Source organism: Salvia hispanica, chromosome 2 (genome assembly GCF_023119035.1).
Source record: "Salvia hispanica cultivar TCC Black 2014 chromosome 2, UniMelb_Shisp_WGS_1.0, whole genome shotgun sequence".
In the NCBI taxonomy this organism is placed as follows: domain Eukaryota; kingdom Viridiplantae; phylum Streptophyta; class Magnoliopsida; order Lamiales; family Lamiaceae; genus Salvia; species Salvia hispanica.
In genome coordinates this window covers 20559616-20700689 of record NC_062966.1, presented here as the reverse complement: position 1 = coordinate 20700689, position 141074 = coordinate 20559616, and the positions used below count along the sequence as shown (strand labels likewise).

At 34.6% G+C, this 141074-nt stretch overlaps 14 protein-coding genes, 4 long non-coding RNA genes and 1 pseudogene across 35 annotated transcripts; 8 read left to right on the top strand and 11 right to left on the bottom strand.

The window, feature by feature from the left end:
* Nucleotides 1-2799: 2799 nt before the first annotated feature.
* On the bottom strand, nucleotides 2800-4956 carry LOC125203078. 4 transcript variants are annotated; one of them, XR_007173294.1, is made up of 4 exons: nucleotides 4503-4956; nucleotides 3388-4068; nucleotides 3212-3284; nucleotides 2800-3095 (listed from the first exon to the last, which is right to left on the bottom strand). It is a non-coding gene; the product is annotated as an uncharacterized LOC125203078 (long non-coding RNA). The 4 variants fall into 4 exon arrangements; XR_007173292.1 differs by having other exon boundaries at nucleotides 3212-3397; nucleotides 3777-4068; nucleotides 4503-4955; XR_007173293.1 differs by having other exon boundaries at nucleotides 3777-4068; nucleotides 4503-4954.
* A 4687-nt stretch (nucleotides 4957-9643) lies between these two features.
* LOC125208476 lies at nucleotides 9644-10431 on the top strand. The gene is made up of 3 exons (XR_007174119.1): nucleotides 9644-9669; nucleotides 10152-10235; nucleotides 10332-10431. It is a non-coding gene; the product is annotated as an uncharacterized LOC125208476 (long non-coding RNA).
* Nucleotides 10432-25288: 14857 nt separating this feature from the next.
* On the top strand, nucleotides 25289-25800 carry LOC125206445 (transcription factor bHLH162-like; the record flags this gene model as incomplete). Its single annotated transcript, XM_048105699.1, has 2 exons — nucleotides 25289-25423; nucleotides 25594-25800. Coding segments are annotated over exons 1-2 (342 nt in total), but the record flags the coding sequence as incomplete, so codon positions are not given.
* Nucleotides 25801-55031: 29231 nt separating this feature from the next.
* Nucleotides 55032-59595, top strand: LOC125206005 (serine/threonine-protein kinase STY13-like). Of its 3 annotated transcripts, XR_007173876.1 has the most exons (8): nucleotides 55032-55543; nucleotides 56978-57099; nucleotides 57233-57429; nucleotides 57527-57701; nucleotides 57766-57900; nucleotides 57973-58196; nucleotides 58532-58699; nucleotides 59192-59595. XR_007173876.1 is itself a non-coding variant. In XM_048105259.1 (7 exons), the coding sequence occupies exons 1-6, from the start codon at nucleotides 55234-55236 to the stop codon at nucleotides 58177-58179; spliced, it is 1146 nt and encodes a 381-aa protein (XP_047961216.1). In that variant the 5' UTR covers nucleotides 55032-55233; the 3' UTR covers nucleotides 58180-58196; nucleotides 59192-59595. The 3 variants fall into 3 exon arrangements, 2 of the variants coding, with proteins under 2 accessions (XP_047961216.1, XP_047961215.1); XM_048105259.1 differs by lacking the exon at nucleotides 58532-58699; XM_048105258.1 differs by lacking the exons at nucleotides 58532-58699; nucleotides 59192-59595 and having other exon boundaries at nucleotides 57973-58339.
* A 72-nt stretch (nucleotides 59596-59667) lies between these two features.
* On the bottom strand, nucleotides 59668-61259 carry LOC125206007 (protein DELETION OF SUV3 SUPPRESSOR 1(I)-like). 2 transcript variants are annotated; one of them, XM_048105260.1, is made up of 3 exons: nucleotides 61110-61259; nucleotides 60820-60919; nucleotides 59668-59919 (listed from the first exon to the last, which is right to left on the bottom strand). In XM_048105260.1, exons 2-3 carry the CDS (start codon nucleotides 60911-60913, stop codon nucleotides 59789-59791), a joined length of 225 nt encoding a protein of 74 aa, XP_047961217.1. In that variant the 5' UTR covers nucleotides 60914-60919; nucleotides 61110-61259; the 3' UTR covers nucleotides 59668-59788. The 2 variants fall into 2 exon arrangements, with proteins under 2 accessions (XP_047961217.1, XP_047961218.1); XM_048105261.1 differs by lacking the exon at nucleotides 61110-61259 and adding an exon at nucleotides 61023-61077.
* Nucleotides 61260-63079: 1820 nt separating this feature from the next.
* Nucleotides 63080-66004, top strand: LOC125205220 (annotated as a pseudogene).
* Nucleotides 66005-66664: 660 nt separating this feature from the next.
* Nucleotides 66665-67071, bottom strand: LOC125205223. The gene is made up of 2 exons (XR_007173725.1): nucleotides 66931-67071; nucleotides 66665-66740 (listed from the first exon to the last, which is right to left on the bottom strand). It is a non-coding gene; the product is annotated as an uncharacterized LOC125205223 (long non-coding RNA).
* Nucleotides 67072-68850: 1779 nt separating this feature from the next.
* Nucleotides 68851-71091, top strand: LOC125205222 (LIM domain-containing protein WLIM1-like). The gene is made up of 4 exons (XM_048104049.1): nucleotides 68851-69102; nucleotides 70286-70382; nucleotides 70464-70594; nucleotides 70682-71091. The coding sequence occupies exons 1-4, from the start codon at nucleotides 68965-68967 to the stop codon at nucleotides 70883-70885; spliced, it is 570 nt and encodes a 189-aa protein (XP_047960006.1). The 5' UTR covers nucleotides 68851-68964; the 3' UTR covers nucleotides 70886-71091.
* Nucleotides 71092-71896: 805 nt separating this feature from the next.
* LOC125205221 (NADPH:adrenodoxin oxidoreductase, mitochondrial) lies at nucleotides 71897-75680 on the bottom strand. 2 transcript variants are annotated; one of them, XM_048104046.1, is made up of 13 exons: nucleotides 75473-75680; nucleotides 75214-75318; nucleotides 74927-75040; nucleotides 74773-74826; nucleotides 74523-74639; nucleotides 74144-74253; nucleotides 73986-74059; nucleotides 73580-73641; nucleotides 73307-73502; nucleotides 73062-73131; nucleotides 72699-72766; nucleotides 72409-72554; nucleotides 71897-72279 (listed from the first exon to the last, which is right to left on the bottom strand). In XM_048104046.1, exons 1-13 carry the CDS (start codon nucleotides 75617-75619, stop codon nucleotides 72052-72054), a joined length of 1491 nt encoding a protein of 496 aa, XP_047960003.1. In that variant the 5' UTR covers nucleotides 75620-75680; the 3' UTR covers nucleotides 71897-72051. The 2 variants fall into 2 exon arrangements, with proteins under 2 accessions (XP_047960003.1, XP_047960004.1); XM_048104047.1 differs by lacking the exon at nucleotides 75473-75680 and having other exon boundaries at nucleotides 74927-75036; nucleotides 75214-75313.
* An 895-nt stretch (nucleotides 75681-76575) lies between these two features.
* On the bottom strand, nucleotides 76576-79527 carry LOC125204718. Its single transcript, XM_048103433.1, has 4 exons — nucleotides 79375-79527; nucleotides 77530-78880; nucleotides 77329-77447; nucleotides 76576-77221 (listed from the first exon to the last, which is right to left on the bottom strand). The coding sequence occupies exons 2-4, from the start codon at nucleotides 78878-78880 to the stop codon at nucleotides 76643-76645; spliced, it is 2049 nt and encodes a 682-aa protein (XP_047959390.1). The 5' UTR covers nucleotides 79375-79527; the 3' UTR covers nucleotides 76576-76642.
* Nucleotides 79528-79911: 384 nt separating this feature from the next.
* On the bottom strand, nucleotides 79912-81241 carry LOC125203926. Its single transcript, XM_048102442.1, has 3 exons — nucleotides 80832-81241; nucleotides 80616-80764; nucleotides 79912-80207 (listed from the first exon to the last, which is right to left on the bottom strand). The coding sequence occupies exons 1-3, from the start codon at nucleotides 81094-81096 to the stop codon at nucleotides 80106-80108; spliced, it is 516 nt and encodes a 171-aa protein (XP_047958399.1). The 5' UTR covers nucleotides 81097-81241; the 3' UTR covers nucleotides 79912-80105.
* A 9184-nt stretch (nucleotides 81242-90425) lies between these two features.
* LOC125205446 (nucleobase-ascorbate transporter 6-like) lies at nucleotides 90426-95446 on the bottom strand. 3 transcript variants are annotated; one of them, XM_048104380.1, is made up of 15 exons: nucleotides 95342-95446; nucleotides 94826-94948; nucleotides 94043-94140; nucleotides 93786-93959; nucleotides 93535-93635; nucleotides 93101-93176; nucleotides 92880-92939; nucleotides 92590-92774; nucleotides 92003-92099; nucleotides 91723-91809; nucleotides 91574-91632; nucleotides 91390-91481; nucleotides 91229-91306; nucleotides 90986-91146; nucleotides 90426-90899 (listed from the first exon to the last, which is right to left on the bottom strand). In XM_048104380.1, exons 2-15 carry the CDS (start codon nucleotides 94929-94931, stop codon nucleotides 90684-90686), a joined length of 1590 nt encoding a protein of 529 aa, XP_047960337.1. In that variant the 5' UTR covers nucleotides 94932-94948; nucleotides 95342-95446; the 3' UTR covers nucleotides 90426-90683. The 3 variants fall into 3 exon arrangements, with proteins under 3 accessions (XP_047960337.1, XP_047960336.1, XP_047960335.1); XM_048104379.1 differs by lacking the exon at nucleotides 95342-95446 and adding an exon at nucleotides 95144-95301; XM_048104378.1 differs by lacking the exon at nucleotides 95342-95446 and adding an exon at nucleotides 95133-95299.
* Nucleotides 95447-106624: 11178 nt separating this feature from the next.
* On the top strand, nucleotides 106625-109581 carry LOC125205756 (39S ribosomal protein L47, mitochondrial-like). 2 transcript variants are annotated; one of them, XM_048104861.1, is made up of 4 exons: nucleotides 106625-106699; nucleotides 107419-107608; nucleotides 108094-108251; nucleotides 109269-109581. In XM_048104861.1, the coding sequence occupies exons 2-4, from the start codon at nucleotides 107446-107448 to the stop codon at nucleotides 109374-109376; spliced, it is 429 nt and encodes a 142-aa protein (XP_047960818.1). In that variant the 5' UTR covers nucleotides 106625-106699; nucleotides 107419-107445; the 3' UTR covers nucleotides 109377-109581. The 2 variants fall into 2 exon arrangements, with proteins under 2 accessions (XP_047960818.1, XP_047960817.1); XM_048104860.1 differs by having other exon boundaries at nucleotides 106670-106765.
* Nucleotides 109582-109762: 181 nt separating this feature from the next.
* LOC125205755 (putative late blight resistance protein homolog R1B-16) lies at nucleotides 109763-112440 on the bottom strand. The gene is made up of 2 exons (XM_048104858.1): nucleotides 110534-112440; nucleotides 109763-110386 (listed from the first exon to the last, which is right to left on the bottom strand). Exons 1-2 carry the CDS (start codon nucleotides 112436-112438, stop codon nucleotides 109856-109858), a joined length of 2436 nt encoding a protein of 811 aa, XP_047960815.1. The 5' UTR covers nucleotides 112439-112440; the 3' UTR covers nucleotides 109763-109855.
* A 329-nt stretch (nucleotides 112441-112769) lies between these two features.
* LOC125206444 (putative late blight resistance protein homolog R1A-3) lies at nucleotides 112770-115149 on the bottom strand. The gene is made up of 3 exons (XM_048105698.1): nucleotides 113988-115149; nucleotides 113129-113859; nucleotides 112770-112880 (listed from the first exon to the last, which is right to left on the bottom strand). The coding sequence occupies exons 1-3, from the start codon at nucleotides 115147-115149 to the stop codon at nucleotides 112770-112772; spliced, it is 2004 nt and encodes a 667-aa protein (XP_047961655.1).
* A 2389-nt stretch (nucleotides 115150-117538) lies between these two features.
* Nucleotides 117539-125048, top strand: LOC125205794. Of its 7 annotated transcripts, none has more exons than XR_007173857.1 (5): nucleotides 117539-117684; nucleotides 117819-118248; nucleotides 119104-119475; nucleotides 119557-123867; nucleotides 124962-125048. XR_007173857.1 is itself a non-coding variant. In XM_048104922.1 (5 exons), the coding sequence occupies exons 2-5, from the start codon at nucleotides 118066-118068 to the stop codon at nucleotides 123725-123727; spliced, it is 4653 nt and encodes a 1550-aa protein (XP_047960879.1). In that variant the 5' UTR covers nucleotides 117539-117684; nucleotides 117819-118065; the 3' UTR covers nucleotides 123728-124007. The 7 variants fall into 7 exon arrangements, 3 of the variants coding, with proteins under 3 accessions (XP_047960879.1, XP_047960877.1, XP_047960878.1); XR_007173855.1 differs by having other exon boundaries at nucleotides 124758-125048; XR_007173854.1 differs by having other exon boundaries at nucleotides 124691-125048.
* Nucleotides 125049-125246: 198 nt separating this feature from the next.
* On the bottom strand, nucleotides 125247-128260 carry LOC125205795 (rac-like GTP-binding protein ARAC10). 2 transcript variants are annotated; one of them, XM_048104924.1, is made up of 7 exons: nucleotides 127908-128260; nucleotides 127492-127547; nucleotides 127261-127370; nucleotides 127108-127171; nucleotides 126419-126549; nucleotides 126015-126109; nucleotides 125247-125516 (listed from the first exon to the last, which is right to left on the bottom strand). In XM_048104924.1, exons 1-7 carry the CDS (start codon nucleotides 127964-127966, stop codon nucleotides 125489-125491), a joined length of 543 nt encoding a protein of 180 aa, XP_047960881.1. In that variant the 5' UTR covers nucleotides 127967-128260; the 3' UTR covers nucleotides 125247-125488. The 2 variants fall into 2 exon arrangements, with proteins under 2 accessions (XP_047960881.1, XP_047960880.1); XM_048104923.1 differs by having other exon boundaries at nucleotides 127492-127579; nucleotides 127908-128242.
* A 3207-nt stretch (nucleotides 128261-131467) lies between these two features.
* LOC125208418 lies at nucleotides 131468-133378 on the bottom strand. Its single transcript, XR_007174112.1, has 3 exons — nucleotides 133218-133378; nucleotides 133076-133138; nucleotides 131468-132219 (listed from the first exon to the last, which is right to left on the bottom strand). It is a non-coding gene; the product is annotated as an uncharacterized LOC125208418 (long non-coding RNA).
* A 5024-nt stretch (nucleotides 133379-138402) lies between these two features.
* LOC125206443 (probable inactive receptor kinase At2g26730) lies at nucleotides 138403-140352 on the top strand. The gene is made up of 2 exons (XM_048105697.1): nucleotides 138403-139714; nucleotides 139829-140352. The coding sequence occupies exons 1-2, from the start codon at nucleotides 138403-138405 to the stop codon at nucleotides 140350-140352; spliced, it is 1836 nt and encodes a 611-aa protein (XP_047961654.1).
* Nucleotides 140353-141074: the final 722 nt, after the last annotated feature.

Genomic DNA, 141074 nt, shown 5'->3' with positions numbered 1-141074 from the left:
GTTAGGGTTTAGAATTCTATATAATAGAATTCTATCGTATTATCATTCATTGAGAAATAAAGTTAATTACTTGTTCTCATTCCCGGTTATGACGAAAATCTCCCTCTAGCACCTCAACTAAGGTTCATCTTTCTTTTATTCTCGTTACAAACGTGAGTGCTCAATCCCGATAGAAGAGGGTTCTATCATATCATTAATGTTTATGCAATTATAAATTTCTAGGGTAAGTGTGGTAAGGATATCAGAACCTCATTTCTAGGGTGAGAGTCATGCTGGGGTTTGATGCCCTTTGCACATCGGAAGGCTTGTACAAAACAAATGAATCAGATACGGATCTATTTGACCGATTATGTGATTAATCAATTCACATGTTAAATAGATAAATGCATGCTAGAACGCAAATAATTCATGCTTAGAAAATATAAATCCTAAACATGATTTCTACGGTTTAGGGTTACCGATTTTGATTCTCCAAAGAATCGTCGATTGCTTGCGCCCTCTCCACATGAAGATCTTCAATACTAGACTACGTATCTTCTCTCTGGTTCCCGAATTGTATCTCGATATCAGGGTGGGCTGATCTTATCAAAATAAGAAAAATATCGTCCCTACTCTAGAGAGAGATGGACGAAATTTTTCATATTAAATTAATGAATAATTCCGTCTCCTTTATTCTCCTATTTATATTAAGTTCCTTTTGGGTCCAGACAGAGATCTATGGAAGGCTTTGGATATGGGCTCCCCCAATTTGCTTTTTACTAATTAAATTGAACCCACGATTTAATACAAGCTTATATTGGAATATTACGAGTAGCCACTACAGAAGTAATATTGAACTCTCCCCATCCAAATCCGAAATTACAAGTAATCCGGGTTTCCACTTTATTTATTATTTATTTCCCGCGCTTAAGATATAAATGTCCATTAATTAATTAATGTCTTCTATAGACTTAATTAATTAACATCTTATTTATTCCAAGAGTGGAGTTAGCAAAAAAGACTTAATTAATTATTATCCATAGAGCGGTAAAACTCCAAATGACCAGTTTTCTGAATAATAAAACCTTGTTCGAGCTCCTCTTGAGGACATTATCAAACGAGACTCACCTCGCGCATGTTTCAACATAATAGCAATCCTAGCACCGCTAGAAATTAATCACCACTATCCAATATATCAGGATTATTGGGTTGCGAAAAACCCGCACCATTTGATAAGTCAAAGTAGTGTATAATCAATACCGTATGCTCAATACTAACATATGTAGATTAAGAAATACTCCCTCCGTCCCACTTAAAATGCAACATTTGGGAATCGGCACGAGATTTTATGCAGTGTTGTTTTGTGAGTTAATGAAGAGAGAGTAAAGTAAGATAGATGAAAAAGTAGAGGTTTCCATTTTAGGAAACGTTTCATTTTTAATGGGACAACCAGAAAAGGAAAACGTTGCATTTTTAATGGGACGGAGGGAGTAGTATTTTATCAAGACCTAGTCTTTCAGTAGATAGCATAAAGACACGTCTTGCTATTAGATCCGTTCAGTGCTATACCACACCAATGTCATCTTATTTCAGTAAGACTTAGAAATATGCGGACTGACATTGCAACCTTTCACGATAGGTAGTCTAAGCCTATTTAGGTTGTGAAATTCTTCTTTTTCTTTTGCAAAGCATTGCATAGATCTGACCGTGTTACCTTAAAGTGGACGACGTCCACAATCGGTCTACTAAGCAAAAGAATTAGACTTTGTTTGCTTCTTATACATTTAAATGTTTATAAAACATTTTATAAATGCACAAGCAAACACAATGTAATAATATACTGATTCTATTCGTGCAAAACTGCTCGAATAATACTGAATCGAATTAAAAGTGGATTGTAGAGTTTTACGTATACAAGCAAGATTCTATTCGCGCGAAACTTGCTTGAAACATGCTTTTCAGTATACCAAACAAATTTCTTTCCTTTATTCAATTTTTTTATGTTTTCAATATTTCTTATATATACATCTCTCTTGTTGTGGACTTAGTAAATTCATGTTCTTTTAGGTATGATCGGACGAATGTGATTTCACCTATTAGGCAACGAAACCGGTGAATTTGTAATCGTGAACATTAAATTATTAGTTATTAAAACATTTCATTTTCATATGATTTCGTTAAATTCATATGATCATATTCCATGAAAATATTTGAATGTTATTTTTACACGTTTTGACAAATATTTTTTAAGTGATTTCCCTTTTTTACAAACCCTACTTGTTCAAATATACTACTCCATATATAACGAATGATTAAGTACATAAAAATTAATTGACAAGTACGTAAAATCAATGAAATAAAGATATTTCGAATTCAAAAGCATTTCCCTCTGTCCCACTCACTACAAAAAAAAAAGTTGTTTTGCAAGCACCAAAGTGCTTGCAAATAAGTATATATGCTTGCAAATAAGCATTTTGCAAGCACTTTGCTAGCAAAGAAGGTGCTTCCCATTTAGCTCGTAGCAAAAATTGCAAGCACATTTACCGGTGCTTGCAAAATGGCTTGCAAAATCTGGTGGTATTAATACTTTGCAAGCACTTTTTGGTCGCAAATTTCCTCAATGTGGTTGCAAAATTCAACTTTGCTAGCATGTTTTGTGCTTGCCAATAATTCCAGTTTCTAACTTATTTTTGCAAGCACCGCCGTGCTCGCTAATCCAGTATCTTTTTAAAATATCTTTCTATTATATTTTTATTATTTTTTAAAAGTTAATATTACTATTTATTTTTCCAAATCATAAAATGAAATAATTCAATAGAATAACGAAATTAAAATTTTACACAGATACAAAATATTGTTTTAGACTTCAATTCAATTAGATCACATGATTTAGTTAAAATACTACTAGCTCCCACAATTAGTTCAAATACTACTAGCTCCCAAAATAAGCTCGTCACCCGTACAGCTCCAGGAACCTATTTTCTTTTCTTCACCCTCCCAAAAAGCTCGAGAAAGATTGCATTCTAATCTAGTTCTCTTCTTCTTTAGTGGTGAAAAATATGGTGTGACATACCACTACTCTATTTACCACCGATGAGAACATCACCCATATCAAACTGCAAAATATCCCATCCACAAATTCAGAAATCAGCCAAAACAATCCTCAAGTTTTACATGTAACTTTCAAGATTAGTTGATTAGCTATATATGATGTATATGCTCTATAATTTACCTCTTCGGTCATGGATAGAAACATCTGACTTGAGGTCATCTGCTTACACAAATATTGTGCAATTTTAGATTACCTACACAAATATTGATAAACATCAGCAAAAACTCTTGTGAGTAACCATGTTTCGTACATTAATAAGAATATGCATAAGTGAACGGATTAGAACTTGGATGTACCTGCAATGTCCTGAAAAAGAGAGAGATTCAAGAAAAAATGTTATGCATTAAAATTTAAATAGGGGATTTCATGAAGATAAATGATGAACCTTATCAATGTGAAAAGTAAGAAAAGAGTTATTCATGAATTTCACAATGATCTCGATCGACATTCCATGAATGAAATTCTTAAACAAAGTGGTTTCATAACATGCCTCTGTACTGTAGTTGAAGACAACAAATTTCAAATTGTTCAATTGTGACTGAGAAATCAACATGAATCCAATTTCACTAGTCAATAACTCAATTCTCAGAAATCGAACGACAATCAAAAGGTACTATCCGAAAGTTCTCAAATGTAGCTCTTGAAATTGTATATTTCCCAACAAGAGTTGTTAATGAGTTAAAACCTTGTATTTATGCTATAGCTTTGCAATAATCATTTCTTCTTGATTCAGCTGCTGAATAGTGAATACAACTGATTCTTTAAAACTTTCAGATCCTGAAATTTCCCTAAAAGAAATCAGAGTTAGCAAACAAAATGCCTCAAAGTTGTGTTTTTACTATTACATCAAGAAACAAAATCCTTCAAGCTTTCTACAAACTACTCTGCATGAAGCTTTCTTCTCGTTGGTAGTTTTTGCTATTACATACATAAACAGAAATAAATGGGAAATACCTTCAAGCATCCTGCAACCTTCTCTGCATGAAGATTTCAGAAAAACAAGTTATAAGATACAATAAATTAGTACTATGAAATCATATAAACGTTGTGAGAAACAGACAGTACCATTATTTGGATTTCAAGGCATATTACATCCATTTTAATCAAAGCAATATAGTAGTGTATCATATTCAAACTATCATGCCTTGAATCTTCATCATAACTTTCGACAGCCAAATAGCCCAATTATGATTAATCATGTTTATCAAAATTAAAATCTAGGTATTTACAAGTTTCCACCAAAGCAATGCTTCTAACAAAATATAAATACATATTCGTGAGAATCTGTCGAAGAAATCTCAGTAAAACATTAAAAAAAATAAAACGTGCAGATCTGAAAATAAATTTATAAATCTGAGTATAGATCTGCAGATTTCTAATTTAACTAACGAAAATCTGAAAAGTCACTCACTTTGCAATCTCAATTTCCTCTAAAATTGAAACCGCCACCAACCGCCAAGCTCAATTCGACAACATCGCCTCTCCGCAGCTCGCAGTGGAGTCGGCAATAGTTTCACCAGGAACTCGAACACGCCGACGGAGGCGAGGACTGTGCGCTGGTCACGGAGGCAGAGATGCAAGTACTGGATGGCGCTGGTGTAGGACGCGGCGAGGTCAGGGATCTCGATACGTCGATGATGACGAGGAACAACAATTCGACGGCGGGGGAGACGGCAGTGAAGCCATAGCAGGGAACTAGACGGCTAGAGATGGCGAAGGGCATTGGATATTGTGGCGGTCATGGGCGGTGGAGGAGAGATTGGGGCGGGCCATCGTGGAAGCTGAGGGAATTTTGGGGGTTGGGAATTAGTGAAAAGTGAAAAGTGAAAAGTGAAAACTAGGGTTAAATCAAGATGAAAAGGGAAAAGAGTGTTAAATGGATTATATATATATATACTTTTTTTACTGACAGCATTTCCGTCTCTATTGTTAAAATAAAATACTAAGATTTGCAAGCACCATAAAATTTGCTCGCAAAACAACAAAAAAAGTTAATTTTACAAGCACCCTAAAATGTGCTTGCAAATCAGCAAGCAATATAGCAAGTAAAATCAAGTGTTAATTAGTGGAACGTGGGACTATTACTATTTATGGAAGATTCTAATTGAGACTTCTAATACGAGACGGACTAAATTGTTTGGGACTGCTTAGGTGGGACGGGGTAGTATATAAATTTGATTCCATTCAAATTTGGAAACTGCGTCGACCATTCTGTTAAAAATGGAGATTCAGAATAGACGGAGAAATCTCCATTGAAGAGAACAAAGAAAACTGCGATGAATTTCAGAAACCGTTCAGTGAAGAGAGAAAACGAAAGGGGAGAGAGAAGGGAAAATTTACTTTATGGACTACATTTTTAATAATTAGTTACGACAAATTACAATAAGAAGCCTTATATATAGGCTGAGTAAAAAAAAAAAACTAACTAATAAACCTAACTAACTACATTTTATTTTCAATTTCAACATATTCCATTAGAACTCGAAAACTACATTCCATTCCACCAAAAGTCAAAATGATTCTTTGTGAAGAGTTACCCATCATTTTATGCCGATATTATAATATGTTGTTAGTTTTGTAGCACAAATATGAAATTCGACTTTCCAACGTTAATATTTTAGGACTTTTCTTGATTCTTCAGTATATCTGTTTTCACTTTTCACCTTCAACTACAAGTCTAGTATCGGTGTCGATTTCTTCGAAGCAAATTCATAGCAAATTATCACCTTATAATCACACTCTTTCATTTCCTGCAAACAAATATAGCTAGATATATGGAGATATAATGTATAGAAGATAAATATGATATTTTTAACATTTTTACTTCATAAAATAATCAATATGATGTCGTTTAGAATCCGTCTATAGCGCAGAATCAATCAAATCACCTATATTAATAGTACATGTAAGCGTTAACTAGTTATAATTTGTGAAAAAATAAAAATATTTTCAAATATCTTAATAATGACTACTAATTTAACCAATTAAATTTTAGTGCTCCATCATTTAAATAGTTATATGAATATCGAAATGGAAGCAGCAGGTCGACTCAAAAGTTGTTAAATGAGTAGAAGTATAAAACACAGCAACTTTCATAAAAAGTCAACGCAAAAGAACCAAACGATGACCACATTAGATAACGATCTATTACAATATTGAATGTCGGAAATTTCGCATGTCCTAAACAAATTGGACACGAGGAGATTCAAACTTTCCGAAATTGGGCCCGTTCTAAAGTTAGTACTGTTTTAAAAATCGGACCGGCCGGTGAATCAGCGAGGCTACTGGTTTACGGTTCAATCGGTCCGACCGGTTCAATTATTAGTCGAATCGTTTTATCTTAATAATATAAAATAAAATATATTATTACAAAATATATTAAATTTAGTGAATAATAAAGTATAGTAATTAATAATAATATATAACGAAACATATATTAAACATTTTAAGTAAATTAAATATTAAGAGTATTTAAAATAAGTGAAAGGTAAAATTTAAATAATTATTAAATACAGAGTATATAAATTTAGTGTAGCCAAAAAGGTACATATTTTACAATATAAATAGATAAAATTCATATTATGACAATATATAAAATTAAATATGAATTTTTAGTTAATTTGGATAAATATATAGTACTATAATAGTATTATTAGTTAATACATAAAATTAAGCTTGAATTATTAGTAAGTTTGGAGTAATATTTAGTGAATATGGAGTAATAAACTATATTAATAATATTATATAATATTAAATCTTAGATAGAATTATATTTTCATTTATATAAATATTACACCAATAAAAATGAAATTTAGTGGTTGATAATTAAAATTAAACATATCGCAACTAATAATTATTTAAAAGTATTAAAACTAAATACAAATTATTCATTTGTGTGGATAAAAAATTATGTATTTAATGTATAAGAATAATTAATGTTCATGATATTTCATTCAAGATCATGTGGTGGAGTGGGATGTTGGTATCTTACATAGAGGTCTAGGGTTCAATCCCCTCTAGTCTCATATTTTACATAAGCATTTTAAACATAAAAACCGGTTTCCGGTCGGAGGGTTTTGAGCTCTCATTTTGAAAAAATGATAATAAATATTTAAGGTGGAGAGAGAGTAAAGTTATGCATTTTAAACATAAAAACCGGTTTCCAGTCGTTTTGAAAAAATGATAATAAATATTTAAGGTGGAGAGAAAGTAAAGTAAGAGAGAGAATAACGGAGGGTTTTGAGCTCTCGTTTTGAAAAAAATGATAATAAATATTTAAGATGGAGAGAGAGCAAAGTAAGAGAGAGAATAACGGAGGGAGTAGTTGGGATATAGAAACCATGTGCGTAAATACCATTACCAAACTTAAATTGTTTGCTTATGAAGCCACAACAATTAGTCCCCAAAAAATAGACTAGTTTCCTAATTATAGGCAAGTCCCCCAAAATTAGATAAACTCTAATTATTGAAAAATTCTGACCAATTACACACCATTGATATTGTGGACCCTACGGTCCACTAATTAATAATACTTCTACTAATTTTTACCTTCTTCTTTCACTTTTTTCCATCTTTCTTATTTTATCAATTACATATTAAAACTCGTATTGTATATAACTTTGTTTATTTTTAAAGACGGAGAGAGTACATACGACCAATTAGTGATACCACACTATATATAAATTGTTTCCAAGTGACCAACTTTAAAATTATACTCCCTCCTTCCCTAAAGAATATGCATTTTAGATTCCGCACAAGTTTTAATGTCAAATTAGTAAAGTAAGAGAGATGTAAAGAGAAAAAGTAATTAAAATAATATTAGTGGAGAATGAATCCTACCTCATTAAATAGAAAAGAAATTCTAAAATTTGAAAATACATATTCTTTGTAAAAAAAATAAAAAATGAAAGATTGTTGGGGACGGAAGGAAGGACGTGACCCAATTCAACAAAAGTATTACCGACGTGGTAAAACATTGTCATAGTAAAGTTACATGTCGGCCGACTTAGAATTTGCGTCAATGACCCACTAAACGAAAAAACAATATTTATATTCATTTTATGATGCAAATTCACCTGTAACCTTTTAGGCTGATTTTCAAGGACAACCATGATTTCCATGTTTCTGGATATTGGTTGGATGATGAATGTTGGAGGTCTTATGAGCAGACGGTACTGAGAGGAAGAACCAAGCTCGTTAGAGTTATCTGGAGAAATGCTTCTTCCGATTGCAATTTTGAGAAGAGTAATGTCAAAATTGATCCTAAACATATGCCCATTTTACGATTTTGGTCAAGGACTTTATCTTCTGAATTTTAGTATCTTGAACATTTCAACTCGGATCAAAATCGGTTCTACACTAACTGTTCCGTCAATTGCTAACAGTCAACGGAATTTAATCCCGATTTTGACTAACTTAAGCATCTAAAAGTTTGAGGGCGAACCCCTAATTTAAGAAGGCACGAGGCAAGGCCAGATCGAGAGTGGGAATGGAGGCCGGTTGACCATGGAACTTTATCTATTTCTTGGAATGATGAGAAACGTCGGAGCAAGCTTAACGTGTGAACCATTTTACTATTTCTTATCGTTTTCCTAAACAAGAATATGATCTCAAGAAGAGAAGAATAGTGAAGACAAAATGTAGTTTCAATGGTGCAAGGGGCCGAGACAAGGAGATTTGTTAGAGGATTTATCCATGCAACAACGAGAGATCGACATATCGTACTCGCTATATAAGTTAGTATAGTCTAATCTCACGTAATTTGCTAAAAGTGGCGACACGATGGAGACAACCTTTATAGCATGATGAGAACACGAGGATAGCTATAAGTTAGTAATTGTGATGACACGAGAAAGCAACTTGAGGAATTGGAAGACAAGATGATGGAGAAATATTATATTTAAGGATGTAGCAAATTTCGGGACGAAATTTTTGTTAATGTGGGTAGAATGTAACACACCAACTTTTCTATCTATTTATTTGTTCTCAAAGGCGTCGTTTGTACAATCATTTTTATTTAAAACCCAAGTTCTATAAACGTTTGAAGGACTCGACTTACGACCAATGAAAAAGATGCGAATGGAAAACTAAAGAACGAGACATGTCTTTTCGATGATAGAAAAAGAATTTACATATGGACCTAGGAAATAATTCTTTTTGCTAGCCCAATTCTTTTAATTAGTTAAATGCATTTTGAGGCCCATAACCAAGTCTTTATTTCTTTGCGGCCCAAAATTTATTTGGAAAATCCCACGAACTCCATTTTTCTCCTCCGCATGGTTTCATCAACATCTCCACTCCCTGCACACTGAAGTTCATTCCTTGAACAAAAAGGTATAGCCTTTTCCCCTCAATTTCTTGGCATAATTCATGATTCACGGTAGTTCACTCACATGAATTTCATACAACGTGAGTAATCTTCTTTTCCTCTCCATTTGTAGGCTTGCGAAACGCTGGGTGTGCGCACATCTATTTTCAAACTCATTACCTGAAGAGGCTATTGAGCTTTTGGTTGCACACTTATTTTTGAAGCCTTTACCATTCAGACCTCCATGCTCCAGGATAGCTGGATTTCTGAGGTTGATTTTCTCTTTCATAACATAAAACTCATTTCATATTTTTGTGGACCTAGTTTTTAATTATTTGCCAACTCCTCGCTTCACTGGATTTGTTTATAGCTACATAGGTAGTTGGACTTTTTGATGTGTAGTTGGCTCCTAAATATGGTCATTGCTTGCAAAACTTGATGTTTTAGTCTCTAAGAAGGAAAAGATTTGGGAAACTAGCTTTGAAAGGAACTATATCATTTGTAACATGAAGAATATTTTGACTGCTGTGCCGATTAGTTGTCACATTATTTGCATTTACATTCTCAAGTAGTTGGGATATCTGTACCACTGTTTAATCGCACGATTGGAGTTTTTCTCGTTTAATTGTAGACATCAATGGCGATTTAACTCCTGATGAAGGCAGAGAGATCAATTATAATTTATTATTATATACTCTCATTTCTGGAGCAACTTTGTTCAATTTTTGGCTGATACATGTTATCTTTGTTCAGGAATCTTTCATGTTTCTGGCTACTCCTAGTCCTACTTATGACAAGGAATCTGAAGCCTGGACCAATCAATCGCCTACATCAGCAGTTAGTAGCTCTAGAAACTCTGTTTTGTTTGCAATTACTACAATTTTCTACAAAGTTGAATTTTATTTATGTACTCCATTTGTTTTGGGATTTAAGAGATTGGCGGCATATGCAACCAGCTGTGCAATATGAAGAATCGAGAAGCACCATTGAAAACACTTTCCATTTATAGCTAATTGTATTGACATAGGTTAGAGATGAGCTCAAGTATTTTATTTATGTATTTTATTTTGACTGTGTAAAAGATTGTTCAAGATACATGTTTCAATGCTCAAGTGATATTGTGAGAAAAATGAAATTGGACATGTATTGTAACACCCCATATATTCCAACCGAAAAATAATAATAATATCATAATTTAGATATGTTAAACCGCAGCCAGTTAAAAACATTTTCTCAGGTGGTTTAGACTAAAACTATGCCAAAATATCAATAGCAGAACTTGAATAATATATCAAAATTTATAGTATCCTTTTGTTAAGGACAACCTTTTCTACAAATTTATCAAAATATTAATTAATCTTACTACCTACCTACTGTCCTTCGCCTCCATCCACCGTCAAATTTCATTTTATTTTATAACACATTAACACATGCTTAGTTAAATCATGAGAAATGAATCTCATTACCAAACAAGAATTAAAACCAAAGCACTCCAATAAAGAGAATAGTCGGCACTTTCCTACCCACCCATCAAGAATTCCATTTGTTTCATACTTAATTATTCACTTTCAACATATGAAACTATTAATTACAGAATGATAAAATGCTTACATTTAATTGTAAAACTGAAGGTGAGTATCAAGAAGTGGAAGAACAAGAGAATGTGATGTTGTTGAGATTGGAGCTGAGGCGACAAACGGCAACAGTGATGCGTCACTGCGGCACCAACGGGAAGAGGCGACGACGGTTCACAGGGGAAGATAAATTGCAATATTCCTCCTCCTTTTATTATTTTCATTCCAAGATGTCTTCCTCCCCCCTCTCTGTAATTTGACAGTGACTTGATATATATTTGGGGGTGAAGATTCTAGAGAAAACATGAAAACTAGAGAGGCTTCTCCTCTATGTGCACCGACAATGGGGTGTTTAGGATATGCTTTAATTATTTATTTTATGGTATATTAAATTTACAAATGGCATGACTTTAATGAATAGATATCCTTGGTCATTTCTAATAAATCGTCAAAAAGAAATGTTAAACCGATGCTTTTCTTATTCTAATTTAAATCTCTTAGCATTCTTTGTGCCACAGGTCATATACTAATTCATTTTAACATCTAGTAATGCTCTCTCTATCTAATTATTATCATTTACAAAATTGAATTGATCGTGGAGAAATCCTAAAGTATCCATTTTTTTATCGGATTTTCGAGTTTCATCTAAGCCTATTTTTAGGATGTTACATGTATGATCTTATATATTTAGTAAAATTGTAATTTATAGATATGTCGTTTCAATGATATATAAATTTATTTATCAAGGATAATATTTTTGTGGTCATTGTCTATAAATGAACAAGAATTAATGTTTTTTTAAGGGACATGAAAAGTGTTAGTTTTGTGTAAATTCAAATATAAGCCAAATCCCAGTTATAGTGTCAATACATTTAGTTACACATGATGCACTCAATTCTTTTGTTTATCAACTCTAAATTCAGTTTATGAATAATTAATTAGGTTATTTGATTTTTTCACGTCAAATATAAAAAGTCAATCAAGGAAATATGGCTATGTATAATTGAATATGACTTAGAATATATTGAATATTAGTGCCATTGTTAGACTAATTATGCGGCTAATATATCTTAGCACGTGTCGAATCATGTGCAAATGCCACGTACTGAACCAAATCTAAAAAGACATGAAACATTTACTACTATATAATGTCTAAATTATTTAGAATTTGAATTCTTAGTAGTTTTATTTTCTAAACTAAAAAGAAAAATTAATGGATAGGTTTAATGGATGGTAATTCTATAAATAAATTAATATTATATTCTGATTAATTATTAATATGCTGGAAGTGAAAAGGTTCTTATATACATATTTAAAGAACGAAAATTTAAATATTGAAATAATTTATAAATATTTGAAGAAGAAAAATCTAATTTATATATAAGTAGTTAGGAAGAAAATGTAACTACTGACATTTATAGAGGAAAACGTATTATTAGTAATATTTATATGAGCAATTTTGTAAATTTTAGCTGTAGTAAATGAGTGGAGTACTAACCACATTTGACACTTTGACGTGATATTAGATTTGTTTTTTCATAATGTGAACTATCGTCGACGGGGAAAGATCCCCTGTTGTGTACAACAAGTATTGTGCTATTATACATAGGGGTGGTTCGGTACGGTATATCGTACCGGGAGTGCCATACCGTATACTGTACCGAAAGTTACGGTATGACAAAAACCATACCGATACCGTACCGTAAGTTTCGGTATACCGGAGTTCGGTATACCGGAAATTCGGTATGGCAGTTTTCCATACCGTTACCATACCGTGTTATCGGTATACCGTATCGCATTTCGGTATACCGTACTTTTGCGGTATACCGAACTGCGATATGGCATTCCGATATACCGTTATACCGTGTTTTGCGGTACGGCATACCGTTATACCATTATACCGTGAAAAAATCTATTATATCCAACTATTAAAAAAAAATCTAGTTTTAGACTACTTAAAAAAATAGGGTTCCCAATTTTGATTCTTTTATTTTTGTATAATAAAAATTCTTATTTTTTAAAATTTAGTTTAAATATAACATATATAAATATATATTTATATATTATATATATCAATCGGTATACCGGTATACCACGGTATACCGATGCATCGGTATATACCGAATCTTCGGTATACCGTATGGAAAATCTAATACCGTTACCGTACCGAAAACTACGGTATACCGAAAAAACGGTATTTTCGGTATTTTTTCGGTACGGTAAGTCCGGTATTCCGGTATTTCGGTATAATTCCCCAACCCTAATTATACACACACAAATCAAATTAATTTATAATAAAAGATATTAATATTTTAATATTATAATTTAAAAATAAAATAATACAATAGGTGGAATAGGAGCCCGTGTCGTCCCATCATAGACTCTATTATTGCATAAGAGCATTCACAATCGCTTTAGGCTAGCCACAAACTCCTTCTGCCACATCATCAACACTAAAATTCCTCTTGTCACATCATTAGGACAAGCAACTGGACAAGCAATAGGCTAGCCATAACAATCAAAATTAAAAAATAACTAAATTTACGGAATTAAACACAAAATACGGAATTAAATTTACGACAAATATACGGGAAAATGCAATAATTTCATTTAAATTAAAAAAGTGTGTCCTAAAAAAAATACATAATTAAAAAAAATACATAAAACAAAAAACCCTATCGTCGTGCAGTCCTCCGTACCCACAACTCTTCAATTAAATCCTTTTGGAGTTGAATATGAGCATTCACTTGGCGCATGTCGGCATGTGCCTGGAGGCGGCCGGTTTCATCGTGAGGTACCCCCGTCGTACGTTGGCGGTGGCCACGCCGTGGCTTGGACCGGCTTCATTATCGTCGTTGGCCCAACTAGTCAGTTGTACACCTTCATCTTCGACAATCATGTTATGCAGGATAATACAGACGTACATTATATTAGCAATGCAGTCGACATGTGACTCAACTTTATTTTATCCAAATAATACCCGCAAGTGTACGGGGTTATCGTAGCAAACAGCAAGCAAGAGTATATCGTATCCCACAGAGAAAATTAAGTGTAAACCTAAGTACCACGAACAAATTTCAACTACTATTCAGACGAGCAAGAGTTTTGGATTTTTTTCTAACAACTACGAAAAGTATATAAATTAAGAGATTAAAATAAACACTTAAACAAGAGAATAAAGAAGCAAGTTGTAGAAATGATAGAGAAATATGCAGAATCCAAGGATCCGATGCACAACTCATAGCCTAACCCAATTGAAACCGATTTACCATTTAAAGTCTCCAGAATTGTTGAATCAATCACAAATATAGATTAAACCCCCTCCCGAGGTGAGAAATCCGTAGATTAGGTGTAATAATTGAAGTCCCCTTCTAATTCTTAGACCTAACTCCTAACAGTTTGATTAGATTAATGATCCCACTCGGAATCTCAACTCTCCCGAGTTCTATTGAATTAAGGTGTGAATTATCCCTCTTTCAAGATTAATTATTTCACCTCCCGATTACTCTAAGAAACCCTAACACTACCAATTGGTGATCAAGCAATTGACAGGAAAAAAGCATAGGAATAAACCAAACAATTACAAGAGCTAGATAAAAACGAAGTCAATTGGATTAAAACTATGAATCAATGCATCTTCACCAAGAATTCTACATAAAAGATGTTTAGCTACTCATATTCATGGAAGAAAACAAGTCTAAACTAAAGAAAACAATGGAAAATATGATACGGAGTACAATTGGCGGAGGAATTGAAGCTTGAATCTTCAATCTTCTTCCAAGAGTGCTTGAGAGAGATGGTTTATGTGTTTCACGGCGGTAGAGAATGCCTAAAATTGACCTAATTCTTCCTTCTTATTTTCTCTTCAAAAAATTGCGTTTCAGCTCTAAAAACGCCAAAATAACGGACCCGGCTGGAAATTCACCCGGCCGGGTGGGACTTCTTCGGTACTCTCTGGAGTCTCGCAGGCTTAATTACGCCACCCGGCCGGGTGGAATTATAATATAGGGTAATAATTCACCCGGCCGCGTGAGATTTTCTAGACAGTGCAGTGTTCGTATAACGGCTATAACTTCCTCTACCTAACTCCGATTGAGGCGTGCAAGATACCCACGCGAAGCTCTTTCGAAGACGAAGAGATTGATATGAAGTAGGGACTGATTGGACTTCAAAATCTCCAGTAAATATTGTCTCAAACCAAGGCTGCTGCACATCCACATATTTTGTACCTTTTTCTACACATTCTTAACAAAATGGTCAACATACCAACATAATAGAGAAGTAGATATAAACACGCCTAATAATAGACAAAATATGCTCAAATTCATACAAAACCATCCTCTAAAACCATGTAAAATCCAAGTATGTCAACATGCCACAAATGCGTTGGACCCTTAATTGCCGCCCATCGAGCCTGGAGCACACCAAATGCGCGCTCCACGTCCTTGCGCGCCGACTCCTGCCGTTCCGCAAAGTAGGCCTTCCTGTCCTCATTTGCGCATCTGATCGGGCCACCTAGGGTATATCCCATCCGCCAAGTAGTAGCCCATATCATGCCGGTTGCCGTTGGTGACAAAACTGATGGCCGGACCAACGTCGTGGCACTGCTCGTTGAAAAGGGGCGACGAGTTGAGGACGTTGAGGTCGTTGTTCGACCCGGCAACCCCAAAATACGCATGTCAAATCTATAGCCGGTAATCAGCTGCGGCCTCGAGGATCATCGTGGGATTCTTTCCCTTGTAGCCGGTGGTGTAGAACCCTGATAGTCGGCTCAGGCCGTCTGTGTTGTGTTTGTTAAATTAAGGGTGCCTCCAACTGATCAGGATACAAATCCCAACCTAGCTGAGTCGTTGGCACGACGACCAGAATCTAGTATCAAATAAATTCCTCAACCCACTTCTACTGGCTAGTATAGTGGAGGTAAGGGTCGAATCCCATAGAGATGGACACGTTCGGATAATTGTGGTGATAATCTGGGAAGTTTTGGTTAGCTACCACGCTTTTGGGTTGAGATTCTACCTAGAGGGAAATTAAAGATGGAACTCTACTGACTAGTGGGCGTGAAAGTGACTGACATGTGGTTGTGTACGTGAAAATAGGGGACAAGGTATCTCAGGGACATGTAGAAAGTAGACAATTACTAATTGAGGAAATATAGAACAGCAGGGTATATTTGGTGGCTGGGTGGCAACTCTGACAGATCTGGAGGGTACAAGCTTAAAGTAAAGGACAAAAGTGAAAAGTAACTAAAAAGCAAAAGTGGTCCAAAGCAAAAGTGGATTGTGATGTTTTCTTCCTCAACAAGTATCGACAGAAATTATATGAACACAAACTCCATGGATAAACTCAGATTCTCAACTTCAAACGCAAGATCCATCAATTAAAAAGCTTAAACTCGAAGATTAACGACTAATAACTGCAGATTACTTCTACTGGCAACATGCAAGGTGGTAATGACAATACAAAATAAGGAACTCATGCACGAAAACTTAAACTGAAACATGAAACTTGAAATTCCGATTAACAACTCCAGATTTAGCTTACTCAAGCGAAAATATGCGTAAACACTTAGCAAATAAAAGCGATAACTAGATCTAACTTTTCTAGGCAGAATTAAACAAATTCAAACCAAAGAGAGATGCGAAAAACAAACTTCATAATTAAATCGTTTGGATCTTAACGAAATACTTCAAAAGGCAACAAGATTCAAGTCTGCAACAGATCAAACGAAGAAAGCTAGTAAAAATTAAACTAGGAAAGCGATTAAAGATTGTTTATGCCACTCCAGGCAATGAAACTGCTACTGCTACGAAATAAACTGGCTAGAACGGTGGATGATGACTCTCCGGTAGACGTCTGGACTTCAGGTGACCATGGTTGTGGCGAGGAACGAGAAGAATGTGGATACTGCTGAAGGAACTGATCTTAGAGAGAATTCTCACTAAGTGTAGTGGCGAATGAGAATCGAGAGCTGCGAACTTCTTCTCTCTCTCCAAGTGGCTTCTTTTATAAGGAGGCTTGCCCTTACTTTTAGGGTAGACTTCTTTTGCGAATTAACTTTTCTGCCCTTGTTTATGGTTGATCATCCCAGCTATCCTTCTTCTCCATCTCGAGCCTTTTCTCTGGCATGCATCCTGGTCAGTATTGCACCCTTCTAGTGCTCTTTTCACCTGCGTCGTCCTAACCGTCTCCTACTGACTTGGACCCATTTATCCCGCACACTTAAGCAACTATTTTGCGGATAATACATGCAAATCAGGACATACTGACCAGCAACCAAGGCTTAGAATACGACTTATCAAACCCCTTCCAGGCAACGGGACAGTTCTTCCACTCCCAATGCATACAATCTATGCTGCCTAACATCCCCGAGAACCCATGCTGCGGCCAACTGTCTGATTGCCGCAGTGCACTTTTGAATAGCTGAGTGGCCGGGTTCACACGCCTCAGCCGCATCGTGCCCGGCCGGAAACCACGATATCGACGCTCCAAAGCGTCAACGATACGCATAAACAACTCCCTGCTCATCATAAAACGCCGCCGGAACAGGTTGTCCGCAAACCGCGTGGCTTCCGCGGTAATAGTCGTCATATACTGCTGATGTGCAGCTACGTGATCCCGATCAATCACTCAGCTCGGCGGTGGACAACGGGTCGAGGTCGAGGTACCCGCGGCTGCAAGGCCCTTTCTAACAGCCGCTCTGCCTCGCGGGTCGTATAGCCTCTAACTCTTCCAACACTTGCCATTCGAACTCCTCCTCAGCATACCCACCACTACCACCACTACCACCCGCGTTACTACTATTGTACAGAAATTCAGAGAGAGAAAAAACTCGTTAAAACAAGCGGTGCAAATGAAAATGACGTTAGAATCGCGTATATATAGTGTTTCGAAAATTTTTAAAAAAAATAAAAAACACAGCTGGCCGATCGTTCGCCGATCGCCAGCCTACAATGGCGGCGAGCACATCGGCCAGCGCTCGCCTATTTTCTCGCCGAATTGGCGCTAGCCGGCCACAATGGTTCGGCGAGCGGACCGATCGACCAGCGCCGGGAATCGGGTAGCCGGCCCGCTCGCCGCCATTGTGGATGCTCTAATCACCTGATATTACACTTTCTAATATGACAATTGCATCAACAAATGCCATCTCCATCATCGATAAAGTGTCATAATTAAAGTAATTTTGGTGAAATTTTCGAGTGTAATAATAAGTCCATTTTCTTGTAGCACATGCTTAGAGCGGTAGTGTCTATAAATGATAAAGAGCAAATCAACATTGAAAATTGCATTTTTTTTGAAAATTTAGTGACCATAGCATGCCACATTAGACATGAACTGAACCAATTAAAGGCTATGCAAACGTGGCGTGTGGGATCATGCAGACAACATGTTGAGGCATCGAAATGGCACCCAACCAATTTGCACCCGTGCCTGAAGCCAAAACACAAGCACTGCAGACACGCATACACATCCAAAAGGGACGCCCCGGGATAGAGATCACCGTCTCTATGTAATAACTTTGCTTGTTCCTCGAGAAAAACAAGTATTTAATTATGGAGTATTTGACAATAATGAATATATCCATTGAAAAACTAGTTCATGCACAAGAACTCTAAAGTACCAAGTTTGTGGCACTATACAATGACCCCAAATTTGCATGTTTCATGCTAAATAATGCAAAATCATGGTCCAGTTTGTTTAGTTAATTTCAACACAATTTTCTAGAAGCTGGAATCAAGAAAATCTTCACTAAATTTTGTTGACTGCCTTCTCGATCCATTCTATTTGCTCTCTATAATTCAATATTTCAAGTTTCAACAAATCAAAAACTAAGAAATAAGTATATTACACAAAAAAGTCATAGTTGATCTGAACTTCCAAATTCAATGAAAGAAAACGGAATGTGATGAGTTAAGGCAAAGAACATTACTGTGTGAAATATGAAATAAAACGAAGACCTTCACTCGTAGTTGTTACCTGTCGTCATCAAAAGAAAAAATATGATGTGTATGTGACATTATATGTTCGAGTTGAAATATAATCCAAAGGAAATTTTAATACACGATAATACGCTTGTAACATTTTAAGTTTTGGACAAGAGTTTTACATGTAAAATAATCCTTATAGTACAAAATTAAATTCAATTTTCCATTTGTTAGCTCCCCTTCTGTTTCTTAGAATGTATCAGGAGCTAAACTTTTGATATTGATAGAATTTAGCTCAAAATTGATCGAAGGCTTTCAACATCCATTGTTTAGGGAGGTTTTCCTTTTACATTCTCAATTATATCATCGAAATGTCCTAAAGTTTTTTGATGGATTAGATTGCAACTGCAAGCGTACAACGATTAAATTGAAAATATGGGAACAACCTTTAATCTTCGTAAATAGATTTGAGCTCCAGTGTCGGATAAATATCGAAGTCTTAAAGTATTCCACATACATGCTTAACAATTGAAACATTTAATCGTGTGTATTGGCCTACTGATAAAGTGGGTAATGCCCAAGACAAAAGTTTCAGGTTCAAGTCCGTAGTAACACAGTCTTTAAATTTATGTTCATTTATCAATAAAAAAATTGAAACATTTTAATTTACTACAACATTATAAAATTAAGCTTGAGTTGCAGCTATTAAAAATTGAGATTTAATATGCAATATATTTAGTCTTTACGATAAAAATGAGTTAAATATGGATAGAGGGTGACTAATTATATTCATTTTTATCCCAAAAATTTAGAATGCTTGTATGAATTCACTTCACTACCATCGTCCAAGACTCTCACTTCTTATGAAATCCATACAATAACAATTAAATAAATTGTACTATAAGAGAATTAATGAAATTAAATAAATTTCTCACTTCTCTTATGAAATTCAAACTTATAAGATGTTGCATTCTTCCAAGAAATGGATACATTACATAAGTGTTCATCATCTAATGATTTATACATGTAATTAAATTTATATTGGTGAATATTTGTAATGCTGGACCATTAAAATCTTATACTTACAAAAGTCTACGTGGTCCAAATGGTCCGGAGATGACTTTGAAGTTTGAACAAAGAAAAAGAAAAACCAATTGATTTGACAGTATTTTTTGCCATTACCACATACAAATTAATTAATTCTTCTTTCCTTTTTTCTTATAAAGAAATCTGTAATAAACTTTTATTTTATGTCCTTTTGTCCGCATTTAAAAAAAATGTACATAATTGTGCGTACATTATCAAATATTTTTAAAAAAAAATTATCTTGAGAATCGTTTTACAAATATTAATTGATTTAAAATAAATTTTATACAAATCATTTTGCAACACTTCGAAAAAAATTGAAATTTTAACTTAAATATTTGTATATTTAAGTGAAAAAAAAATTATTAAATTTTTTTTACTTAATTTGAATCAAGCTCGAAATCATGTTACGATTTAACATAAAATTTCTACATTACTTCTTTCTTATTGCTACATGTAATACAATAAATAGCAAAACTAGTTTTTAATTAACTTCACTTATGTACACGTACATTTTTATGTACATATATTTTTTCTCTATAAAAAAATCCCTATTGTTTATTCAATAAATGTTTACACCTCACGTTTTAGAAAATAGTACAAAAATATCACGGGATAGATTTTTGATATCACTATCCTAACAGGTCTTGCCTGAAGGATATTTGGATTTTACACATATACTAATATAGAAAATTACTCCCTCCGTCTGCGAATAGGAGTCCCGTTTTTCCATTTTAGTTCGTCCGCAAATAAGAGTCTCGGTTCACTTTTATCATAAATGGTAATAGGGTTCCAATTACTCATTCCACTCACATTCATGGGATCCCTATTCCGCTAACTTTTTTCACCCACTTTCTTAACATTTCTTAAAAACCCGTGCCGCTTATAAATGAGACTCCTAATGGCGGACGGAGGGAGTACTTGTTTTTTCTAGCCATGTTGATCAAAACTATATCATTTTAAGCCTAAATAGTTGAGCTAAAACATACTCCCTCCGTCCCAGATAATTCGTCCCAGTTCATTTTTCACACTCGTTTTGCAAAAATAATAATAAATAGGTAATGTTGAGAGAAAGTAAAATAAGAGAAACAATAATGTAGATAAGACTATTCTCTACATTATTCTCTCTTTTACTTTACTTTCTCTCCACTTTAACTATTTATTATTATTTTTGCAAAATGAGTGTAAAAAGGAATTAAGACGAATTATCTGGGACGGAGGGAGTAATCAATAGATCAAAGTAAAGAGGCCCACAACAAAATTTATACTCCTTCACAGGAGCGGACGCAGAAATAAACATATATAGGGGCTATGATTTCTAAATTTCATTACAAAGTATATTTTTTTAGATAATTTACATTATTTGCAGGGGCTATTATACAATAATTTACCTTAAATTTGAATAAATTTTAAAAAAAATTAATAGAAAAATGTTTTAGAAAAAAGGAATTTCATGAAGGGCTTTAGCCCCTAGTGTTTTCCATATGGGTCCGCCATGCTCCTTCATGCACCAAATATAGTCTCATTAATAAACAACATATACTTTAATAACAAAATTAGTTAGCATGAGAGAAAAAAGAATAAAATGGTTAAATTAGTAAAGAGAAAAAAAATTGTGGATAAAATAAGAGTTAAAGATAAAACAGTTACTTATAATAAATTGAAAGTAATTTTTTATTTTTAGTATGAAACAAATTTGAGTGGATAGTTAAAAATTACAAGATGAGACTATAAGTGAGACTATTTTATGTGGACGGAAGGAGTATGACTTAAAAAATGTAATTACAAAGATAACAATTTCTTTCTTCTAAATCACAATCATTTGGGGTTTATATGCAACGTGTTGAAGATAAAAGGATGAATATAATACAAACGCAAAATACATCAAAACATATTTTTTGTTGCGTTTTGCAGTAGAAATATTGGAACAATTTCGTTTCTGCAATTTGAATTTTGAAGTGTGATTGGAGGAGTTGATCTGATTAGTATATACACATTTTGAGGATGCTGTTAATTAAAACTACTCTAATGCTGGCATTTAAAAAATATAATTAAACACTATCATATATATGATGATACAAGTTAAAGTTAATTGAGAAGAATTCTATGTATTCATGAATATAACTTTACAATCTCTAGACTCATTTTAACAAACTGCAACTTTAAAACATCTATTTACAAATAATACATTGAAGAAAAAATTAATAGTCCATACATATTGTCATATAATATGTCCAATTAATTATAAATATTCTCTACTCTTTGTTTTCTAAGAAAATTGTGATTGAGACTGGACACACATTAAGAATCTTATAATGCGTCCGGATCATTAAATTTCCTACTCATATCACAAGCGTAAATCTTAGCATTAGTTTCAAGGTAAATGACACTTATATAAAGTTTCATATTAATTGATAGTTGGTATGTATAATTATAATTAGAGATATCGATCAAGTCAACGTAACCCGCTCGGATTTGGGTTAATTCATTTGAATTGTTGGACTATTTTGAGATTGACTAGCTAGGAGTTTTATTTTATTTTTAATTTAAAGAAAGGCTCAAATCATTCAGAAATAGTGAGCAAAAGAGTATTTTTTAGATTGACTGGGAGTGTTAACGACATCTGTCTAATTTAATTTAGATAGATAGAATATGATGAAGAGTAAAATAGATATTGCACTCGTCCAAAGTTAATAGTTTAGGACTTGCCTTTACAATTATTCCTATCGCCATCCCAAAATTATAAGCATGCCTTTCCCAGCAATTGCGCAATTATTAACGCTTCATTATTCATCGACATCAATCATTAATGGGAATATACAAGCATGAGCCATGAAGCATCCATCACACATTCTTTTCTTCATTAAATAGTACTAGTATGCAATTATTTATATCTATACAGTATTTTAGTTTAAACTTTAAACTATATAGGAATGATCGAAAAGACGAATTTCAAAACTGTTTCCATAGTATATTGAATCTACAACGAAGTGTTCATATTAAGAAAATAATGCCGTTATTATCGTGACTATCGTCAATCGTTCTTTCACTTTCTAAAAGAATACAGTAACACTTTTATTCAGAAGCAACAAAAAGGTCTTCGTCGGTAAGCTGTGTCTCTCTGCGGCTTGTTATTTCAATTTTTTATATTAAACAGTTATTTTTTGATAGGGATCTATTATATATTATAATGTAGGGGGTAATCAAATAATAACTATTACTATTACATAGAAAATCAAAATCACAAAAATTTATAAAATTGTATTCGTTTTGTCCCACTATTAGTGAGACGTTTCTTTTCAGCCGTTGTTTTGCGAAAATGATAATATATAGTTAAAGTGGAGAGAAAGTAAAATAAGAGAGCCAATAATACAGCATATAGTCATATGTAAATTATTCGCTTACTTACTTTACTTTCTCTTTACTCTAATAATTTATTATCATTTTCGCAAAACAACGGTCGAAAAGGAACGTCTCATTTATAGTGGAACGGGTGGAGTATAAATGTTACTACCCCTGTCCCTGAAAATTTGATACATATTACCATTTCGGTCCGTCCCTGAAAATTTGATACACTTCACTTTTTTCATTTTTGATAGTGGATCCCATATTCCACTAACCCATTCCTACTCACATTTTATTATAAAACTAATACTTTAAAAGTAGGACTCACATCCCACCAACTTTTTCAACTCACTTTCTATTACATTTCTTAAAACCCGTATCGGGTCAAAGTGTAGCAAATTTTGGGGGACGGAGGTAGTATTTCGTATGTGCAAACTAATTAATTTTATGATGTTATCGAATGGATTTAACTGAGAAAGAAAAATATGCATATGCTAAACTATCTCTGTCACATTGTAGGTAGTAAACTTTCTATTTTTAGGTTGTCTAACTGCAATTGATTGATTTTTTTAGTAATACACTAAATATTTATTCTCTCTAGTTTTTACTTTATTTATTCTCTTTTATTTTATTTTTTTCAATACTTTTTTTTCTCTGTTTGCTCTCTCAAACTTTATTTTTTTTTCACTCGAATTCAATAAATATCTTTTTAAATAAGTTATGGTACGGATTCCGCTTTTAGCACATGTTAATACAACTGGTGTTTCAAAGGTGGAATTGGAATACCATTCAAAAATCAATTCGTTAGGACCGCTCCATCTTAATCGTAGCTTCACAAAGTCAAATTATTCATTATTAACCAGTCACACCACACGTGTTCATATTCTAATTCTACAATTTGCTTCATTTTCTAAATCTACCTTCGAAATTAGTGGTGATCGGAAAAAATTTCATGCTACTAATTAAGAAACGGGACGTATTTTTCTTTCTACTCTTTACTTTTAATTGCTCCACCAAAGAAACATATACAAACATAATACATGCTACAAACTATATTTAAATACCACTCGATGGACTTAATTATATAGGGATTTCAGTTTGTTATATGAGATATTTATTTGTTACATTTGCGAATATCCTCCCTTAAACCCTCCGAAGTGCATGTTGGAGTGAGGAGTTGAAATTATTCTGATCGCTTTATCATTAAAGTTCTCTTTTTTCAACAATATTTGTTTTGTTTTATTTACCAATAAATTGCATATACATGCCAAGTATATAAAAATGTTCATTAAAAAACCCCTAAATATAAACAATATTATATATTTTTCGATTTATGCGTGTCATCTTTTCACAAGAGCCATGCTAAATGAACAGTATTACTCCCTCCGTCCCAGAGTATTAGACTCACTTCTTTTGGGCACATGATTTAAGGAATTAATATTTAAATAGTTAAAGTGGAGAGAGTAAAGTATGAGAGAGGGAAAAAGTAGAGGAGAGAAGAGAGAAAAAAGTAGGTGGAGAATAAAATAAGATAGATGCTTTTTGCTAAAAAAGGAAACGAGTCTAATATGTTGGGACATCCCAAAAAGGAAAGTTGGTCTAATACCTTGGGACGGAGGGAGTACTAAATACCAAAATGGATGTAAGCAATATTAATGCAGCCGTTCTTTTTTTGTCATGCATTAATGGAGCCGAGGACAATAGCTTAATTTGCAAATTCCAAGTTCCTTCCTACCTATATTCTCAACGAAATATACAATCGAAGAGACGTATTATTTATTCCAACCTTGACCCTACCTATCTTTGAAAAAATATGTTATGATCTTATGCTTTTAAAGGGCTCCACTCACTCTCTCTGTATATATATACTGTCTATGAACATAGAGCTCATATTCATAACCAGCTAAATAATTTCTTCTTTGATTATTTTTATTTATTTTTCTTCGATCTAGGGTTTGCAATGAAGCGATGCGAGCCGGATTCCAAGAACAAACTAGAGAGAAAAACCATTGAAAAAAATCGAAGGATTAGAATGAAAGCTCTTAGTTTCAAGCTCGTTTCCATCATTCCCGATCGCCATTTCAGCCAACCCAAGGTATGTATTATACGCCTTCATGTTCCATAAAATGCTTCAAGAGTTCATGAATAGTAATGTTCATATAAATTTAGATATGTTTAGAATGCAATTTAAATAAATTGAATTTCAATACTAGTTAGGGTTTTGGATGTAGAATTTCTTAAAACATAGTATATACATATGTGTAGGAATTCTTGTCACGACAAGATCAGATAGATGAAGCAGCTGCTTACATTAAGATCTTGACAGAGAGGATAGAAGCATTGATTAGAAGAAAGGCACAACTCATAAATCATGGCGCGAAGACAAACTACGTGGCTAGAACTTCATCAAAGCCTCCAATTCTGACAGTGAGGGAGTTAGGTTATGGTGTGGAGGTGGTGTTGATCAGTGGCCTCAACAAGATTTTCTTGCTAAGTCAAGTGATTAGCATAATCGAACAGGAAGCGGCTCAAGTTCTCACCATCAACGTCTCTCGTGTTGGCGACAGCATCATCCACACTCTCCATGCTCAGGTGATCGATCATTAAATCGAGCTTCATTTATATAACTCATGTGATATTTTATGAGTATGTAATTCATGTATTACAATGTTTATGGCAGGCTAAAATTTGTAGGGTTGGAGTGGACATTTCAAGAATAAGTGATAGGATACATGAGATCATTTCTTCAAACCTGTAAAATTTCTTTTTTGAAGGAAATTGAGACCATTATTTGTGCAATTATAATTTTCTAGGGTTTAAGTGTTAAGGATATCAGACTCTCATTTCTAGGGTGAGACCATTGCAAATTTGTTTACATTATTTAATTTTTTATGGTGATATTATTCTAAATATTTCTTATACATCTCTCGTGTTGTGTGGACTTAGTAAATTCATGTGATTTCACCCATTAGGCAATGAAACCGGTGAATTTGCAATCATGAACAATAAATATTAGCTATTAAAATATTTCATTTTCATATGATTTCGTTAAAATCATATGATCATATATATCCCATGAAAATATTTCAATGTTCTTTTTACATTTTTCCTAGAATTATGGTCGAATTTATTTTTACAAAGGGTCATTACATATGTTTTATGTATCATTATTTAATTACCTGAAAAATACTCTCTCCATCCAACAGAACTTCCTGAATTTATATTCCCACACACATACAAATACTGGGCAAATTTACACGTTTTGACAAATATTTTAAGTGATTCCATCCCCTTTTTTACAAACCCTACTTGTTCAAATATATTCCCTCCGTCCCAATAAATATGAAACATTTGGTTTCTGGCATAGGATTTTATGCCAATGTTGTTTTGTGAGTTAATGAAGAGAGAGTAAAGTAAGAGAGTGGGAAAAGTAGAGAGAGTGGTGTTTCCATTTTAAGAAACGTTTCATTTTTAGTGGGACAACCCAAAAAGAAAAACGTTGCATTTCTAATGGGACAGAGGGAGTATATAACACGAATGATTAAGTAAATAAAATTAACGAAGAAGTACATAAAATCAACCAACAAATAAAGATACTCCGGATTCAAAAGCAATTAATTAAGCAAGTGCTATATTTGAGTCCAGTCAAATTTTGGAAACTACGTCGACCATTCCATCGAAAGGAAGAGTTACCCCCATCATTTTATGCTGACATTATCTATGTTGTTATTTTTGTAGCACAAACATGAAATTAGAGGTTGAAATCAAATTTTCTGATAATAATTATGCTTGGACAATCAATGAGCCAAATATCAAATACGTGATGTTTGCACAACAACAGTTGTCTAGTCATGAAATAATCTTATTTACTATAGTGAAAAAGTTAAGCCATCGACCAAATAACACAGTATTGTAACAATAAATATATAAATTAATATATTTGTATATAGGGGAAAATATTAAATTAAGAAATTTGATCAAGTTTTCGCCAGTCCCATAAAATTTTAAAAGAAAACTAAATTACAGTAGTAGTACTTTTTTTTCAATTGTCCTACCTATATATGCAATTTTTAGTGAAATCTATAGTGATGTGGGAGTCGAAACTTCCTAGGTTTTCAAAATATCAAGCGACAAAGTAATATAGTTTTAGTAATGCTCAAAACGATATGTTTCATTGAAATAATTTTTTTTATTGTTAGATCATTACAAATTAATCAACCTTAATGTTTAGGACTTAATTGTATCTTTAGTATCTGTTTCCCCTTCTCACCCTCAACTACAAGTCTTAAGTACTAGTGCCAGTTGCTGATCAAGGATCCCAAAATGGAAGGGGCGAAATAAAATTTATCGGAAGCTAACGGAGTAGGAAGCGGCAATATCGGAAGCTATTGGAGTAGGAGATCCACCCCGATTTGGGGAGGGGGTGTCTATGAAAATTTTACATTCGGGTCCATGGTAGCGGGTCGCCGGGGAGGGGTGGTCACCCCCTCCTACCTCTCCTTGGATCCGCCACTGGCCCTCGATTTCTTTGAAGCAAATTAATAGCAAATTATCACCTTTTAATCACACTCTATCGTTTCTTGCATACAAATATAGATTGGTTAAATGTGTAGGATTATGGAGATAGAAGATGAATATGATTTTAATTTTTTTTTATTTTCACTTCATAAAATAATCAAATATGATATCCTCCGTCTATAGCACAGAATCAATCAAATCATCTATATTAATACATGTGAGCGTTAACTCGTTACAGTTTGTGCACGTAAGCACACAAGATTTCATCGGTAACGAAATAAAAATAATTTTATTTTAAAATTTCAAAATAATGACTGCTAATTTAACCAATTAAATTTAGATAGCTATATGAATATATATATATGAATGAAATGGAAGGCAGCATGTCGACTCAAAAGTTGTTAAATGAGAAGAAATGACAGCCGAATTTGACAAAATGTCAACACAAAAGAACCAAACGGGACCACATAAGATTAAGATGCACAACTAAAAGCGTAAAGAATGACTGTCGGGAATTTGGCATGTGTTGAACAAATTGGACACGAGGAGATTCAAGATTAATAGTACTGCTGCTTCCAATAACTTTTTTCCACCTTTATTACTTTATCAATTACACATTGTAACAACTTTGTCTAATTACTTAAGGGCGGAGAGAGTATATGAGACCAATTAGTAATACCTACCAAACTATATATAAATTGTTCCAAGGTGACAAGCCTTAAAATTATACTTCATCCGTACTCAAAGAATATGTATTTTAGATTTGGCACGAATTTTAATGTCAAATTGGTAATGTAAGAGAGAGATAGAGAGAAAAAATAATTAAAATATTGTTAGTAGAGAATGGGTCTCACCTCATTAGAAAGAAAAGAATTTCTAAAATTTAAAAGTACATATTCTTGTGGGACAAACTAGAAATGAAAGGGTACGTATTCTTTTGGGATGGAAGGAAGGAAGTATGGACCCAATTCAACAAAAGTAATACCCACGTGGTAAAAAAATTTCATAGTAAAGTTACATGTCGGCCGACTTAGAGCATCCGCAACGCGGGCTCGATTTTGGCTCGGTCTCGTCTCGACGAGACGAGCCAGCATCGAGTCAGCGTTGCGACGAGATATCTCGTCGCGCGACGCGACACGGCGAGGCCGGCCTCGAGCTGGCGAGACGACGCGCGCGCCCACGTGGCGCGCGCTGGAGCGTTGCGTGACGCCCACTCGCCGGCCCGCGAGTGGGCGTCGTAATTATGACGTAATAAATTATTATTTTTTTTATAAATTCGAAAAATTCGAATTTAATAAAAAAAACAAAATTCAAACGGTCAAATGACCGTTGGGGACCAAACGGTCGAATTTTCAATTTTTTTTTTTATTCTTCTATAAATATACTCCATACTCCATTCACCATTTTACACACAAACACAACTCTCATTCCTCATTCCTCTTCCATTTTACACACAAACACTACTCTCAAATTGTTGAAAAAATATCCGGCGATGGAAACTCCAGCGGCGGCGGCTCCGGCAGGCGGCACTCCGGCGGGTTCGACTTGAACTCGTTCGACGATTGGGCGAGCATGTACAACTGTTTGGGTACTCCCGGTTCGTCGCCGGGCACCCAAGGCTCGACCACCCCGCCGGCGTACCAAACACCACATTTTGATGTGGATGCATACTATCGTCCCTCCCCCCAGAGGTACGGGCAATCACCGGGATTATCTCAAATTCCGGAGAATTTTTTGGCGCCGGAACGCAGTTTGCCCGACCGGCCAATTGGTGGAGGCTCCGGCTCCGGCTCCCGGCAGGATCAACCTCGATCTCGGCGTCAATGCCGAGGAGGAAGAGGAGGCGCGGCCGGTGGAGACGGCACTGGCCGTCATGCATACAGCCCAAGCCGAGACGCGTTGGCTCGTGCACGACGCTTGGATCGGCGTCTCGTACGATCCTATCGTCGGGAATCAACAAACCCACAAGTGTTTTTGGCTAAAAGTCACCGAAGTTTACAACGCACGAAGGCCGACGAATACCGTTCCCCGCAACGTGAAGATGCTCCGCAGTCATTGGGAGCGAAGCGACAAAGATGTCAAAATTTTTTGCGCGATATACAGGGGAGAAGAGGCGAATTATCAGAGCGGAGCCAGTGGAGCCGACATTCTGAGAGCGGCGTTGCGGGTCTTCAAAGACGACGTCGGCAAAGATTTCAAGCTTGTCGATGTTTGGTCGCAAGTCCACCACCTTGACAGGTGGGCTGGCGGTGTCGAGTCGGGCTCGGGCTCGAAACGCACGAAGCGCACGGCGCGTGGCCACTACTCGTCTAGTGATGGCGGCGAAGGCAACACCTCACGTGAGGGCACGCCAACCGATGATGTAGGGGGGTCTTCTTCCGGTGCACGACGTCGGCCGCAAGGGACCAAGGCGGCGAAGGCGGCTAGAGCCAGGGGGAGAGCGAGAGCGAGAGGGATGGGCCGCGGCGGACCAAGCCAGGCGGGCGAGGGCTCGGGCTCCGGCACGGGCACGGGCTCGCACACACTAATGTCCATGTACCTAGTCGCCACGATGGCGGACCTCTCAAAAATGAATCATGGCCAAGTTGCAGCCCATATGGCCGGAATTGAGTATATGAGAGCTCAACTTGGTATAGTTGTACCGCCGACTTCGGGGGATGATGATTCGCCGGCGGAGTAGTTTTTTTATTTTTTAGGATTTTAAATTATGTACTTTTTTTATTTTTTAGGATTTTAAATTATGTATTTTTTTCTATTTTTTAGGCTTTTAAGTTGTAATATTTATTTTATTTTAATGAAGTGTGTTTTTATTAATTGAATTTGTTGGAATTAAAAATAAAAAATGAAATTGAATGAATAGTTAAGAGATGGTTAAGAGATGGAGGGTTGCAGGTGCTGTCTCTTAGTTAAGAGATGAGCTGAAAAGTACAGTGGGGCCCATGAATAGTTAAGAGATGAGACGGTTAAGAGACGGATAAGAGATAGCGTTGCGGATGGCCTTAGAATTTTATGTCAATGACCCACTAAACGAAAAAACAATATTTATATTCATATTCACCTGCAACCTTTTAGGTTGAATTTAAAGGACAACCATGATTTCCATGTTTCTGGATATTGGTTGGATGATGAATGTTGGAGGTCTTATGAGCAGATCGAGGGTACTGTGTGTCATTGATGAAGCACTGAGAGGAAGAACCAAGCTCGTTAGAGAAAAACAAAATATCATGACGACGCCACGGCAACAAAGGTATGGTTTTCAGAAGCTTGAAGAAGTAATCATTGACAATTGCAATTTGTTTTCAGATCCCGTATTTAATGAAGGCTTATGATGACCTGTCGAAGCATCTGACATTCCCCTAAGGATATCTAGTGTACAGCCTCTGGATTCAGGTTTCTTTTCCTGTTTTATATCCCAATGTTGTTGCAACTCTCTCACATGATCACATGCTTGCCAAAGATGAGTATTTCCTTTTTGCTGAGTAGAATCTGCATGCGAATCCTCTGATCCCAGCTTAGCATGGTCAAGAAAGCTTCTTAGGCTCTTTGAAGGAAGCCCTTTGCTTAGCAGTATATTGCAATTTCTACTTCTAAACAATTCTAACCCTCTCCCCCTTAGAGTATAGATTCTAGCATTGCCAAACTAGGAGTCTCCATCCTTCCTTTTGGTTTCTTGAGTGGACTTACCGGTTAAGGTGGTGCTTACTTTGCACAACATATTTGAAAAAACAATCCAGTTCTGGTTGTAATTGTATGTTACTCTGTGTTGGCAAAGCAAGTGGTACGAGGGAATGCTAGCAAAGCCTTCCAACCCTTCCTACTGCAGGAAGAGATGAAAATGAACACGGACGAGCTGAAGAACAAGCTGATGGTGGGCTTCGATCCACAAAAACATTTGATCTCTGAAATTGAGGCGAGTAACAAAATTATGTTCATTTTTGCTGACCGACGTCTTATTGACCGTGCTGCGTGCATACTGAGCTGTTTTTTGTGCCATGATGCAGAGAGTTCCCCGACACGTTCAAGGTTTGGTGTGATTCTCTTGGAGGCGATGCCATTGGTCTTACAAGTGCAAATAGCAGTTCAAAGGTAAGAAATTACTATATTATTCGGTACCATCTCTGTGTGGTTTGCTAAAAGCAACACTTAATCTCTCAACCCTGGCACTTACAATGCCTGCAGAAGCGCGATAGAGATGACATTGGCGAGGATAAAGATCTATTTGACACACTAAAAGCTGTGGGTGAGTTTGGCAAAGGATTCGTGAAGAGCGTACATCTTCTCAAGACCCCTAAAGTAAGCAGTTGAGTTTTGACTCTAGTCGGTCTTTTAGTCTACGAGACGCACTGATGACTAGTCAGAATCGAGAAGCGCCATTGAAAACAACTTCCATTGAGGGAAAGGTAAGGAAGAGGACTCACTAGGTTTATAGCTGATAGTATTGACATAGGTTAGAGATGGTCTCAAGCATATTATTTATTTGTTTGAAGAACTCAGCCTGATGGCAATTTTGATTTCATTGTTTGATTTTTGACTATGTAAAAATTGTTCAATGATGAAGTGATGTTGTGAGGAAATTAAAATTGGACATGTCTGGTCATCCATATTTAGTTAATTGTAATTTATAAATATGTTGTGATTAAAAAAGTGATCAGACATATAGTTTAAATGATAGTAGATAAATTTATTGATCAAGGATAATATTTCTGTGATCATTTGTCTATAAATGAACATGAATTAATGTTTCAAATATAATCCAAAGCCGAGTTATAGCTCTTGGGTTCAATACGTTTAGTTAGACATGATACACTCACTTTCAACTCTAAATTCAATATATGAATAATATAGCTTATGTAATTTTTCCACGTCAAATGTTAAAAGTCAATCAAGGAAATATGCTAATGAATATGACTTGGAATATTGAATATTAGTGCCATTGTTTGACTAATTATGCGGCTAATATATCTTAGCACTTGTCGACTCATGTGCAAATGCCACGTACTGAGCCAAATCTAAAAAGGAATAAAACATATGTATATATACTCCAAATGGGGAGTGATCAATTGCTAACTTTTTTAAGTTGCTAATTTGCTAACTCATCAACGTAGTGTATTAAAAATATCAACACGATGACATTAAAATGTCAACACATAATTTTGTTGAACTTCAATATAATATGTTGATATTATGTGTTGACATTTTGATGTCACTGTGTTGACATTTTTAATACACTGTATTGATGAGTTAGCAGAGTTAGCAATTTAAATAGTTAGCAATATAACACACCCTTACTCCATATAGTATTTACATTATTTAGAAAACAATTCACGTTTTTGGTTAGTGTCATCGAAATTACACTAAAACAGACCCTGAATTTGAATTCTTAGTTGTTTTGTTATCCAAAGTAAAAAAATAAATAATAATTAATGAAAAGGTTTAAATGGATGAAGTAAATCAATTAATATTATGTTAATAATAATTTCTAGTATGCTGGCGATTTTATAAATTTTCAGCTGTAGTAAATGAATGTAGTCTTAATCTTAACCATATTTCACACTTTGATGGTAACATTGACTCTATTATTGCATACTCACCTGTACACATTCTAATATGACAATTTCACCAAATGGCAATCATCATAGATAAAGTGTCATAATATATTTTTTGGTTATATTTTCTAGTGTAATAATAAGTAAATTTTCTTGTGGCATATGTTGTGAGCGGTAATGTTTAGGGTTTAGAGACAAAAGGCAAATCAACATTGAAAATTGCAAATTTTTGAAAATTTAGTGACCCCAGCCTGACACACTAGACATGAATTGAAGCGATTAAAGGCTAGTCAAACGAGGTGGATAGGATTGTGCGGACAACTGGTCGAGGCATCGAAATGTCACACAACCAATTAATTTGCATATGTCGCTTGTAGCCAACACAAGCACGCCGGACTCGCATACAAGACCAAAACGGACGCCCCGTAATGGAGAACATTGTCTCTATGTAAATTCCTCGAAAAAAACAAATATTTATATTTGACGAGGCATATTTTCGTTGAAAAAATAGTTCATGCACAAGAACTCTAAAGTACAAGTTTGTGGCACAATACAATGGTCCTAAATTTGCATGTTTCATGCTAAATAATGAAAAATCATGGTCCAGTTTGTTTATTTAATTTCAACACAATTTTCCTAGAAGCTGGAATCAAGAAAATCTTCACTAAATTGTGTTGACTCGATCCATTCGATTAATTGCTCTCTATGATTCAATCTTTCAAGTTTCAACCAATCAAAAACTAAGAAATACAAAAAAGTCACAGTTGATTGGAACCTCCACAATTCAATGAAAGAAAATGAAAGAATATAGACGGTGTAAATTATGAAAGAAAACGAAGAATTTTGACAATTCACTCATAGTTGTCGTCTTGTCGAGTTGTTGCAATTAAAAGAAAAAAATGTGATGAGTATGCGTACATATGTGACTATATATATGTGTGTGTAACAGTGTAAATTAATATTGTAGTACTATTAATTATTCGATAGCCATGCCAACTATTTATCATCAACCTTGGAAATATTATTATGTTCGAGAGTTGAAATAATACACTAATTTTGAGACATTTTTGTTGTTTCATGGGTTTTACATGTAAATGAAATAATCATTATTAATAATATGGCATAATGATATTAGGTAGATTTGCGGTGATAATACGATGCATGTAATATTTGTAACCAAAACTTGCAATTTGTATATTATCGATCGATCTGCAAAACAAATTCATTGAGCTAGCAGTAAAGGACTACTTTTCAGTTCATTCTTTGTGCAATATTCGGGTTCAAATTTCTTAAGAAGTGGAATGAACATTTAGTTTCATTTTCTTCAAGTGCAGTTAATTTAGCTACGAATAAATGAAAAACTATATTTAATAAAAGAAGATGTAACTATTTTCACCATTCATCGTGAGATTTTAATTGGATAAGTACAACATTATTATTCAAATTGCAAACATAGCATAATTTTAATTTATTTCCATATTTTACGATTGCAGTTAATTTAATTGTCAATATATTTACTTCATACATAGAATGCAATATATATATATAGAGAGAGAGGTGACTTAATATATAGATTCAGGGTCTTATTCTAATGCTTATAGCACCCTAATCCAAAATCAAGACTAAATCTCCACCCTTGGATTTTAAAATGAGTGGATGAGATTAAAGCTCACAAATCTCAATAAATAGTAAACAAAATATCAACAAAAGGGTAATATCGTCATTATGTTATCATATGATAATTTTCGTGGGTGTTTTTTATATCAACATTGTGTATTACAAATATCAACAATATGATATAAGAATATCAACATTAGTACAAGAAAATATCAACACATATTTATTGAGATTTTTACATGGTTTTATTGAGATTTTTTGATGTATTTATTGATAAAAATCTGGATATCAACATTTACGAAAACTAAAATAAAAAATATCAAATTTCATCATCCGAACGTCGTCGGAACATATGCAATTGAGATCTCGTTGGAATCCTTATTAAATTATCTTTAATTTGATATATTTTTTGCGAAAAAATAATTTAAATTGAGAGAGTTACGTAAATTTAAAGATTTGAGATGATTTTGAGGAGAGAGAAAGTAGTTAGTTATAATTACTACATATAGGATTTGACATTAATACCTTTTTAATTTAATTAATAATTATTTAAATTTTAAATATATTACACTTAGCATTATATTAATCACGAGATCTTCTAATCTAATGGTTGAAAATTGGTCTCAATTTGGGATTGGTAATTAGTTAGCAATTGATTACATCCCTATAGATTCATATTGTGAAAACTAATAATACTAAAAATAATACTGTAAGAAATCCCTACAATCACAGTTTAATTAACTACTATACTCTAAGAAAATGGATTTTAATAAAATTCCCACATCTTGTAAAATTTAAACTTAGATCCTGCATATTCGTCCAAGAAAGGGATACATTGCATAAATTCTTATCATATTTATACATTTAAGTAATATTTTGTTGGATTTTGCATTACCATACCATTAAAATTTTAAGAAAATGACATTAGATATAGTACTATGAAATTGAATGCACATATAGAGATAGATACACTTCGCAATCTAGTTTAATTTAATTATGTGATCTAAATGGACATGTTGTGGTCCGGAGATGGTTACGTAAGTTTGAACAAAAGAAAAAGATGAACCAATTGATTTGACAATTTTTTCCATTACAACACACAAATTAATTAATTATTTTTTCCTTTTTCTTTTAAAAAATATAATATGGAGTATTTTATTTTATGTCATTTTGCCTGCATTTAAAAAAAATCACTATTGTTTATTCAATAGATGTTTACACCTAACGTTTTAGAAATATAACATGATAGATTTTTGTTATCACTATCCTAACGGGTCATTGCCAGAACGTTATTTTAACTTTTTCAAAACTATAGTACTAACTTTAAAAAAAATGTAATTAAAAAGATAAAGATCTTTTGGATCTATACAAACTAAAAACATACTCCCTCCGTCCTCAGAGAATATGCACTTTGGATTCGACATGGATTTTAATGCAAAAGGGTAGAGAGAAAAAGTAATTAGGCTATGTTTGGTTGGCGGGAAAGTAAAGTTGATAAGGAAAATGATTTTTGGGAAAATGAATCCCGGGAATATGATTCCTAGTAACATTACTTTCATGTGTTTGGAAAATATCAAGATTTTAAATTTATATTTAATTTAAACACCAAACTGAAAATATACTTATTATTTTTTATTTATAAAAAAGAATAATATTGTAAATTTTTTAATAAATTATTAATTATAAATAATAATAATTATATTATTATGATAGATAGTTTAAATATGGATTATCTACCATAATATATAATAATTATAATTATAGTTACATGGAGTATTATACTCCTTTATTATAATAATAAATAATTATTATATTATAATTATAATATTTACGGATATTATAATTGAATAAATTTTTATAAATTCAAATTGCACTATGACTTTATTAATTAATTATTAATTTATAAAATATAATAATTATTATTTATTATACAATTTATATTATATAATTATATTTTAATTATTAATAAATTATTAATTACTATTATGAATTATTATAAATATAATTATAATTATGATAATTTTAATTATAGTTATTTGTTATAGTGAAATTAAGTAAGTATGATTTATAATTTTAAATTATTTTTAAAACATTGTAAATAATAATAATAATAATAATAATAATAATAATAAAACTATACTATATTGCTTAAATATGTAAGAATCCTAAAACTGGAAAAGAGAATACCTAAGAAAAGCTAGGATTCTAAATCCTGGAAAGTTGTACTAACTTTTCTTGTTCCGGGATTCTGATTACTTTCACAGTTTGATTATAAACCGAAACAAACATAAGAATTTAAAATTTAAAGAATCAAATTACTTTCCCAGACAGAATCATGACAACCAAACATGGGTATTGTTAGTGGAGAATGAGTCTCACCTCTTTAGAAAGGAAAAATTTTCCAAAATTGAAAAGTGCATATTTTTGTGGGACGTACTAAAACGAAAAGAGAGCATATTATTGTAGGATCAGGAGCTATCCAACTTAAAAATCATTGATCACGCAATGCGGTAGAATTGGAGCAATTTCGTTTCTTCAATTTGAATTTTTAAGTATGATTGGAGGAGTTGGTCTGATTAGCATACACATTGAATATGTACACATTTTGAGGATGTTATTGATAAAAAAAACTATATACTAATGCTGGCATTTAAAAAATATAATTAGATATTATCATATGATGATACGTGTTAAAGTTTATTGAGAAGAATTCTATATATTCATGAACACAGCTTAAAACTATACTAATGCTGGCAAAATAGACTAAAGACCAAGTCCGCTCACATTATACATCACTCGCACGTGTACGTTTTCAAAACTATAGAAATTTAAGTTTTAAGAGACTATCTCTATCACCCCATTTGTCAGTATAAGTTAATAAATTAGCGGCTTTACAATTACTCCTATCGCTATCCCAAATTAATAAGCATGCCTTTCCCAACAGTTGTGCAATTATCAAACATTATTCGTAGACATCAATCATTACTAGGATTTAAATCACTAAAACCCATTACTATTCTATTCAAATGTGGGTTTAAACGATGAAACTTTTTAGGATATATATTTAAAGGAAATACGGGTCAACAGCACTAACCTTATACAAGCATCCACCACACATTTTTTTCCCTTCATAATTATATACTATACACTATATATATGATCTGCAATAAGTTATATCTATATATTTTAGTTTAATCCATATATGAATAATTGAAAAAACAAATTTCAAAACCGTTCCAAAACTATATTGAATACAAAGTGTTCATATTAAGAAAATAATACTAATAGTTTTTTTTTTTTCTATCACTCCTATTCACAAGCATAAATATAACGAAGTGTTTATATTTAAAAAAATAACGATATTCTGCTTGTAAATAGAAGTGAACACAAAAAAAACTATTGATATCATTTTCTTAATATGAATTCTTTATATTTATGCTTATGAACGGAGTAAACAAATAATCTAATAAATATGCTTGTTTTGTTAAAATGATGATAATTAAATTTTGCGTGTTCTCATTAATTGAAAATGCTATAAAGTATATTTGTTATTAATCTTTTAACATAATATATTCCAATCATGTCATTTTTTAAAATCTCTTTTATCGAAGAATATTAGCATATTTGTTTCCAGGTGCATATGTCTAATTAATTAATAGACAATGGGGATGTGCTTAAAGAACCTAATTTTAAAGTTGCAATGTACTAAATCCCATGCTGCCACGTAACATGCAATATACTACATTTGTAGTAGATGTAGATGGATTTCAGCAGATCGCATTGTAGTTATAGGCATATTACATTTTATGTTGTTGAGTTTTGCATTGCAGACATAGACCGTTTAATTTGCATTATATATGTAGACGAATAGTATTTATATAAAGTTTATTTTGCATTGTAGACAATTTATGTTTATAATGCAATACAACATAAAATGCAATCTGCCTATAATAATAATGCAAAATATGGAAATTCATCTACAACTTCAACAAATGTATATTGCATGTTATTGTTTACAATGTTGCATGTTACGTGCCAATTGATAATATGAGATTGAGAGTACGTTGTGACTCTAATTAAGGATGTACCATAGTGCTCCACGTCAACAATATCTTTAATCTAAATATTCTCTCACTCAAATATCAACTTAGAATGTACTTGATTGAATTTACTTACTACTATTCTCTTAATAAAGTAATACGCCTACTATGGGTCATAAAAAAACAAGTTTTGTATAATTAAATGGAAATAAAAGAAAAAATAAAGAGGAAAACAATTTTTTTCATAATTTTTTTTTAGAAAACGTGAATCACTTGTGAAAGTGATAAGACCTTGACAGAAGCAAGAAACTTCTTCACTTTGAGAAAACAACAATCATTCTTTCCCTTTCTAAAAGGGAATAACACTGTTGACTTCCCTTCTATTGCATATGCCTTTTCTCATCATTCAACCTCCAATAATTTAGCCACATGACATTAGCTTAGTAAATGACAAAGACACAATTATATTATGGTAGGTGCTCTATTATACTTTTCATTATATAATCGATATATATGGATTATATAAAAAATAATACTAGTATATTAGTACTTCTAACTATATAGAAAATCACAAATATTATAAAAATGCATAAATGTTCTTTGCAAAAAAACTAGTCTAACAAATACCTAATCAAAAGAATGAAACAAAGTCGTGTTATGTTGTGTTGGTTTTGCTAAAATAACACTAAGAATGTTTGTTCTCTTATAAAACGATGCATAAGTTGTTCGTTTCCATCGTTGAATTACAAATTGAATGCATTTTTATATTTTTTTTTTCTAATTTACTCATAAAGAATTCTAGATTGTTTTTTCGTGATTGAATTAGAAAATTGAAAATTTAGGGGTTTCATCTCCATCGCTCTCAATCACAAGAAACAAATTTGAATTAGGCAGCGACCGGAAAAGCAAATGTGAACTAGGCCACCATCAAAAAGGCAAACTTTAACTCTTATGGGTTATGGCATACACCCTTTTGGTTGGGTAAAAAATCATACTCCTGCGCAGTACTACTACCTTTTGTTTTTAAATTAGAAACTTTTAAAACAGGACGAGTTTTAATACACGATTTGTAAAATAAAACTAAAGAGAAAAATAGGTAAATAAAAAAGAGGAAGTGAAAAGGTACTAATGAAAGTGGATTGTGGAGTCCATATAATTAGTATAAGTTGTAAATAAATACTTTAGGGATAATAGGTTCAAAATTTTCCGAAAATAGAAAATTTATAAATTTTATTTTTAAAGATGAATAAAAATGGAAATACAGTAGTTTCTGACTTTCTGTTTTAAAGGCCAGATATAATAAGAAAAAGCGAACAACATACAACGCCATATACTCCCTAACTTGATGGCTAAATTATTTCACAAACATTCTCGGGCATCAATTGTGAATTAATTAATCTGTATATTTTTCCAAATTATGTTTATAAATCATAGTAATAAAAAATTTATTTCTCAATTTTATAATCAGTTAGCTAGATCGGTTTGAAGTCGATAGATATAATCATTTTTTGTTATTAATTACTTCCTCCGTTATTAATTGTTTTATGGAGTAGTTAACTAGGAGTATGAGTTTTACATAATTGTTTAACTTTAGTAAGAAAAGTGAAAGGAAACAGTTAATGAAATGTGATTCATGTTTTAATAATAGTGAGTGTGCTAGATCGTCCCTTAAAAATAGTAGTACTCCTATTTAAATTTTAGGATTTCACATTTGTGGGTGTTTAGCACTCATAAACAATGGATTTACACATTTGTGCTAAGATCACGTGGCTCAGAAAGTGATATACTATTTAACTGAGGAAATATGGTGCTCCGTAAAGCCATTTTAAGCCGTGGTACTCGAACACTATATCACTAATTATTGTCTTAAAGATTTACAATAACTAAAGATATTTCATGATTTGCGTGTGCGGACTAATTAATTTTATGATGTTATCGAATGGATTTAACCACGAGTGTGAATAATATGCATATGCGAGTCTTCATAATAGAGGGGGGTTGGGCATAGATGTGGGCGGATGGCGGTCGCCAAGGGGACCGGCATAGATGTGGGAGGGCGGTGGCGGGCGCGCAATAGGCGCCGAGAGAGCGCCGTCCCAAATTTTTCTTTTTTTTTTTATTTCAACCTATACATACAACTCATTGTTCATTTTTTTAATATTTGATAAACACCAACGATTAAAATGAATTAAATTGAAAGACTTTTGGGAGGGCGATGAGAGAGCTGATGACGTGGTAGGATATTTCCCCATTTTACTATCCTATAAATAAGATACTAATAATTTTAATTTAATTTAATTTTGTCATGTCATAAAAAAAATTATATCATAACTGTTTCATGGTTAATCACAAAGAATAAGTTTTTGCATAATAGTAATATCTTACTTGGGCTCGATTGAAAAAATAACAAATACTCCTAGAATGTAAAGTTTATTATTTTAGACCAATTTTTAAGGTGTGTGTGAAATACTAGAATTTGACCAAAATTCATGATTTTAAGAACCAATAGCCTTAAATTTAATATTATGCAAAGTAATTAAAAATGTTCATAAACCACCCTACAACATGAAAAGTCTTGAGTAAATACCAAACTTGATGCAAGCAATAATGCAGCCGTTTTTTTTGTCACGCATTAATGGAGCCGAGGACAATAGCTTTGTACATGAACAATGCAAATTCCAAGTTCCTTCTACCTATATTATCAATAAAATATTCAATTAAAGAGGCGTATCTACTCATCTTTGAAAAAATATGCTAGGACCACTGCCTTTTTGCTTCCAATTAAAGGACTCAACTCTCACTCTATATATATAAATATGTGTGTGTGTATATATATGTCTTCATTTTTCATACAAGCTCTAATCCATAACAAGCTAATTAATTTCCTCGTCGATTTTTTTAATTAATTTTTCTTCGATCTAGGGTTTGCAATGAAGCGAAGCCAGCCTGATCCCAAGAAAAAACTAGAGAGAAAAACCATTGAAAAAAATCGAAGGCTTCAAATGAAAGCTCTTAGTATTAAGCTCGTTTCCATCATTCCCGATCGCCATTTCAGCCAACCCAAGGTATGTATATTAGTATATATGTCTTCATTTTTCATACAATGCTTCATGAGTTCATGAATGATAATGTTCATATAAATTTAGATATGTTAGAAAAAAAATTGAATTTTAATATTCGTTAGGGTTTCCTTTAAGGGTTTGAATTTCTTAAAACATACATATACATTATATGTTAATTTAAATTGTGTGTAGGAATTCTTGTCACAACAAGATCAGATAGATGAAGCAGCTGCTTACATCAAGATCTTGACGGAGAGGATAGAAGCATTGAATAGAAGAAAGGCACAACTCATAAATCATGGCGCGACGACAAACTACGTGGCTATAACTTCTTCAAAGCCTCCAGTTCTGACAGTGAGGGAGTTAGGTTATGGTGTGGAGGTGGTGTTGATCAGTGGCCTCAACAAGAATTTCTTTCTAAGTCAAGTTATTAGCGTAATCGAACAAGAAGCGGCTCAAGTTCTCACCATCAACGTTTCTCGTGTTGGCGACAGCATCATCCACACTCTCCATGCTCAGGTGATCAATCATTAAATGGAGCTTCATTTATATTAACTCATGTGATATTTTATGAGTATGTAATTCAAGTATTACAATGTTTATGGCAGGCTAAAATTTGCAGGGTTGGAGTGGACATTTCAAGAATAAGTGATAGGATACATGAGATCATTTCTACAAACTTGTAAAATTTCTTTTTTAAAAGGAATTGAGATCATTAATGTTTATGCAATTATAAATTTCTAGGGTAAGTGGTAAGGATATCAGAATCTCATTTCTAGGGTGAGAGTCAGACCATTACAAATTTGTTTACATTATTCAATTTTTTATGTTTGTAATATTTCTTATACATCTCTCCTGTTGACTGCTGTGTACTTAGTAATGATCGGACGAATGTGATTTCACCTATTAGGCAACGAAACCGTTGAATTTGTAATCGTGAACATTAAATAATTAACTATTAAAATATTTCATTTTCATATGATTTCGTTAAAATCATATGATCATATAAATCCCATGAAAATATTTGAATGTTCTTTTTACATTTGTCCTAGAATTATGGTCGAATTTATTTTTACAAAAGAGTCATTACATATGTTTTATGTATCATTATTTTAATTATCTTAAAAATACTCTCTCCATCCAACAACACTGTGTAATATATAGATAATGACAATAAGGGGTACTAATTGGGAAAGTAAATTAAGAATAAGGAAGTACTACAATTGTAACATCCCGCTTTTTCGAACCCTAATTTTTGTGACGTGGAAATTTTTGCATTAAATGCTTTTAATGCTATGATTATGTGGAATTAAATGATGAGTGATTATTGCTATATTCTTTGTGACTTAATTGCGATATTGAGTTGAGTTTGAGTTGAATAGTCAAACTTGTTGAATATGTGACGTGACTATTGAATAGTCAATATTGTGGAAAATATGACGTGGCCGTGGAATGGTCAAAGTCGTTGGAAAATGTGAAGTGGAGGTGAAATTCGAATATGTGGATATTTTAATGTGGGGAGAAATAATAATTGTGGTGAATTATCTTCCTAAGGGATGAGAGAGAATTTAATAGGAGCATTATTTAATTATGTGGAATTTTCGACCCCTCCTATTTATTGGAAAGAAATCCTATTTTTTCTGGATTTAATTATTGTTTGGGATTATTATCCAAAGTCCGATTATTCCTTATTTATTCCATGAAGAATTCGAAACCCCTATTATTTCTTGGAGATTTTTGAAAATCTCTTATTATGGGAGAAGGGATTATTTTAGGGTTAACTGCCTTAAAAATCATAAACTTTCACCATATTCCGGTTTTTCCCATAACCTTTCTTTGTAGCATACAAAATCATAAACTTTGTCGGAGTGTGCAAATTTCCCTTTCGACCCGACCCATGAATTTTCCGGCAGAAATAACGCGGACGTGGCATGCCTGAGTTCTTACGTGGAATACGCCGGAAATTTACAAAACTACGTCGTTTCATACATGCAAAACGTCGTCGTTTTACAGCTGAAAACCATCAATTTCATCAAATCCCCAAATTAAACCCAAATTGGGGATTAAAACCTTCACTTTCAATTTCAGCCTCTCCCGTCGCGAAATTGAGCTTCAGCTTGGTAGGCAATATCAACTCCTTCAGATTGGAATCCATATCGAGGTAATAATCGATTCAATTCTCATTCTCGTTTATGGTTTTGAATGTGAGATTCTGGGTTCAATTTTGGAACGTGAGTTTCTGGGTTCCGTTTCTCAATGTGCGATTTTTAATTCATTTTTTATTAGGTTTCTGCTTTGAATTTGAGATGTCATTGTTTACCGATTGATTTTTCAATTTGTTGGATCTCAAATTTGTTTTTTTGATAAGTGTAGGGTTAATTTTTGTAAAAAATATTTTTGATTGCAATGTTGTTGATGGAGACTGCAATGTTGATATGCATTTGGGCTATTTGAAAATTTTAAATTTTTGATTTTTTGCTTAGAATGTCCACATCGTCGAAGAATTCGAGTCAGTGGACTTGGCCAAGGTTTGAACCCGTGGTTTGTGACCATGGTCTTGAAGCTGAGGTTGTGACATCGAAGACACAAGCAAATCCCGGGCGACGCTTCTATCGTTGCCAAATATGGAAGAATGACGACTGCAAATTCTTTCGTTGGATTGATCCCTCGTTGTCACCGAATCAAGAGAGCTATTTTCAAAAAATGAAGATGGAGAGGGACAGCATGCAAGAGGCTTTGAGAGCAAGAGTTGCTATGCAAGATATGCTCGATGAGAAAATCCGTTCAAAAACTGATGAAGTTGAAGAGCTCCAAACCGTTGTTGAAAATTTGCGACGCCAAAACCAGATTTTGAAGTTTGTCATTATGTTTTTATGTATCGTGCTATGGCTACTTATCTAGATTATGTAGACTACCCCTTGTTTGTACTAAACTATGGAATGTGCTACTCGAACTTGTAATGTTTTAGTAGAATATGTGACTCGAACGTGTAATGTTTTAGACAATGGATTTTGTTGTGATTTGTGATGTGTTTCAATGTCTTAAGAAGAAAAGTTCCTAGCAGCAGAGAATCTCTTTGGTTGAATAAATATATTTCGTCCTCTTTGATGTGCCTCCAGTTTCTGCTTTTTAACTCTACAAAAGGGCAACATAAATGGTAGTATCAGTGTTGGTGAGGTGATTTTGCAAGTTTAGAGACTAAATTAAATATTTGCAGAACATTTCGATACTACTCAGCCATTCTCACTCAATTCAAGAATCCAATCCAACTAGATTTTTTCCTTTCCTCTTTTTCTTACTTTGTTTTTCCTATACTTATTGAAATTCAAAAGTTGCAGTTAGTTTTGACCATTCATTAGGAAACTACAACATTACATGCATTACATGCATTATAGATCAGATAATTCCTTCTTTTTTTCTCTTTTCACCACACAAATATGATCATCTAGAAATTTAGGAATTATATCCAAAAAAGAAATCACATTTTTCTTAGATTCTACAACAAAAATGCATCAAAATCTTCAAAAAAATCACTGCACAAAAACGAAAACTAAATAAAAGAAAATTCATGAAATGATCATACCAGATTCTATCAACTTCATAGAAAAAGTAATAATACCAATGACATTCATCTTATCAACTAACTATCTCATGGCATCAGCTAAACACATTGCAGTGATTCTCTAGGAACATGCCTTACATTATTAAATGTCAATGAAAAACTAAATCAGAGTTTGTGTATCCATTCCAGTTGCAAGATAAATGGCAAAATCGATCATTATAAAAGCATACAAAGCAATCTGTAAGAAAAAACACAAGAAAAAAACATTAAGTCCATGAACAGCAAAATCAATCTTAACTACTAAAGATTGTTTACAAAACATTACACAAGCCAAAATATTGTTTAAACTCCATCATCCAACCACTTTCCATGCCAAATTATATTCCTCCATGTTGAAACAAAAGCTTCCAAAAAGTTTTTTAAGGGCCCCCTTTTAAAATTTTTTTTTCCTTTTGCTTTGGAGTGTCTTGCACAATTTCTATGTTCGGCCTGGGATTAGGTTTTTGACCATTCTCAAGTCCCTAAATTCAAATTTAAAATATCGTTTTGTGTCCGATAAAAAGGGAAAAATGGATTGCATTCTCAAGTTTCATTACCAAAAATTTAAAATATTAAAATTTTGATCAAGAAAATGATAAAAGGGGAATGATTTAACCTTCGGGTCACGGGTACTGTAATTCCAACTCCTTCTCCCAAGTTCAAATTTGCCAAAAGAACCAACCCCCAGCCCAAACCCCATTCTCAATCTCAACCAAAGCCCGCTATAGGGGCATTTTTGGGTGTTACCATCAGTTCCAAAACCCGATAACAAAACCCCCCTAAAAAGTCTTCAAAAAGCCCCATCCGGCCTATTACCCTCCGACCCGTCATCATCAGTTTCCTCTTCCTCACAAGATGGTATGTAACTTCCATCTTCATCACTGTCATCAAATCTCTCCCCCAAACCCTCATCACATCCCTGCACACCTGAGCCACCTCTCCCTTTTTCACAATCACTATCATTCACACTCTTATCCATGCAAACAGTTTCACTTGCATTGTTCTCTGCAGAGGCACCCACACTCTTTTGCACAGAATGAACCACATTCTTCTCAAAACTCTTCTCAACATTCTTCTCAACATTCTTCTCAACACTCTTCTCAACACTTTTTTCAGCAGATTGTAAGTTACCCTTCAAAGTTGTTTCCTTTTTACTCTTTTTGACTGACTGAAAATTACTCTTCCTCACTGACTCAACTCTACTCTTTTTCACAGATTCAAACTCAGTCTCTATCACAGTTACACCAGCCATTTTATCACCCTCTCCCCCACAAATAGATTTGTGTTGAACAATTTTATCCAGACCCTCACTCTCTTTTTTCCCATCAATAACATATACATGACAAATCTGAGCTCTCACCATATTTAGAAGTGCTAACATATTCATCACCTCAGCATCACCTTTTATATCAATTTGGTCCATTCCCAATGTTTTCTTATAGCTAAGCCTACTCCAGCTATCAAACCCTAATTTATTCAATTCATCCACTAAATAGAAATAGCCAAACCTGTCTGGATCCAAACCATTTATATCTGACATTTTCCCACCTATGTATTTCTCGAACTTCACTCCATCTGGTACGAAATGTCCCCCATGGTATATTCGAAGGCCAAAAGGCTTCCTGAAAAATGAAATTAAACAATATCAAACAGAATCCGAGGGAAAAAACGAGCAAAAACAATGCAAGTGGGGACCATGTGACCATTATTAAAAAATGTAAGCAGGGACCCAAAATTCCAACCAATATTAAAACCCTAAACCCATGGGGACCATTTAATAAAAAAACTTTGCAAAAAAAACGAGATTAGAGTTCCAATAGCTTAGAATATTTGCAATAAACAAGGAGCTGGACACTCACAGGTTCGTCGCCATTCAGTTGTTGGAGAAGCCTTACGATCCGTGTTCTCGTTTCTAACTTCGTTCACGCCGTCACCGGTCACGCCGTCGCTGCTGAAGTCATCGTCGCCACCACTGAGTATTTGCGATTGGAGTGATTGGGAGTGAAGTGGAGTGAGATTGAGAGTGAGATTGAGAGAAGACGGCGGAAGTGATTTTGGGGTGAATAAGATTAGGGTAAATTTTGGGGGTAAAATATGGGAGAAGTTTTATTAAAATTGCATTTAAATAAAAAAAAGTTTTATGTCTAGTCAGCTGCCATGTAGGATTAAAACGACACGTCATCTAGTTTTTTAGCCGGAAAACCCGAAATGGGAAAACGGAGCACTCCGACAAAGTTTATGATTTTGTATGCTACAAAGAAAGGTTATGGGAAAAACCGGAATATGGTGAAAGTTTATGATTTTTAAGGCAATTAACCCTTATTTTTATTATATTATTTGATCCCTTGTTTACTCTCTTCCATAAATAAATTCAAATATCCTAGCATATCTTGCCAAATCTAAGGAGATCTTACCATATCCTAATTTAAATAGGATTTTAATTAAATCCCTTTTGAAGAAGCTAAACAACACGCCACTTTTATATTTAATTGGGGAGAATATTTATTATTTTCTTGCTCCGTGATATTTTATTCTACTCCGTAAAATATTCAAATTTAAGCATAGGCGCTAATTAAATAGCCTAGAAATTCGAAATCCCCTATTTTCTCAACCAAATTAACGCCACTTCTCTTCCATATCTCTTCCAACTCTTTAATTTATTTAATTAAAGATGTTATATCTTGCACTCTATAAATAAGAGAGAAGATATAAACCCTAGATCACAAATCACGCCTCCCCCACATGCATTTAGATCGAGTGAAGGGGGAAATTGATCGGTGATTTTGGAATGCATGTGTATGTGTGTGTGACCGTGTGTGTGTGTGTGTGTGCATGCCTCGGTAGGCGTGTACGTGTGTTGTGTGTGTGTGCGTGTGTTGTGTGTGGGAAACACTCATGCGTGGCACGTTTTGATGATAAATCTAGAGTTGTTGTGTGAATAAAAATGATATGATAATCGCACTTTGATTTTGAATGGGAATATTGAAAATAATCGATGGGAAAGGGAAACGTGAGAACATGCATAATTTTGATCCATGATTGAGACTTATTTGAAATACAAGAACTAAAGGTGATAGCTCGCATTCTCGGTGTGATAACAAGAAGAAGTACGCATCTGAAATCGAAGAAAATCGAGGTGGGCTTTATTCTTAAACTCTTTCTTATGTTGCAAATTTATGAAAGTGGAGCAATAAGGGTGGATTAAACTGTTATGCCATGTCTATGATTATTTTGGATATTGTGTGTGCCTGATGCCTAGTTTGCGAGTGCGCTCCATTAGGCTATAGGGCTATATAAACGAATTCGGGTCTGAGTAGGGCCGCAAACCCTATCAGGCTAGTGTACACGGGAGATCGGGAGCCGTCCTTGCTAGTCGGCCGGTCTTGTGGGCGAAAGTGTGGCCACACTTCATCGCACCATATGAAATGTTGATTGATGAGAAAATGGGAGGTATTATTTGACTGGCCAGTCCATGAAATATTTTGTGATACTCGATGCTATCTTTTCAATTAAATGCTAAACCTCGAGTTCACTATGGTAAGGGTGGCATAACTATAAAATGTTTTGGCATGAGTCCACTGAGTATGCTTAAAATACTCAGCCATGCATGTGTTTTCCCTATGTGCAGGTTGAGCGGCGATGGGCGGTCGGTGGTGTTGAGACAGTTGAATCGAATAAAATGGATGTTTGGAACTTTGAGTGTAGTCGTGTCTTCATACATGGCTTCGCTTTCTCTTGGATTGCTTCCGCTGAATATTTTGAAACTTATTATCTTTGGTTGGTTTGAACTTATTTCTTTGATTTGGAATATTGGGAAATATTGCGTTTTGTTGGAGCTACAATAAACCTTTGACTTTTGAGCTTAGCCTATGTTAGCTATTAAATCTTATTTTCGTATTTAAAGCCGTTGACTTATTTCCTTGATCTTCATTAAACACTTGGTCAAATCTCTTTAAAGGAAACCCTAGTCCACATTCTTGTCGCTTTAAGTTCGCCTAGTTAACAGTCGTCGTATTTATTATACCCTAGAAATGTCGGGCTGTTATAACAATTTGAAAAATGAGATAATTGTTGCACTTGAATATCGCATGAAGAAGAAAGTACAATACATTATTTTAAGTGAAAATGAGTTTCTATATAGTAGGGAGCACGCATATAAAATAACTGAAATGTAATGCAGGATGTTTGTGGAGAACTTCCTAAATTTATATTCCCACACACATACAAATACTGGGCAAATTTACACGTTTTGACAAATATTTTAAGTGATTCCATCCCCTTTTTTTTACTAACCCTACTTGTTCAAATATATATATAACACGAATAATTAAGTACATAAAATTAACGAAGAAGTACATAAAATTAATGAACGAATAAAGATACTCCGGATTCAAAAGCAATTAATTAAGCAATTGCTATATTTGAGTTCAGTCAAATTTGGAAACTACGTCAACCATTTCATCAGAACTCGAAAACTACATTCCATTCCATCAAAAGGAAGAGTTACCCGTTTTGGCGATGCCAAACCTAGTTTAAGGAATTCGGTTCCCAATAGGACCGCAAATCCTGTTTTAACCCTAAAAAATGAGTACTATATACTCATTTTATGCTGACATTATATATGTTGTTATTTTGGTAGAGCAAACATGAAATTAGAGGTTGAAATCAAATTTTCTGGTAATAATTATGTTTGGACAATCAATGAGCCAAATATGTGATGTTCGCACAACAACAGTTGTCTAGTCATGTATTAATCTTATTTACTATAGTGAAAAAGTTCTTTCATCAACCATGTAACACAGTATTGTAACAATAAATATATAAATTAATATATTTGTATGTAGGGGAAAACATTTAAATTAAGAAATAGTATTATAACAATAAATATATAAATTAATATATTTGTATGTAGGGGAAAACATTTAAATTAAGAAATTTGATCAAGTTTTCGCCAGTCCCATCAAATTTCAAAAGAAAACTAAATTACAGTAGTAGTACTTTCTTTTCAACTGTCCTACCAATATATTTTTGGTGAAATCTATAGTGATGTGAGAGTCGAAACATCCTAGGTTGGCAAAATATCAAGCGACAAAGTAATATAGTTTTAGTAATGCTCAAAACGATATGTTTCATTGAAATAATTTTTTTTATTGTTAGATCATTGCAAATTAATCAACGTTAATATCTAGGACTTAATTGTATCTTTAGTACTCCTTCCGTCCGTGAATAGAAGTCCCGGTTGGCCATTTTCATCCGTCCGCCATCAGGAGTCCCGGTTAGACATTTTATCTTGGGAGTATAAAAAATGACCCCACTTTTCCCTTAATTTAGAAGCTGTAATTAATTTTAATCCACTTTGATTGCAAATAATAATATAAATAGGTCTCACATTCCACTATCACACACTTAAATTATTACACTCAAACTTTTCTTAAAACCCGCACCCAACTCAACTGGAACTCCTATTCGCGGACGAAGGGAGTATCTGTTTTCCCTTTTCACCCTCAACTACAAGTTGGCTGATCAAGGATTCCAAAATGGAAGGGTCGAACTAAATTTATCGAAAGCTAACGGAGTGGGAAGCGGCAATAACGGAAGCTATTGGAGGGGGCGTCTATGAAAATATTAAGTTCGGGTCCATGGTAGCGGGTCGCCGGGGAGGGGCGGTCAGCCCCTCCTACCTCTCCTTGGATCCGCCACTGGCCTTCGATTTCTTTGAAGCAAATTCATAGCAAATTATCACCTTTTAATCACACTCTATCGTTTCTTGCATACAAATATAGATTGGTTAAATGTGTAGGATTATGGAGATAGAAGATGAATATGAATTTTTTTTATTTTTTTTCACTTCATAAAATAATCAAAATGATATCCTCCGTCTATAGCACAGAATCAATCAAATCACCTATATTAATACATGTGAGCGTTAACTCGTTACAATTTGTGCACGTAAGCACACAAGATTTCATCGGTAACGAAATAAAAAAAAAAAATTATTTTAAAACTTCAAAATAATGACTGCTAATTTAACCAATTAAATTTAGATAGCTATATGAATATATATATATGAATGAAATGGAAGGCAGCATGTCGACTCAAAAGTTGTTAAATGAGAAGAAATGACAGCCGAATTTGACAAAATGTCAACACAAAAGAACCAAATGGGACCCACATAAGATTAAGATGCACAACTAAAAGCGTTTAGAATGACTGTCGGGAATTTGGCATGTGTTGAACAAATTGGACACGAGGAGATTCAAAATTTCCGAAATTGGGACCGATCTAAATTTAGTACTGTACGTAATTAAAATAAAATAACATATGTACTAGTATGACATAAGCATTAACCATAAGTCATACGAAAATTGTATAGTTAGGAATTGGGATAGAGGAGCTATGTGTGTAAATACCATTACCAATCTATAAATTGTTTCCTTATGAAGCCACTAGTCCACAACGAAAGCACCTATATATGTATAGTACTATACTACAGTAATAAGTAGTACCAAACTGTAAATTGTTTCCAAGCGACCAACCTTAAAATTATATGGACCCAATTCAACAAAAGTAAAACCCACGTGGTAAAACATGATGTTGTATATTTATAGTGTCAACAACAATTGAAAGAATCCCAAAATGAAATATAAAGCCGAGAAAAATAGAAATATGAGAGAATTTAAATGAGCAATATAAATTAAAGATACATACAATACAATGACAATGTTAAAATAATTGAAGAATATATTTTTTAAACATAACTTTTAAATTATATTAAGATATTTATGCATATTTATGAAGCTAAATAGTTATATTTTATTCTTAGATTATAAAGAACATTACTTTGTGATATTACAATAAACATATTTACATAAATGAGAAAATAAATAAAAAATATACTCCTTACAAAATTACTAGTATGTGAAAGAAAATTTAAAAAATTATACAAAACTACTAGTATGAGAAGGAAATTATAAAAATTATAAAAATTTACTAGTATGAGAAGGAAAATAAAAAAATAAAAAATAAAACTTATACAAAATTACTGGTTAGAGAAAAAAATTATACAAAATTACTAGTATAAGAAAAAATAAAAATCATTAACTATTAGCTACTAAATTAACCATGAGAATCTGAAAGAATGAATTATGAATTAGTTTAGCAATTAGAAAAATAAAAATCTAGTTGTGTAAGAAAATAAAAAATGAATCATTAATCTAGCAATGAGAAAAACAAAAAATTAATTTGTGTAAGAAAATAAAAAAAGATATGAATAGAAAATCCAGAAAGATAGATAAATGAATAGTGTACAAAATAGCAATGAGAAAAACAACAAAGGCGACAACTGGATTCAAACCCCAAATATCTCAGACACTAGTCTCACTTGGAAACCAGTTGCAGTATTACACTTTAGGAAATATTATATGAATATATAACACTCCATATATAAATTTGACTTGGCTGGGGTCTGAAGAACCTTATTAAGGTTCACATTCGACTCCGTGTCATTCTTGAAATATACAGGTTATTCTGTTGGTTTCAATCCAAATCCAAACTTCACATTAATTGATATTATCATTTTGGATTAAATCTTCACAGATAGCAAAACTCAAATTAAATAGAGTTCAAACACACTAATATATTATTTCCAAGTTTTCTTACGCTATACGGTATGAATTGCAGGCAATGTGTTATAATAGAAATACTAGAAATCACCAAGGTGTCTTATGAAGTACTCCATGTTCGTGTTGGATAAATACACTTTGACATTCCATGATCCATTACATTGTGCTTCACTTTTGTATCATTCTTTGTCTATTCAATTTTTTAAAGTATTATATTAATATTAAAATAATGGTTTTTCTAGTTGTGGTATTAAAGAACCGCACATTATATATTTATATATAGCCCACAAAAAATTTCAATTAAATTATCGCAACCTCGTAAATTCGTAATAGAGTTTGGGCTGAAGGGTTATAAATAAGGCCCAATTCATCTTCGAAGCCCGGTCCAGTTAGGGACAATTGTTTACAGGCAAGGCCTTGCATAGTTGCGTACTTTAATTTAGATGTAGTTCCAAATTACTGAGTTTCTTAGCAATTTTTTCTATATTACCTTGTTATAAATATTTTTTTTATAATCAAATTATTCACCATCTCCAATAATTCACTCACAATTCAAAAAACATAAAACGCATTAAAGGCCCCACAATTGCAAATACACACAGCAAATCAAGTAGTAAGAATTTATTTTTCTAAGTTTGTAGGTTGGGCCCCTAAAGCCCATACGTAATGGATATACTAGGCCCATTTCTTGTCTGGGTGTATTTAAATTTAAATTGACTCATTTAATCATTTTTCTTGGGGGGAATTTAATTTTTTAATAATTCGATTTATTGATAATGATATTCCAGTTCATGTGAAGAATATAGACAAATTACATGTGGGATTAATAGATGTTTGCATAAATTAAATTTTGCAAAACTTTGAAGATTTTCGATCTTTGTTGTTACAAAGAATTTTACTCACAGTATCAGTGTGCGATTTCAATTCAAACATACCATATAATAGTATATCGATTTAGGGGAGTGATCAATTGCTAACTATAACTAATTTAAGGTCATATAATTTTAGAAAATGTGTGGTCTACAATTTATCCGTGTAATTTTCATTTTTATTAATTAAATCGAAAAGGATAAAAAAAAACTTCAAATTAGGGTTTTGGATGAAAATGTTAATATAGTATTTCGAAAATATCAAAACAGTGCTTTGAGAATGTCAACACAATTTTGGATTGACATTGTATATGCTTTATATTGACATTTTATCTTACTTGCATTGACATTAACCTGTGTACAAAAAATACGAAAATTCTAGAATTTTTTTTTCAAATTTTGACGTCGGAACATATGTATGTAGTATATCGTTGGAATCCTTATAAAATTATCTTTAATTTGATATATGTTATATGAATTTAAAGTTTTGGGATTTCTTTTAAAAGTTAGTTATAACTAACTTGACATTAATACTTTTATTGATCTTTTTTGGAATTAATCATATGGTCTTATTGACGTTTTTTGTTGATCGTATTGACATTTCGTGGTTGATGACCTAGGCCTTTAATTTGAATATCTAATAATTATTATTGAGTTGTAGTTAGCAATTAAGCATTGAGTTAGCAATATAACACTCCTCGTCCCTATCGATTCATCTGTTAGACCTGGATTTTTCTTATTAGTTTATTTTTCTAATAAATAGTACTCCGTAGAAAAATATTAAAAAACAATAAGTTAATCAAAAGTTGTTTTATGGTCGAACACAGCCAAGAAACCCACACACTTTTCCCACCTCCACATCCAATAATTTGCTCCGTTTCTCTCTCAACCTGCTCCCTCAAACTCAACACTCCAACAAAACTACAAAGCCGCATGCATATACACAGGTGTTTCTGTATCTATACCTCACCATTCCGGCAATAAAAATCCAATCTTGAAAAAACACACACACACGCAGTAGGAAGAAGAAATGGAGAAGAGCGGCGATGGGTTTGTGAGAGCGGATCAAATTGATTTGAAGAGCTTAGACGAGCAGCTGGAGCGCCATTTGAACAGGGCGTGGACAATGGAGAAGAACAAGAGGAAGAATCAAGAAGATTACTCCACCGCCACCACCACCTCCGCCGCCGTCGCTCCGGCAATCACCACCACCACCACCTCCCGAAGGCAGCGCCAGGAGTGGGAGATTGACCCCTCCAAACTCATCATCAAGAGCGTCATCGCTCGTGGCACCTTTGGGACCGTCCACCGCGGCGTTTACGACGGCCAGGATGTCGCCGGTCAGTCACCACCGCCTTTCTTGAATTTTTTCCTTTTGTTTTAAAGCTCAACCCTTGTTTCAAAATCAAATCTTTTTGTCATTTTGTGGGGTGTTTGCCCCTTTTGTCCATTCCCTTTTGGCCCTACCACTATTTTTCAACTCTTGATGAATCAGTGACTTAAGTGGAATAATGCATCAAAAGCGATTCTTGGTTTTAGTTTTGTTTCTAGTTATAATCTGATTGAATTTAGATAAAAAGTAATCTAAGATTTGATTTTGTATTAGTTTATTGATGGCTGATTAAACTGTAGTGGTGGAAGATAGTGTTTTGAATCCAATTTGCCTTTTTTGACAAGTCTAGTTTTAATGCTTCATGCCTCGTTTGTGGGGTGGTTGGGTGGAGTAGAGAAATCAATGCATTCTTATGGAGTCCGTGACTCATAGCACGGGTTTGGATTGAATTGTTGAAAACTTTCTTGTGATTCCATCAGTTTGTAAAGTTTCCACCTTGAAGATTACTGAGATGCAAGCACTTTTAGCCATGATCTAACATAGGCTTTGTGTAATTAAGGGGAAAGAAACAATGAAAATCTAACCAATGTAGGTTTTTTTTCTGGTTGGATGTTGTCATTCTGTAGGATTTAGGGATGTAAAATTTGATCTCAAAAAGTCGGCTGTCACAAAACCTACCCAAGATAAACATCACCTTGGTTGTGCGGTCCCCATTCGAAGGCTTCAAGAATGTGTGGCTTTTACTTCATCTTTTGGGTATTATTCATTTCATGGCAATCTGATCGTACTTTATGGAATTGACTTATTGAATGATCATTGATTAACTCAAAAAAGAGGAAAGGGATTGATCTGCCTGCCGGCCTAAGGTGATAACTAAAACGAAGTGGAGGTACCAACTCCTGATAAGGATGGGTGCACTATTTCAACCAGAAAGTCCTGATGATTATCACTAGATCCACAAAAAGTTAAATCCAAAAGTAGCTTTAGTTATAGCTAGTGGTGATTGTTAAGATTGAAAACTACGAGCTTCTAGGTTCGGTGCCCACATACGTTGGACTTTTCCTTCCATTTATGCGTTCTATAGTATTGGGAGAATATGTCGAAACCACTTTCTTGTTGGCTTACCTAAAACGTTATACCCTGTTAATGACAGAAACCATGGTGTTGTGTATTGAACAAAAGAACTTTAGAAAAAAAAAATGAAATCTGATGAAAGATTGATATGAAAATATATACTATCTTCAACCAGAAAATCAGTCGAGAACAAGATCACAGTATGTTAACGGTGGATGGATTTCTAGTTATTTTCACTGTGATTCGAAGTTAATTCCTTACAGTTAGATGCTTTGCCACTTCTAGTCGTTGCCCCCTTTGGTCGTTAGTGTACTTCGAATTAATGTTCCTTATCATTAACATCTTGGTAGCTTCTTTCTATTCTCAGTTAAACTGCTGGACTGGGGAGAAGAGGGCCACAGGACAGAGGCTGAAATACAAGCTCTAAGGTCAGCTTTTACTCAAGAAGTTGTTGTGTGGCACAAACTCGATCATCCTAACGTAACAAAGGTAAATATTTCTTTCCATATAGCTTGGATAACAATAGCATCAAATTGTTATGGTATCTGATTATTTGTTAATTCCTACATTTAGAGTAACATTTCCTTGAATTGTTCTAACGTTTATCTAAACCTGTTTGCAGTTTATAGGGGCAACGATGGGCGCTACGGATCTTAACATTCAAACTGAAAATGGTCATATAGGCATGCCCAGTAATATATGTTGTGTCGTTGTGGAGTATCTTCCGGGAGGAGCCTTAAAATCTTACCTCATAAAGAACAGGAGAAAGAAGCTAGCTTTTAAAGTAGTTGTGCAAATGGCACTCGATCTTGCTAGAGGGTACGGCTATACATTCATTCTGTTTCTTCGCAATCAGATTGAGAGTCGAGTGGAGAAGCAGCTAATGGTATGCGTTTTTTGTTTTCTCACTTTTCAGGTTAAGCTACCTTCATTCTGAGAAGATTGTTCACAGAGATGTGAAGACGGAAAATATGCTTTTAGATAAGACACGTACAGTCAAAATTGCAGATTTTGGTGTTGCTCGTGTTGAAGCCTCGAATCCTAATGACATGACGGGGGAGACTGGGACCCTTGGTTACATGGCTCCTGAGGTAAAAGAAAAGTCGTTTTCTCTCTACAAAAGAACTAAGACCGAGCTAAGACCATAATTTGCAGGTTCTCAATGGAAATCCTTACAACAGGAAATGTGATGTATACAGTTTTGGCATCTGTTTGTGGGAGATATATTGTTGTGATATGCCATATCCGGACCTTAGTTTCTCGGAGGTGACTTCAGCAGTCGTTCGCCAGGTAAATGTTTAATTCCCTAGAATTAAAACAATATTTCTATTCCTAAGGCCTAAACAATGTTTTCCTTCACAGAACTTGAGGCCGGAGATACCCAGATGTTGCCCAAGCTCACTTGCCAATGTGATGAAGCGATGCTGGGACGCCAACCCTGACAGAAGACCAGAAATGGATGAGGTGGTCGCCATGTTGGAGGCAATCGACACTTCTAAAGGAGGAGGGATGATTCCTAATGATCAAGCCCAAAGCTGTCTCTGTTTTCGGAAGCGTCGTGGCCCTTGAAGAACATCAGACGTATGGTACGACATTCTTATGCAGAGAACAGAAAACTCCTAATCCAGATTGTTTTTATTAAGGCTGACTGGGATTTGGAGTATTTCCTCTTGCAATGTTGTTGTAAAGCTTCTGAAATATCATTATTAATCGATTTGATTCTCTTTTTTGTTTCTTATACAACATAAAGAAATAGTCTAATATTTCATTTTCTTTTAACAACTTAAATACTAGATATACAAATGTTGGTTTAGTCTTTTCTCCCCTTCTTTAACCATCTTGTGTTTCTAACTTTTTTTTATTGAGTCCTAGTCTAACATGTCAACAATAAGTGATGAGATACTGATTAAGCCTAATAAAGGTATGAGAATAGGTATATTTCCAGCAGTCACACTGTGAAGATGAAGGTTTCTTTGATCAATTAGCAGCAACGAGTCATTAAACTGAAATCAGAGTTATAAATCCCAAACATACAGCAGACAGCCTATTTCTTCTCAGCATTGCTGTCCAATAACCTCCTGAGCTGCAGGTACATAAAAGACCGACTCGAATAAACAATTTCCAAGATATGGTGATGATAAATTAAGAAAGAACAGTTGACAAGATATAGTCAAGAATCCAGAGTTTGGAAGCAAATTTTAAAATTTTCTGCTAAACAGGCTATGTAAATTACATTATTATTTTACTTGATGAAACCAACATGGATAAAGATACACAACAAGTATGGAAGCATCTTACTAACTGCTATCTGCTTCCAAATTTCGATGTCATTGCAGAAGGGGCAGGGTGGAATAGAAAAAAACCGAAACTTTTCACGCTAAAAAAAGGCTCAATAAATTAGAACTTCAAGAACTAGCACACGATCTCGAGTCTGTTATGTCAATGGAAGTCAATTATTCTGAATGACAATGTACTTACAAACCATGAAGCTAAACATGAGCTATACGTTGACATACAATTATATAACAAACGAGCCATGTCTTAAGCTCGTTCTATCCCTAAACAATGTTTTCCCTCGCAGAACTTGAGGCCGGAGATACCCAGATGTTTCCCAAGCTCACTTGCCAACGTGATGAAGCGATATTGGGACGCCAACCTCGACAGAAGACCAGAAATGGACAGAGGTGGTCACCCTGTTGGAGGCTATCGACACTTCTAAAGGTGGAGGGATCTGTTTTCGGAAGCGCCGTGGCCCTTAAAGAGCATCAGTTTACAATGATGGATGGAACGATATTCTCAGACTCGTTTATGCATAGAGAGAGATGGAACGATATGCTCAGACTCGTTTATGCATAGAGAGAACAGAAAACTCCTGATCCAGATTGTTTTTATTAAGGCTGAATGGGATTGGAGCATTTACTCTTGCAATGGTGTTGTAAAGTTTCTGAAATATCATTATTAATCGATTTGATTCTCTTATTAGTTTTAAGGGGTTTCTTATATATGTGATAGTCGTATACTGCATTCCATTTTCTTTAACAACTAAAATACCAGAAATACAAGCTATGAAAAGGTTTCTTTGATCAATTAAAGATATTCAGCAGTAACAAGTCATTAAACTAGAGATTAAAATCAAAGTTATAAATCCCAAACATACAGCACACAACTCAACTTAAGCCTATTTCTTCTCAGCATTGGCGTCCAATTCCCTCCTGAGCTGCAGGGAGAAATCATCAGTGACATCGTCATCATCCCAGTCGTCTTCCCATTGCTGAGCTACTTCTTTACCTTCCTCTTTGTCTCCCCAATCTGAGAAGAATCAGAGAAAGTACATAAAAGACCGACTCCAATAAACAATTTCCAAGATATGCTGATGATAAATTAAGAAAGAACAGTTGAAAAGATATAGTTAAGAATCCAGTCTCTTCAGACAAGGATGTTGGAAGCAAGTTTTCAAATTTTCTGCTATCTCACAAGTTCTAAATTAACAATGCTTGAGTAAGAAAATCCAAGCTTAACAGGCTATGTAAATTACATTATTATTTTACTTGATGAAACCAACATTAAATAAAGATACACAAAAAGTATGGAAGCATCTTATTAACTGATATCTGGTTCCCAATTTCTCTGTCATTGCAGAAGGCGCAGGGTGGAAAAGAAAATAAAGCGAAACTTTTCGCACTAAGAAAAGGCTCAATAAATTAGAACTTCATGAACTTGCACACCATCTCGAGTCTGTTATGTCAACGAAAGTCACTTATTCTGAATGACAATGTGCTTACAAACCATGAAGCTACATATGCTATAAGTTCACATACAATTATACACTAAAGAGGACTGTTAATGATTCTAATCTTCCCACATAAGTTAAACAGCATTTATGAAAGATAAACTCATGAAGTTCCAAACATGTTTGTGCACATAAATTTTAAATGTAAGGAAAAGGCATTGATCTTATGAGCAATTAGCTAGATTCAAAATGGTAGCTCTATGCATTGGGTATTCAATTGCTGCTATTGTAAAAAATTATTGACAGAAAAATCGCAAAATTACTAAATCAACAGCCCGGTAGATCTAGATCTAGATATTATCATGAAAATATATGTTCGTCTAGGCAATAATAAGAAGTAGTAACAGATTATAATAAGAAAAAGGCAGCATAAAATTCGTTTCTTGCTAGCAAAGTTAATGAACAGAACATCTAACAACCTTGATCGATTTCAAACTCCTCAAATTCATCATCATCTTCGAACAGATCCATCTTTACTTCGTCCGTAGCTGGATTTACTTTTTCGGTTGCCATTTCAGCCTGCCACGCAATTATACATGAGTTCAACTTACAATTCAAAACATGATATAACAAACTTAAACAAAAAATCAGAGAGAGAAAACACAAAATTCCAGTATAGAACCTAGCAACCCTAATTCCCGTAGAAATTGCGCCAGCATACAGGAATTAGAAAGAGAAAATTAAAAACTAAAGAAGTGAATCAACTTACAGAGATTATCTTCAATTGTGGATTCGATTATCAGTCGATAGTTTATATAGCATTCGCAAAATTGGGGGAAAACATTGGATTAATTGCACAACAAAGCAGTTTGTTCGGGTTTTTCCCTATATTTCAAGACACCCCTGTCAATTCTTTAAAATATCAATTTAGTCCCTAAACTTTACTGCAAAAAATTATTACTCCTATTTCATGACCTTGTCTCCATGATTGCTCTAAGTGAAATTCCAATAGCATATGTCGTGAGATCATCCATTAGTAGTCAGTTCACTTACAAGTTACAACGCTAGTCAGAGCTGACTTCCATGTTTTGGTTGCTGAATAAAGCCACCAAATAAATGGGTTTAATTAGAAAATTCAACCCATATAATAATGTTGAATTAACGATGTACTCTTATATGTTTCTTGTCTTGCTTTTGTCCTTCATTCAAGTGAACTGGATACCAGTCAAGAAAATTTTTCTGTAAAGCCGTAAGTTCGAGTTAAAATTTAATGGTTCGAACATATTGTCATTTGGTGTTCAGTCAATCATAATTATATAAATATTTTAATTTTAATTTAACTACCAGATCCAAGTATTTATAAGCATTCGTTATAACATTTTGACATTTAAATTATAATGAAACAATTAATCAGAACGCACACAAAATTGGTGCACATAGGTGCCATTAACCATGAAGACGTTGGTCTCTTCAATGATGATGATGTAACTCATTTCCTTTAAAAAAATTCAACCTGCAATTTTGCAAACCTGATGGTTGGAGTTGGATTGATTCAATTTTGTTGGTCAGCTCACAAATTGAATAATACTACTAGTGCTTATTTTTTTTACTATATAGAAAACAAAATCTTGAAGAAAGGAAGTTGGGCCATCCAATTGTGACAGTAAAATCAACCTCTTTTATCTATTGATAGAACATTATATTGGTCATTTTTCACCTCTTTTATCCAGCAGAAGATGGCCTGGATACTATTACAAAACTGTCTCAGCGTCGTTAGGGCAGTTGTTTTACTCAACTGTAGGTATTCGTCGAACATGTCAGCGGACCGGTCCGGCATAGGCAAGCTGCCTAATTACAGCGGTACACTTCTGATATGTCGACAACCCGGGTCGGCCGCTAGCATCACTGCGCAGTGTGAAGCACTTGTACCGCTGCGCCAATGTAGTCGCTATACGGATGAATAACCGTTGCGACATTCTAAATCGGCGACGGAAAATCTCTGTTGGGTAACGGGGGTTATCGCCAAAGTAGTCTTCCATCAACCGTTGGTGTGCCCCGACATGGTCACGGCGGATGGTCCGCCGATGATAGAACGGGCGAACGAACGCCGCCGCCACTGCCTCCTCCTCCTCTTTTGCTTCCCGTTGCACCTCTTGAACGAGTTCATCGAACTCCCTATCCACCAATTGTTGGAACTCATCGTCGAAACTCATTTTTCAAAAGTAGAATTGGTGATAAAATGAAAAGAGTGGAGATTGGAATGGTGTAAAAAATATTAATATAAAAAAAAATCGAAAATTAGGGGAGCCGCGGCTCATGCCCAAGCGCCGTGGCGCTCTCGTGGGCGCCCCCCGCCACGTCCGCCCATCCGACTCACTATAGGGAGCCGCGGCTCTCCTATAGTGGATGCTCTAAGGCCCGGCCCAGTTCGGTTAGTAGTATTGATTAAAGATAAAGGCGGACTAAAGCCATAATGATGTGATAGTCGCAATGACCAATCCGTCTTGTGCTGGCTCTTGTGAATCTTGGACATCGATGAGGTCAGCCTCCTCGCCCCATAATACCTGAGCCTGAGAATAAATCTTGATCTGCAAATTGATGGGGTGGGGAGAGGGAGGAGGGTGCGCAGAGGATACGTGGAATTCTTGGTGAGAGTGGGAAAACGAATCAAATTAATTGCTGATAAGGGGCGTATTAATAACGGCCTACGCCATTTCCAATTCCCATGAGATGTGCGGCGATTGGGAGTCGGACCCATTCATTTTGTACAGGGTATTCGATGAAATGTCAAACACAACTCTTGTGTACTGGGAACTTGATGATGGATGTAAATGAGGAGTGTGGACAATGGTGGCATTCTCAGGTGATTGCGAATGGTATAATTGGGAACAGCTGTCGTCGACATGTAAGGAATGTATTTAATAGGATGGTTCATCCAAATGTGTGGACATGGAGCTCCATGATCGCTGGGTTTACGTTTAGGGAGATGAGGAATCAATCCACCAAGCCTAATCACGTGACATTTCTTGGAGTTCTTAGCCATGGTGGATTGACAGAGTCAAAGAGATGGAACAAGTGAATAGGATCAAGCCCATGATGGTACACTATGGCGCCATGGTCGACATTTTTAGGCCCATATTAAAAGGCTGTAAATTTTTGAATTGAATTCGGGTTACCATTTTCTTGTTCAATTTCAAATTTGTTGGTTCTCGATATCTCTTTCTGAGTTTAAATCCCAAATCAATGTCGGGTCAGGAATGGACGCATATCGCCTCCAACAAGGATACAACTCATTGTTATGGCCCTAAATCCTTTAAATTGCTTAGGTTTGTTTATTCTGCTTCTTCTTCATTCATAGCAGTGTTACTTGCTTGGCTTTTAACATTTTCACAGGTTACCTGTGCCGAGACCTGGGCAAGTTCTGGGCATCGTGGGGAATAATGGCATTGGAAAGTCCACTGCTCTTAGAGCTTTGTCTGGGAAGGCCAAACCTAACTTGGGACGCCTTAATGTAACTTTCTTTTCCTATTCACCAATTCAACGTCTTCCTTCACTTATCATCTTCCTCTATCCTTATTTTTTGCAGAATCCTCCTGATTGGCAAGAAATTTCTGATCATTTTAAAGGAACCGAGCTGCAAACTTACTTCGACCGTATTCGTGTACAAGATTTGAAAGTGAGCTCATGTTGCTTTGATATCCCAAATAACAATTATGGATTGACCTTATCTTAAAAATTGAGTCTTTAATCTTCATTTATCAACATAATAATGAATGGTGATGGGATTTTATTTGCTAACAGGAGTACTACTTGTAATCTTCTTTTATTTGCAACTTAATTAATCTATTTTTTCTACTTCCATGTCTTTATGTCTTTATTTCTCTCTAGTTTATTAATCTGTCACATCTATTTTCAGGTGTTGGTCAAGCCCCAGCACGTCCATTACATCCCTAAAGTTATTCAAGGCTGCGTTGGGCAACTTCTTTCTCAGGTGGATGCTGGAGATAATATGAAACAACAACTTGTTGCTGACCTTGAGTTGATTCAGATTATGGACCGTGAGTTGGAAAATTTATCTGGTGGGGAGCTTCAGAGGTTCGCAATAGCTTTTGCTGCTCAATGCAATGCAGATATCTACTTGTTTGATGAGCCATCAAGTTTTCTAGATCTTAAACAAAGATTAAAAGCTGCCCAAGTTATCAGATCCTTGGTTCGACCTAATAAGTTAGTGAGGTTCAGTTTCTTTGTTAAGTATGAAAATAATTTCATGGTTATGACTTGCAATCTTTGTTTTCAGCTATGTGATTGTGGCAGAGCATGATCTTTGTGTGCTTGAATATTTGTCTGACTATATATGCTGCCTTTATGGGAGACCTGGTAAATATGGGGTAGCTACTCTTCCATTCTCTGTCAGAGAAGGAATTGATATATTTCTGTCTGGATTTTTGCCAACTCAAAATCTTCGGTTTAGAAATGAACCGCTTAAGGTAAGTCCTAACATGAAACTGAAACTGAGATGTCGATTCCCATAAAATGCACTTCTCCTTGCAGGTTGCAGAGTCCTCACACGAGGAAATTGAAGCATGTGCAAGGTACAAGTATCCAACCATGACTATGACTCTAGGCAACTTCAGGCTCAAGGTGTTGGAGGGTGAATTCAAATTATTGTGATGCTTGGAGAAAATGGGACTGGAAAGTCAACCTTCCTAGATATGCTGGTACATTTGTTGTATAGTTTATTTACTTTTAAAAAACATGTTAGTTTATTGCTGAATCAACGATGTTGTCCTTCCGTATGGTAGGCTGGCCTTTTGAAGCCTGATTCAGATGTGGAAATTCCAAAGTTCAGAGTCTCTTACAAGCCACAGAAATTCGGTACTACATTGCAGTGTAAAGTGAGAAGTATCTTGTATTCAAGAATTCGTGATGTGTACACGGATCCTCAATTTATATCTGATGTGATGGAGCCTCTCTTGATTAAAAACTTGATGGATAAAAAGCTTGTGAATCTTTCTCTTGGAGAATTACACAAGGTTGCTCTCACTGTGTGTCTTGGAAAGGTGAGGTTAATGTTACAATGGGAGTCGAGTTATGATTTGTTGAATATAATCTGTGTTCTGTTTGGTATTGTGCAGCCAGCTGATATATATTTGATAGATGAACCAAGTTCATATCTTGACTCAGAGCAGCGTATTGTTGTTTCAAATGTCATAAAGAGATGCATTCGTCGAACAAAGAAAACTGCATTTGTTGCGGAGCATGATTTCATCATGGCAACATACCTTGCTGATAGGGTGATTGTGTACCAAGGAAAGCCATCCGTCAATTGCATTGCCAATTCACCTCAATCACTATTGACGGGAATGAACCTCTTCTTATCCGTAAGTCCACTTCACATCTATTTTTAATAAAATTTTCCAAATAACCTGTAGCCCATTTTGTGGATATGTAGCACCTGGATATCACTTGCAGAAGGGATGCTACAGATTCCCTGCCTAGATTCAACAAACTCGAGTCGGCCGAGGATAGAGAGCAAAAGTCCGCTGGATATCACTATTATTTGGATGACTAACTTGCCTCTGCGTTGTGCATATTTAGCTATAAATGATTTGTGGATATTATTCGAAGGCTTTTATAATTTTAGTATTAGAAGGCTTCAGTCTATTCATTTGTTTTGGTTAAAAAAAATGGAAATCACAATCTAGTAGCATTTGGTAATCCTTTATTAAAAAAAGGTGGAGTACTAAATTTTATCACTTTATTGGTATTGGTATTTAGTGAATCAAATTTATTGTGATATACTTAAATTATTGTTTGCACAGAGTAGTACTATATAGATAGGGTTTATCTATGCCAAACTAGATTTTAATAATATCTAGGAGAGTGATCAATTTCTAACTCACCTCTTAATTGTTAATTACAATTTATTTAAAATCATAAGATTTGTAGAGATTTAGTGGCATATATAATTTCATTTTATTATTAGTTAAGTTTAAAAAGATAAGAAGAATCATTAAATTTAGGGTTTTGGAGAAACCGTTAATATAGTATATAAAAAATATTAATACAATTCCTTGAATATGTTAACACAATTTAGCATTGACATTGTATATGCTATTATGATTGCTATGTTAACATTATTATAATAATATCGTTGATATTGTTTTCTATTCTATCTATCATTGTTTATAAAATATTTTCCAAATTTTATAATGTATATATTGAAGTATAATTTGTATTGTATTTTTTTAAAATAAACTCGTATATAAAAGAGGAAATTACAAATAATTTCATAACAACCTTGATCGATTTCAAACTCCTCAAATTCATCATCATCTTCGAACAGATCCATCTTTACTTCGTCCGTAGCTGGATTTACTTTTTCGGTTGCCATTTCAGCCTGCCACGCAATTATACATGAGTTCAACTTACAATTCAAAACATGATATAACAAACTTAAACAAAAAATCAGAGAGAGAAAACACAAAATTCCAGTATAGAACCTAGCAACCCTAATTCCCGTAGAAATTGCGCCAGCATACAGGAATTAGAAAGAGAAAATTAAAAACTAAAGAAGTGAATCAACTTACAGAGATTATCTTCGATTGTGGATTCGATTATCAGTCGATGGGTTATATAGCCTTCGCAAAATTGGGGGAAAACATTGGATTAATTGCACAACAAGGCAGTTTGTTCGGGTTTTTCCCTATATTTCAAGACACCCCTGTCAATTCTTTAAAATATCAATTTAGTCCTTAAACTTTACCGCAAAAAATTATTACTTCTATTTCATGACCTTGGCTTCATGATTGCTTTATACTCCCTCGTCCGTAAGTAGGAATCCCGTTTTTCTAATTTAGTCAGTCCACAAATAAGAGTTTCGATTCACTTCTATATAGAGTCTCACATTTTACTCACATTTCATTTAAAACTAATATATATAAACGGGATTCATATTCCACTAACTTTCTTCCACTCACTTTTCTTAACATTTCTTAAAACCAGTACCATCATGAAATGAGACCTCTAATGGCAGACGGAGAGTTATAGATTAGATGATGTAGAAGCTGGTGAAATTCCAATAGCATACGTTGTGAGAACATGCCTCAGTGGTCAGTTCACTTAGGGGGTATTCGGTTGGCAAGACTAAATCTCATGATTAAATATGTATCATGTTTGGTTTATAAGATTGACCCCCACAACTTAATCCTAGATGGATAGTTTTATGATTATTAGTCATAGCCTCCCCCTACTAAAATAATCTCACAACTTAATCCTAGATGAATAATCTAATGATAATTAGTCATGGCAACCGAACGCCACCTTACAAGACTACGTGTTCAACAGCTTATCACAGATGAATAAGTAATTCAATCAAGTTGAGACGATTAGACGAATAACAAAAGTTACATTTTTGTATCTAATTCTAGGTGTTGTTGTGTGTAACTAGGTTGCACCATTCAAGAGGTTGAAGAGGGTGATTTTTGTGAAAGATATACCGAGATCAAACACACAAAAAATACTGAGGAATCGTATGTCATATGTGAGTTAAATAATTTTGGTGCCCCGTGGTAGCTCCTCTCCAGTGCTGATTTCCATGTTTTGGTTGCTAAATAAAGCCACCAAATATGGGTTTAATTAGAAAATTCAACAATCCATATAATAATGTTGAATTATCGATGTACCCTTGTAAGTATCTCTGCTCTTGCTTTTGTCTTTTATTCAAGTGAACTTGTTACCATGAGCAGTCAAGAAATTTTTGGTAAGGCCATAAGTTTGACTTAAAATTTAATGGTTCGAACATATTGTCATGTGGTATTCAGTCAATCATAATTGTAGAAATATTATAATTTTAATTCAACTGACAAATCCAAGTATTTATAAATTAAATTAAATTAAATTAAGAAGTACTTTGTTATAAAATTTTGACATTTAAATTATAATGAAACAATTAATCAGAACGCACTCAAAATTGGTGCACATAAGTGCCATTAAACATGAATAAACCGTTGGTCTCTTCAATGATGATGATGTAACTCATTTGCTTTAAAAAACTTCAACCTGCGATTTTGCAAACCTGATGGTTGGAGTTGGATTGATTCAATTTCCATGGTCAGCTCACAAATTGAATAATACTACTAGTGCTTATTCTTTTATATAGAAAAAGAAATCTTGAAGAAATGAAGTTGGGCCATCCAATTGTGACAGTAAAATCAACCTCTTTTATCTATTGATAGAACATTATATTCATCATTTTTCACCTCTTCATTAAGTTCAATATTATTGCTACTACTACTTTGTTGATTGTTTAAGGGAAATTAAAGTTGAATGCTGGAATACAGATTAAGATCATTAGATTTTAAATTTTCCTACTATACATATCAAAAATTTGAATAGATGACACGTGTACACTTTTTGAAACATTAGCTGACCTGTAAATAACTCCAAAAAAAGGCAAAACAGTGATGACAGAGAGAAAATGGAGAGTGGAATAAATTTAAAATTTGTAGCATTGATTTTCTTACCAACTACTGTTTTTCAAACTTTTCTTTTTGAGTAGCATCAAAGATCGAAGATCTAAGCTTTAGAAGGAAGAAAGAAAAGTTAAAAATTAAAGGAAGAAAATGGCTAGTTTTGCAGGAACAACACAGAAATGCAAGGCTTGTGAGAAAACAGTGTACTTGGTGGATGAGCTCACTGCTGACAACAAAGTGTATCACAAGGCTTGTTTTAGATGCCATCATTGCAAAGGAACTCTAAAGGTTCGATTTTTATCACAGCCCTTCTCTGTTTCTTGATTTAATTATGCCTGCTTTAGCTGTTTCTAGATGTTTTGTGTGAACAGATGATGTTGTGTTGTGATTGATTTTGTTCTTGATTTGTGATGGGGTTATTGAGTTAGGTATGAGTGATGGAATAATTTGTTTGCTTGGCTCTTTATGGTTCTTGATTGTGGTTCTTGATTTATTGATGCTTATGTTGTTTGGTTTAATGTTTTTTTGCAAGAATTATATGTTTGAGTTCGTCTTATTTTGATGGGGCTTTTGGTTGATTGAGGTTGTTGATCTGTGATGTGTATTAGGACAAGTTTTGTATCATTGAATTTGTTGAATTGGGTGGGAATGGTGGCATAATTGGCTTTAAAGATTGATTCTTGATGACTGGAGTTCTTTTTACTGGGAGATCATGCTTTGAGGGTGAGAGCTGGTGACTTTGGTGTATGTTTATCGGATTATTATGCGGTACTGCTGTTGACGTAGTTATAGTTATACGTTTGTTGATTTGAAGTGAAGATGAGCATTTGCTGTGTTACTCCGCCAAGAAGGGGGTGTTTTTGAGCATTGCGTTTTGGTTTTCATTCTCATAATAGGGTAGTTGCCTACTGTTTCCAAGAAACTTGCTTTTAGTTCAGTAAATTCTCGGAACTTGCTAAATATCGCGCCAATTGTCGTGTTGTGGTTGTGAAACCAAGTTGGTAAACCTCACCATTTAAGTGTTTGCTTGATTCAATCTCAGCATCAAGCTCAATTTTCATATTTGCTTTTAGTGTCTTGAAAATTCTAATATCTGCACATCCTTTTTATTATGTTATCTCAGTTTAAAGAACTTTGAATTGATTCTCACAACAATTAGCTTCTGAATTGGTGATCATTGGTTAACAAAGAAACACACGTGTAGTCAGCAGGAGGAAAGTAGGCTAATTTGTTGCCTTCTTAATGTTTAGCTACTTCGAACAACCGACCAACTCTAATTCCATCTACACTTTCTGTGCCATTACATAATGCTATAATAAGGGAAGTTAATGAGATATCTTTTTTTTCTTCCTTCTGTTAAAACTTTAGTTCTTTCATGTCATATTACTATGAACATCATACAAATAGGATGCGTCCATTTTAGCACCGTGTCACGTTGCATTTGCTCATGTTTCATTAACTTCTGTTGCAGCTGAGTAACTACTCTTCCTATGAAGGGGTTCTATACTGCAAACCTCATTTCAACCAACTGTTCAAGATGACTGGCAGCCTTGATAAGAGCTTCGAAGGTTGAATCAAAACTCAAAAACCTCACTGTTTGACTTGAGTTTTCGTTCTTGCCTCATCCAATATATCTATACTGTTCACAGATGCTCCGAGAACTGCTAGAGTCGACAGATCTTCTGAACCCGGTTTTGCAAATAGCAAAGTCTCGAGTATGTTTGCAGGAACTCAAGATAAATGTGTTGCTTGCAGCAAAACAGTTTATCCCATTGAAAAGGTACTCTTTAAGTTTTAATACCAAAAATCAAAATCCTCAATCCTCACCAATTAGGTCTAACATGGTTGATGACTTGTGCATTAACAGGTAGCAGTCGATGGCAGCTCGTATCACAGGGCTTGTTTCAAGTGCAGCCATGGCGGTTGCACGATAAGCCCCTCTAATTATGTGGCCCACGAGCATCAGCTCTACTGCAGGCACCACCACACTCAGCTCTTCAAGCAGAAGGGCAACTTCAGCCAACTAGATAAGCACGATCAAGCAACGGTGCAGAATGGAGATGCAGCCTAAACTTCGATACGTACAAGCCATGAAATCTAATGGCGTTCGACGCCTTTCTATGTATAACGAACTTGAGAGATGATCAGCATTGAGTGAGAAACTTCAGTTTTCGTGTGATTTTGTTCAGCTTTGGTTTCTAGTTTTTGTTGTTGGTGTTATTATGATTATATTGAGTTTGAAGCATAAGAAATGAGATGTTTTGGCATCTTATTGCATTTCTTGTCTGTGTCATGGAGCACCATTTTTCCTGAATTAAACTCTCATTTTAGAAAAACTAATTAGATTATTTTCAGTATAATTTCGTATAAAATTTAAAATGTACATATTAGTAAGAAAATGCATCTAGTGGAGCATCTTTTTGTGTATTGAAATTACTTTTCAAATAACCATATTCTAAATTAATGAAACGAATAAAAATGTTGATTTCATCCAGTGTTCAAAATGACAAAAATTCCCATTAACATGCACACTAATCTAATGCTTGTGATCCAAAAAGCAATTTTTGATTCCTGTTGCAAACTTTGAACAGTTCCAAATCTTTATATTAAAAATGAAATCTTTCCAATTGCATAATAAATTTGAATTTCTCTCTCTCGAATGCTCTTTGCTCTTTTCAGCAGACAGTGATGGAGAATAAAACAAAAGTCGACATAGTAGTATATCAACTTTGTTGAAGTGGGACTATTAAAATGGAGCAAATCAGAAAAATCTATATCTAATGGATTCATGGGCTGGAAACAATGATTTCACAGCAATAAAGATGGCTGCTAAAGTGATTTCTCAAAGTCAAAAATATGCAGCAAGAATTTGATGATATTCCTTTAGCAGCTTTGTTATATACTATAACTGGGTGTTCGATTTGCCTGATTGTATCCCAAACTAAATTTGTAGTGTGTTTGGTTTATGACTAAAGTAATCTCAGTACTCAATTTTAAATTATATCTTGATATTATTTTATCTTGATAGTATATCCTTACATCAAAAAGGTAAAATTTGCAGTCAAGTCACCAAAATCAGCTCTGAAAATCAAGTATACATTTTCCCACTGTTTTATTAATTTTACTTTATAAATTCTTAAACTCTTAATTCAAATCAAATTCTTCCATTATAAGCTAGTAGTACTATGATGTATCATAATTCAAAATTTGGCATGTTTATCTGCATTGTAAACTACCTCATCGGCAGGCAACTTCCAGTAGCTCCTCCCATGTTGCAAGTTTCTCTCTAGGTTTGTTCTTTAAACTCCCACGCCTTCGCTCTTCGCAGTCAATTTTTCCCCAGCCATCGAACGGGACAACTCTAGTGTTCCTACTGTCTAACACTTGCCTGAGCCCTTCTCTTCCTGGCTTTGTCGAAGCAGACGCTAAAGCCCCTCTATTTAGGTCTTCCGAGATACATGAGATCTGTGGAAAATGTCATGGTAAGAATGTAACCCGAGATTAGTAAATGCAGCCTTAAAGATCGCTCAACTCAACCTCACCATAGCCTCATAGGAAAGATAGAGCAAACATTAAATTCTCGTTTATACTCACAGTTTCTTCAGCACAATGAAGGTTTGTACCAATTATCCCGGTTGGTCCTCTCTTCAACCACCCACACACGTATAAGCCTATATCGTGTTGTAGATGACCATGTGAAGCATCAGCTAGTACACGCCCTCTATCATTTGGGACGATACCTATAAAGTAAAGAGAAATGTATTAGGAGCGGCAATAGTTATCATTTGCATGTTAACACCGCAATTAGGAAGACGGAATGTAAATTTGAAGTCCAAGACTATGCAGTTTCCAAAACTATCGATGATAGAAATCTTTGAACAGACCTTTGTTGGTATCAAAGGGTAAACCATCCACAGCGACTGATTTGTAACCGATGCTCTTCAAAGCTAACCTACAAAACAAGAGTCGAATCTATCAACTTTAGAATTACTTCAAAGTCCGCCTCATTATACCGCTACAAACTCCGGGTCAAGAAAAAGAATTTTACTCCCTGTACAAAAACATTATAACTACGTATGAATTTTTTTATATCTTCATTACTAAATAGATTAAGATATAAATATAATAGCCATGCCAAAGGCTATCGAATCGAAACCAGCCACTGTATCATATAATTTGTAATGTCATTCAATCACCAAAAGATAACAAGAAAACAAAGAACTTTTATTGAATGTCAAAGAACTTGCCCACATGATATGTCCTCATACACTCCTGTGCCAACTGCAACCTGCTTCACCAATTCATCATCTCCTACATCTTTAAAAGTTTGTAAAATTTAGATGTGATAAAAAATCAAAACATGACTCCAACTGGACTTCAACATACAGACATCAGAAAAGATACAGATACTTTCCCAGTGCAAAAACTAATTCTACAACTTCGGAATGAACATAAAGAATATAAATTCCTAAAACAATGTGAGCATTCTTACCTTTAAGTGCAGTCTTCTCAAGCCGAATGCCACCAACATGACCACTTTTGTCATCTGACTCCAGAAACATGTCAGGCTTGCGGAAGAAGACAAAGTGCAGTTCGCGCTGACTGGCAACAGGAGTACACCCTGGTGTGACTGCCTTCGAGAGCAATTCATGCACTCGCCTCCTGATCCTGCTATTCTTCATTTCTATCTTTGCCCAAGCAAGCAAGATATAAGAAACAAGGAAAATAGTGTCCGAGTGGCAGTTAATGTAATTAGTAAATATACCTCATCAGCTGGTGTTGTAACTAGATCAGCTGGTTTAATATAGACACCCAAATCCTTGATTCCTGCAAAACAACTAAGCTTATTACAGTGTTCTTTTCTGTTTGATTTTATTAAATAAATTCCATGAATATGAATAAAAATATTAGCCCTAATATACACAGATATAGGTGCAATGACTCTAGCATCAAAGCTTATAACATAAAGCCTAATTCAGGTCGACTACTAGGAGAACCATTTTGCCCATGGGGCCAAATTTATAATAGCTTCCACTCTTACCATTATGGAATGTGAACAAATATAGCCAATGTTAAGATTTAGAGAGCAAGGGGAGATGACAGCATATAAGGCAAAATGGTATTACAATATAATCCAATATCCTACAGAATGAAAGAGCCAGAACTATTACCCAGAATTTCTCGTAGTTCTTTTGCCGTACAGGCTGCTTGTACCGGTCCACGTCTTCCCACCAAGTAAACTTTCCTGATAATTGTAGTTGTTAACCAAGCAGATCATCTACAAAACGTAGAACCACATTTCCCTAATATCATGTAGAATCTAACAAACCTTATTGAGCTCTCTTCTAGAGCAGCCAATGCATGGGAGGCAATATCTGTTCTTGCCAATTCCTCTATTGGCCGTAAAAGAATTCGAGCAACATCAAGAGCCACATTTCCCTAATGCAAACACAATATGCAGTCAATGCAATTGTTTTCTTAGATCAAGATATCAATCTAATTTTAATGTATAAACAGAGGACGGTTTTTTACTATATCTTCTGCTGCATATGCATAAGCAATAGTATCCACTACGCAAATCAAATTATGCTATCTTTCCCGAATGAAATTAGAATTAGGATGCGAAACATTAGCTCAGGCTCACTAAGTGTCAATTGGTACAATCTGATCATAAATCCCAATTAAATATATCAATAAATCAAAGATACCTGACCAAGAATAACAGCAGTGTCACTGCTTTTCAAATCTGGAGCAAGATTTCTGCAGTCCGGATGCCCATTATACCACCAAACAAATTCTCTAGCAGCATATATACCAGCCAACTCCTGCATTAAAAGAAAATGCTAAAATGTTGAGCACGAATCCTAATTAAAGAATTTTCCACAAAAAAAGGCAATGCATGAAACATTTAAACCACAGGACAAATGCCACAATGGCATTATAAAATGTTCTACAAACCTCCTTTGGTATGCCAAGAGATCTATCACTTTCAGCGCCATAGGCAAGCACCACCTGCCACAGTACAAACGTAAATTGCCACATACCAGGACTAAACAAAAACAATAGAATTAACTATTTTTGTCGAAAAACTTCAGGAAACCTAGTAGCTTACAGCATTATACATGTTACGAAGCTCCAGCAGTGTCACGGAGGATCCAAGGGACACATTTCCAAAGAAAGAGCAACGTTCATTTTGTGCAACGCGTGAGAACTGATTGATCACTACCTACAGCAATTTTCCAAAACCATCACCAGAACCCAAATACGGTATCTGGAAGCATATCCCACTTGAAAGCAATTACAATTACAGACATTGACACTACATCTAAACCCCATTAAAATACTTACATCTTATACAACATTAGATCTATATTTCATTCAATCAAATAAATAAGTAACCTTTGTTTCAGGATGGTCCGGTGCGACGCCGGACCGAACCAATCCGAAGGGAGTTGGCAGCCGATCAATTATATCAACTTCGACACTTTCATGAGCCTTCAAAAGCTACAAAAAAAATCAATAATTCAACAAAGGCATTACAGCTCAGAGGAACTACAAAGCTAAAGATTCAGCCTTTTCCATAATTCAACGTACAAATCAAGGGTTTGATAGAATAAAATTGAAAAAACACGGCGATTTATTAACAACTTGTGCATACCTTCTCAGCTGTGTAGAACCCAGCAGGTCCACTACCTACTACACAAATTCGCAGAGGAGACGATGAGGTTGTCGAAAAGCATCTAGCAATCCTCCCAAAACTCTTCAATTTCAGGGAATACATGGATGTGGAAGTTCCTACTAGCATTGTTTTTGCTTGAGGTTCTTTATTTTTCGAGGAACAAACGCTCGGTTTCAGAAAAAGCAAGAGGGTTTGTAACTTGGGCCATTAAAGCCCAATTGCTATGTATAAAAATAGAATTATTTCATTCCATGTGGACATATTCTTTACGCAACTTTCCTCATATATATTCTACTACTACACTAGTATAAAAATAAAATTCCAACTTTTCCAAATTTCATTGATTTTTATGTTAAAAATAAAGAGAAATAAATTTGCACTTATCACATTTTATTAATATAGGAATACTGAAATTTTAGTCCCTTCTTATTTTTGTAAAAACTGCTCATATGTCGTTGAATTAATTTCAAAGTATAAATAAATTAACTGTAAAAAATTTGAGCGATAAAGGCCATCTTTAAAAATATTAATTTAAAATTCTAAATTAATCAACTGAAATGATAATATTAATTGAATGAAATGAATACTAATAAAATAATTTATACTTATGACAATACAGAAAATAGAAAAACAAAATTATATTATATTATGCACGATTACATAAGTTTTATGTAAATTAATAGTACGAATATATTGATGATTCGTTATAATAAAATTGATACGAATTCATACTTATACAAACTTAATTTGTAAAATAAATACATAGCAATAAGTAGAAAATATCTAGATAAATTTTATTACTCTTTTTATCTTATTTCTATTATATTAAATTTAAAAATTAATGAAATTTGGAAAAGTTGAACTTTATTATTTTTATATTAGTATGGTAGTAGAAGATATATTAGGAAAGTTGGAATTAAAGTCATTATTTTTTTTTCGTAAAGAATGATGGAATGCAATAATTTTATTTCCATAAAATGAGATCCATTTGTAACTTTTTAATGATCCATTTTGTGCATTTTGAACAAGGTCAATTCCGAAGCAAGAAAAGTGATCCCAACACCAATAGATAGATAAATAAATAAAGCATAACACCGTAATATGTCTAATAATTAAAAGTCTTAGCTCGACAATTAAAATCTAAAGATATCATACGATATATAGTTCGTCTCCACCAAAATCCTCCCCAACATAGTCATCCTCATCCTCATCCACATCGTCATTGGCATCCAACGAAGAAGATCCTTCTTCCTCATCACAGTTGGGCACATCAATATTTCCAGCATGTTCTTGCTCAGATTCTCTGTCTTCTGATTCTACATCTACGAGCTCTCTCTCTTCAACCAGCATCGCCAACTTGCATTTCCCTTTTCTAGATGTGGATGCAGCTCTTGTGTCCTTTTTAGAACCTCTAACACAACTTGATAATGTAGGAGATTCTTTTCTTTTTTTAGACCTAGTAGGTGTTCTAGGCTCTCCGGCTCCAAAAGCGTCGTTGACAGTGTCCCAATCACGTGAATCTTCATTCAAAACCAAATCACGACCAACACCATCCACATCTTCCATCTCTCCAACTAACCACTCATTACACTCATCAATGTCATTGAGCATAATAGGATCGCTTGTATCTATGTGTTTGTACCTCTCATGCAATTTTTGGTTATATTTCACATAAACCGAATCATGTATCTTCTGATGCTCAAGACTGTTTCTCTTTTTTGAATGAAGCTGCAACATAATTATAATTATATGTATGTTAGTTATAAATAGTAATATATTATAAATTTAGAACTGAAAATCTAATATGTATTTTAAAAATGAATTGAATCAATTACCTTCTCAAATACAGTCCGACTGCGTTCACACCCAAAAGCACTACATTTTGAGCCTAAGATCTTGATAGCAAGTTGTTGCAAAGTCGGAGCTGAGGCGCCAAACGACTCCCACCATTGAGCTACAAAGCCAAATGATACAAACCTACTAAATTAGAAATTAGAATTCAGAGACTTGAATGGACTAAGTTTTAAATATCTCACCTGGGTCCATGTCCTTCCTTAGTCGCTGTGCAAGTTCAATACCAAACAAGTCTTCACCCTTTTCGTAAATACTCAACTCTCGAAGTATCTTGTTCCGGTCTTCTTCGGTTGGTACCAATCTATCGATGCAATCATGTAACCCTTTAGTTACCTTGAAATCAAATTCCAATCCCTTGTTATCATAGTAGATGGCCGGATTCAAAATGTGACCAGCCGCATGCAATGGACTATGGAGTTGACAATTCCATCTATCATCGATGATCTTGAAAATATCTCCATATCTTTGTTCATTGTTTTCAAAAGACCCTCCGATTGTTTCTTTTGCTTTCTCCATCGCCTCATATATGTAGCCAATTGCTAATTTCTTTTCACCAACCACCAATCGAAGAACTCGTACAAGGGGTTCCATGACTTTGAGAATGTATACCACATTCTCCCAGAAAGAAGTCATCATAACAATCTCGGTTACTTCCCTCCCCTTAGCATCCTTCGATAGCGTATTTTGCACCCACTCAACGCTAGTAAACATTCTCCTAAGATTGTCTTTTTCCTCATGAATCCTTTCTAATGTTAGAAATGATGTAGCAAACCGAGTGACCGCTGGCCTCATCAATTCCTTCTTGTTTGTGAAAGTTTCCAACAAATTTAAGGTAAAAGTATGGCTATGAATATAGCCAACAAGACTTATACCCTTTTGAATTGTTTCTTTAATCAAAGGAAGCTTACCAATGTCTTCAAGCATGAGGTTTATGCATTGAGCTGCACACGGAGTCCAATAAAGATGTTTTCTCTTTTCCATCAACATCTTCCCGGCTGCTACATAATTACTCCCATTGTCCGTTACTACTCGGACAACATGTTCTTCGCCAATCTCATCTACAAGCGAATCAAGCAGCTTAAATAATTTTTTCTCCGTCTTGACAAAGCATGTTGCATCAATAGACTTCACAAATATTGTTCCACGGATAGAACTAACTAAAACATTAATAATAGTCCTCTGCCTCTGATCAGTCCATCCATCTAACATAATAGTGCAACCATGCCTACTCCATTCTTTCTTCTTAGGCTTCACCAATGAATCAGTATACTCTAACTCTTTGCTTAAAAGTGGACCTCGAATGCCATGAAAGCTCGGAGCAGGCAGATGTTTGCCATAGGCACCAATTGCTTCGACCATATCTTTAAAGTACTGCGACTGAATCAAGTTGAATGGTAAGCCCGCTTGGTACCAAAACCGAGCAATATACTTGTGGACTTGGGCTACAGCTGCTTTGTCAACATCTTCTCTTGTATTCATCTGCCTCAATTTCTCCTTCCTTCGTTTTTGAACTGTAGTCTCGTTCAGCTGCATCTATTGAAGTAATGCAGCAAAAGTTGCACAAATTAATAAAAAATCACACAAAATTAGCCGCAGGCTGCTAGCAAAATTAGTTTAAGATGTTAATAAAACCCCCAATTAAGGAAATGATTCAATACCAATATATTAGCCTTGCAACTGTATAGAGATCATCACACTAAATATCTTCACGAATCCATGAATATTCACATGCTTTATTTGATAAAAAAAAAAAAAAAAAAAAAAAAAAATAAACACAAAGCAACTGTGATGTTGCAAAAACACAACTGCACTGCAATTGAACCCTATGAGACTGCAAAAGAATGCAATGCCTATCCATCCCAACAAAAAAAGGCAGTGCACGAGTTCAACAATTACAACAAACGACACCGTATTCCAGAAATTGAGCAGTACACTACTAGCAACACCAGAAATTTATGTACATGTATCGGCACAAATTACCAGTAACAATCTTTTGAAATAGTTACAAATTAATCGAAAATTATTACCTTGAGTTGAGTTGAGTTGAGTTGAAAAACGAGATTTAGCCCACTTCTTCACAAACGCGGTGATGGAGGAGGAGGCGGGCGGCGGTAAAAAGGAGGGGTAGATTTGTGCTCTTTTTTTACTGGGCTTCTTACTTATTCAAATTAGGGTGGAAAATTGAAAATTACACCGATTTAAAGATTGATATTACTCTATAATTCTCTATAAAAAATGGTTTTATAAGCAAGACTGCAAGAGCGAGATATCCAATTTATTAGGAGGTGAGTAAAATAAGAGATTTTAATCAGGGGCCAATTCTAGTAGTTAAAATGATAAAATTCATTAATTAAGTAATAAATGAAACATATGGTAGTACATATTTAATGCAACTTTTAAATCGTTTTGTCTGTAATAATTGTTAAAATCTGTCAACATAACTTAATAATCGTTCTTGGTTTCACATACCACCCATTGCAAACTGCAATATAGAAATTAGAACTCCATATTTCTCCCAAAAACATGTGATGATTTAAATTAAAAACAGAAAGAGGGGTCTATAATTTAGCTAATAATAATGTTCAATTTTGAGTGTTTGCATAACACAGAACATGTTCTCATCTGGATCTCTGCCTTTTCAGATTGAGATGCCCTTTTCACAATTTTTTTCTATACTAAGGACTTTGCAGAAATCTCGATCTAATTAATACATGCTCAGAAAAGATAAATAACTAAATAAAATAAAAGAAAAGAAGAATCATCTTCCAGCCTCAGAGATGCTCATTAGTGCTGGGTGCCATGCTCTGGATTTGGATGCCACAGAGTTAACTTGTGTGTTACTTCTCGACCTGTGCCTTTCCTGAAATCGACATTTATCCACTGATCATGAGATAAAAATATGAGAGATATTTTACATTACAAGATGTATGGCCAGGAAAAGTCCTCTGTTATCCTCTCAATTTTCATAGCTGTCACAAATTATAGAATTTATATTTCAATAAAGTGTGTGACTAGTTTTAGCTCTCACACGCGCTAAAAATTATTGATGGAGGAATAATAGTAGTAATAATAACTCAAGCAGGCCAGTTCAAGATCTCAAGATTCTGAAATCATTATATTTGCATAATTAAGAAATAATTTATTCCTTTTTGTTGTTTTACAGAATCTCAACAGTACTTTGTCACAGGAAAAAAAAAAAAAAAAAAAAAAAAAAAAAAAAAAAAAAAAAAAAAGAGTTATAATCTTGTAAAAAAGAAAAAATATTTACCTGATTATTAGTACTCGTATTCTTGTTCACATCATCTTTTTTCCTTCCCAACGCTTCACAATCTGAAATATTAGTATTTATTTCTGCAACATTTCCATTTTTCTGGTGCATCTTGGCTTGCTTTTTTGCCAATAATCCCTTCATCACCTCTGAAAAAATAACAAAAAAAGTTTTGAACAAATATATATAAGAGAGAAAGAGAAAAAAGGAAGCAACCTTGGGAGGTGAGAAGGCGGTAAACATGGCCAAGAAGGAGAGAATCGGTATGCCTAAGAAGTTTGATGCGCGTGACACGAAGAGGCTGGGTACTACTACTAGTGTTGGAGGAGTAGAGGGTGGTGGTGAGGAGGAGGGCGACGTAGTGGCCGGGGTTCATCTTCATGATTTCTGCGGCGGAGACGGGGAAAAAATGCTTATCAACTCTGCCGTTTGGGTGTTGGATAACTAGGGTTGCATTATCAACAGCTTGGCAGTTCCCCATTCCTATTCTTTTTCTGAACTGTGTGTGTTTTGCTGCGTGTTTTGGGGGTGATGATAATGTTTGACACAGGAAGAAGAAAAGGAGAGTTTTTATTGTTGCTGCACCACCATCTTTATAGCCACACCCACCTCATTTTATTATGACAAGTAATGGAGAATGACTTTTTCTCGATGAGATTCCCTTTTGCAAATACTACTCCTGCTTATAGTATAGTAGTATTTTTTAGTTGAATATTGCAATATTTAATGCTAAGTAAATGGTCCTCAATTCAACTAACAATTTTAGATTTGTTATATAGTATAAATGTAGAAGTTTTGATGCATATATTAATATTTTTCTCTATGCAAAAGTTACTTCGAATACGTAATTTATTACTACTTCTTTTGTTCCTGAAAATTTACCGCTTATCTCTATTTTGGTCCATCCCTAAAAATTTCTCACCTTTCACTTTTATCATTTTTGATAGTGGACATAAAGCTATATAGTACTGAGGTAAATAAAGCTTCACCTCTCCCTTTATACACAACCTGCTTTTTTATTACTCCCTCCGTTCTCTAATATTCATCGCCATTTGACTAACACGAGTTTTTTTGTCACATTCCACTGACTCATTCTCACTCATATTTTATTATAAAATTCATATATAAAAGTAGAACTCACGTATCACTAACTTTTTTAATTTATTTTCTATTACATTTCTTAAAACTCGTGTTAGTCAAATGGCGATGAATATTAGGGAACGGAGGGAGTAATAAAAAAGCAGGTCGTGTATAAAGGGAGAGGTGAAGCTTTATTTACCTCAGTACTATATATCTGATGACAAAAGGCGAAGTAGGATCAATTCTTTTAGTAAAAGTAAAAGGAGTTTAACTTTATCGGAAATTGAGGATGCTTCTTACCTTGCAGTAGAATATCTATGAAATTTTACTCTTTTTTAATTACAATGATTAGCTACATTTTTTTTAGTTTGTACTACTATATGTATTGCATAAAAACTACTCCATTATTAACAAAACCCAAAAGGGGAAAATATTTTTTGTGAAAAAAAGGTACTCTAATTAAGACCGCGAAAGAAAAGGTAAAATGATCTTTTATGTTGTAATATAACGTTAGCAAGATCCTTTTTTAATCTGATGATGGAGTCATCTATTGCTCGATAGAACAATACAAAACTCTTTTACCAACTAGTTGGTTTGCAGAAAGCAACGGAATAAAGATCACGTGTACATATTAATCATAATATTCTTTGTCTAAAAAACTATAGTACACCGGTTATGAACAAGTACAACGGATATAATATTTAATATCAACATGCTATGAACTTATAATATCACTATAAAATATACTCCTAACTAAATGGTTTTTATGTGTCAAAAGAGGTAAAATAATACCTTAGCCAAGATTTTGATGTTTGAGGGTCTATTCTATTCAAAGTTTGGGGGTAGTATTTTTTTTATGTTAGATATTACTGCAAGCATATACGATGCAGGCAGTAAGGGCTAAGAAAGAGATAACTAGAAATAACTGGAAAATGAGAAATAGAAACTCAACTTGACGTCGAAAGAACCGACAAATGTGTGAAAAATGAAGTATTGCAAATTGTGCGTGAAATTGGATTAAATGTGGCAAAATCTTCCTATATTCCACTTTGTTTTTTCTTTTTCAATTTCAAAGTTTTGAATATCAATAGTTGATGATGTCACATTTTAATTGCTTAAGGATGGGAATATCCCAAAATTTTATCAGTGCCAATGTAAAAAATTTGATCTATCTCTCTCGAAGATAAGCTTTTTATTTGTAGGGTCCAAAACACGAACACAGCATGCAATAAAATCCACACATGAGTAATAAGTAGTTGTCGCGTGTGAATGTTTTGGGCACTCATTTACCCTTATTCTATCATTATCATCACATACTAAAATAATTGTAAATTAAATGCTGGTGTTTTGTCTGAATATTTTGCCATCTATAACAATATGTTCCTGCCATTATCAGGATTAATACTACCATTTCCAATTATTGGTGACACTACTCTATTTTCACTGACTTTAATACAAATTTTGCTTCCCATTTATGGAACACAAAAGTAACCCCACAACTATTTTTTACATGGAGGCATGGACTTTTTTCAGTTATTTTTTTACATTTATTCTACAACTTATTTTTACTTAATTCGAAATTTTTCTTTTTTATTAGAGAAAAAAAAAGGTTTTATTGGTCAACAATTCGAATTATTATTCAGCCTAATTAATTTATGATTCAGAATTTATATCCGAAGTTTTAATAGATTTACTTACATATTTCCTCTTTGAAATTTGAATCAGCACAGAGTTTAGTTTTAGAAATACTTCAAATAGTGAATTTTGAGAATATTTGCATTGGGGAGTGTTATATTTATAACTCATAACTTAATTGCTAACTATAAATAAATAATACTCTCTCCGTCCCAGATAATTTGGAACACTTTGACTCGGCACGGATTTTAAGAAATCTAATAGAAAGTGAGTTGAAAAAGCTGGTGAGATATGAGTCCTACTTTTAAAGTACGGAGTATTAGTTTTATAATAAAATGTGAGTATGAATGAGTTAGTGGAATATGGGGTCCACTACCAAAAATGGTAAAAGTGAAGTGGGACAAATTATGTGGGACGGTCCTAAATGGAATACTTGGGTCAAATTATCTGAAACGGAGGGAGTAGCCATTAGATATTCAAATTAAGGGCTTAGATCATTAATCCCTAAATGTCAATACGATCAACGAAAAATGTCAATAAAGCTATAGGATTTAATTCCAAAATATATCAATATGGATAGTAATGTCAATTAACTACATGTTTAGTTATAACTAACTTTTTAAAAAAATCCCAAAACTTTAAATTCATATAACATATTATCAAATTAAAGATAATTTCATAAGGATTCCAACGATATCCTACTTGCATATGTTCCGGCGTCAAAATTTGAAAAAAAAAATATAATTTTTTAATTTTTTCGTATAGCAGAAATGTAAACATACTATATAAAATATGTCAATATAATACATGTAGAATGTCAATATAAGCAATGGGTTAAAATTCTTAAAGCATTGTGCTGACATTCTCAAAGATTATTGTGTTGATATTTTAAACACTATATCGACATTTTCATCAAAAACCTTAATTTGGAGTTTTTTTTATGTCTTTTTTTATTTTATTAATAAAAACGAAAATTACACGTGGCAAATTGTAGACCACACATTTTCTAAAATTTTATGACCTTGAATTAGTTGTAATTAACAATTGATCACTTTCCTACCTGCATTACTATCGAAAGTTGAAAACTAGTCTTCAAATTTTCATTTTGGAAAATGGCAGGGTGATTTGTAAAGTTGAATATCTTAGTAAGAGCACATAAATCAGAGGCCCTACTTTTTTTAGCACAAGATTTTGTAATTATTTAATTAAAAGTTCGCTTTACTTCGATTATTAATTACCGAATTTTCGTATGTGTGATGGAGCAAGTTTCATCATAATAATACAACATCAACTTTTTATCAAACCAAATGTATTCTCCTAATTATAGCTAAATTGTTACACCAAAATGAATAAGGACACCAAACACTAATTTCAAATTAATATACAAAGGATTGACGAATGAGGTATGCATCTCGTGACTCCTACCGAAAGCATATACTATATTCGTGAATCGTTGGCACATGCATGGTATTAATATAGGGGCGCATTATGTTCAATAAGTGAAATTCTTGCAAAAATTAAAGTAGATCTCAGTCCTTGAATCTTTAGATTGGATAATTGTGATAATAATATTCGAGCTACATTATTACTATAACAAAAGCATTACATTATTAGTCGAGCAACATTATTAGACTAGTACACAATCTACATTATTACAATAATACATGTTATATTATTAGCCGAACTACATTATTATACTACATAATCTACATTATTAGATGTCATGTGTCATTAATCTAACGGTTACATTACAAGATCCAATGACTGAGATTTGCTTTGATTTTGACATAATTTCACTTATTGATCTGATCACATCCCAGTACTTTATCCATCAATAAAAAATAATTTTAATAGTGAGCTTCCCATATTTTTATAGAAAATTAGCATAGTAAAAGAGAGAGAAAAAAAATAGGTATAATATTGTTAGCGAAAATTGACACTCACTTTATAGAGATTATAGTATAATAAAAATGTTAAAATCTTATAGGTCAAAATTAGTCAAATCGTTTACTTACTGCAGATGCAAATATCGCATGTAATGATATTTTAATTTATATTTTTGTTGGTGTTTCAATGTGTTCAGTTGGAAAACAGCATGAACCCTTCCTTGAGGAAAAAATGAACAAAAAATTGCACCCTCAGACAAGAAATAAAAGCATGACATACTAAATAATATGCAAAGAGATTATAATTTTATTTTCCTAATGAAGAGGGGGAATAAAAATATAAAAACAAAATGAGCAGTTCCAATAATGAAGAATGTAGAATCAAACCAGGTAGGAAAAGAGTGTTATTATTGGATGTTGAGTAATGCAGGGAAAACAAATAAGGAATAACAGATCAATAATGTTTTCTCTCTCTAAATAAAAGACCAACGTCAAAATCACAATTTCTTGGCATAGTGGTCCTATACCTTTTAATTTTGTTTTTATTACTTTTACTTAATTGTTTTTGGAATGTCTCTTTAAATATATAACAATTAGTTTTCTTTTTTAGTTTTTGTCGATCAAGTAGTCAGTTAATTATACTCAACTTTTTGGAGCTAGGTCTTGTCATTTAAAATTACTCGGCAAACCAATTACACTATCATTTTGAGCTAATTAAATTAATTATAAGTCGAATAATAATATTAATGGCGGTGTATTATTACAATGGGCGTTTTATAGTACTAGTGTGTGAAAATCACATGTACTATATAGATATAATTGTGTGTGAAAAATTGAAAATCACATAAAAATAATAAAGAGTAGGAGCTACCAATAAATGATTTCTTTCCTACCTTGTCAATTATGCAATTAATGCCGTTGATTTTCAAGATCCATCATATCTTGCGGTACACAAATTCAAATATGGAAACGAGTGAAATGGTGAGGGACTTGATCAATATATATACCATTTTTCAAACTTATTTATTAGAGTACTACTATTGAATATTTCTTGATAGTGATTGGTCTGTCGTTTTGACTCCCTAGCGATACATATTTGCATGTGAACCTATCATAAATTTGAATTCTAAGTGACACCATAAGTTAATGAATCCAAGAAGATTAACACTATAATGAATCCAAACACCAGCAATAAAGTACAGATCCGTAGGTAAGACGTTTTTCTTCTAATCAATAGATCAGAAATTTGAGTTACCAGGAATAAATATATTGATCTTCTTTTAAAAGAAGAATAAGAAGAAGAAAAATTAAAACACCACATTTAACTTTTAGTGAAGGATCACTTATTTTTCACATAGTTATGGTGTATCCTGTGTCATAAATTTGTGGAAATGTAGTTATTTACTTCTAAGAAAGATTGTTAAATATTATTGCCAATAAACAAATAGGGAAATTAATCGTATAAACAAATATAGGGAAATTAATCGTATTTTATACAAATATTCTATCTCCCCCTTTTTACATATCTAATAGTTAAAATACTAAAATACCCCTATACTTTTCAAATATATGGGCTTATGTGTTGCATATGAATTAGGGATGATATGAGTTGTTTTAATGGCCAATCACAAATTACTTTTCCAGCTTTTCTAATGTATTGTGCTCTGATTAATAACCAATGAGTGGTGTGCAATAAACTCCTTTTCATTTTCATGCATTCAACTCTTTTCAAAACATCTATTTTTTGGGCCCTTCTCACTGCCACTGCATTAATAACATTTTAACCCATCTCAATTTTCAACGCCTATATTTAATTTCTCTGTTTTCATCTTATCATAAATAGATATTTTTTCATATATCTTTTTATAATTTGATAAAAATTAATTATGAAAATAAGTGACATTCTCTTTGTATAACCTCACCTGTCCATGGATTGGCAATCATCATTCAGTAGTAGAGTAGTAGTATTATTCATTTTCTACAGTTTCTATTGACCTATATAATTACACGTTGTGACATAGATATATGTTCAACACTCTAGTGTTAAATATTCGTACATTATTGATTATTTTCACATTAATTGTGTGTGGGTGTGTAACCTATTTAATTTACTCATTACTGTATCAAATCATATATATGCAGTGTATTATCACTTCATAGTAAAATAAGAGTACCAGAATAAAGAAAATTAAAATTAAAATTGACCCATTAAAATTATTATAATGAATTATGCTACATAAGTGGTCAGCAGATCTCAATCCTTTATCATGTGCCCTTTGCGAAAGAGGAGTAGGAATATGGAAAACAGACATACTACTGTTAATTATAGGCTAATAATATAAACTAATAATTTTTTCAATAATTATTTAATCGTGTTGCTAACACTTTTAGGTATAACTTTTCTCAAATCTCGGTTCTTTATTCGTTTTAAACTATTGATAAACAATTCATGTGGCTAGTACAACAGTTGCCACTTTAATGTATTATGATTGTTTAGTCACTTAGTGCACCTTCATAATAGAAAATACAATGTACATTGTACATTAGAATAGAGTAGCTCATGTATTAGTACTACATCTTAAAAATATAAGTGATCTTTATTAATATAGTACTAAAAAATAAATTATTATCTAAGTACTACTACTTTAAAAGTGATTGATGAGATTTGTCATTCTTGAAATCGAAATGTTAATATGTCTTTTACAAGGAGATTGGAGAATGTTAGAATTTATAATAGCTTATGCGTATTCAATTTAGTCAAAAATTGATACTCCCTCCGTCCCACATAATTTGACCTAGTATTCTATTTTGGGTCGTCCCACATAATTTGACACACTTCACTCTTATCATTTTTTTTAGTGGACCTCATATTCCACTAACTTATTCCTATTCACATTTTATTATAAAACTAATACTTTAAAAGTAGGACCCACATCCACCAACTTTTTCAATTCACTTACCATTAGATTTCTTAAAATCTGTACCGGATTAAAGTGTTCCAAATTATGTGGGACGGAGGGAGTATGATCAACAATCGACAGTTTGACACAATTTACTACATAATACGATGTAAATTAAAATTAAAGAAAAAATATAAATTGACCTTAGCTAAAGTTATATTAATAATTTGATGTATTAGTTACATATTAAAATTATAAATATAGTAAGTGGATAAGTTAAAAAGACTTATTAGCCTTTAACCTCATTTTTTATATTTATATTTGAATTTTCTTTCTATTATTTTTAAAATTTGAATTAAAGTAGGCACTAGTTACATATATAATTCTAAAAAAATAAAAAAATTATAAAAAATCATAAATATATAACCACAATATTATGCACTTTTCATGTACTATATATGTATCTAATATTTTAATTAAATTCATAAATAAATCTATTTTTTTGTCAAATAAACAAGAATTTGGTTGTATAAAATTTGGTTATATAGATTTATTGTTAGCTAAATTATCACCATTCAATTTGGTCAAAACTGACTACTTCTGGTCTTCTCTACCTAGAGGGGAATTTTTAGTAGCTGTCACATGATGTGAGACACAATAAGTAGGGCTCTAGACTTGGATGTTGTAGTTTTTGAAATTTATGTTCTTGAAACGGAATGTATTAATCCAAAAGAAATAATTTTATTTGTAGATTATACTCCCTCCATTTCATAGTAATAGAGTCATTTTGTCATTTTGGTACATTTTATATATAGTAATAAAACTATTTCTATTTTTAGTAAAAGTCAACATATTTTTTCACACCTACTTTACTCTCTCTTACTTTTTTCTCTCATCATCTCTCTACCTTTTTCATTTTCCACTTTATTCTCCTTTTACTTAACTCACCAAACACAATTTTTCTTAATTTTTGTGCCGAAAAGAAACGTCTCCATTACTATAGAACGGAGGGAGTATGAGTTTTGAGTTCTTTAACATACAGTAAATAAAGTAGGAAAAAAGTTTAGGGAGAATAGTGAAAGTGGTGAAAAGTTTCCATATAAATATCTACAGTACTAATTTTTATAGACGAACTATAATAGAAAAATTATATTATCTTTTTTAAAAGAGGGGAATAAATGAAATGAAAGCTGCTATATAATGCACCAGCTCACCAACTATGACTTATGTTGAAATTTCAGAGCACTTCGAAAAGTTGACAATTAATCTACCTCCTTTGCAGTTACAAAATAGATATATAAATTCTGTACAAATTCTGTACTCCTACTCAATTACCAACTTTTCAATATTGTGGTAATATTGTGGTAAATTATAGGGGGAATATTATTTTAGTCAGCAAATTTTGTCAAATTATCATTTTGATTTGTAATATTAGAAAATATTTTTCTAGGATCCGTCAACTTCGACTTAATATTATTTGAGTTGCTTTTTTATTTTTTGACAGAAATACCCTTATGTCCATGAAGGATAATTTAATAATTTGTTCTCTCTTCTTCGTTAAAATTATTTAATTTACCCTCTCTTTCTTTTTCCCCTTCACGCTTCTCTTTTCTTCCCCATCTCAATCGTCCCAGTCCAAGTCGATTATCACACCAATAGGAAGGATTCAGATGTGATCGCAGCTAAGGTACAGAAGGAGATGCATCTCTCGTTCGTGTGGCCATTCTAGCAGGGAAGAAGGAAGAACATAGAAAGAAAAGAGAAATAAATTATTTTAATAAAGAAGAGAGAGTAAATAGACTAAGTTATACTTCATGGCAATGAGTGTATTTATGTTCAGAAAATGAATAAGTAGCTCAAATGATATTAAGCCAAAGTTAATTGACCTCAAAAAATATTTTCAAATGTTATGGATTAAAAATGATATTAAGCCAAAGTTAATTGACCTAAAAAAATATTTTCAAATGTCATGGATTAAAAATGATAGTATGGCAAAGTTCTTGCACTAACAGAAATGTTCCATCTATGATATAAAATGAGTCATAATTCATTTTTTACTTGGTTCCCTTGAATCTAAAACAAAATTGTTAAGAATTAAAATTCAAAACACAACAAACAGCATTATACCAACATAGAAATAATAATCTTTACGAAGCGTATTTAAAGTACTGTAACAGTTATGAAAGTTAATTTGGTAAAAAAAAATGCACAACTCATGAATTATAGCATCTGCTAAATTTTTAAGATTCTAGTCTTTCTGCAGCTAATTAATTCAGTTTTCAAATTACAGAAACTGAAAAACTCAAATCTAAAAGCAGCAAATTTGCATTGTGCTACTTTATATATAACCAATAAATTTACAACAAAAAGAGACATGAAAAAACATACAAATAAATAATCTAAAGGCATTTCAAAATGTCAGGCTATTTCATCTCCCCAATAACCAGGTTACAAAAGGCACAAGTCAAAGAAACACAGTGGTGTGGTCACAGAGCATTTACTTCTACTTGACGACCGACCGACCACGGATTCCAACGAAAACCCCTCGCCATCGAGCGCAGAGGTAGTTACACAGACGGGAAATACTTGTTCAAGTTGAAGGGAAGGGAGTAGAATTCATCACTTCTCATGTCGGTCTTGTACGAGCGGAACTTGTCCCACCAGTGCTTGCCTCTGTCTTTCCTTACTTCCGGATTCCTGTGCATGGTGTTGTCCAAGAAGAATGCCAGTATGCCCGCCACGAAAGCTTCCGATGAGAAGGGCACGTTGATCATGTCGTTGAACTGGAAAAAAGATCAACCAAAATGAGCGAACGAAGGAGATGCCATTAGGTGTGAACATATACACGAGTTTTAATTGAAGCTGATACCCATCTCTCCCCGGTGTGAACGGGACCGAATCCCTGTATAGCTGTGTACTCGTTGAAGTACTGGGGGATCGAGAATCCCAGGAAGATGGAGAACCCTAAGATGAATTTTGTTCGGAAACTGTTGAGGTTGCAGAACTGGAGGAAACTCACACCAGCCGCACCTGTGTAGATTTCGCAGTCCAAATTTAAGCTATATTGTAGATTCAATAAATATGAGGAATGAGCTCAATGGAGTGTACGCACCAACGTATGCAAAGAAGAGGCAGTACAGAGCAGCCACAATAGGTGCTGGAATTGAAGCGAAGACTGCTCCAAATTTCCCTGTGAAGAAAAGATAATTGTAGATTAAGGCATAGATTGACATGGGAAAGAATGAGATTAGCACTAAAAGAAACTGTTTTTACCAAGAACAGAAAAGAAAAGCATGAATCCAGCAGATATCTGGACTACTCTTCGACTTCCAACACGCGTCAGTGCTAATAGACCAGCATTCTCACTACATAGAAATGGAGAGAGGCAGTTAACTTTTGTGGTTGAATCAATCACAATAAAAAAAAACTTTGCACAAATTTATTATCAGGTGCTTACATGGATACAGATGACCCATTGCCAGTTCCGAACAACCCAGATAACAAGATGGCAATTCCCTGTAGAAAAATGGCACATGTACAGCATATGTATGATGACAATAAGTCTCTCTCTCTCTCTGTTAAGAGAAACAAGTGTGCAAGGATTACCTGCCAGCCAACACCACGGCTGAGAATCGATGGCGGAGTAGCAGTTGCACTCGCATATCTGGCTGCAGCAATGAATCCACCAGTTGACTGCATTTAACATAAAGATGGAGTTATCTTAAAACAAAAATAGGAGTCACAGATCAAAAACAGATAACTTCACTTTTGGGAAAGAAATTTAAAGCGAATATTCTGACATCTTAGATGACATAGGGATCTCCAACTCACATAATCTGAATGAGAGTAACACATCGAAGTGAGAGTGATTCGCATGAAAACAAACCTCTACAAGAGCAACAAAAGCAGCCATCATCATGGCAAAGGCTTCACCAGCATCAAATGACGGAGCTCCCCATTGGAAGGGATAAGGAACTCTTATCCTGCATAAACAAGCCCAAGATAGTGAGATACACATTAGTATAACATTAATTACAACTCTCACATATTTTCTTCCATAACAGTAAAGACATCCACGAAGCTCATTCAAGTAGAAACTCTAAAGTAAAGTTATCATTTGACCATGTTGCCGTCAAAATCTATCCTCTATTAAATTTTTAAGATGAGATGCGAGACAGTACAACATTAGTTCATCTAGTAAACAATACACACTTGGTGTCTATTTCCGTATAATTTTTGGAAGCTCCTTTTCACTTTTCTTTCTATTATCTCGTTCCTCGTCCTCCCTCTTTCTACCTCCCCCTCCGTCCCCTATGGTGCCCAAACCTCAGTCATTCCCTTATCTTTCACACTTAGGTACCTAATCCAATGTTTCTATCCCCAATCATATTATTCACATCACATCATTCATTTTAGAGCACTGGGTGCATAAGCACGATAAGCATTAATGTTGAGTATAACTGCTAAACCTACCATGGAGCAGCATCAATGAGTCCTGCACGATCAGTTCTGCAACTTGTTTGGGTCTTTGGCGGGCTATCGTTATAGGCCCCTCCTACAGTAAGTATATGGGCAAAGATCCATACAACTACCACCGAGAATAAAACGGCAAAGCGGTCTAGGATATCCTTCCCTGGTTTGACAAAGTGGACCAAATACTGCAGGAAACATACGATTGATTTTACAAGAGTGCATAAAGTCAGTGAATATTGCAATAATATACAGATGTGGCTAATAAAGTTAACTGGTTTTTCAAACTTTACCTGAGAAAAGATAACTAAGACAATGAGCATTGGCAGCCCAATCTCAATGCATTTGGCAACCTAATTAAACCAAGGAAAAATATGAAATTCAAGATTGAAAGGGTTAATATCACAAAGCACTAAGATGCAAGTATTAGCAGAGCATCCTTGAGAGTGAGAGGGATATCATCTTTTGTGTGTGGTGTGTGAAAGAGAGGGAAGCTGCACGGAATTGCACGCACCCCAGGAAAAGCAAACTCGTAGAGCCCAAAACCAGCAAGAGCAACTAGAGGTACAGATGAGAGCGGACTCAGAAATCTGGATAACAAATAAATTAATGGATTAGTAACACATAAACATTGGCACAATTAAATTACATGGTAGATATAGACTTCTATATCAATTTCACAGAGTATGTATTGAAAGTAAACCTAACTTGTACAAGAACCTCATTCCTCATCACCAAAAAGGAAGAAAAAGAAACCATGTCAGAAGAAGAGATACGATTAGGGTTTTTGGACGACATAGAGTAATGAAATGACTTTAAAAATGGCTACGGTTTTAAAGATATTTCAGTCAGCAGACAGGCTGCTACAACTATAAGTTTAATTAAAGCACTTGAAGCACTTCAACCATGGACAAATCAAGCAGAATGCGTATGATAAAGGTATTGCACCTTGCAACATTACGCCATAGACCACTGAATCCTAGCACAATTTGAATGGTTGAAGCAACAATAAGTGCACCCTGTGTTGCCCGCATGATCTTCTTGAACCTCTGCATGTCCATTTAAAGTTAACCACATTAAGGAAATACTACTGCTAAAATTAAAAAATTAATTTGCATTACAATCACTGCTTGAACACAAGACTCAATGCATCTTCAGAAGATCAAAGGTGCAACAGCAACAGGATCAAGAAAACGAACCGATACAGGATCAGGGTCATCCCATCTACCAGACAGAATAATCGATATTGTGGGTGCGACAAACGTGTATGAACCTCCGATTACAACAGGTAATCTGGTGCCAAACCACGTTTGCAACAGTGTGTTTAACCCCGCAACGAACAATAGCGTCTGAATAACTTTTGCTTTCTCCTCCTGAAAGAAGCCAAGCTTAACTACATTGCAAATAGAACCAAACAGCAGCAGTATAACTGGAAATGATCATAAAAATGCCTCACATTTCCACCACCCATTTGAGGAACCAGGGCAGTGGGAATGATGACCGTCGTGCCAAGCATCACCAGATAATGCTGGAATCCAAGAAGGATCGCCTCCGCTGAACAATATCAACCACACAGAGTGAGAAAATTTCCAGCCCATATCAGTGCATGCAAAGAAATATCATCCGGTTGTTGCAGAAAGATAGTGGGTATTGAATCTTAAATGGTGATTAAATTCAAGAAATTAGAGAATCTTATGACAAATCAATTAGGTACACCACTGCTAGACAAGTTGCGGAGTATACAATCAAGACTTCAATAGTGAAGTGCGTGTGAAATGCAGCATAGCACTCTAAAACTTCAAATTTTAAATGGAAAGGCAAATAATATGGTGGAACCCAATTAGTAAGTGCAAACATCTGTTTAAGGAAAATGAATAAAGATCCCACACACAACAGAGTAAGAAATTAAGCATCTAGTAAAAGCAAGCTGGGGTAATAAGAGAAAAAGGAATCACAGAATCAGAAAATATTTGATGCTAGTTGGCCACACAAGAATCAATCAACAAGGAAGCAGAAATAATAGGTGTTGGAGCAACTGGCTCCACCCAATATTCTGCAAACACTTTCTACCAAAACCCAGAAAACAATTGACTCAAAGAATATACACCAAGAATTCTTCAAGCTAAAAGAGAAAAAGTATAAAAATAGGGCTACAGCAAATCCCCAACCACCCATACTAAATTTAAAAACAGAATATGCTAAAAACGTGACAAAAGCAGCAAATTCATGAGATACTGACGCCATGGAGGAGGGCTGGTAATGCAGTAGGAAACTTTGGGAAGCTGATCTTTCGGCGGATGCGGCGCCGGCTCGTCGGCCTTCGGTGGTGGACCTCCGCCTGCCATTTCTTGCTTCTTCTAATCTTCAATGTTTGCACAAGAAAGGGTAACAACAAAAACAAAAAAAGAAACTTAGTTAGAAAAAATTAAAATAAGCAACAAATGCAAAAGCCCCAAATCTGCAAATACCCAGATCAATAACCTTCAAAAGTGCTGCAATTCAAGAGAGAAAAAAAAGGGAAAACCACACAAAAAAAGAGAGCTCACCACACACCAACCTATCTGAGCTAACAGTAGCTAGAAGAAATCGAAGAGCGCAAAATTTAGGAAGAGATAAGGATGGAAATGAAGGTGCAACAGAAGAAAGGTGTGTGTGTGTGTGTGTGTTAAAGAAGTGTCATTATTGCAAGAAAATCAGTATTATAAACAGAAAAAAAGCAGGAAAAAAAGATGAACAGGAGAGAAAAGAAAGGCACCTAAATAGTGAAACTTTTGAAGAAGGGGAAAATCAAGTGAGGGTGTAGAAGTGAGCCAATGTCAATCGATGGAACGACCCCACCTCAAGTAAAGAAAATTGGAAATAAAGCAGAAAGCTTGAGCAAAGGTAAGGAAAAGTGTGCACAAAAAATGTGAAAAAAAGAATCACCTGCACCGAGCAAGGCTTGTGAACTGTCAAACCCTCTTTAGAAAAAGCAAAGGTAAAGAATGCAGAAAACATTAATCTCGGCGTGAAGAGAATCTCTTAACAAAGGTTTGTTTAATGCTTTGTTTTTTCTCTTTTCCTTTTTCTGTGTTGTTTGTTTCCTTTTCTGGCAGAGGATAAGAGTGTTTAATGTCAGTAAAATATTATTAAGAGAACTTAGTATATTTAATCTGAATTAAGATCTTTTTTAAATCGGGTCCATTCATGTGATCTGAAGTTTCAAATAACTTGATTTTATTTAAATGACTACTGTAATTCAAATTGAAAATAAAGACTTTAATCAATGTAATAGTGTGCAGTTTCGATCTAAGTTCAAACTTAAGAATATGGAGTGCAATGAGTATACCTTTTCATACTATTAACTTTTTTATTCAAGCTTTAGTTTTGTATAGTTTGGTCAAAATAATATTCCTGTGAAGATACATTTCTTTAACAAAATTTTATAACCATTGCAGTAAAAAATGGTGAATAGAATTTCTAAAGTACTATCGATAATGTTTCCAAAGTCTATTTTAGTATTGAATATGAATTCACGATAATAAAATATTTAGGGGTGATTGACCAATTGATAAAAATTGTAGCTACATTCGAAAGGGAATATTGGGATGCCCAAACGAGAGAGTGAGACTAGACTAAGGGATACCAAACAATGTACACCGACACATTCTTTTCATACCATTTTTTATTTAGCAACTTGCATTTTTATGTACATATAGGCTTTGCTTTAATTTTGTATTGTTTTGAAATACTCCATATATACGTATATTAACTTCACATACGAATATACGATAATTCAGCCGCGGTCATTATCAGAATGCATAAATAGATATTACTAGTAGGTGTTGTATTTTCAAAATGCTAAGTATTTTTAGATAATTTCGATCATTGGGGTGTTATATTGCTAACTCAATACCTAATTGCTAACTATAACTAAATAATAGCTATTAGATATTCAAATTAAGGGCCTGGATCATTAACCACGAAATGTCAATACGATCAACAAAAAACGTCAATAAGGGCATATGATTAATTCTATAAAATATCAATAGGGGTATTAAGGTCAATTAACTATATATTTAGTTATAACTAACTTTTAAAAGAAATCCCAAAACATTAAATTCATATAACATATATCAAATTAAAGATAATTTTATAAGGATTCCAACGATATCATACATGCATATGTCCCGACGTCAAAATTTGAAAAAAAAATTCAAATTTTTTCAATTTTTTCGTAAAGCAGAAATGTCAACATACTATATAAAATATGTCAATATAAACAATGGGTTAACATTCTTAAAGCATTGTGTTGACATTCTCAAAGCATTGTGTTGATATTTCCGAAACACTATATTAACATTTTCATCTAAAACCCTAATTTGACGTTTTTTTTATCTTTTTATTTTATTAATAAAAATGAAAATTACACGTGGCAAATTGTAGACCACACGCTTTCTAAAATCCTATGGCCTTAAATTAATTGTAGTTAGCAATTAAGTGAAGAGTTAGCAATTAATCACTCTCATTCGATCATTGATAAAGATTTTTATATAACTATACATAAAAACTCTATAAAAGGGTAAACAATTAAAATATTAATTTAGCCCATGAATGTGGATAGACTGTGTGTAAGTCGAGATAGAGAATAAATTCATGTCATTGTTGTTATGCTTATAGTTTCAACAATTTCATTCATTACAATTGACATTTTTCAGTATCTTCATTATTTTCAATACCGACATAGAGGCTATAATATTAGGTAAATATAACTCCAGCAAATTTCCAGCACTGCGGCGCTTTTATTCCCTACTAATACCTACCATATGTATATGGTGGAGTATTATATTTTCTTCTTTATCTCTTATGTTGATTTCTCTTATATCTCATTCAATAAATAATGGTTCGACATAAATAAGTGGAAGTAGTATTTGACATGTAAAAATAGTTCACATTGCCGAAAAAATTGTCAAATTTATCAATTTTGCAATTTTTTAAATAATCAATTCATAATTTTAATAATGTTTTCAATTATCTCGGGATTAAAAAAAAATCGACCTCCTATACATCTTCAATAATAGATGTATAGTAGGAGTACTATGCTTGTATCAACTTTATTTATGAAAATGTATAGAGAACTGATTTTTTTGTTGTTGTTGTTGTTATATAACGATTGAAAAAATTATACAACATAATTGATTTTTTATTTATATTATGAAATTAATCATAAATTGTTTTAATTTGATGATTTTTCTAGTAGAGTTAAGTCTAACCTATAGTGTCAATGAATTGAAGTGTAACGCTCCGCGCATTAACATTATCATATACTAATACAGGAGCATATTAGGGTCCTAATAGCTTCTCAGTGTCAAACACAACACAAATCATAGCCCTTGGATCATTGGATTGTATGGTTGTGATAAGCTACATTATTGTATTGAAAGTTTACATTATTAATCGAGCTATATTATTAGACTAAAATGTCTATATTATTAGACTAAAAATCTATATTATTATATTAAAATATTACATTATTATCCGAACTACATTGTTAAAGTATAAATCTACATTATTAGATAACGTGTAGCATTGATCTAACCACTCAATTACAAAATCCAATAGACTGCTAGTACTTAATTTGAGTTTTACTTTTATTTAGCATTTGGATATGCGCTAAGATTGCCTAATTTAATATATACGAACGTTAACTCAAATGGTTGGAGCCATATAATTGCCTCAGTTTTAATTTGTTTATTAGGACAATTTATATTTAATATGATTGATCAAGTGACATGTGCTAAGATTGACTAACAAAAACGTGACACCACAAAATTGTATGAATTCTAGTGCCTTGTGTAAGCCATGTGGCACTACAAAAAATAAAAAATAATAATTGGAGTATGTGTTTGGTACTATTTATTAATATGTGGGGGGCGCTTTGTGTCATTAGATAAACGATTGATTGTGGTTTGGTGAATTGGCCTTTTCATGCTCATCGCAATCTTCAACTGTAATTGTTTTATTCTATTTCCATCCCTTAACCTTGTTAGTATGTCATCTTCACCCATATAAAGTTTACACTATGTAGAGTAAGAAATATCTATTCTTAAATGTCATGTTTTAATCGATGACTCCTGATCATGTAAAAAAAGTCGAAATCAAAGTTGTCAAATCAACCTAGAAATTAATCTGAAAAGTTAGAATTTTATTTTTCAGTTCATACACTGTGAACTTTATATACACTGTTCACCTAAAAAAGGTGATTTATTGTGCTTTTATCTTTAATATATTTAAATTATTAGATAAGTATTCCCTTCATCCTACTCAAAATAATCAATTTTTTTTTTATAATATGTCTCACTTAAGATATTAACTTTTTATATTTAGAAATAAATATTTTTCTCATCTATCCTCATTAAAATATTCAACTATTTTTTTCTATATTTAGTCTACCCAACAACTCCTCATAAAATCGTGCTATTTAAAAATGTGGACATCTTGAGTGAGACGGAGACAACATATATCAAGAATAGTATATATTGCATTTAATTATACTGACCATGTACTCCTTCCATCTCACAAAAATATCTTACTTTCCTTTTTAATTTATTCAATTAAAGATGTCATGAATTTATTTTTAGAAAAATATTTTTTTTCATATTAATATAAAAATTATATTTGTTCTCTCCGCTAACAGAAACTACACAACTAGCGATGGAGCTCCGTTTATCGACCTCAACATGCCGAGGAGGAGCCTGACATGTCATCTCCCAGCACTTAGAGCCGTCTGATGGGGACTAAAGCGGCAAAGAAAAAAGCGAAGGGGAAGGCTACTACAACTGGGTGTAGTATGTTGTCGCCACCTGATGTGAATTACATTGTAGTTCTTTATTGCATATTTTAACACATATTTTAGATGAAAAATTGACTCATTTTGATATATTGTAGGGCAAAAAAACGAGCTCTAATAACAAAGAGAGGACAAAGAAAAAATGTATGAATCTGAACAGTAATAAGCCTGCCAAGATTAATTTCAAACACTTATAGAAGTCCGCCGTATTCCAAAAGAGCTTCACGTAGATACCTCGCATGCTTCAATCGAAGTTCGATAAAAGAAGATATGGTTGGTTTACGAAGACTGCGCATTGTGGTGAAAAAAACATGCAACCGGGGCATTTTTGAACTATAAACGCCCGACTGGCAATTCGGGCGTATCGCGAGTCAGAAAAAACGCGCGAGTCGAGCGTTTTACGAGCCAAAAAAAGCCTGATCGGACAAAATGTGTATGTGCCTATTTTTCAAGCCTTAACTATTTAAATAGCTAGGGCACCACTCCAAAACGATCTTTTGACGGCTAGAGACAATTTTAAAGGGAGAAAGAGGCTTGAAGTCCATTTTTAGGAGAAAGAAGAAGATGTTTAAGGCTAATCCTTCCCTAATCTTGCCCATATGGTAACATTTACTTGTTTTCTTGTATTTTTGTCCATTATGAGTGGTTAGATTTTAGGGATTACTCATAGTTAGTTATGGAAGCTTGTAAATATGAACATGTGATTGTGTTTTGATTGATTTATGTATTTGTGTTTTTGTCTATGTGTTTATTTCATACCATGTTGGGTTTTGCTAGCAAACTTAATCCGCTAATGGCCCTAACTTCAATGTCTCTTTAACTTGAAGTAGGGAGCTGACATAGATAAGAAACCTTAGGGCTAAACTAATCAGGGAATAGTCTAGGGTGGATCTTCGGTGTTGAACTTTCGAAGCTAACCTCAAGCTAACTATCCGTCTTGTAGGAGCGAGAAGTTGGTGAATAGAGCCTAGGAGACGTGATCATCTTATCATAGGTGTAAAATTCCACGATCAATGATCAGCTGTGTGAGAGCGTAAAATCAACACGATCCCGATACATAATGGAAATTAACTAGACATTAGGATTTATGTGAACAAGCGCCCTAGAACAATCTAGGAGTAGTCTTCCTTCTTTATCGTAGTTCTCTTGCATTCGCTTTCTCGATTTGTCTTTCACTCGCCTTCTGATAAAAAAACCAAAATCAAACAAATTATTTGTTTTTTAGTTAGATTGAATAGCCTTAGCAATTAATCTCCTCCTTATGGATTCGACACCTTTTTATACTATATTGCACGTCTTTATACTTGCAGAAGTACTCCCTCCGTCCCAGAGAAGTTGGCATACTTTGAAAATGGCACGGGATTTTAGGAGGTTTTGTTTTGTGTATTAAATGGAGAGAGAAAATATAATTTTTATATTCATGTGAGAGAGAACTTTTTCCAAAAAGGGAAATGTGACATCTTTTGTGGGACAAACTAAAAAGGAAAGTGTGCCAACTTCTCTGGGACGGAGGGAGTACTTTTTAGAGATTTATTGTTTTGTGGTCCTAATTTGCACCCTAGAAATCACAATACTGCCACAGCCACTCAATCCTTCGCTAGATAAGATGTTGGACTCTATGAGCTCCATGAGTATCGCAATACATGTCAGCTATCTGAGAGAGTTGCTGATGGAAGATACGCTGTCGAAGACGGAGATGCAGTGTGAGATGCAAAATGACATGATCGTTGTCATTCCCGCCAACTAAGAAAGAAGTATTTTTTGGGTAAAATTTTAAATATTAGGATTTGTAATTTTTCAATTATTAGGGTTTGTAATTTTTAATTTTTGTAATGAATGGATGGATTTTCTGTTATATATTTGATCATTGTTTTTTATTTTACGACTAAAATAGTTGATAGTATAAAATTAATATTTATGGTGTGGGAAGGAGTGGTGAACTATGAAAGTTGTGGTTTCACACATAAAAAAAATAGAGATAATTATGTGGCGGGAGGCGTGGATTGCTGATGCCTCTAATAATAACTAAATGTAACAAATACACTAATTAGTTGGTAATGACAATCTGACAATCAACAAATCTAGTAGTGCAAGCATTAATATAATTTGTCAATGATTTGATAATTATGTATAAACAATTATGCTACCCTGACTCTTGACGAGTTTTTCCTTGTTCGTATTTAACATCTACCGTTTGCGTGCGATTATTCTGCTTGGACCCATCAAACCAACATTCCTTCTGTGTAACTATTATTGTTCTCTTCGTATTTCACCAATGATCAATTCCCAGTAATTTAGTTTTTTCATTAATGTATGTTCCAGACAATTTTCGTGCAATTATGCATTCATGGGTGCGAAGAGGGTGTTTTGACTGTCTGAAAATATTTAATTTTAATACCTTAAATTATTAATAATTTAATCTTACTATATTTGTAAAATAAATAAAAAAAGAGTGATGCTCGTGAATAACAAATTCTAAAAATTTAAAACTGTTTTTTTCGCTTCAACTGCACGTAAAAGAGTGAAATTAAATAAGTAAATATAGTGAAGACTGACAAAGATAACATCAATTTCTAATGTCACCGACATGTTGATAGTGTAAAATGTTATATACAGACAAATACAATATTGGTTACATATAATTAGAAAATAACGTCAGAGTTAATATATATGTACAAGCATATTGATCGTAATTCGTTAAAGACGAAACTAAATAGGTCGAAATCAGTACTTTTCGTCACCAAATTAATGAAAGACACAATAATTACATCCACTTGATTTACCCAATAAATCAATGTTGCAGGACCACCTCGTAAAACATGGGGGAAATTGAATCATAAATGCATTATAGTTTTATTATTAATTAGTAGTACTATATTATTGTATTATTATTATTTACGTAAGAAATGAATCATATAACACACACTATTTTGTATACATTAAATTTATAGTTTGTTGTTAATATCACATTAATTTAATAAACTAATCATGTGAGCGATACTTTTGTGGAAGCCAATCACTAAAAAAGAAAACTGAATTATTAAATCATTGAAATTTAAGGTAGGAGATAATTGACGCATATTTAATAATTACAGGCAAGCATGTGTCATTTTCACAACTAAAGAGTGGAAACCTAGCTTGTAAGAGTTAGGTTCCTCATTTAGGAGCGAAATAAATTTAATTTATTACAAATTTGATTTTGTATCAACTACCTATAGTTATATTTACCAAACAAAAGTACTTCAGTATTAGTCACGACAAAAAATGGCTGAAAAGTATCATTATGATTGTTTTGATGAAATTGTTTGATACCCTAAAGTTGTGAGTGAGATTAAATTAAATTGAGTTTATCAACATAAAAAAAAAGATACTATAATTACTTCTTTCTCCGACAAACAACTCAACTACTCAGATAGAAAGCAAAAAAATTATTATTTCATTATGAAATATCTCTTTCATATAATGAAGGTATAACCAAATTAATTAATTCATTACTTATTATTCAAGATTTTTACACACATTAATGCGTGCAACATTATATAATTTGTGCAGTTGCCTTTTTTCTAAAAAATGCATAATGTTTCAATCATGGCAGCTTGAAATTTACTTGGACAATAGTTTGCTTTATGTTATAGTGGTGGATAGCTAATATAAAGTTGTCACCACTATAAAAACCTTTGAAAGTAATTAAACCAACTTAAATCTAATTGTGAACTGGGCCTACCTAGATTTTGTCACTTTTCTCATTCTCATTTTAACTTTTTGGGCTCTCTCTCTTTTATTTTGGTATTAAAAACTGAAGAACAATTATTGGACGATTATTCTATTTTACTTCTTTCGCTATGGATTAGCAATGTATTTGAACTAGGGCCGGGAAAAAATATCGGAAAAATGATATATCGCTCATATCGTATTGGAAAATATCAAAAAATTATCGAATTTTCGATATATCGTAATTTTCGATACAATACGATATCGTAAGTTTTCGATACGATAACGATATGAATTTCCTTATATCACGATATATCGTTTTATATCGAAAATACGATATATATTGAAAATTATCGATATATCGATATGAAATTTTTTTATATCGAAACTTTCGATACGATAACGATATGAAATTCTTTCATATCGATATTTTCGATACGATACACGATACAACATTTTCGATACGATATATCGTATCGACCCACCCCTAATTTGAACTCGGAATGGGAATTTTCGAGTATATATGCGGCGAAAAGAAGTTTAAGTCCAGATGCACTATCAACAAAAGTATGCTAAGACAGTATATACTTACTATTTATTTCTCCCTTGATCGGGTGACAACTTTGATGACCCAAAATTTCAGGTTTGATGTTAACTTTCGTTCTTCATCCTATATCTTATTATCAGATGCCGCCACACTGCCTTCCGACACTAGCAACAACTTTCTTTAATATGCCTAATGTCACGGATTATTTCCTGGATCTGTCATTGCCAAATACGACTCTATAAATCTAAATTGATAAATATAATATACTAATATAACAATCACACCTGGAAAGATGCATTATAAAACAAGATTACTATGTTTGTTCGAATGATATAATGCATAACACTCCCTTAGTTTTAATTACATATGGAAAGCAAATTAAAAAAATTCAACAAATTGGAGGATAAAATATTAATTCTTATTGAGAAATATATAAATAAACTCGGCAAACCGTCTCCATCAATCCCCATACATATAAAATGAATCTGAAATTATCATAAAAGTACTAATATAACCAAACAAAATGGAGAAAACTTTTTGATACATTAATAATCTCTCTCCAATGTTAACATGGCTGCTATTAATATCAAATGCAAACATCACCATCTCACAGTATCACACACCTTCCTCTCTATATTTTTAAACTTTCGCATTATTTCTTTATTTTAAGTAACATCAAAAAGAGATAGTAGTATAAGGAGTATATTATTGGCACATAAAAGTTTCTATTTGAAACATATCATTCAACCTAGTCTAATTGGAGAACCAAATAATACATCTATTTTTTAATTTAGTTGAACTTGGGTTATAGTTTTATAAGAAAAGATATATAATGTGTGAATGATAAGGAAAAAAGAAAAGTGACAAATAGATATAACATGGGGGGGTTTCTTTTGATCTTTTGATTCTAAATCAAAAAGGGACCACCCTCAATTCCAAGTTGATGAAGCCTTTACTTTCTTGTTATTTATATTCCAAACCTTTCTAACTAGCTAGGGATATCGTCAAATATTTGGTGTTCCTATCTTTTATGACCACCTATTTATCTTTATTTAACCCCACTATGAAGTTGATGATTTTAATGACCAAGTTTTAAGTTTGCGAAAAATATCAGATTTTGCCTAAAATTCAAGAAAACCTTCACCCTACTAGAGTCGTCTCTTTCTTTTGAAGTTAACGACGACTTCTTTATAGATTTTCCATTGCGTAAAACTCACCAATCTGAATTAATAGTACTCCTATATAATAATCGCATTGAAAATTGACCGACACTCTCAAAAGATTATTCTTTTGTTCAAATATACACATGACACAAGTTTTTCTATAGAGGGATATTGACACCAAATATCATGTAACTTTCAAAACGAACTTTGAAATTGACAATTAATATCACGAACTTTACTCCGAGTTTGTTATTTCCCACCAATGAAAAAATTTCGGCTATATTAATAGATTGAAGATCAAATTTGGAGGGTGTGCTTCAAGAAAAACTATTCTCAAAGATTGAAAATCTTGAAACTCTCAAGTTGTTGTCGAGAAATTAAGAAAAAAATGGTATTATTTACCGGAATTTTTTCATTGGTGGGAAATAACAAGCTCATGATAAAGTTCATGATATTATTTGTCAATATCAAAGTTCGTGGGAAAAACCCAACTTTTTGAAAGTTCCATAATATTAGGTGTCAATATATCCCTTTTATAAATTGTAGCAAAATACTTTAACATGTTTGGTTGATGGAAAAGTAAAGTTGGCAAGGAAAATGATTCCCAGGAAAATGAATCCACGAAATGTGATTCCTAATAACTTTACTTTCCTGTGTTTGAAAAATATCAAGATTTTAAATTTTATATTTGATTTAAACACTAACTAAAAATATACTTATTATTATTTTTATTTATAAAAAAGAATAATAATATAATTTTTTTAATAAGTTACTAATTACAAATGATAATAATTATATTATTATATTTATTATTACTATAGATAGTTTAAATATGAATTATCCATCATAATATATAATAATATAATTGTATTATTAGTTACATGGAGTATTATATTATAATTATAAATAATTATAATAATGTATATTATTATTATAACCAAAATATTTAAAGATCATTTTTAAATTTTATAATTTTAAATTTCAGTACGATTTTATTGATTAATTATGAATTTATAAAATAATACTTATTATTTATTATTGTATGATTTATATTATGTAATTATATTTTAATTTTTAATAAATTATTAATTATTACTATGATAATACATTATATTTAAATATTATAATAATATAGTTATAATTGTGATAATTTTAATAATAATATTTATTATACTGAAATTAAGTATGATTTATAATCTAAATCATTTTTCAACATTAATTAATATAATAATAATAATAATAAAATTATACTATATTGCATTAAATATGTAAGAATCCTATAACTTGGAAAAAGAATATGTAAGAAAAGTTAGAATTCAGAATCCTGGAAAGTTGTACTAACTTTCCTTGTTCTAGGATTCTAATTATTTTCCCACTTTGATTAAAAACCGAAACAAACACATGAATTTAAAATTTAAAGAATTAGATTACTTTATCAGATAGAATTCTGACAACCAAACATGACTAAATTTAATCACTTAATATTGATGAACAAAGAGCTTGTTATATCGGGTGGTGTTAATCATACCCTTGTATATTATCCTTCGCCTCCAATACTTAGAATATTTTCTGACAACACAAAACTCGATAGTCATAAAACCAAATACTACATGAAGCCATTAGTTCATTATGGGCCTGGCTGAATAAAAATTTAATTTATAATCACACTATAAAGGGTGTAGGGTTTGATTTGCTTTAGTTTAACAAATTTATTCAACGCTGAATGTTGGGCCTATTTTAGTTGACGAATATAAGTTGTTATTAGCCCAAAATATGATGGGCCGTTCAAATTGAGTTTCATGGGTTTTTTTTTTTAACTACATCGATTTCGCACTCTCCTGTCTCCTCCTGAGCTCTCTCAAGGTCAGTTTCTCTGCCTCTCGCCGTCTCGCTTTGAGAATTAAGATGATGCTAGGATTTAATTAGCAGGTTTGAATCTTGATAAATGCTTACATCTCTTCTAGGGTTAGATTAGTGCGTTTGCTGCTGAATATTCTGGTTTGAGACTTTGTTTGAAATGAGGCGACTAGTAATTTGAAAGAATGTGTTCACTTGTAGTAGTAATCAGCTGCATATAATCATAAATTGTATGTACAGTTGGATGAGAATTTATGTAGTAGAATTGATGAATTTATGCTTGCTTGTGCTGAGTTTGTAACACTGATTCACTCAAGTCTGAACAGAGCTCTTAATCCAAGGAAACATCGTGGCAATTTGAATTGTTAACAAAATGAAATGAGAAAATTGACCGCTTTCTACTGGATCATTTCATTAAATTAATTTTAAGTGATACCATCTTGAACTAGAATGACCAATTTCATTTCATGAATTTTAAAATGATACCATCTTGAATAGATCTTAATTTTTCAAGAATACAAAAAAAAGGGAAAATGGAATCTGTTTGCATTTTCATTCAGGCATTTGGGGATGACCCGAAACCTACTGGGCTGGCCATATTGACATCCCTATGTGTTATACAGCGTGATCTTGAATCCAGTATCATTTGGTCAGATCAATGTCCAGATTTGTGCTTAATAGATTTTAGTATTATTCATTGGTTCTTTGATTTCTTCTTTTTGCAGAAAGTTGTTAGATTTTTGTGAACCACAATGTTCTTAACTAGGGTTTTTGGGAAGGCCCTATTTGGTGCTGCAGCCAAATCCGAGGCCTCGGTTGCCGCAGCTGCTGCATTTTCTACTGCTGCACGCAACCCGCTCGAGGAATTCTTTGAGGCTGATAGAAAACCAGATGATGACACGCCTGTTGTCTATGGTAAAAATAATACGTTTTCTTTGTATATTCCTGCATTGTTTATTTTTCCATATCCTTATGCTGCCTAAGGTATTTCGAACTTGTAGTTGTTACATTAGAATCTGATGATTTTGTTACGCTACTTGGTCAATAAGATATATGGAAGATTTCTAGGTGTATTTTTAGGATTTTAGTCCATGTTGTCGATCTATTTCTGAGGGTTTGCCTGACCTGGACCATAGCTTGATAAAAAAAGGTGAAAGCTTTGTTCCTATGAATATAATGTAAGAGAGTTGCACGTATCCACTTACTTCTCATGTATTTTGTAATTTTTGACGGAGTCAGCTCAAAGTGAATACTGTTTTGACACAATACTTCCCTTTTTGTCTGTAGATTTTCTTCAGAAAGTTTACTTTTTGTTCATTTGGTTATTAAGAAATCCACTATTCATTATTTGAACAAATAAATGTGTGTTTAAAGTGATTTGCCATCATTTTTTTATTCAGGTCGGAGTTGGAAGGCTTCTGAACTGCGTCTCAAGTCTTGGGATGATCTTAATAAGCTCTGGTATGTTCTTTTGAAAGAAAAGAACATGCTGATGACTCAGCGACAGATGCTGAATGCTCAGAACTTGAACTTTCCCAGTCCCGAGCGTATTTCAAAGGTGCTCTATCTGTTCTCTAATCTCTATTAGTTTATACTCTATATTAGTATTTCTGAATCTATATAATGCACTGCAAATTTCCACTAACTTCAGTTCTGAAATCTATATGCCACTAATTCGCACCCAACTATATTCGATCCATTCATGTTCTTTGTTAGTGTGAAGTTGCATCTGGTTCCTCTAAGCTAGGATGATGGCTTTACTGCCCGTTCTCATAGGATCTTTGCTTGCAAAATAGAAACTTCTGTTTACTCTGTTATTGCAGCCTTTCTGTACCTAAGACTGATGTCAAGCTTATTTGCTAACCTCATGAAATTGATTAATGTATTATGAGTTGCCTGCATTGCATAATTGTCATCATGCTATCCTTCTAATTTTCGGCTGCAGTGCCAGGTTTTACGGCAATTCTAATGGTTTTTTATAAAACCTTAAAATCATTCACTTGGAGAAGTATGGCTGATATTATGAGAATTCGGGAAAGTATTACCACTGGGTAACCTTTCCTGCTGGAAAACCCGACGAACATGAATTACGTACATAGATCAGTAAGGAAATGCTTAAATAAATACGGCACATAGAAATTAGCATTGCCTTTTAAATACCTACCCAAATTCTCCACATAGGGTTGGATTTGTATACTAAAGAAGTCCGACGGAATCTCCTTAGCTTGGCTTCCATACTTCTGTTTTAATGCAGGTAGTTTGAGGTTTCATATAATGATCTTTCTATATTGTTTTTATCCTGTCTAGACTGTTAAAATTTCAAGACCATATATATTGTTGCAGATTGAAATATGCATATCCAAATATTTGAAGTTTCTCTGAAGTATATTCACTTGGTTTTCCATATTCATGTTTTTTTTTTTTGTTTTTTTTATTTCAGTCCCCCTGTTTTACTCTGTTTAATCTGAATTTTATTCTCACTCAATTGTTTACAGAGTCAGATTGCCATGAATATCCCTAATTTTTTTGCCTCTGCTGTTCTGTTTCTTGTGCTTACTCAAGTTTGATTGAACAGGTACGCAAGTCGATGTGCCGAATCAAGCATGTCCTAACTGAGAGGGCCATTGACGAGCCGGATCCGAGGAGGTCCGCTGAGATGAAGAGGATGGTCAATGCCTTATAACTTTCAACTTAGTGTTGGGTTTTCATCTTGATTCGAGCTTCTGTCCTCGATTCTTTGCTAGGTGCCTAGGTCCTTTGCCTCTCTACATTATGGATGATTTGGCTGTGACATGTCGCCTGTATTTCTGTCTTTTGAGGCGTTTCTAAATGGAGAAATAAGCCATTTTTGACCGAAATATCATTATATGAGGTGCCGATTTGGATTCTGCTCTAATGTTCATGTGATAGGATTTATCAATTTTTTACATTTGAATTTGTTAGTTCAATGCAATCCTTTTAGGTGCAATACACAATACTAAGTATAACTCTGCTAGTATCTTTAAAAGAGTTATTCAATGAATTGGAACAATATTGATAATAGCAATATAGTAGTTGCCATTTTCGATATCCAGTGAAGATATATGTTTCAAATACTAGAAAAGGCAATCAAGCACAATGAAAAATATCCCACATTACAATCTCACAAAAGTACAATTTTCGTCAGAATGTCTCTAACTGAACATGAGTGATTGTAAGCGCCCCAGCTTCCACCATTTCCTTGAAACTCTCCACATCTGATTGGGGCATTCTAAGTTCAACTCGAAGAGCATCGTTCCCATGATTCTCGACCTCGTCTTCCTTAATTCTCACTGCTGAAACTGCAGCAGACTTGCTGCAGTGATTCAGATGAATGAGTTTAAGCGTTGGTATTTCACCGATGCCTAGCGGGATCTCTTCCAAGCACCACAACTGTGAAAGGATAAGCTTCTCCAAAACAGGGAAATGGGACTTGTCTGCATCCCAGTACTGTAGATCACGACAATGGATTTTTAAAAACTTGAGGCACGGAAACTGGCCTTCAATAGGACTCCACTTTCTTCCCCATGTGATAAACTTGACTCTTAGATGGAGAACTTGGAGTTGGGGCAACGAACCAATCATAGACAGATCTTCCCACCCAATTTTACTTGTAATCAAGGATAACTTGTTTAGCAAAATGGGGAATCTCACCATCTTATTCAACTCTTTATCCTGAATAGGCCAATACAAACGGAGGGATTCAAGTTTATACAAACAGTCAAGATTAAGCAATAACTCATTCAAACTATCCTCATATCCCTCCCACAGACTACTATAATTAATATACAGTTTCTTGATGTTGGGGATTATCTTACACACTTGCTCAGACAGCCTCAAATTCACTGCTGTTGTAAGACTTTGTAAATCATCCATCACGAGCAAACCATCACTCGGAGGAGGGAGATAAATCCTATGGCACTTGACATGCCTAAGTTGTTGCATCTTCCAAATTTCAGTCGGTGCAGTAACCAATGTATCTGAAATGATTAATGTTTGCAGATTCCATATAAGGGATATTGAACTAGGAAGCACCGGCATGGAATAATACGTGTAGTGGCAGGCAAGATAGCGCAAGTTAACGTTCCCATATAATTCCGCAACTGATTCAAGACTACCTCTATCCCAAACTCTCAGCAATTTATGTTTAACCGGCTGCTCTAGGCTGCCCCCTGCCAACATAGAGCGCACAACTGAGTGTTCTCCATGTAGTAGTATTGGGCGCCTTGAATAACACATGAGGCGACGCTCTGTGCCTTGTATTAGACCATCTATCTCATGGAAAAACTCTTCTTGCTTAGCTACTTTCGAGCATAGGTCTCTTAGCATATCATGGATGCCACAAGATCCTACTTTTCCATTATGACGATGCTTCCTAACTGAAATCAGATTTCTGTCAATCAATTCCTCTAAGTACCCCTCGGCGACCACTTCTAAAGTCTGTGAATTGTTTGGTCTTACAAATCCCTCAGCAATCCAGAGTCTGATAATTTTAGAGACGCGAATCTCAGAATACTCCCTAAAAACTCCCATGTAAAGAAAACATGGCTTTAGATGAGGGGGCAAGTGATTATAGCTCAAAGATAATGCATCCAAGCTTTCTTCTTTCTCTTTTGCATTCGGATTTGATTCCATATTCCTAGCAACATTCTCCCAGAACTGTAGGGACCTAGGTGACTTGGAAAGGAAACCTCCAACGACAACAGTGGACAAGGGTAGTCCCCTGCACAATCTAGCAATCTTCTTCCCTACTTCCTCTAGTTCAGGATAAGGGCAATTTTCTTGCTGGAAAGCCTTTCTACAAAACAATTTCCAAGTTTTACGCTCATCTAGAGGTTTCATCGTGACGCAAGAACTAGAACAACAGTCTCTAGCCACATTAAATAACCTAGTAGTGATAACAATACGGCTTCCAGATTCATCATTGGGAAAGAAACGCCTAACTTCATCCCAAGCTTGGATACTCCATATGTCATCTAATACAAGCAAATATCTTCTACCCCACAAAGTCTTATGCAACTCTTCTCCTGAATCACCTACATTTCCACTAGAGGAATTTCCCCCCCTACCAGAAAGTAGCTGTGAAAGAATTTCTTGTGCAGTGTGTTGCTGAGATGCAGTTGCCCAAGCAAGAAAATCAAAGTGTTTGTTGATGTGTGAATTCTGATAAAGATTTTGGGCAAGTGTAGTCTTACCAGCACCACCCATCCCAACGATGGAGATGACACGGCCAGCGGATTGCTGATTGATGACATCACCAAAAAGCTGAGACTCCTCATCATCAAACCCTAACATAGCAGAGTCTCCCCTCTCCATAAGAGGTCTTGAATTTGTAGGTTGCTTTTCTCTGATTGGATGTTTCTCCTTTACCTCTGCAGCCCTTTTCAAGATAGAATCCATCTCTTGAATTACCTGTTGCAGATTGAGTGAGCAGGTAAAACTTAATTGATTGGATCCAGCACGAATGTGATCGACGATGTGCGACTCGATCAAATCTTCAGCCGCATGAACTGCGGATGCGATTTGCCTCTCCAGATCTTCTGCTTCTTTGCTAATCACTCCTCCTCCATGATGATAGGCATGAATGAGATGAAGCAATGAATCGGCCGTTTTCAATAGGGACTCGATTTCGATTTGATACTTTTCGAGTGAAGTGGAAATGAGAGGATGAGTCGTAATATGTTCAATGTCGTTCAACAGAGAGGCTAGAGCTGCATACGCTGCCATCTCAAATCCTTCAAATCTTGCAGAGGATCGAGATACTACTGCGGTTACGGTTTGTTTTGTTGTACTAGTACTTGTTGAACGGCAGTAAGGATCTCCTAAGGATCTCCTCGTCTACTTTTCCTGCTCTACTCCACTCCTTGTCCACCCCTCACAATACAATAAAATAATCCTTGGTCACTTATTAAAATTGGTTATAATTATAATATTATTTTATTATATTATATCCTTACCGGTTGAACGGGAGAATACGTGTAAAAAAAATCTTTGATTAAATTTGAGGCACAGAAATTGGCCTTCAACAGGACTCCACTTTCTTCCCCCTGTAATAGAGTTACTTCCTAGATGGAGAACTTGGAGTTGGGGCAATGAACCAATCATCCACACATCTTCCCACCCAAGGTGACAGCCTTTCAAGCTCAACTTGTTTGATGAAATGGGGAATCTGAGTATCTTATCCAACTGTGGCCTTAAACAGCTTCGAAACGACAACTTGTTTAGCGAGATGGGAAATCTCACTACCTTATAAAACTCTCGATTTCGAGTTGGCCATCTTCCTACTTGGATACTCAAATTAAGGGACTCAAGTTTGCGCAAACGATCAAGATTGCACAGACACTCTATCAAACTATCATCATATCCCTTCAATCGTGTAGTGTACAATAGATGCAATTTCTTGATGTTTGGGATTACCTTGCACACTTTCTCAGACACCTTCATATTCACTGCTTTTGTAAGAGCCTGCAAGCTATCCATCCTTACCAAACCATTACTTTGACGAGGAGGGTTAGGAACATACATCAGAAAACACTTGACATGCCTAAGTTGTCGCATATTCCAAATTTCAGTCAGTGCAACAATTACACGGTTTGACTTATGAAATATTAAAGTTTGCAGATTCCAAATATGAGATATTGAACTAGGAAGCTTCCACACTGACTGATAATGAAACAGGGGACTGTAAGCAAGGTAGCGCAAATTAGCATTCTCATATAGGTGTTCTGAAACAGAACCTTCAGCATTCAATACTCTCAACAACTTATGGTGATTCAAGCCGATGAATGCCCTTGACAACATGGAGCATCCTTGCGATGGTCCATTATGTTGTATATTAACCCAACCAGAACATATGTAGCGATGCAAGGAAACGCGAAACTCATTTTCTTGTATTTCTGTTTCACTTACATGGAAAAAACCTTGTTGCTCACCTAGTTTCAAACATAAGTCTCTCACAAGATCATGAATGCCACAAGAACCTATCGTTCCATTATGACGATGCTTTCTAACTGAAACAAGGTTTCTGTCAATCAGTTCCTTCAAATAACTCTCTGCAACCTTGTCTAAAACCTGGGCGTCCTTTGGTCTAAGAAACCCCTCAGCAATCCAGAGCTCAATAATTTTGGAGACACGAATTTGAATCCTCCCTAAAAACTCCCATGTAAAGAAAACATGGCTTTAAATGAGGAGGCAGGTGATTATAGCTTAAAGATAATATATCTAAGCTTTCTTCTTTCTCTTTAGCATTAGGATTTGATTTGATATTTCTAGCAACACTCCCCCAGAACTGTAGAGACTTTAGACTTAGGTGAGTTGAGAAGAAGGCCCCCTACAACAACAGTGGCCAAGGGCAGTCCTCTGCACAATCTAGCAATCTCCTTTCCAACTTCCTCAAGTTCAGGATAAGGGCAACTTTCTTGTTTGAATGCCTCTTTACAAAATAGTTTCCAACTTGTTTGCTCATCTAGAGGTTTCATCATTAAGCAAGACCGGGAATGACAGCTTCTAGCTACGTTCGACAACCTAGTAGTTAGAACAACACGACTTCCATTTCCATTATCAGGAAAGAAATGCTTCAATTCATCCCAAACTTGGACACTCCATACGTCGTCTAATACAATCAAATATCTCCTACCTGACAGAGTCTTATGAATCATCTCCCCCAAATCATCTACAGATGCTGCACTGGAGGATTTTCCTAGGCTAGAAAGAAGTTGTGAGAGCATTTCTTCAAGATTGTATTGTTGTGATACCGTAATCCAAGCATGCATATCAAAGTATTGCTTGATGAGTAAACTTTGATAAAGATTTTGAGCAAGAGTAGTCTTACCCAAACCTCCCGTCCCAACAATTGAGATGATGTTGCGGCTGGACTGTTGATTGGTGAGGTCATCCATGAGCTGAATCAGATCGTCTTCCAATCCCACCATTGTCCCTCTCAATTGCTCCTCTCCCAATCCAATCATAGCAGGTGTTGAATTTGAACGTGAGGGATGCTCCTCTCTCAATCCTTCTTTCCCTTTCAACTCATAAGCATTTCTCAACACAGCATCCATGTCTTCAATTATCTGTTGCAGATCGAGCAAGTAGGTCGAAGTTGATTGGCTGGATCCAATTCCACCACGAATTTGTTTCAGTATATTGAGCGAGAAACAGTAACTTGTTTTCCTTTCATCACCGTGAATTTGATCGACGATGTGAGATTCAATCACATCATCAGCCGCATGAGCAGCAGATGCGATTTGCCTCTCCAGATCCTGTGCTTCTCCAGTAATCACTCCTCCGTGGCTATAACCCTGGATGAAATCGAGCAATAAAGCAGCCTTTTCCTCAATGGATTGGATCTGATTTAGGTCCAGAGAAGTGGAAAAGCGAGGGTGATTCATAATGTGATCGATGTTATTCAAGAGAGAGGCTACAGCCGCATAAGCTGCCATCGATTTTAAATCCAGAATTCCCTTTTGAAATGGACAGAAGAGTGAAGACCAACTTTCATTCTGTGTTTACTAGCGTTGCATTTTTTCAACTTCTTTTTGTTTTCTTGTTTTTTTTCCCCACCAATGACAGCTACGTGAAAGCATTCAATGGATCTTAGTTGAAAGGATGTGATATCTTTGCAACGTCGAAAACATTATACTAGCTCATCTGAAAATGCAAGTTTTTGAGTGAAAATATGCATAGTTTGCATGTACATAAGTTTTTTGGCTATATATTCATAACTATTTTACTCTTCGGTTATTGATTCCACAAAATGTTATTCAGTTTGGCTTTCAAAGCTTATTTTTTCTTACACAAACACGTCTTTTAAATTTCACTTGCGCAGCTCAGTTGATTAGACGCTTTTTCTCCAATTAATAGGTTCGGTATTCGAGTCATCACAAAGGTAGATGGAAAATCATTGTCGATCCTCTAATAAAAGAAAATTTTCAGTTGCGCAGCAACCGATGTTCCATCTGAGATGTGAGATCAAGATTTTGTTAGTTTTCTCTTGTTTAAGCCCATTTTATTGGGTCAGCCTTTGTTTCAAGTCAGTGGACTTTGAAAGATAATTATAGACAAGGTGGAGAGAAAGAGTGAAATAATAATACTCCTATGACATATTGAACCAGTACTTAATATTATTAATACAAAACTTATTCACTATAATCATATTAATTAGTTGTTTCATTACCTAATTAATAATATTGTCATTTTGATATCTAATTAGAACCATAATATTTATGATTAGGATTCATAGATAAACCTTGCATGTTTTAAATTGTTCGATACGCTAGTGCAAGATTATTAGGTGATACAAATTGATACACAATCAAATTACAACACCACTTGACATAAACAATATTGATCCCGACACGATAAGTAGAACTTTTTGATAAATCTCTATCACCTAACTTGTCTTTATTTGATCAAAGAGTTTTGATTCTTATGAATAGTATCTATCGCAAGACACAAAGGGCAAAACCATATTTTAAGGAAAAAAAACACCCACAGTATATTTTTGTCCTCAGAATTAAATGAGGGGGGCAAACATACATAGTCAAGTGTAATGGGCCAACAGCTTTGTTTTATGCAAAACTTTTCAAATTTAATGAGAAGTGCTGACATAGTAAACTGTAATGGCCAACAACTTTGTTTTATTCAAAACTTTTCCTAAGCACATGATCAACTGCACCAAGACTCCAAGAGACAACCTTAATGTCACGCCCGACGATTTTTTTTATCTAATTCTTTTTTTATATTGTTAGATAAGGATGGTGTAATTAATTGCTAATTTTTTTAAGTGGCTAACTTTATTAACTCATGTAATGTATTAAAAATATTAATATATAATTTTATTAATATTTTAATATACTGTGTTGATATTTTTAATACATTGCGTTGATGAGTTAACTGAGTTAGCAACTTAAAAAGTTAACAATATAACGCACCCCTTATTACATAACTATGAACCATTTACCATCTCAGCATCTCAAATTTAATTCAAAAATACCTTGATAACAAATTATCAACACTTTTACAGTTTATTCAAAATTAGAAAAACAAAGATAAAGTAATTTAACAAAAGAAGAACAAATATAAAGAGAAGAAGAGCAAAACAAGATAAAGAGAGTCAGCACTCATATTATACTAATTGGTTGCTTGACATGACAATATGATTATTTGTTGCACCATGCACCGTAGATCGTCGACAACCATAATACTCAATTGAATTTGGCCTTCCAGCTGTCGTTGACCCACGATGCGACTCTTTAAAATTGAGGTTCACTTTCATTCTTCGTCAGCCATCTATTATTAGCGAAGATCACTGCACTACCTCTGCCTTCTGACGCAACAACTTCATCACTTTATTCAGCCAGCATGAATACATATTTTACCAAACATATTACTAACCTTTGCATTCTTTAGAGATTAGATATAGATTCAATCCATTGAAGGATAAATATTTCAATTAATTGTATATCATGTAAAATACAAAGAAATAAATACTATTCCACGATTTACTATAAATTATGTAAAATAAAAATAACACTACTAAATAGAGTTAAGTGATTAAGAACGAAGGTATGAAATAATGAAATCCATAAATAATGTAAAATTAAAATGAGTTTATTGCGTATGGTGTATGTCAGCACAGTGATGATGACACCAACTCCAAGCTAAGAACTTTCGATTTAGAAAAGGAAAAAAATGTATTATAACAAAAAAAAGGAAAAAAAGGTGAAAGTCAAATGTGATGAGTCAACTAAAGTGCAGTCACATTGAGACATTGAGTGATATCTAACAACCTTGAGGGGCGACATTATTATTACATCCCTCTGCCCGATCTGCCCGCCTCCAATCAAACTCAACACGACGCCGTTCCCAATTAATTTTTCTCTCTCTCTAATTTCTCCCTTCTCTACTGTATCCCGCTGCTCTCTCTCTAGAATCTCCGCTGCTCTCTCTCCATCTCTGTCGAAAAAGTACCCCAGGTTTATTCTCTCTCTCGCCGCTCTCTACGCCGCACGTGTGTGCGAATTTTTTAATCTTCCGGTGTGTATTCTCGTTTACTGTGGTTTTAATCACTGATTGTTTGATTGATGTGGTTTTGTTTTCCGATCTGAAGGTTTTACACTCGAATTGGATTTGTTCCAGCTTTTGAAAGGTTGGTGAATAAGGGTTTCTCTATAATTGGAGGGATCTGTTTCACGGTGGCTGAATTGGCGATTTGGGTTTCTGGATATTGTGAAGATTGGGGATTTTGATGGAGGGTGTTAATCTGGTGAGCAATTGTAATCCGAGGGTTTGATGCTTGAAATTGGGGAAACGGGTGGTGTAAGAATTGGGGAAAATGCAAGATACAGTGTCTTATTATGCATGGTAGGATTCAGCGCGACGACGAGAGGTCTAGAAGTTTAAAGAGGAGTCGTAGTAAGCATATGCGGTCAGTCCCTCCGTTGTCGACTGCCGATAAAGCTGTAGCTTCCGCCGCAGATAACCATTCTCCTGTTGGCTCTTCTATCACAACCTCCACCACTGGTAGTTCGTTCTTCAAGGTATTGATTTGGTGGTTTTTTGAAATTTTTGTTTTTTATTGCATCTGTTTGCTGCAACTAGGTGGGGTGTATTGTGTTTCTCCTATTCTGAAATTCGCTCAAGTATTGTGGATTAACTTCCTATTTATGGTGCACTACTGTGTTTGGTTGATGCTCTTTCCATTTTATTATTTGACCTGTTGTGGACTGACTCCCTAATTATGGCTGATGTTTATTTGGGCTGTAGAGTTTGCTCGTTATTTTTCCCCTCAAAAAGGTTTATGCTAGGTGTATAACATTTTAAAGACTTTGGAGCAACTTGTATATTTTTTTTTCAGTCCATTAGATCACCTATTGATATTTTTAGAATTCTATTAATCTGATCATATCGTGCAATGTAATACCCTTTTTCCTTGAATAGTATTGCAAAAAAATTCATAGTGCTCTGTTTTATAATAGTATGGCACCCATTGGTATCTTGTAAGGATGAGGATATATTGGCAAGAATTTGTGAGATGACATTAGGATTTATAATTTGCAACTGCTGAAAAGTAGCATGCCTTAATCTTAATGAACAAAATGAAAGAGTTTTATTATTCAGGTTAAAAATAAGCAGTCTTACTTCCCTACACCATGTCCAGCTGCCTTGTCCAACAATAATTTTCTCTTTCTTTGTACTATTATGTCATTTTTGTTTTAAAAAACGACAATAGGAATTTGCCCACCCTTTCCCAGCAGAGTCAGAACTTTTATGCATTCCCGTTAAAGCAATTTTCTGTTATTTGGGATGCATTCCCATTAAAGCAACTTTCACACTAGGATGCCTGATCTTGATTTCAACTGTACTGTTAATTTTGGTCTAATTTATTTTTGCAGGACGGCCGTAAGATTAGCATTGGAGATTGTGCTCTTTTCAACCCACTTAACAATTCTCCACCCTTCATTGGTTTGATACGTTGGTTGGCATTGGGCAAAGAGAATAACCTGCAGCTAGGTGTAAACAGGCTTTATCGATCATCTGAGCTGAAGCTTGGAAAAGGGCCTTTACCAGACAGTGTTCCAAACGAGATCTTCTATTCCTTTCACAAGGAAACAATTCCTGCTGCATCACTTCTCCATCCTTGTAAAGTTGCTTTTCTTCCTAGAGGTGCAGAACTTCCTACTGGGACATCCTGCTTTGTTTGTCGACGTGCCTATGACATTGGGAAGAAGTTTTTATGGTGGCTAACAGATCAAGACTACATTAATGTTAGTTATAATTTGAGTAGCTCTTCTCTGTTTCTTTTTCTTATTTTCATTTTAAATACCAATGGATGTTTGGTATTGCAGGAGCAACAAGAAGAAGTAGATAAGCTTTTATACCAAACTAGAAAAGAGATGCATGTGACAATACACCCTAGTGGCCGTTCTCCAAAGCAGGCCACAACTCCAACCTCAACCTCACAACTGAAACCATCTTCTGATAGTGGTCAAAATAGTGGGACTTCTATACCGTCTCAAAACAAGGGAAAGAAGAGGGGAAGAGTTGATCATGGTGCAGATCCTGTAAAACGAGAACGGTCCTCTAGGACTGATGAAGGTGATTCTGGTCAGTGTAGAAAAGAAAGTAATTTAAGATATGAGATTGCGCGAATAACAGAAAATGGTGGGGTTGCGGATGTAAAGGGGGTTGAGAAGCTCGTTCAGTTGATACAATCAGATCAAACCAAGAGAAAAATTGACTTGGTTAACCGTGTCATGTTCGCAAGAGCAATGGCTTCCACCGATAAGGCTGATTGTCTCAATCGGTTTGTGGAGTTAAGAGGTGTGCCTATAATGGATGAGTGGTTGCAGGATATTCATAAAGGGAAGATTCCTAATGGTGATAAATCTGCAGAGGATTTTCTTTTGATTTTACTTCGTGCACTGGATAAACTCCCAATTAGTCTTCATGCCCTCCAAATGTGCAACATAGGCAAATCCGTGAATCATTTAAGATCACATAAAAATACAGATATTCAGAGGAAGGCCCGAACTCTAGTCGACACATGGAAGAAGCGCGTTGAAGCTGAAATGATGAGCATCGATACGAAGTCTGCATGGTCTTCCAAATCACGACTCCCAGACGCTTCTCATGGTGGATGCATTACTCCTAGTGGGTCTGATGTTGCCATGAAAAGCTCTATTACGCAGAACTCTGCTATAAAACCTACTCCTGTAAAATCTTCACATGGGGAAACTACCGCAAAGTATGTCTCGTCCCCTGGGCCTGTGAAGCAAGCTTCATCTCTTGCATCTGGAAAGGAGAGCCAGTCCAGACATTCTGTTGGGGGTACTACCGATGCCCATCAAAATAGAGAGGACAGAAGTAGTAGCTCAAACCAGTCTCATAATTGTGGTCAATCTTCCTCATCCAAGGAAAATTTAAAGAGTTCTGCTTCTGGTTCGGGGACGGTTAATAAAGCATCATCTAGCACACGTAATCGAAAGCTTAGCAGTTCTTCAGGAAGATCAACATCTGGAAGTCTGAAAGAAACAAACTCTAAGAAGAATTCTTCTGCACACAAAAGCACAGCTAAACAGAAGTTTCACTCTGCATTAACTAGTGAAAGGGTTGTTGAGAGGCCTACCAATGAAGGAAGTAGCCATAAGCTAATTGTTAAGATACCGAACAGGATAAGAAGCCCTGCACAAGGTGCCCCAGGGGGATCTCTTGAAGTTCCTACAGTTATGAGCAGTCGAGCTTCCTCTCCTGTGCTTAAGCACGAGCAGCATGATGATCCTTTAAAGGGCGAGAATGGTTTATATGAATGTAATGCTGTTGCGGACATGAAGACTTGTCAGACCAGTGATCTAAAAGACGCGTTGACTGGATCAGAAGGTGCTGGGTCGCCAGCAGTTCCTCCTGATGAAGAGCAAAGCATGACAACTGAAGACTCCAAGAGAACAATTGAAGGCCCTACTGCAACTTTACCGAAGTTGGTGAAGTCGCATTCTTCTTTCAGTCCCATGAATGCTTTAATTGAAAGCTGTGCTAAATATTCTGAAGCAACTTCTTCTTTGTCGCGTGAAGATGACGTTGGAATGAACTTACTTGCTAGTGTGGCTGCAGGTGAGTTATCTAGATCTGATGTGGGTTCTCCTGCTAATTCTACTGAAAGAAGTAGACCTATTGCGGATGAAGTTTGCAATGGCGGTGAAGCAAAATCTAAGTTTTCCGTTGAAGATTCTGTTGCTTGTGAGGGCAAACAACATGCTGGTGTAGAAGGTTGCTCCTGGTCAAATGATAGATCACATTTGTCCATAAATGCATCACCTGAATTTTCTGGTGACAGAAAGTGTTCGCCGTCATGTTCTTCCAGAGATGTATCAGCTGGAGAAGGCACAAGGGACTTTGTTTCCTCAAGTACAGATTTGAGAAGTAATGCTGATGTTAAGTTGGAGGCTGAGGAGAAGCCTAACATAAAGATAGTTGCCGTTCCCATCTTCTTGGAGAAGGTGAGAGATAGTGAATCTGGTCAAGGTAATCATGAGGAAAAGGCCACTACCTGCAAGGGGATCTCTGACATTCCAAAATGCAGTAGTGGTGGAACCGATGTCATGGTTACCGAGGAGAAATGCGGTGCTGGTTATTTTAGTACTGGTGAGTGTGAGCCAATGGCTGGAGATGAGGAATCAGATCCTTTGCTTGAAGGTGACTGCATCAAGTTAAAGAATGAAAGATTGAGCAGGTGCAATTTTCAGCAGAAAGTAACAGCGCCAGTTGTTAAGCCTGAACATAGAGAGAGTAATGAAAAGCTGTACCAAACTGGATGGTGCCATAAACCAGTTTCAAAACTTGGTGAGGCTGTAAAAGTAAGAGAACCAGATGACATGGATGCTAAGAGTTGCATGAGCAAATCTGAACAGCTGGATGTTGATATGAGTGCAGTTAAGGAGAGCCATAGTGCTGCTGTCTGTTCAATATCACATGATTTGAACAATAATGTTGAAGAGACCAATGTACGAAACCAGGCAACTCTGGAGCAAATTTCCCCTCCTCAGAGAAGGTGTCCTATTTCTGTGGACTTTGAAGGCCAGAAAGAAGTTGAGTTAATTCGGTTTGCATCTGCTAGCAAACAACAAGATGAGGCAGACAAGTTTGCTTCCACTTGTGATGGGGCTGCTTCTTGTATTGCTGAAGGAACAGCAGTTCCAGGTGCAAAAATGAAGTTTGACTTGAACGAATTTAGTAGTGAGGATGTGAAATGTGGGGATTCTCTCAATAAATCATCACCTACTTCGTCCACTGTGAACTCATTGGCAATCCCAACGAGCTCTATAATTGATGGAAACTCTGCATCTGTTACCATAGCAGCTGCCGCAAAAGGTCCATTCATTCCCCCAGAGAACTTGTTGAGAAGTAAAGTGGAACTTGGCTGGAAGGGATCTGCTGCTACAAGTGCATTTCGGCCCGCTGAACCCAAAAGAAGTCTTGAAATGCCGTTAGATCTAACTAATTTGTCTTGCTCTGATTCTTCCACCAGTAAGCATGGCCGTATTGCACTGGATTTTGATCTAAATGTAGCAGATGAAAGAGTTCTTGAGGAAATGGCTTCTGGTGGTTCTGCTTTGGCAGTTGCCTCGACAATTGAGCCAGCAAGCAATTTTGCTAATGATGCATCAGATTCTTTGCCTGTCCGTGGTTCTTGTGTTCTGGATTTTGATTTGAACAGAGTTGATGAAACAAATGATATTGGGATCTGCTCCACCAGCAGCAAATGTGATGGACAGCCTTCTATTATGCTTGAGAAACCATTAGGTGGTTTTCATGTTCAGAGGGATTTTGATCTCAACAATGGACCTGTGGCTGATAATGCTGGTGTGAACCAGTTTATGGGTAATCAACTAGTCAATGGTAATTTCACATCGCAGCTGCCTTCTGCGGGTGTTAGAATGAACGGTCCAGTGCTGAGCAGTTTTTCATCCTGGTTTCCTTCTGGTGGTACTTACTCTACAGTAACAGTCCCATCAATATTACCTGAACGAATGGAGCAGCCCTTTCCAATGTTTCCACCTGGTGCACCCCAGGCAATATATGGCTCTGCAGGTGTCAGCCCATTCAATCCTGATATGTACCGCGGATCAGTGTTGTCTTCGTCGCCTACAGTGCCTTATGGGACAAGTTCTTTCCAATTCCCAGTCTTTCCTTTTGGAACTTCTTATCCTCTCCCTTCAACTCCTTTTACAGTTGGAGCAACATCATATGTGGATTCCTCTTCTGGTGCAAGGTTCTTTGCTCCTCCAGTAAATTCACAATATCTGGGTCCCATTGGTTCTTTTGCATCCCAATTTCAAAGGCCATATATGATCAGCCTTCCTGACATTAGCAATAATGGTGGGCTGGAGAGCAACAGAAAGTGGGGTAGACAGGCTCTTGACCTTAATGCAGGTCCTGGGGTCATAGAAAGTGAAGTCAGGGATGAAATATTGCCTCTATCATCTGGTTAACTTTCTGTTGCCAGTTCGCAGGCTCTACTGAAGGAGCAGGCCCGGATGTTCTACCTCAGGTAATATTTAGAAGAGGAAAGAGCCTAATCGGAGCTGGGACGATACCTTCAGAGATAGGCAGCCCTCTTTGCAGTAGAATGTAACATTGAATATACCAGTTGCCAAAATGCTGTAAGTTTTTCCAGTGCAGTGCGTAATAAATAATAGATGATGTTTGGGAGAAGCTAACTCCAATTTTGGTATGATATTAATGTTCTTTTGAAGCAACACCTTTTTCAGTTTATAATAGATGAGATGGATATTGGTCTTCATGCTTTTGACTTGATTTGCCAACTGACAACAAGTTCTTTATTAATTTTTAGTTTGGATGATAGGTTATCTGGGGAGTATAATTTGTCTTATCTTGAGCACAAACAGATGTTTGTGCTGTTAGAATTCAATTGTCTTGGGGTCCAAATCACTTTATGAACACAACCCCTGAAGCAACGTGACATGATCCTATCTGATTGAATTATTCATTAAGTGCTTCTCATGGAGCATGTGTGGCTTTACTAGAAGTGGAGGGATGTATGGCATCATACCCAATGCTTTATCTACTTGTTTTACTTTTCAATGCTATACCTTAGAAATCTGCATTGTTGCAAATTTGACAACCATGTTTTTATATTTGTCATCTCTTCTGATTCCTTAAAGGGATAGATATTTCATGTGACTGTAATGGTGTGTAGCTTAGACCGTTGTAATTTTTTAACCGGTGAATTATTCCACCTAACACCTCTTGTTATGTACAATACTGATGTAGACCTTATTTATACTGTTATAATTAATGCAGCTGTGTTTTGTAGTCGTGTGAGTCTCTTTTGGTTATTGGCTTGTTCATTTGATTGATATTTGACCCAATTAAACATGATTTGGTGGTTACTTTTAACATAGATTGATGACTTATGAGTAGATTTTGCATGTTCATACCCCCATCCCTTCATCTGCTTGCTAGGTCTATTGCTGCAGAGTTTCATGGCTGTTGTAGTCGTTTGTCCCAATTGTGGATGTTATTGCTGCAGAATGCACTAATTTCGCAGCCTAGTTATGGAAGTTTGATACGGTGACTAGTTTGGTGCGATATCCCCACTATCCACAGGCAGATGGTTTTGGACCGATAGATTGGATTTTGACCCTCCTGAGGAAACGAGCTCTGCTCGTTCTCTGTTCATATTTTTGGCCTATCTATATCTCCTGCATATACACTCATGTTGTTGCTCTAGCAGGGACTGGTTTTGTGGTGATGATGGGAATCTTATTGCCATGAAGACTAATGTATTAATGTCATTTACAATTTCATTTTGGCCTGTGGTGATTCTGTAGCATTTAGCAGTTTTTTCGCTTTTATTCCAATCTACATTCGGGTCCTAAATTACCAAATCACAAGGTATTCTTTGCATTTGTGCTCAAAGCATTTGAATACGTACCCCAGGCTGAAGAAATCAGATGTTTAGTCAACTAGATTCTACTAATATTCAATTTGATTAAGTTTCCCTCAGTAATGCAATCAATTCAGTTCATTTGTGTAATCTATATATATCTGCACCCAGAATCAGTGTAGTAATTACTACTACTAGGTTTTTACATTACTCCAAAAAAAAAACATTAGTTCTCGACTTATCGGATTCAGTCTTCTCAGATGAAAAGAATTGTGCCTGGAGAGACTAGTCTACCACACTAATACTATAAACATCTTTCTCCTCGTTAGCGTGTACACCAGATGGAACAGTGGACTTGAAGCGTTTCTTTCTTGCTAGACCGTTCTTCCGCAGAAGATATTCCTGCAAATTCAGATTCATAACATCAATGAAAAAAGAGCGAGCGAGCAACCAATTGAATTGAAGGAAAAACAAGATAAACAGAGTGTACTTATATTCAGAGCAACATGAAAACACTATATTATCTTGTTAAAAAACTTCTTTCCAGATCATGAGCTTAAATTTTTACCACAAGCAAGTTTAGTAAATCGGATATAGAATATAGTAGCAGAAATTTGAGGGAGTAACCGAATCATGTTTCTAACTGAAGACCATTTTAATTCAGTGTATGAGCAGCATCTACAGGTGAGGATAGCTTTAAGCAGTTCACTCAGGATACAAGAGCTAATAGTATACGAGAATTCATGTTGTTTTCTTTAACTTGACTTATGCATGGACAAGCCATATAAATTTTGTGTTGGCATTATACGATCGTGCAGATTAGGTGAGCAAATGAGAAATCAATGTCAAAGGATGGAAAATAAAATCTACAAACATGATTGGAAGAGTATATGTACTTACACAAGACATCCTTGACGTGCCTTTTTCTTCTCCTTCTGCTTTTGCAGAGGCTTGATGACTACTCTGATAGCAGCATCAAAAACTGCTTTCACATTCTGCACATTGCAAACAAAGCAGAAACCATTTATCCACATCTCAACATTTGGAGATTACAATGAATGGGGAGAGAGGGTGAAATTGGCTGATTATTTGAGAAGACAGTGTTCAATTTGTAACCTTTTAGGTGGTGTTTACTTTGAATGAGAGAATGGATTGATAAAAACAATCCAAGCTAATGCCTGTTTACTTTGATGGGTTGATTAATTTTGAGCTTGTTTGACCATCTTATTCTTCAAATACTCAATCTTATGTTTCACAAACAAGAGTACTTAATCACATAATTAAATCAATTTGATGACTTCTACCTGTTGAGTTTTTGAACTGCATTCAATATAGTAGGCGGCACCAATTTGCTTGCGGAGCTCCTCCCCCTGTGCAGTGGTAACGGGAACTAATCCAGGATGATCAGCTAAGTAATGCTTATCCTCGCGTAGATCTGTTTTCGGTACATAGACACTTTTTACATTCAACATATAGCATAACAGATGAACATGTGAAGCATCGCTTGAAAGAAAGATGAGAAAATGCAAAAGAATGATAAGGTTCATGAATAGATATTTTTCCCAGATGAATATGTTTTCCTTGGCCAGCAGCCCAGCACTACTAAAGACTCTGTGTCCCTCAACCCGTGCCCCAACCGTGTGTCTACAACACACAACAGAGGGACAGAGGCAGCACGTGGAGAGTGTGAGGCAAAAAAACATTGGATAGTGAGAGCAAGAACAGTTATTAGCATAAGAACTCTTATACACATTATCAATTTGAGCAACATTTTCCAGTACCATGTTTGTGCTTATACCACAGGCTAGCTAACTTGAATCAATCAGGTTAGCAAGGCTCTGTAGACAAGAGATTTGTGCTCATTTCCACACATAAGTCAAGTATCTAGGTGTGTCCAGAGAAAATGCTTACAAGCATCCATGAGATATCAAGAATTTCCAACAAGAACAAATTCAACAATTTTCAATGGTGCAATTTCCTCAGCATAACATACCTAGTTTGGTGCCAACAAGGACAATTGGAACCCCGGGAGCAAAATGATTAAGTTCAGGGATCCACTGCCAAAATAATGTCAAGTTAAATGCTAATTCAAGAAGGATATACCAAGAAACATACACAGATCTCAATGCTCTACACTGATCTTCACCTTCTTAAATATGTTCTCGTAGCTTGCGCGGCTGACTAATGAAAATGCCAAGACAAACACATCCCCTCCTCTGTAGCTCAGAGGCCTCAACCTATTGTAGTCTTCTTGGCCTGTTAATAAGATCACACATCACAAAAACTACTTTATTTTCTCAACTTCAAGAAATGGTTCATGATGTTTCATGTGTTAAAGCCATATTCAATCAAAAGTTCAGCTGGGAACATGAATTACCTGCTGTATCCCAGAGGCCTAAGTTGACTGTAGTTCCTTCAACTACCACATTTGCACTGAAATTATCAAACACTGTTGGTATATAGTCCTAATTTCCCCAACAAAAAAGATTAAAAGAAACAAAATTAGTAGAATCGCCCAAGATTTTAAACAGCCAAATATTTAATCAGAAAACTGAGCTTGCTGAAACCTAGATCACAAATTTCAAGAAAGATACCTACAACAAGAAGTGGATGAAATCAAGATATGCCCTTTTGTCTTTGCATAAAAAAACAGATGATAGAAACAGAAAAAGCTGCAAATCCCAGAATCCCAACAAACACTAACATAAATCCATCAACGAATATAAATCTTGCCAACAAGAACACGATTCTTTCACTACAGTTTCGAGACAAAGAGAGAGATAGAGGACTGACAGTGGGAAATTTGTTACTGGTGTAGCAAATAAGCATACAAGTCTTGCCAACAGCACCATCACCCACAGTCACACACTTGATAAATCTTGAAACGCTTGAAGACATTGTAGCATCACCGCACACACCGATTTTTCAAGAAAACTGTTGAAATGGTAGTCAATGACGATAACCAAGAAAGCCAACAGTAAAAAGATTGCACTTTTTCACGGCCCTGGTAGTTGGAATGGTTGGAAAAAGAGGCTATTTTATATGGGCCAGAGAGAGAGAGAGTCAACTAAGCCTAGGTCACATGATACTTATCAATACAATAACCTTTTTTTACAGCAGAGTTTGTTGAAGCTTTAAATCAATTTTAAGCTGTGGCGCTTTAAAGACTGCCCCTTTTTGCCTCTGCCTCATGGGAATTGATTGTTGCAACTTAAGTTGGTTGCATTGAAACTCTGCAAAATGAATTAAATAGACAAGAATTTGTTATATGTGCATTTTATATAAGTAGTTTTCTGGCTGTTTTTTGTTGTCTGAGCATGAGAAAATTGAACATTGTTCAACAGTATATTTAATAGTCTCAAATTTCTGGAACTGCATGGTCAGTGCGTGGGCCCTTCAAAATTATCATAAATAAATTATTTACTATAAATCTTGTGATCTGATAAGGTTAAATTAATTTTCAATTTTGGAATAATCCATTCAAGGTGGTGCTGTATAAGAATCATTAATTACTTTCTCAGCAGTTTATAAGTATTTCTTTTCTTTTATTAATCTAGAGAAGAAAGAGGAAATTGACTATTAGAGAAAGAAAAGGGGCCACAATTGTTTTTCCATGATTTATGAAAATATTGTACATTACACTTTGCAAACTCATGAGTTGCATTTCTTTGGGTTTTCTAGAAGAGGCTTCATGAGTTTTGTGTTGCTTGAATTGTGATTGTGCCAGGACTAAATTCGTGATGATGCTAGGAATAATAATACGTATAAATAATTGTTTTAACAAAATTGTTCCTCTATACAAGGGAAAAAAATGTATTTATGTGCATATTTCTTAATATTACATTTAATGCAAAATTTCTCAACATAGCATGTAATCAGGGAGGTGGGTGGGTGGAAGCCAGGTTGCCATTAATTCTCCTCAAATAGGAACTTGGACTAGTCAAGATTTTGTTGCTTTAGTAGTATTTCTAAACATTAGATTCTAACTGAAATTGTACCCCATATATTTATGTGGGTGTGTTATATATGTAGTTGAAATTAAACTTAAGTATTCAAAACTAAGGGTACCGTTTTAGTTTGTTGGTATAATCAAATAAATCAAGCCTTGATTTATGTAACGAGAGAATGAAAATTTTCAAGAATTACATAAATAAAATAAGGTCTATCATTTTGTGACGAGTCAAATATACACATTTATCATAAATAAATCATCAAATGAATCTATCAATTATTCAATCGATCGATCTTGATTGAAGGAAATGATATTATTTAATATACCTTGTCACACATAGAATGTCCTATACACGAGTCACAAATCACAAAATATTCGAATTTCGAAATGAATTAGGCCCACATCAAATATTACTAAGAAGTTCTTTGTTTGGATTGAGAAACATGCACATGGATTATGAAAGGCACGTCACAATCCCATAATATTATTGAGGTGAGTGAGTAGTTGTTTTGGCTCTTTCTTGCAATGAACGGATCATTGCAAAAATAAATAAATAAATAAAATAAAATTATGTTTCATGATTGTAGGAATGTAAAACCAACAAGGCAACAACTTATAAGTACATGATTAGACAAAACAATTTCAGACTAATATGCCATAGTTTGGTATGCAATGGAGAGGGCATGTTGTGGTATATTAGGTATAGATCATTATGGATTGCACAAAAATCATGTTATTTGGTAGCTACGGATTTGAGCAAGAGTTGTTTATTCTCACCATATCAAGCAAAAATGTAGTGTAAATTAAAATATGTAATGGGAAAACTAAAAAGGTAACGTAATCAAAGCTTAATAGGAATCTAGATATTTAGTGATTGCATTCAAGAATTGTAGAAAAAGGAAGTTATTAATTAACTAAGTAATCATTACAATACAAGTTGTTACTTTAGAAATTTGTATAGAAGATGGAGTCAATAAATATTACTAGTATCTCATTTCCTAGATTTAAACTATACAGATATATAGTACTATCATATCTCACTTCTTCAGGTGAGATATGGCACGCAAATCGAAAAAAAGGGCTCGTGAAATAAATACTAAAATTAAAAGAAAATCTAACATATCGACTTATTTACTTATTTGAAATGAAATAATCAGCAAGATTTATGAATGATTTTTTGTAGAATATCTAAGATCTTGACAATAATTACTAGATCTTGATGAATAATCTTTTTAACACTCGTAATTAGGTTCGATATAATCGAGTTCACAAATATTTTGGTATATTAAAATAGTATGGGGCTGAAGACAGCTCAAAAGCAATAATGTGAAGCTAGGCAAATGATAAAAGGTTTTTTGATTAAAGACCCTTTTGTTGTGGGTAGGCATATGGCTGAAGTAAAGATTAAGCAACTCAATAAAAGATGCCTATTTGGTTGAAATTAACCACGAAAAGAGAAATAAAGCAACGAAAGAGACTAGAGATAAATTAAATTTGCATCACCACAAGGTATATGGTGTATAAGGTTGACTTTAAAAAAGTTACATGGATTAATAAAATTTTGAGCTTTTTCTAAGGATAACAAATAATACAGTAGTAGTTCTTATTTACTTCATAATTAGGGGAATCAAATCACAATCTATTAATTAGAGATGAAACACTTTTACCGACTAGAGATCAAACATATATTTCCCATTTTTGCATTTGATTATAAGTAATGATACGAAACCACAAAATATGAAGGACTATGAAATTAAATTTTTGTTTATTTAATTTATTTTCATCATCGCCCAATATCTACTAATAATCTCAACCTGGAGCTTAAGCATTTATTTTCTATTTGAAACCGAAAATCGAAGAGGGGATGGGAAGAGGCCCAATATATTTTTTCAATACAGGCCCAATATTAATACTGGTTATAAGGCCCAAAATTTTAGCCCACTAATACATAAACATTTTTTAGTGAGTTTAGCCATTTGTTATCGGTTAATGATAGGTACTACTAGTATAAACTTATTTCGGTTTATGAAGAAACTTAATTTGAATGAAATTATATATTGGGATTTATAATCAAGAAGACGATAAAAACATCCATTTAGCAGCTTTGAATCCCCGTTTCATTTATACATTTTTACAGAAACGCCTGGTGATGGCTTACAACCCACCTTTTCCACTACTTAGAAATTCCTTCCCAAATGCTGAAATATAAATGAATTAGTTAGTTTAATCTTGTAAGAAGATATAGTCAATTACTAAAGAATCCACTAATTCTGTCACGACCGCATTTTCTAAGGATAGAAAACACGGTTGATCGCGACTATGGGTGGGTTAAAGAAGCGGGAAAGAAAGGGGGAAACAACAAAACTCTGCCATAGCTCAAAATAAATGGGAATAGCTCGAATAAAATCAGAGTATCTCAACAATAAATGACAACTCAAAGGGATACAATATTGTATATCTATTCAATAAATGAACTCAAAAGGAATACTGTTTAGCGGAAGCATTCGAGAGTAGAATAATGCTATGTATGAAGACACAACATATTCTGAACATTTAAAAGCAAAACACAAATCTTCACTAGTTCTGCTCAACACCCACCGCGCTCGTCACAGCTCAACTTGCACATTTTTAAAAAGAAATGCATGGCTGAGTACTTGATGCACTCAGTGGACTTATGCCGAAAACATTTTATAAAAAGTATTTATCATGCCACCATTGAGTGAACTCGGGGTTTTAACTTTGAAAAATGCCCAAGACACTAAAATATTTTCCATCGTAAAATTAGCGACTGCGCAGTCATTTTCCCATAGATGTCTACCATATCTGATCCATTGATGACAAGGAATGTGGCCACATTCCAAGTCACTAGACCGGCCGACCCAAAAGACGGCTCACGATCCCCATTGGTGTACACTAGCTTGAGTAGGGACTCACTCCCTAGTCAGACCCGAATTCGATTATCCATAGATGGCAAAAGCCACATCAGATAGGTTCCATAGAATAAAACAAAATACGGCATGACAAATATTTACATCATTTTCACATAAAAATATACTTAGGGCATTGCCCTTATATAAAAAGAAAGTCCACCTCGTTTCTCTTAGCTCCTCAATCACTTTCTTCTCCAACCACAAACCACGTGCAAAGTTCACCCTTTGAAATAATATGATTTGCTAAAATGAGACTTTGTAAAATAAATGAATTTACCAATGCATGCATCTGAGTGTGTGCTCAAATTATTCTTCGTTCTCATATAATAAACAGATTCATTAATTAAACACCAAAATTCCAACACTTTTATTAAACAAAGGAAAAGAAAAAGGATTAGAACCTAAACTCCCAGCCAAAACGTATTACTCCCTCAACACTACTACTTTATTTAACATAAAGATATATTACTCCCTCAACACTAAACCTATACTCCCTGCCGTCAACTACTATAAATAAAATAAATACACTCCATCACCAAAACAAGCCTACTCCCAAATGCACCCTACTGTCTCAACATTCTAATCTCTCTCTTCCGTCTCAAATTCTCACGCCCTCCCTCTGCATAATTCAAATTGACAGCAAGAACACCCAGCAACAAACTCTCCCTCAACTCTCGTCTCTATCCCCAAGTTAACACAAAATCCCCAAAGCAGATTCTCTCTCTCACAACATTTGCTGTTTTCCGTTCACCACTGCCGAGTTGGAGCCGCCTCACCTTCGCACCGCCGCCGCGGTGTGCCGTCGTCGCTGCAGAAGCTCCGGCCGCCGCTGCTCTCTCTTTTCTCAAGCGGTTAAGTCCCTCCCCTTAAATTCATTCAGTTTTGGGTTTGATTTAAAGAATCCGGAGTTGATTTGGTTCACAACATACTTTTCAGAATAAAGATTGAAGCTTTACTATTAATGTGTTACTCAAAAAGATTTCGGCCGTGCTCTACTAAATTCATGAGTGTACTATTGAATTTGTGAGAATATGCCATGGAAAAGACACGAAGAAAAATCAGAATTTGGAGAACTATACCTTCCAGAGAAGCAAAACTTGCAGAAGCAGAGGATATTGAAAATCTCAGTCTCTCGGTTCAAGCTGTGATATCACAAGAAAATTTGCCGTGGGATTAATACATGGAGGTTTTTCATACTCATAGGGTTGAGGAAAAGATTACCTTTACAGAAACGAAGAGGAACTGAATCGGGATGGCGTTGAAAACTGGCTGAGATTGTGGGAAGAGATATATAACAATTTCTGTGGAGATTTGGTCTGTTGGAGAGATTTTAGAGAGTGGAGATATGGAAAAACCGTATGGTGATGGGGTTGGGAGAAATATATTTGACCAAGTAGTTGACTGCAATTTGGAATAAGTAATTGATTTTTGGGCTTCTTAAAATTGGTCCCAACTAAAAGAAAAAAAAATGACAATAACAAGATAGATAAAAAAAATGATAGGCCTAAATATTGAGTTTATTTCTCTTTTATTTTGTCAACGAAGAAAATTAATTAATTCATAGTATATCGTTTTTAGTACTTTGTTGTTATCCCAAGTACTCGCGAAAGCAACTTCTAATTTTTCTACGACATAATCCATAGCATTCCTCGAGATTCCAACCACACAATTCAAAACATTCGCCGATCCTTCGTAAAACATACCCATTGATTGTCGAAACAAAATAAGGATGATAAAAAAAAATCATTCCAAAAAGAAAGGAAAATGGCGGGCATTACAAATTCTTACCCAAATTCTTAGATTAATGTTAATCCTATAGATTTACATAAGTAATCCCAATTAGTAGGGCGTTTGGTAAAACTCCATTATTGGTTATTACAATGTGTGGTACGCAGATTAGACTATGCTGAATATTTGTATAAACGATTGTGGAGACATCCTTGTCCCTACTTTACAAAATTAAAAGACATTTAACCCCTCGGCCGTCCTTGCTCCTCTGGTTCTTGGATTCGCGCCATCTCCAGACGAGTTCCTCCATATAAGCACGTGCTCCCTCCCATTATCGCATCACTCACAGCCGACGACACTCATACTCCTGTTGCATTCTTTCCGATGGCTTCTAAGGAGCACCGTAAGCTCAATTACGACGGAAGTCCCAATGGTATCGATGTATCCATTTCATTAATCTTCCTTTCTCGGTCGTAAAATGTCTCTGCATATAAGACTTTATTTTCGCAGGTTGTGGGAGTGGTGGACAAGCTGACAAGGCTAAGTGTGACCAAACTCGGCGGTCTTGGACTCGACGCGAGGAGCAAGAAGTGGGCAGGGACTTTGTCATTGAGGTTGTACCCGACTGCTTCCCGATAACCCCAGCCCCTGTTTTTGGAAGAAATCATCACGCGGACCATGTTCAATAAGGCAAACAAATCCTGTTGTTGCCTACAGACAGCCTCCTCCACCGTTATTACGACGGCCTCCGTCTCCTTTCTTTTACGCAGCCTCTCGTTAAGCATCCTACAACAACATAGTATGCAGACTCAATCATGAATTGCGATTTGACTCCGCCAAACAAAGCCCATGAATACCCAATTCAAACCAACACCCAGATCTCCTTTTCAAACTCACACACGATATCCAGACAACAATTTACACAACAGAAGTAACAAAACCCAAAAAAGGGGCATTCTTCCTAATTGGTTCGAACAATGATTCAATCAGCGTAGAGTGCCACAACGTACCTGGGATTGTCGGTGAACTCAATTAACCGCTGCCGACGAACTTACTGTACTGCCGCTGTGTTGTGGACAACGAAAATTAGGAGGGCAAATTGGGTATGCAGCAGCACAAATCGAAGTCGAAGAAGTTGAGAAAATATAATACCTCAAGATTTGTGAGATAAGGAAATGCAACGATCGGCGAATCTAGTATGAAACTCCCCGAGATCCGGGTATGTTGTTCCGGGTCCGCCGATAAAATCGACCTCTACCAAACTGTGGAGAAGAGAAGATAGCTTGAGAAAAATCCCCCTTTTGCTTGGCTGTATGGGATTTTATGATCTACCAAACGAGCTAGTTTTAGACATGTTTTAGAATCGAAATTGTTGCGATATAAATAATTTTTTTTATTTAAATAACATTTATAATGCCCTGAGTTGTCTAGAACACAAACAATCCGGATGAACAAGTTCCCAGATAAGAACAAAAAACAACAGAAACTTTAATAAGACAAATATATAAATTATCAGGGTATTATCACAACTAATTGTTATATTAACAGATATTATCATCACTCCATAATTTATTTGTTTGTCATGTGTCATCAATCTTAGCTAATTGATATTGCAATCCTAAGATTAATAGTATTTAATTTGAATAATGCAATAAGATGTGATTTTGTTTTAATTACAATAACATGCGTAATATTGTGTAGATATTAACATTAATTTGACTTGAAATCCATGAAAAACATCATAAGAATGCACGTTGAATGAATGACAGAAATTAGAAATATATACGCAAATATCAAGAGTCGAGATTAATTTGTTATTCAGAACCCCAAAGATTAAATCAGAAAACAACAAATTAACATACTGTATAGAAATGCTGAAATCTGAATTGCCACTCTAACTACGAACATTAACTTGTTACCAAAATTGGAATTAACTACTGATTACTCATGGGGGCTGATCGTCAGGATTCTGTCTGAAAAAGTAATCTGATTCCTTAAATTTTAATTCCGGTGTTTGTTTTGGTTTTTAGTCAAACTGGGAAAGTAATCAGAATCTCAGAACAAGGAAAGTTAGTACAACTTTCCAGGATTCTGAATCCTAACTTTTTTTAAGTATTCTTTTTCCAAGTTTTAGATTCTTACGTGTTTAATGCAATATAGTATAGTTTTTTTTTTATATTATTATTATTATTATTATTATTATTATATTAATGAATGTTCCAAAAATGATTTAAATTATATATCATACTTAATTTTAGTATAATACTCCCTCCGTCCACGAAAATTCGTCCCAGTTTGACCAGGCACGGGTTTTAAGAAATGTAATGGAAATTGAGTTGAAAAAGTTAGTGGATTGTGGGTCCTACTTTTATATATTAATTTTATAATAAAATGTGAGTAGGAATGAGTTAGTGGAATATGGGGTCCACTACCAAAAATGGTAAAAGTGAAATGGGATAAATTTTGGGGACGGACGGAAATAGAAAAATGAGACAAATTTTGGTGGACGGAGGGAGTAAATATTATTATTAATATTATCATAATTATAACTATATTATTATACTATTTAAATATAATGTATTATCATAGTAATAATAATTTATTAAAATATAATTATATAATATAAATCATACAATAATAAATAATAATAATTATTTTATAAATTCATAATTAATCAATAAAATCGTACTAAAATTTTAAATTATAAAATTTAAAAATTATATCTTTAAATATTTTGGTTATAATAATAATAATTAAATATATTATTATAATTATTTATGATTATATTATAATACTCCTTGTAACTGAAAATACAATTATATTATTATATATTATGATGGATGATTCATATTTAAACTATCCATAGTAATAATAAATATAATAATGTAACTATTATCATTTATAGTTAATAACTTATTAAAAAATTTATATTGTTATTCTTTTTTATAAATAAAAATAATAATAAGTATATTTTTAGTTAGTGTTTAAATCAAATATAAAATTTAAAATCTTGCTATTTTCCAAACACAGGAAAGCAAAGTTATTAGGAATCACATTCCGTGGATTCATTTTTCTGAGAATCATTTTCCTTGCCAACTTTACTTTCCCGTCAACCAAACATGGCCATGGTGTTTTTTGTTGCTTATATAGGTAATCTAATTTAAATCGTAATAAACAGCCGTTCATTTTCGATCTTTTTATCACTCTTATTTGTAACATACTCCGTATGCAGTAGAAAAATGGAACAAACTTCATTTTTGCTACATTCTCTTAACTTTTCATATCAAGATAAACGATCATATTAAGAGATCCTACACTTACATAAATATTCATAAGTGGATACCAAAACTTAATATCCAGCAAAGATAAAGAGATCATTTAACATCCGTGGTGGTGTTCAACTTCCTAGATAAAATAGTATTATCAAGATATAATTTAGGATTTAGAATAGAGTAGTGAAATTATTTTAGTTGAATGAAGTTAGCTATGACTAATTTAAGACACAGTCTTTTAAATCGAATGCTCCCTGAGTGTTCGGTTTGTAAGACTGTATCTCGTATTAAATATATATGGTGTTTGGTTCATGAGATTCAATCCCACAATTCAATTCTAGATGGATAATCATGGTATAATTAGTCATAGCTAACCCTCTATGACTAAAATAATCTCACACTCAATCCTATATTATATCTTAGTACTTCCCCCGTCCCAGATAATTTGGGACACTTTGACCCGGCACGGGTTTTAAGAAATCTAATGGAAAGTGAATTGAAAAAGTTGGTGGGATGTGAGTCCTACTTTTAAAGTACTCCCTCCGTCCCACTTTAGGAGTCCTGGTTGAGTTCGGCACGGGTTTTAAGAAATGTAAAGGAAAGTTGGTGAAAAAATATAGTGGAATGTGGGTCCTACTTTTTTATATTAGTTTTATAATAAAATGTGAGTGGAAAATGGTTAGTAGAATGTGAGGCCTAATACAATTTATGAAAAATTCTAACCGGGACTCCTAAAGTGGGACATCCAAAAATGGTAAACCAGGACTCCTAAAGTGGGACGTAGGGAGTATTAGTTTTATAATAAAATGTGAGTAGGAATGAGTTAGTGGAATATGGGGTCTACTACCAAAAATGGTAAAAATGAAATGGGACAAATTATGTGGGATGGCCAGAAATGAAATACTGAATCGAATTATCTGGAATGGGGGGAGTATTATTTTATCTAGCAAACCGAACACCACCTGAATGTATTATTTTGCTTCATAGTAGTATACATAACAATACTTGACTACATCTCGTGTACTAAATTGTTGATTCTCCAACTAACAAATTGATTAATACCTGAATGAACCATATGGAATGAGTTCATCAGAAAAGAACAAAAGTCATAATATGACAATTCCAAAATCCCCTCTCCTATTCACAAACACTCAGATATCAGCAGATCTTCATCTAACATTTTTATACTACTTTTAACATGATCAAATTGACTATTTCTCCCCCTAGCCGGCACAAATATATAATTCTCCCTATCACTCTCCCTCTATATATCTATATTAGGACTCATTGTTTTCCTAGTCCTTTTCATTTTCACTAACTACCAACTCAATGTAAATTCATCCCCATTCTTTACCAAAAAAAAAACCTTGTTGCTATAACTCCATATTCTTGCAAATCATCCAATCATGATGATTATTAACTTCTGGCTAATCCTAACAGCCACATGCATCCTCACTTCCCCATCAAGCGCTGAAACAGAGCAAGTGCGAACCGCGCTCGCCCTGTTCATGGAAACGCTCTCTCTCGGGAGTAACATCCCGAGAGAGGCGAACTGGGGTTGGAACGCGAGTTCCGACCCATGCACCGATGCTTGGAAAGGCATCACGTGCTACAGCGACGGGGCCACCGTCAAGAAAATCATCCTCGACGAGCTCAACCTCACCGGGCCCATCGACGCCACCTCCCTCTGCGCGGCCGCCTCGATAACCGTCCTCAGCCTCAACTCCAACGGCGTCACCGGAGATCTCCCGGAGGATATATCAAAATGCACCAAACTCACCCATGTCTATCTCCATGGAAACAGGCTGTCCGGAAGCCTCCCTACTTCCCTCTCCAGGCTGAAGAATCTCAAGAGACTCGACGTCTCCGATAATGGAATCTCCGGTGGCATCCCGGATATCTCGAGAATCTCCGGCCTGCTAACTTTTCTAGCTCAGAATAATCGGTTGAATGGAAGCATACCGAACTTCGACTTCGAAAATCTTGAGGAATTCAACGTCTCTAACAATGATCTCAGCGGCGCGATCCCCGCCGGCGCCGGGGGGTTAAGCGTGTCGAGGTTTTTAGGCAATCCGCTGCTGTGTGGGCCGCCGTTGCCTAATGCCTGCCCGCCTCTGCCTCCTCAGCCGCCTCCGCCAAAAAAGAAAAGCGATTCTTCTAAAAAGGACTACTTTATCTATTCCGGCTACGGTTTGATCGGCGTGATCGTCGTGCTCCTCATCGCCTTCAAACTCATGAAGAAGAAGGCGAGGAGAGAGAAGAAAGATGCGGCGGCGAAGGGGTTCGGATTCCGGAGAGACAGTGGGCACGACAAGATCAGCGGATCGTCGAGCGATTCGAAGGCGGGAGGCGGGAACAGGTCGGAGTTCTCGATAACTCCGGAGAGTGGGAAGAATTCGTCGTCGCTGACTGTATTGTCTAGCCCTCTGATGAATGGTCTGAAATTCGAGGATTTGCTCCGGTCGCCGGCGGAGATGATCAGCCGCGGCAGGCACGGGAGCCTGTACAAGGTGACGGTGGACGAGGGCGTGAATTTGGCGGTGAAGAGGATTAGGGATTGGGAGATTGGGAGAAATGAATTCAAGATGAGAATGCAGAGGATTGATGAGTTTAGGCATCCGAATGTGATGCCGATTGTTGCATTCTATTGTTCTAGGCAGGAGAAGCTCTTGGTGTATCATTTTCAAGAAAATGGCAGCCTCTTCAACCTCCTTCATGGTAAATAAACTCTTTCCTCTCTCTCGTCAACTTTATGTTTTCGTACTTCAGTCAGTTGGTTTTATCGAAAGGTTAGGTAAGAAGACTTAAGATCTTTCAATTCTTTGGTTACAGGACCTGCAAACAGTGAGAGCTTCGACTGGGGAAGCAGGCTAAACCTGGCGGCGAAAATTGCGGAAGCGCTAGCGTACATGCACCAAGGGCTGAAGGGAGATGGAATTGTGCACGGGAACTTGAAATCCTCCAACATATTTCTGAGCAAGGAGATGGAGCCCCTGATCAGCGAGTACGGGCTGCAGGCAGGGGTCGGGATCCACGACGAGTCTATGGAAACGGACGTTTCGAGTATGGGGATTGTGCTGCTGGAGCTCCTGACGGGGAAGGTGGTGCAGAACAACGGGATGGAGCTGGCGCGGTGGGTGAACTCGGCGATAAGGGAGGAGTGGACGGTGGAGGTGTTCGATAAGGCGCTGGTGGTGGAAGGAGCGAGCGAGGAGAGGATGGTGATGCTGCTGCAGCTGGCGCTTAAATGCATCGACAGATCATCGGAGCTCAGGCCTAGTGTTGCCGAAGTTGCTCGTGTGATTGCCTCTATAAGGGAGCAGGAGGAGAAATCTGCTTCTTTTGATTCTTTGTGAATTCACGATGATCACATTTTAGCAGATTTGGAAGTTTGCTGAGGATTAAGCTTGGGGAATTTCCAGTTTGCATTTGTGTTTGGCCATTTGATGTGGATCGTACATGGCATTCTTTGTTTTTGTGTTTTTTAGTTTATCGTGGGAAATAACCACTTGCTAAACAAATAAAATACTAATTACAAACTTATTTATATTGAAAAACTAGTTACATGTTATGTAAATAAAATATGTATAATAACTGTCTCATTACTATTTTTACTTATAAACACAATTTTATCTCATTATTATATAAAATTAGGATCCACGTTTTATAGCTTTATCCACTCATACTCTATTGTAAAACTAACTTGGCAAACATCGTATTCCACTAATTTATTTATTTATTTTTCATTATATTTCTCAAAAGCCGAACTAAGTCAAACCGAGTGGAATGGAGAGAGTAGTGGAGTATACTACTCCTTCCGTTTCATAGTAATTGAGGTGTTTCTTTTCGGCACGGAGATTAAGAAAAATTATGTTAGGTGAGTTAAGTAAAGGGAGAATAGAGTGGAAAATGAAAAAGGTTGAGAGATGAAGAGAGAAAAAAGTAAGAGAGAGTAAAGTAGGTGTGGAAAAATGTGTTGACTCTTACTAAAAAAAGAAATGACTATTACTATGGAACGTACCAAAATGTCAAAATGACTTTATTACTATGGAACGGAGTGAGTATTATTAAGTGTTAA

What these genes read in the sequence shown, in the direction of transcription:
- LOC125206005 (XM_048105259.1), top strand. Translation starts at nt 55,234, where the DNA reads ATGGAGAAGAGCGGCGATGGGTTTGTGAGAGCGGATCAAATTGATTTG. An exon ending in CGACGGCCAGGATGTCGCCG is followed by an intron (nt 55,544 to 56,977) that starts GTCAGTCACCAC and finishes TTCTATTCTCAG; the next exon opens with TTAAACTGCTGGACTGGGGA. An exon ending in CTTCAGCAGTCGTTCGCCAG is followed by an intron (nt 57,901 to 57,972) that starts GTAAATGTTTAA and finishes TTTCCTTCACAG; the next exon opens with AACTTGAGGCCGGAGATACC.
- LOC125206443 (XM_048105697.1), top strand. Translation starts at nt 138,403, where the DNA reads ATGATGATTATTAACTTCTGGCTAATCCTAACAGCCACATGCATCCTC. An exon ending in CCTCTTCAACCTCCTTCATG is followed by an intron (nt 139,715 to 139,828) that starts GTAAATAAACTC and finishes CTTTGGTTACAG; the next exon opens with GACCTGCAAACAGTGAGAGC.
- LOC125203926 (XM_048102442.1), bottom strand. Translation starts at nt 81,096, where the DNA reads ATGGGGAACTGCCAAGCTGTTGATAATGCAACCCTAGTTATCCAACAC. An exon ending in CCGCCTTCTCACCTCCCAAG is followed by an intron (nt 80,765 to 80,831) that starts GTTGCTTCCTTT and finishes TTATTTTTTCAG; the next exon opens with AGGTGATGAAGGGATTATTG. An exon ending in ATACGAGTACTAATAATCAG is followed by an intron (nt 80,208 to 80,615) that starts GTAAATATTTTT and finishes TGTCGATTTCAG; the next exon opens with GAAAGGCACAGGTCGAGAAG.
- LOC125204718 (XM_048103433.1), bottom strand. Translation starts at nt 78,880, where the DNA reads ATGCAGCTGAACGAGACTACAGTTCAAAAACGAAGGAAGGAGAAATTG. An exon ending in AAGGAAGGACATGGACCCAG is followed by an intron (nt 77,448 to 77,529) that starts GTGAGATATTTA and finishes TTGGCTTTGTAG; the next exon opens with CTCAATGGTGGGAGTCGTTT. An exon ending in GTCGGACTGTATTTGAGAAG is followed by an intron (nt 77,222 to 77,328) that starts GTAATTGATTCA and finishes ATTATGTTGCAG; the next exon opens with CTTCATTCAAAAAAGAGAAA.
- LOC125205755 (XM_048104858.1), bottom strand. Translation starts at nt 112,438, where the DNA reads ATGGCAGCGTATGCAGCTCTAGCCTCTCTGTTGAACGACATTGAACAT. An exon ending in ATTTGAGGCTGTCTGAGCAA is followed by an intron (nt 110,387 to 110,533) that starts GTGTGTAAGATA and finishes TGGCCTATTCAG; the next exon opens with GATAAAGAGTTGAATAAGAT.
- LOC125205756 (XM_048104861.1), top strand. Translation starts at nt 107,446, where the DNA reads ATGTTCTTAACTAGGGTTTTTGGGAAGGCCCTATTTGGTGCTGCAGCC. An exon ending in TGACACGCCTGTTGTCTATG is followed by an intron (nt 107,609 to 108,093) that starts GTAAAAATAATA and finishes TTTTTTATTCAG; the next exon opens with GTCGGAGTTGGAAGGCTTCT. An exon ending in GTCCCGAGCGTATTTCAAAG is followed by an intron (nt 108,252 to 109,268) that starts GTGCTCTATCTG and finishes TTGATTGAACAG; the next exon opens with GTACGCAAGTCGATGTGCCG.
- LOC125205221 (XM_048104046.1), bottom strand. Translation starts at nt 75,619, where the DNA reads ATGCTAGTAGGAACTTCCACATCCATGTATTCCCTGAAATTGAAGAGT. An exon ending in CTAGAAGAGAGCTCAATAAG is followed by an intron (nt 74,060 to 74,143) that starts GTTTGTTAGATT and finishes TACAATTATCAG; the next exon opens with GAAAGTTTACTTGGTGGGAA. An exon ending in ACCCTTTGATACCAACAAAG is followed by an intron (nt 72,555 to 72,698) that starts GTCTGTTCAAAG and finishes TTTACTTTATAG; the next exon opens with GTATCGTCCCAAATGATAGA.
- LOC125205794 (XM_048104920.1), top strand. Translation starts at nt 118,066, where the DNA reads ATGCATGGTAGGATTCAGCGCGACGACGAGAGGTCTAGAAGTTTAAAG. An exon ending in CTGGTAGTTCGTTCTTCAAG is followed by an intron (nt 118,249 to 119,103) that starts GTATTGATTTGG and finishes TTATTTTTGCAG; the next exon opens with GACGGCCGTAAGATTAGCAT. An exon ending in CAGATCAAGACTACATTAAT is followed by an intron (nt 119,476 to 119,556) that starts GTTAGTTATAAT and finishes TTGGTATTGCAG; the next exon opens with GAGCAACAAGAAGAAGTAGA.
- LOC125205446 (XM_048104380.1), bottom strand. Translation starts at nt 94,931, where the DNA reads ATGGCAGGCGGAGGTCCACCACCGAAGGCCGACGAGCCGGCGCCGCAT. An exon ending in CTTTTGTTGCTCTTGTAGAG is followed by an intron (nt 91,810 to 92,002) that starts GTTTGTTTTCAT and finishes TGTTAAATGCAG; the next exon opens with TCAACTGGTGGATTCATTGC. An exon ending in AATGGGTCATCTGTATCCAT is followed by an intron (nt 91,482 to 91,573) that starts GTAAGCACCTGA and finishes ATTTCTATGTAG; the next exon opens with TGAGAATGCTGGTCTATTAG.
- LOC125206007 (XM_048105260.1), bottom strand. Translation starts at nt 60,913, where the DNA reads ATGGCAACCGAAAAAGTAAATCCAGCTACGGACGAAGTAAAGATGGAT. An exon ending in GGAGTTTGAAATCGATCAAG is followed by an intron (nt 59,920 to 60,819) that starts GTTGTTAGATGT and finishes GATTCTTCTCAG; the next exon opens with ATTGGGGAGACAAAGAGGAA.
- LOC125206444 (XM_048105698.1), bottom strand. Translation starts at nt 115,149, where the DNA reads ATGGCAGCTTATGCGGCTGTAGCCTCTCTCTTGAATAACATCGATCAC. An exon ending in CTCTACAGTTCTGGGGGAGT is followed by an intron (nt 113,860 to 113,987) that starts GTTGCTAGAAAT and finishes GGGAGTTTTTAG; the next exon opens with GGAGGATTCAAATTCGTGTC. An exon ending in TGTCTGAGAAAGTGTGCAAG is followed by an intron (nt 112,881 to 113,128) that starts GTAATCCCAAAC and finishes TAAGATACTCAG; the next exon opens with ATTCCCCATTTCATCAAACA.
- LOC125205222 (XM_048104049.1), top strand. Translation starts at nt 68,965, where the DNA reads ATGGCTAGTTTTGCAGGAACAACACAGAAATGCAAGGCTTGTGAGAAA. An exon ending in ATTGCAAAGGAACTCTAAAG is followed by an intron (nt 69,103 to 70,285) that starts GTTCGATTTTTA and finishes CTTCTGTTGCAG; the next exon opens with CTGAGTAACTACTCTTCCTA. An exon ending in CCTTGATAAGAGCTTCGAAG is followed by an intron (nt 70,383 to 70,463) that starts GTTGAATCAAAA and finishes TACTGTTCACAG; the next exon opens with ATGCTCCGAGAACTGCTAGA.
- LOC125205795 (XM_048104923.1), bottom strand. Translation starts at nt 128,012, where the DNA reads ATGTCTTCAAGCGTTTCAAGATTTATCAAGTGTGTGACTGTGGGTGAT. An exon ending in GCAGTTCAAAAACTCAACAG is followed by an intron (nt 126,110 to 126,418) that starts GTAGAAGTCATC and finishes TGCAATGTGCAG; the next exon opens with AATGTGAAAGCAGTTTTTGA. An exon ending in GCACGTCAAGGATGTCTTGT is followed by an intron (nt 125,517 to 126,014) that starts GTAAGTACATAT and finishes CTGAATTTGCAG; the next exon opens with GAATATCTTCTGCGGAAGAA.